The sequence below is a fragment of the Polypterus senegalus genome, chromosome 1 (assembly GCF_016835505.1).
Source record: "Polypterus senegalus isolate Bchr_013 chromosome 1, ASM1683550v1, whole genome shotgun sequence".
Taxonomy (NCBI): Eukaryota; Metazoa; Chordata; class Cladistia; order Polypteriformes; family Polypteridae; genus Polypterus; species Polypterus senegalus.
In genome coordinates this window covers 308374090-308518268 of record NC_053154.1, presented here as the reverse complement: position 1 = coordinate 308518268, position 144179 = coordinate 308374090, and the positions used below count along the sequence as shown (strand labels likewise).

The following is a 144179-nucleotide window of genomic DNA, read 5'->3' as shown; positions in this document are numbered from 1 at the left end:
TTTCTTGTTCTCCCTTTCTCTGTCGCCTCCACTCCTCCTGGCAAGCTTCATCTTCTCCCACTCGACTGGTGTGGCACAAGTGCTGCAACCAAGGGCTCAGCAACAGCTGCAGCACCCCTGGCAGTCACCCACGGGACCCAACACTGCGGTGCCAGACTCCAGCTCCCATGGAACCCAGCGGGAGTCCAGGGCACCGCTACAACCTTGGGGGACTTCCACCTAGCACTCCGGGGGAAGTAATGCTCTGGATATGCTACTTCCCATGGTCCTTCCAGAGTAGAGACCCTGGACACACACCACACTATATGTATATTGTAATATAAGGCGCTATATTGCGCCCAACCCAGCATAGGCTCACACGGAGGCACATGTAAAGCACAAAAACACAACACGCCCTTCTGCCACCACCGCTCCTCCCGTCAAGCTTTGTCCTCCACCTCCCAACTCTGGCCACTGAGTGTTGGTTGCTGGCCCCTTTTATAGCCCACCCGGAAGTACTCCAGGTGCTTGATCAGTGTTTCCGGTTGCACTCCGTGGGGCTGAAGACTCGTCCAGCCGGGTTCAGGGACCCATGAAACGCCTCCTGGCGGCCACCCCAAATCCCAATAGGGCTGTGAAAAACTCCATCCCCCATGGAGCCCTGCGGGAAGCTGAGGCACTACCGTCAGCCAGGGAGACTGCCACCAAGCGTCCCGGAGGAGGTATTGAGCAGCCCATGGTTGCTCCCCCGGAACATATGTCGAAGGGGCGTATATACACATATATACAGTGTACTTTATATTTACACGTAAAGTGACTATCTGGAATTTCAGATTAGTTGGGATTGTCTTACATTGTAAGCACAAGGGTGTGCCACTGAGCAAACCACAGACAGAGCAACAATACCCAACATGAGTCCAGGTTCAATAGAGAAATGTTTTATTTACCTCCAACATCTTCCTTACAGAATCACTAGCCACAGTACACAAATATAAATCCTCTCTTTCCTCCTCCAGTCGAGTGTTGCCCGCTGCCTCCCGACTCTCACTCAATGGACTATATGCACACTCCCTTCCAGATTCCATGTCTGCCAGCTGCTGCACTTCGGCACTGAAATCAAAGCAGACTAGCTATATCGTTTTTCACCCGATCGCTCCAAGATGTGCCCAAACTTATGGTAAACGACATTATTCAAATATCATGTCAAACATTAGGAACTAAAATGGAGAAGGGCTTCAAACTCAATGTTTCAAGCTACATCCCCCCATTACGAAGGTAAGATCCAGACGTATTAACATGTTTGTGCACAAGCCAAGGTTAACATAGTGATATCAGTGCCGTTACGTGTCTGTGTCAATCTCTGTTACAATTTTCCTAACATCTTTGTGAAATTCAGTTTCAAACAAGGACTTAGAGAAAGGAGAGGTTACCATTAGGCCTCAGAGCTACAGATACATCCGGAAAAGCCACACAGTTTGTGCATAAGTTATCCTGCAGGTTCAGGTTCTCCTTACTGTGAGACATCAGCTCTACCACTCCACCCTACAATTGTTAAACTTTATTCAGGGTCAGGTGAGTATGTATGTAAGCTAAATATATAACAACATGTTGTCACACACGTGTGCATGGGAGGCAGCTAAAGGGCTTGAATGAGGGAAATTCCGAGCCAGACCATAGCGAGTGCACGGACTTTTTCTCTTTTATCTATGGATCGTGCACGGGAAATCCCACCTGGTCCTGATGACGTCAAGCCTGCTTCCAACCCCTTTGACGTCACTTCTGAGTCCCAGCCTATGGAAGATGACCCTTCCAGTTTGGACCCCCGATGTCATTTCCTGTATCAGCCTTTAAAAGCCGCCACTTTTCCCCTATCCTTTCAGTTCTATTTTGGACTCTGAATCGTGCACTTCAGTGCTATCATTTTTGCAATTTTGCAGCCAGGAAACAATATATGGATGGCTGCCCCAAACCTTGCTAAGGCTCTTGGTCAAGTTTGTGACAATGTATCTGCTGGACGTCTTACCTTGTAAAAAAGTGAATGTCTCTGTCTGAACCAGCAAAATGGTGAATGCCAAGCCACTGTTTTATTGTAAACATCTGAATTTGTCTCCTCAGCTGGAGGATCTCCTCTGAGCGATGTGTTTCCATCAAGTACCAAGGTTGACAACTGCTGGACCTGAAGCCGAAGTGTAGTCGTGAAGAATTTTATTATCCTTCTCCTCCTCCTTGTCCTGTGTGTCATCCTCCGTCAGTTGCTTTCTCCTCTTCCAAACCCCCAGTCTGGAAAGAGGAATGGAGAAATTATTCCACTCAAACAACTCAGGAACTGCTCCCTTCTTCAACAGTTGCCATCCTGCCTCTGACCATGGCTCACGAAAATCCTCATTGTTAAAAATGCCAGCTACAAACTTGGGTATGAAGACCAACTGTAAAGCTCTCTCTTGGGATCGGGTTTCCACATCAGAGGAAAATGTATGAAAACTAAGTATCTTGTTGTACATAATCAATGCTGAACATAAAGGTACAAAACAATGTACATCTGTAGAGCTCTCTGTACACTGAAACTCAAACGTCTTTATAATGGGCATTCTTTCCAAATAACAAAAATCATAGCAGCAGTATGGAAAAAGGAAGTGGCTAAGTGGCAAGATTTCACTGGAAGTATGTCAGCACTACAATACAATACAATTTATTTTTGTAGCCCAAAATCACTACAGGAGTGCCACAGTGGGCTTTAACAAGCCTTGTATTTTGACAGCTCCCTGGCCTTGACTCTCTAAAAAGACAAGAAAATGGAAAATATAAGAAATCTCGGGAAAGGCAATTAGAAAAGAGTCCCTTTTTCAGGTAGGTTGGGTGTGCAGTGGATGCCAAAAAAAGGGTAAATACAACATAATACACAGAATGGAACACAAGTAATCCTCAATACAATAATACAATAGTAATATTACAAGTACAGAGCAAAATGGAAGAGTAGATGATATCATAAATGGACATGCTCTACCCTGTGCATATACCTCATTAAGTGAGGGGCCGATTTCTCTTTTAAATCCAGCCTGAAAACCGTTTCCAGTGTCACGTCTAAGTCATACGGAGCACTTCCAGGTCGTGTGAAAACCAGGGCAGTCCTTCCTCAGGAGCACCCTCTGACGGTACCCAAAGACTCTGACGGGGCTGCGTTTCTGGACTCCAACTCCCATGCCACCTTGCAATATACCAGTTTGCCAAGTCCATTCATTATGGCCTCCTGTCTGGGCAAGAATCCATCCTTTATCCTAGCCTGTCCTTCCTCCATTGCACCTACAGCATGTACTGAGTGAAAGAAATCTGATATTGCATTGTGTAACAGCTGCTCATTAACGGTTATGCCCTGCCATGGCTTGCATCAAATGATGCAATTCTGCATATAAAATGTCTGCCCGGTGACAAAGCTATTGAATCACACGCAGACACAGTGATTTGTACCTAATTCCTGTGATTTTTCTTTCTTATGAAATGAGTACCACACGAAACAAGACAAATACAAGTAAAGAAGTAAGTAAATATAAGGCTTTTTGTACAAGTTTGTCATCAAGTTTGATATGGCCTGTAACCTGTCAGTAACCACAAAAGGAGCAGAGCCTTACTGGGCTGCCACCAAAATGGCAGCAGAAATACAATTTAAGAGGCGGTATTCATTTGTAATCTTTTCTGTCAGCACTACCATGTTCAGATTGCTTTAAAAAAGTTTACCATCCATACTGAAACTCTATAAATGGCAGGAGTGCCTTTCAGTAAAGTAAACTGAAATGCTGAAAGAATGAGGAATAAAAAGAAGAGCCGGTAAAGTAGCATAGTTTCTTTTCAAACAGTTGTCAAAAATAGATGTGGAGTCCTGCCAAATAATTGTGCATTTAATGAAACTGTGTCCTCAACTGATAGTGAGAAGTTATGAAAGATAAAAGGTGAAATCACAAAGGGGAATTCTCAGAACAAACTAAAGCCATCGCCTGATCAAATGATAATCCAACGTCTACTTTCTCTGTCCATAACACTATGCGAGAAACAATGTTTTCAAATTTACACTCGTTAGGGTAACATTTTCAAATTGGTGGTCAACAACACAGTTTCATTGTGAATGGAAGGCTAAAACAAATTATAAAAGTTGAATTTTCAGATATATCTGGCGGTGGATGGTGTGCAGGGGGCAAGCATCCCAGCCAGGATGGGACGAGGATCCTTACCTGAATAGAAAGTGAGACCTACAATGGCACAAGAAACAGGGTGAAGATCATAGATAGATAGATAGAACTTTATTTGTCCCCAGGGGAAATTTGGCTGTTTACAGTAGCTCTTTACATAAATAAATACATAAATAGGTAGATAAGTCAGTAAATAAATAAATGTGCACACATATTTTGTTCTGAACACACAATGGAATTACTATAAAGCAAGAAAAATTCAAAAGAAAGAAAAGTTCTGACATGGCAGTCACAGTCACATTGAGGCATTAAGTGCCCCCAGTAGCATTTCTTGACGCAATTGTTCTAAATAATTTGAGAGAGAATAATTCCAGAGAGGGTGTGCAGAATTGTTCACAATGGCACACATTTATATTTCAGTTCTCTCCTTCACTATGACCTGCAGTGTGTGTCCTATAACTGAGTCTGCCCTTTTAATTAGCTTGTCGATTTAGTGGGCCTATCCTAAAGTGACGTTACCAGCCCAGCACACCACACTGGCAATCACAGAGTTAAAGAACATGTGAAGGATGTCACTTCCCACATTAAAAGAACTCAGTCTCCTAAGGAAAAATAGACTGCTCAGACCATTCTTATATAGATCCTCTGTGTTTAGAGGCTGGCCCAACCTGTGGCAGTGGACCACCTCTACATCAACTCATTGAATTGTGACCAGACAGGCCCTTTGGTGTGACAAAAGTCAATGACCAGTTTCTTGGTTTTGCAGATGTTAAGATGTAGACAATTCTTCTTGGACCAAGAATCATACGCTTCCACCTGGCTCCTCTCCTCTGTCTTATCCCCCCTTTATCAATACACGACATAAATGCAGAATCATCTGAGAATTTCTGCAGGTGACATTATATTTATATTATATTTATAGTCGGAGGTGTACTGAGTGAAGACAAAAGGAGACAGGACTGTTCCTGGTGCTGCAGTGTCAGTTACAGTCTTTGAATCTCAAAAACGGTGGTCTGCCTGACAGATTGTCCATCACTCAAGACATAAAAGGCTCATCCACCTGCATATCTCTGAGTTTTCCGCTTAACAGGGATGGCCTGATGGTATTGAAGGTTCTGACGAAATCAAAAAACAGAATCCTTATAGTCGTGCAGCTTTTCCTGTATGTAGCTTCCTCGGTTGTCTCCTTTCTTGGTCTTCAGTCACGGATAGCCTACACTGATGGTCAGAGGTGGACTTGTCACTAGCCATTCCAGGTGATGTGGTAGAAGTTCTTGATGCAGTAAGGATTGTGTGGGAAGACTGGTCATTAGAAGAAGCTGGAAATGGGAGGGAAAATCACCTCAAATATTGGTTCAGGGCGTTAGCTTTGAGCCCTGGATTGCTTGAGTCCATTCCAGACATCCTTCATAATATTCTGAATGAGTTTGTTTTCTGTTTTAGCTTTGTAAACTTCCTTTTCTTTAGTCAGCTTTTTCTTTAGCCCTTTTTGTCACCGGATTTGAATTGTCTTCTCTTTTTCTCATTCAGGAGACTATTTAGTTCCTTAGTAATCCAGGGCTTGATGACAACGAGCAGACAGTCTTTGTGGGTACCACTGTGTCGACAAAGAAACTAATATAGTCTGTGATGTGGTGACAGAGTCCCTCAATGTCATCTCCATGTGACTTGCACATCATTTCTCAGTCTGTTGTTTGGAAGCAGTTGTTCAGAGCCATTTCAGCCTCCAGGCTCAATTTCCTGTCTATCCTGGTGGCAACAGGATGCCATCCAATAAAAGGCATATTGCTGGAAATAAAATGAATCAGGTTGGGGTCAGATCTGCCCAAAGAAGCCAGTTGTTTGCACTTAAAGGCATCTTTAACATTTGAATAGGGCAGATCCAGCTTGTTATTTCCTTGTGCAAGTCACAAGCTGATATAAATTTGTCATAATTTGTTCCAAAGTCACATGGTTGTCAGAGGTGGGTAGAGCAGCCAAAAATTGTACTCAAATAAGAGTAGTGTTACTTCAAAATAATATTACTCAAGTTGAAGTAAAAAGTAGTCATCCAAAAAATTACTGAAGTAAGAGTAAAAAAGTATTTGGTGAAAAGACTACTCAGGTACTAAGTAACTGTTTGATCATAATAAATGATTTATTTTCTAGAAATGTTGTAATAAGACAGACAAAAATATAACATAATGTGCAAATTCTGTAATTTCCAAATAATAAAATAAAAAATGTGTAAAAATAAATAACATCTTTATAAAATAAAGATGCACAAATAACACAAAGTTCCAAATCTCAGTTTTTCACAACAAAGCTTTTGAAGCATGTATGTTTGAACAGTGCAAACTACTTACACTGACAAGATAATATTGCATATTCACTTGCCCTCCAAACAGGGCCATTTGAAGGAATTTGGGGGCCCCAAGCAAAATGGACATGGAGGCCCCCCGCACACACGCAAAGGAACCACAGCATAGCCATACAGTAATCCCTCCTCGATCGCGGGGGTTGCGTTCCAGAACCCCCTGCGATAGACGAAAATCCGCGAAGTAGAAACCATATGTTTGTGTAGTTATTTTTATATATTTTAAGCCCTTATAAACTCTCCCACACTGTTAACATTATTAGAGCCCTCTAGACATGAAATAACACCCTTTAGTCAAAAGTTTAAACTGTCCTCCATGACAAGACAGAGATGACAGTTCTTTCTCACAATTAAAAGAATGCAAATAGATCTTCTTCTCTTCAGAAGCAGAGAATTTCAGAGGGAGAGAGAGAGAGAGCGCTCGCAAAGAAAAGCAAACAATCAAAAAATCAATACTTGTGCTTTTAAGTTTGCCGCGGCATTTTTTAGAGGAGCGTTAGTATCTTCTAAGCAAACAGCCGCTGTGCAAACAGCCCCTCTGCTCACATCTCCTCCGTCAGGCGCAAAGAACGTCAGAGAGAGAGAGCGAGATTAAAGCAACAATCAAAAAATCAATACGTGTGCTTTTGTGCTTTTAAATATGCCGAGCACCGCAATAAAGCGGCATTTTTTTAGAGGAGCGTCAGTATCTTTTAAGCAAACAGCCTCTGTGCAAACAGCCCCTCCATCAGGCGCAGAGAATGTCAGAGAGGGTGAGATAGAGGCAGAGACAAGCAAACAATCAAGCTCCGCGTGGGAGGCATATCTTATAGCATTGAGGAGTTTTAGTTAATATGTAATACATGCTCTGATTGGGTAGCTTCTAAGCCATCCGCCAATAGCATCCCTTGTATGAAATCAACAGGGCAAACAAACTGAGGAAGCATTACCATAAATTAAAAGACCCATTGTCCACAGAAATCCGCGAACCAGCGAAAAATCTGTGATAGAGTGAAACCGCGAAAGTTGAAGCGCGATATAGCGAGGGATTACTGTACATATTTCTGCTAGCCTACCTGCTGCAAAATTGCACCATTTGTACAAGACAAGTAGAGCTATTTTATGTGTGTAATTTATCACTTACCACTGTCTTGTTTTTTCTTATCCTCCTCTTCCTTTCTCTTCTTTCTTTTTTGGCTTCCTGAAGCATAATTCCACTTCATGACTGCCGAGGAAGTTTTGTATTTTGCCGGCAGCAGAGATCGCGTGGTTGGCTGGCTGCTGTCAGCGAGGGGGGCCCCCTTGAGGGGGATCCCGATAACAGTGTCATTGCACTTTACTGCATTCACTATCACACAGTTTGTCGCTGCATTTTATTCTTAACCAGTCGTTGTCTTGGGGCCCCGAGCTGGATTGCCTGCCTTGTCGCGACGGGCCTGCCTCCAAATAACATAGCTGATAGAAAATAACATTAGAACAATGCAGCTTGTGCACATACAAGAAGTCTCACTTTACCTTGACTGTCTGTGTCTGTGCATGTTTGGTTAAAACGTGCTTGTTCTTCACTCAGTGAAGTGTTGGTTAAGCTTTAGCAGGAGTTGGCTCTCACTTTTCATGTATTCTTTCTTTCCCTGTCCGCTGTCTGTGAGGAGTTTGTGCCACTATGCCGCTGCACAAAGCGTGTGGTCATGTGACTGCATGGCTACATCTGATTTGTGAAACGGAGCCATGTGATTATCGTTGCTTCGTCTGATTGGTGAAATTGAGTCTTGTGATTATTGTTGCTATGTCTGATTGGTGAAACAGTCATGCAGTAGATCCACTGGTGGCTTCTCTCTGGCAAAAATATAGCGTATCTAATGGAAAAAAAGTAACGATTCGAGTGTTGCCCAATGTAGCGGAGTAAGAGTAGCGTTTCTTCTTCACAAATGTACTCAAGTAAAAGCTAAAAGTATGGTACAGTAAAACTACTCTTAGAAGCAAAATTTTTTTAAAAAGTTACTCAAGTAAATGTATCTCGTTACTACCTACCTCTGATGGTTGCAGTCACCACATATTAGTGTGGGGTCGGAGTGAGTCATCATTAAAGAGTCAGTGACAGAAATGAATCATTTCCATTGCAAGGTCCCCATTTGTGCAGGGACGAATATAAACATTAACAAAGATGATGTCATTTTTCTCCCTGGGAAAATAACGTGGATGAATTCTGACAGCCAGAATTTTAATATCTGAATTACAAACTGTTGTTTTAACTGTAATATGCTCCCTTTCACACCATTCCTCATTCATATAGATGACCAGTCTCCCTCCTGTCTTTTCTTCACACCGCACTTGGGTCTCCGTCTGCTCAAATAAAAAGAAGTCTGTCCAGAACAGTGTCAGGTATGTCTTGTTTAAGCCAGCTCTCCGTAAAGCATAAAATGCCTCTATGCTCGTATGCTCTATGGCCTGCAATAAGCGAAAACAGTTCATCCACCTTATTTGACAGTGATCAAACATTTCCCATTACAATAGATGGTAGACCATAAATCCTTTTCTCCCTGCTTTAACTCTTGCACCGACACGTTACCCTCTTTGTCTGTCAACAAACAGCTCCTGCGGTAAAGTGAAACTGCGCTGCAATCGTAGTGCAAGTAGCTTATTACGGGAATATTTAATACAGGCTGCTTTAATTTTCTCAGTATTTCTTACTGGTTCAGGTTTTGCAGATATAAGGCAGCCTTTGGGTCCTATTTGCGACTCCCTCCAAGTCTGCAGCCTGTGTGAAGTACAGCCTTGACAAGCTGGTACCTGGGTTTTTGTTCATTACAGTTCATTGGCAAACTTAAAATCCATTTATCCAATTTCTAGTGTCTACTATCAGTGTCAAGCCCGAAGCCAGATCAATTCTAATTTTAAATAAAACTAGTAACTAGTAAATAAGTTCAGAAAAAAAACTGAGAAATACAGAGGTTCTGTTTTTGGGTTTTTTATGAATTATTTTAGTATAGGTATTAATGAAATTGTTTTCTGTTCATTTCTTTTCTTTTGAATGCAGTTGTCCCTCATGAAGAGTATTTTAATTTTCTCAACATTTTACTTTTTTTTTAATTAATTTGTTTTGCTAATTTTCACTTAATCACCTTTGTCGGAGTCTGTATGTTGAACCGAAATGTGTGGTCGCCTGATGCTATGGCTGTTAAGACTATCGATACACAGGTAAGAGATGCCTCAGATGGGGACTATGGAATTAGCAATGGTAGATCTTGTTTTTCTGTACCTTATTTGTCATTTTGGAATTTTTTATAGGTTTTATTGGTCTTTTAATCTTTTTGTTTGGACCATCTGGTATTTAGATTTGCTTTCATTCAATTTTTTGAAAATGTTGGTGTTCTTGAATTTTTCTTCCTTTGAAATTATTCTTTAGATTTGCATTTGGGTTTTATATATTTCTATATTAAATTAGGTATTTTTGTTTTTTTCTCTCCTCTACATTAAATTTAGGTCTTAGGTGTGAAGAAATGAAGATAGAACTGTAATGAAAAGAGAGTGTGAGGCCTCCAACCAGAAAAGGCCTCACCCCAATAGGCTTAACCTAACTTCATTGGCCTGCCTCTGTAGGCCGCAAAAACTTTAAACGTCCAAATATATAAAAATGCCTTTCTGTTGAAAGGAAACTGTAAGAAATGCCTTTGGCTTGCAGAGATTAAACCACAAAATTATCCTTATAATTTAAAATTGTTTATTTATAAAATAAAAAGTATAGCAAAATGCCCACAAGAGCAAAAAAGTAAGACAGAAGGAGTTGCCTAACAGACAATCCAACATCTATCACGTCCCAATACAGAATTCTAATAAAGAATAATAAAGAAATAGAACAGAATGAATCAGAAAACAAATTCAAGCAAGAAACACATTGCTCACTACAACTCTAACAGACTTCAGTGCTCCATGTTTGCTTCACCCTTCAGGCTCTAACAAGACATAAATATCCATCCATCCATTTTCCAGCCTGCTTAATCCAAACACAGGGTCACAGGGGTCTGCTGGAGCCAATCCAAGCCAACACAGGGCACAAGGCAGGAACCAATCCCAGGCAGGGTGCCAACCCACCGCAGGTACATAATTATAAAAACACAAATGAAACACATAACAACTCTGAAACAACAAAAACAACGATAAAATACATTGTAGCCGCCTTTGTATAAGGCAAAGTCAGGCACGGGTAAAACGCGTGTCAAAGAAATCTCTCAGTCCAAAAGTTCGTTTTTAAAAATATTTAGTGAAAGTTAAAGGCAAATAATCCATACAAGAATAAAAAGAAAAATAGTTACACACAAAGAATAAAGGCAAAAAAGGGAAAAATGTATCTTCTATAAATTTAGTTTTTCTTATGAAGCTTTGGTTACTTCTGTACTTAAAGGTTATTTATTTCTTCTTCTGTATGCTTTAAACATACGGTTCAAAACTTAGATCTTTTAATTTACGAGTTACTTCACACTCAAAAGACCCTTAGGCCGTTGGCACTTAGATATGCGCCAGGCTCAGTGACGTGCATAAGCACGAACGCGAGCACAAAAAGGAATTCGTTCAAGGACACGGTTAAAAAACCGTATGCCTCTGTACCTTACACAAGACAAGGCTAAACACTTACTAAAGAACATTGTTTACTCAAAAACTGTTAAGAAATGACAGGAAAATACCAACTCAATTCTATTCACGGGGGTTTTAGGAACCTCCCATATTTTATGCATTATCATCTAGTAAATATTCATACATTTTATAGAACTAGGAAAATGGCTCTTACACACCTATTTAAGTTTTTAGGCCTAAGACTCTTTGAAGGATCCTGGCATTTTTGAAGTTTGGGCTTTAAATCTCAACAGGTTCAGGTTCCTGATGAAAAGCAGGAAGCAGATGTATTTGGGAGCTGGTTTTAGGAAATATCTGAACACATTTGTTGAGGACAGAATGATATATCTTGGAAAGATTGTAAGGAAGAAATACCCAGGAGAAGAAAAATTATTAGCAAGATGTAATCGGAGTCAGACAATAGTCAAAAACAATAAAATCAATACTAAACTAGAAAACCGAAGTACAAAGCAAAGGACAAAAGTATGTTAGTCAAAAACAGAGCAAAGTCAAACTTCAAAGGTCAGTCCTACCAAAAAATCCTACTAAGAATTCAACCAGTATGTGTTAAAGTAAATTGGTCATTGTTTACTAACTGAAGGTTGAAAGTAAGCCGTAATCATATCCACAAAAATTTGTCATGTAACACTGAGAACGATTGCAGTCACGTGAATGAAGAAGTCAAAATCCAATCTAAAAATAATGCTCGCAGTATTTATTTTGTAAATAAATATATAGCAGAAACTAATCCTTGGTAATTCCAAACCCAAAATAAAATCAGAACACAAATAGGACAATATATATTAAGACAAAAAGTAATGGAAACACAAATTAGGCTCATATTTGTTCTGCATTATCATTAGAACAATCCAGTCGAAAACAGGCCATTTAGCCCAAGAAAGCTTGCCAGTCCTATCCACCTAAATCTCCTAAAACAAGTTGAATTTGAAAGTCCCTAGAGTTTTACTGTCTATCACACCTCTTGGTAGCTTAGTCCATGTGTCTATGGTTCTATGTACAAAGAAAACCTTTCTAATGTTTTAGCCTTAGCCTCAAATTTAACCTTAACAATTTTCCAAATGTGTCCCTCTGTTCTTGATAAACTCATTTTAAAATAACAGTCTCGATGCACTGTAGTAATTCCTTTCATCATTTGAAACACTTGAATCATGTCATCAATTAAACTTCTTTTGCTTAAACTGAAAAAGCTTAGCTCCTTTAATCTCTCTTGATAATTCATCCCTTGTAGCTGTGGAATCAGCCTAGTCGCTCCTCTCTGGACCTTTTGTAGTTGATTTTTGTCCCTTTTGTATCCTGGAGACCAAAACTGCACCTAGAACTCCAGATGAGGCCGCACCAGTGCATTATAAAGCTTGAGCAAAACCTCCTTGGACTTGTACTCCACACATCAAGGCGCTATATAACCTGACATTTTATTTGCCTCCTTAATGGTTTCTGAACACTGTCTGAAAGTTGATAGCATAGAGTCCACTACGACTCCTAACTCTTTCTCATAAGTTGTATTCTCAAATTTCCGACCTCCCATTGTGTATTCAAACCTAACATTTTTTACTTCCTGCATGTAATTCTTTACATTTACTGAGATTAAATTTAATCTGTCACAAACCCTCAAGCCTGTATGCTGTCCAAGTCCTTCTGTAATGATTTAATGGATTCCAAATTATCTCCCAATCCACCTGTCTTGGTATCATCTGCACATTTTACCAGCTTGTTACTTATATTCCTAGGCAAATCATTTATTTATTTATATTATATATATATATATATATATATATATATATATAATATATTTATATATAAAGCAGCAGGCCCAGCACTGCCCCTTCTGGTAAACATTCTTAACATCGGCCAGTTCTGATGAGTTTCCTTGCACCATCACTCTCTGCTTCCTGTGTCTGAGCCAATTCTGTACCCATCTAAAAACATCACCCTGAACTCCCACTTCTTTTAATTTGATGCCCACCCTCTCATGTGGCACCTTATCAAATGCTTTCTGAAAGTCCAGATGAATAATATCATAAGCTCCACTTTGATCGTATCCTTTTGTTGCTTCTTCATAGAATTCCAGCCTGTTAGTAAAACACGACCTCCCTCTTCTAACCCCATGCTAACTGTTCAGAAAAACTCCTGTACTTGGGTTGCTCAATCTTATCCTTAATAATTCTTTCCATTAATTTTCCTGCGATGCACATTAAGCTTACTGGCCTATAGTTGCTTGGATCTGCCCAGTCACCCTTTTTATATAATGGGATAATATTTGCGAATTTCCAGTCCTTCAGAATCCCCGCAGTGTGCAGTGACTTCCCAAAAATATGTTTCAAGGGTTTATATCTGTACTCACTAGCCTCCTTTAAAAACTTGAGGGTAAATATTATCTGGTCCTGGAGATTTCAGCCTATTTAATCTGAGTAGTACTTCTGCCTCTGCAATTTCTAAATCATTCAGAACCTCTTTAGTAATACCATCTACTGCTGGGAGGTTATCCACTTCCTCACTTGTGAAGACCTCAGAAAAATGCAGGTTAAGATCTTTTTCACTGTCTGTATCTTTTAAGTCCCCTTGACTATTCCTGATGCACTTCACCTCCTCCTTGACTGTTTTTAAATACTAAAATAGTGCAAGAATCTCTTAGAGTCATCTTTCACCTTATCTGCTATATTCATCTCCAACTGTCTTTTAGCCTCCCTGATATCCTTCTTAATTGTTGCCTTCATGTTCTCATATACCCTACAATTCACTTTGGAGTTATTAGTCTTATACGCCTTATTCATCTATTTTTAACTTTGTAGCTTCTTTTTAAACTCTTTATTAACACACTGTGGGGTTTTTTAAAATTTCCTGTTAATTCCAAATTAGGTACAGTGGTGTGAAAAACTATTTGCCCCCTTCCTGATTTCTTATTCTTTTGCATGTTTGTCACACAAAATGTTTCTGATCATCAAACACATGTAACCATTAGTCAAATATAACACAAGTAAACACAAAATGCAGTTTATAAAATGATGGTTTTTATTATTTAGGGAGAAAAAAAAATCCAAACCTACATGGCCCTGTGTGAAAAAGTAATTGCCCCCTGAACCTAATAACTGGCTGGGCCACCCTTAGCAGCAATAACTGCAATCAAGCGTTTGTGATAACTTGCAATGAGTCTTTTACTGAGCTCTGGAGGAATTTTGGCCCACTCATCTTTGCAGAATTGTTGTAATTCAGCTTTATTTGAGGGTTTTCTAGCATGAACCGCCTTTTTAAGGTCATGCCATAGCATCTCAATTGGATTCAGGTCAGGACTTTGACTAGGCCACTCCAAAAACTTCATTTTGTTTTTCTTCAGCCATTCAGAGGTGGATTTGTTGGTGTGTTTTGGGTCATTGTCCGGTTGCAGCACCCAAGATCGCTTCAGCTTGAGTTGACGAACAGATGGCCGGACATTCTCCTTCAGGATTTTTTGGTAGACAGTAGAATTCATGGTTCCATCTATCACAGCAAGCCTTCCAGGTCCTGAAGCAGCAAAACAACCCCAGACCATCACACTATCACCACCATATTTTACTGTTGGTATGATGTTCTTTTTCTGAAATGCTGCGTTTCTTTTACGCCAGATGTAATGGGACATTTGCCTTCCAAAAAAATCAACGTTTGTCTCATCAGTCCACAAGGTATTTTCCCAAAAGTCTTGGCAATCATTGAGATGTTTCTTAGCAAAATTGAGATGAGTCCTAATGTTCTTTTTGCTTAACAGTGATTTGCGTCTTGGAAATCTGCCATGCAGGCCGTTTTTGCCCAGTCTCTTTCTTATGGTGGAGTCGTGAACACTGACCTTAATTGAGGCAAGTGAGACCTGCAGTTCTTTAGACATTGTCCTGGGGTCTTTTGTGACCTTTCGGATGAGTCGTCTCTGCGCTCTCGGGGTAATTTTGGTCGGTTTGGAAGGTTCACCACTGTTCCATGTTTTTGCCATTTGTGGATAATGGCTCTCACTGTGGTTCGCTGGAGTCCCAAAGATTTAGAAATGGCTTTATAACCTTTACCAGACTGATAGATCTCTATTACTTCTGTTCTCATTTGTTCCTGAATTTCTTTGGATCTTGGCATGATGTCTAGCTTTTGAGGTGCTTTTGGTCTACTTCTCTGTGTCAGGCAGCTCCTATTTAAGTGATTTCAGTGTGGCAGTAATCAGGCCTGGGAGTGGCTACAGAAATTGAACTCAGGTGTGATACACCACAGTTAGGTTATTTTTTAACAAGGGGGCAATTACTTTTTCACACAGGGCCATGTAGGTTTGGATTTTTTTTCTCCCTAAATAATAAAAACCATCATTTGAAAACTGCATTTTGTATTTTCTTGTGTTATATTTGACTAATGGTTAAATGTGTCTGATGATCAGAAACATTTTGTGTGACAAACATGCAAAAGAATAAGAAATCAGGAAGGGGGCAAATAGTTTTTCACACCACTGTATGTACCTGTCCTTCATTACATGTAAACATTTTTAAGCCTGTTCCACTGCTCCTCCACCATCTCCACACTTAAAAAGCTTATCAAAGTCTATCCTCCCTAGACTTTGCTGCATCTGTTCAAAATTTGCCTTACCACAGTTAAACTTAACAGTTTTAGTCCTTTGCATCCACACTCTTACAAAACATTGAGAACTGTATTATATTATGGTCACTTGACCCTAGTGCTTCAATCATCTCTACACCCTCAATTCTATCCTGATTATAACAAAATACTAAATCCAGACAGGCTTCCCCCCATTTTGGTGCTTTAACATACTGCGTTAAAAAACAGTCACTGATTAATTCTAAAAACACCACCATTTGCAATGTTACCCCACTTAATATTCACATAATTAAAGTCCCCTATGACTATAAATATCCCCAAGTAAACTTGCCTTTTTAATTTGACTAAAAAGATGTGTGTTGAAATTATTGTCTGCATTGAGTAGTATATAACACATCCGTAAAATAATGCTTTCCAGGTGAAGCCACATGTCCTCACTAAGATGGGGCTCATCGACCAACTGAACAGGACTTGCATTTAAATTCTGTTTGACATAAACAGCAATCCCACTTCCTTTTCTGTTCTGTCTATCCTTCCTATAAAGTGAATATCCCTCTATGTTATACTCATCCCCATCTTTGTTTTTTAGCCAGGTTTTCATTATTGCTATAATATATTAATTATGCTCTGCTACATACAGCTTCAATTCACTTGCCTTATTTTTGATACTTCTAGCATTAGGGCAAGCGGATTTTAATGTGATACTCCTACTATGTTTAAATGTTGTATTAGAATATACATTACTACGCATTTTTATTTCTAGATTGATGTTTGTTCATCCATGTATAGTTATAAACCTGGCCTGTCCTAAACTCCCCCTATTCCCTAGTTTAAACAATCCTCGACTAGCCTAATTATACACCTCCCCAATACATTGGTGCCTGTCTGATTCAGATGTAACTCATTGCTGTGGAACAGGTCCCATCTCTTCCAAAAGGAGTTCCAATGCCCCACAAACCTATACCCTTCTACCCTGCACTAAGACTTGAGTGACACATAAAGCCTTCTAATCGCCTCAGTCTTATCTGTTCTCGTGTGTGGCACAGACAGAACTTCAAAGAAGACCACTTTGTCAGTTCTGCTCCTCAGCCTAGAACCTAACTCTTTGAATTTGGATCGCAGAACTGACAGACTATGGACAATTACAACTGGATCCACCCCTACTCAGGCCAAGAGCCTATCCACCCTTCTAAGGAAGGCAACACACCGTGCAAGACTCTCTGACTCTGGAGCAAACCTGCGCTTCAATTCCCTTAAGGGGAAAGTTTTTCTTTTTGGGAATAGGTTTTGAGGAGCTCCTCATCCATGCCTACCACCTCAGAATCATCAGAGACACTGTTCATCTCCACAAGAACCTGAAAATGGTTTGACACTTCCAATTCTGGGGTTGATGCCCCTGGATAGTGTGCACCCTGTCTGGTTTGGAATCTCATCCCTTACCCCCTTAGGGGTGCACACTGTCTTTCTAAAGGAAACCTGGGCAAGGTCTGCCGATTCTCTACTACAATACAGGCCAGTTCAGTGACCCTGAGCTCTAGATACTGGATCAGCTGGCTTCTCCTGCAGATGTAGCCTTCATAAAAGAATTGTTCCTCCAAATCATTATCTAAAAAATCCAGCATCCAACAGTGTTTGGGACAAAGACACATTGATCTTTGACACAATCAATCGATCCAGACTTGCAATTAAAGTGCACATTGCAGACTTTCATTTAAGTCATTTCATTTGGATACATTTCAGTCACACAACACATTTTCTACAGGGTCTCCCTATTTCAGGACACCATAATGTTTGGGACACAGCAAATGGCAGGTTGCCATATTTAGGACTTTGTTACATACTCCTTGCATGCAATGACTGCTTAGTGTGCAATTCATAGACATCAGCAGGTGCTGACAATCTTCTCTGGTGATGCTCTGCCAAGCCTTTAATGCAGTCATCTTCAGATCCTGCTTCTTTCAGAGGGCTTGTCCTCTTATGTTTCCTCTTCAACATATGACAGGCTTGCTTGATTGGATTTAAATCAGGTGACTGTCTTGGCCATTCTAGATTTCTCCATTTTTTTAGTTTTAAAAAGCTCCTGTGTAGGCTCCGAAGTATGTCTGGATCATTACCTTGCAGGATGAAGGGCCTTCTGATGAGTCTGGAGGCATTTAATGGAACTTGAGCTGATCAGATGTTTCTACACCTCAGAATTCATCACCTCAGAAATGACAACACTTTTTCTACAGGGTCGCACCATTATGTTTGAGACAATTAGTTTCACAGGTGTTTCTGAGTCCTCAGGTGTGTTTCATTTATTCTTAAGATACCTTGGCTTGCATCTGCCCTTTGAAGTTTGTAGTCGCCAATGAAAGTCAAAGAAGCCCTCATGAGGCTGACAAAAAAGAATAAAACTATTTTAGACATTGATAAAATGTTCAGATGACCTAAATCAACTGTCTGGAATATCACAAAGAATAAAGAACATGCTGGTGAGCTCAGTGATTGCAAAATGGAACTGGTAGGCCAAGGAAGACCACCACTGCTGATGACAGAAGAATCTTCACTCTGGTAAAGAAAAAGCCAAACACACCTGCCTGACAGGAGGCAAATGTGGATGTGTTAAAGATGACTGTCTTCAGAAGACTTCATGAACAGAACACTACATGTCCTCACAGGTGGCGCAGTGGTAGTGCTGCTGCTTAGCAGTAAGGAGACTGTGGAAGATTGTGGGTTTGCTTCCCGGTTCCTCCCTGTGTGGATGGCGCTTTGAGTACTGAGAAAAGCGCTATATAAAGGTAATGAATTATTATTATTATTATTATTATTATTATTATTAAGAACAGGATGGCCAGATTACAGTTTGTGAAAAAGATCTTCAAAGACCCCGCAGAATTCTTGAAAAAGGTCTTGTGAACAGATGAGACAAAGACAAACCTTTATCAGAGTGATGAGAAGAGCAAAGTGTGGAGACCAAAAGGAACTGCTGAATTTCCAGAGCAAAACAGCCTTTTCTGTTAAATATGGTGCTGGGGGTGTTATGGCTTGGACATGTATGGCTGCCACAGGTCATGACACACTTCTCTTCATTGACGATGGAGTTGCTGACCACAGTCACACTATGACTTCTGAGGTTAGGATTAGGGTTAGGAAACATCTAATCTGTTTAAGTTCCAGTCAATGCTTCCAAACTCATTGAACTGCACTTCACCCTACAACAAGATAATGATCTAACCGTCCTGCTGAGGCAACACAGGAGTTTTTCAAAACTAATTAATGGAAAAATCTAGAATGGCCAAGACAGTCAACCAATTTAAATCCAATTGAGCAGATCTGCCATATGTTGAAGAGATAACGTAAGAGGGAAAGCCCCTTGAAACAAGCAGAAGCTGAAGATGGCTGCATAAGAACCTTGGCAGAGCATCACCAGAGAAGACCCTCAGCACCTGGTGATGTCTGTGAATCATAGACTTCAAGCAGTCATTACATGTGAGGGATATTAAGCTACCAAGTAGTGTGGTAGACAGTAAGACTTTAGGGACTTTTAAAACTCTACTTGATGTTTTTTTGGAAGAAATAAGTGAACAGGACTGGTGAGCTTTGTTGGGCTGAATTGCCTGTTCTCGTCTAGATTGTTCTAATGTTCTAATATGCAACAAAGTCCTAAATATGACATTATGGTGCCCTGAAATGGGGGGACAAGTAGAAAGAGTGTTGTGTGACCAGAATGTCTGCAAATCCCCTTAACTAATAATCCGCAATGGGCACTTAAATCACATATGAATTGTTAGATTTGCAATTTTAAACTGTGGATCTGGGGAGGAAGTGAAGGAAAAATGTGCCTTTGTCTCAAACATTATGGAGGGCACTTTACATACACGTACTGCACATAATTTTCTTGGTTAAGCTATCAAACAACAAAAAACATCTAACAGTGTTTGATCCGCGTACGCGGTAAGCCGCTGTTATCTCAGATTCTGCTTTAAAGTCGTCCCCGATTATTTTAGAAAAAAGTTCAGCTGCGAATTTCACCGGGTTTGGACTTTCTCGATTCTCAGGCAGACCTTCAATTCTGACATTATACCTTCTGCTTCCATCTTCAAAAGCAGCCAGTCTGTCTCCGAGTTTTTTGCATTCGGAGCTGACATTTACTGCTTTTTCCTCGGCACTGGCAGCTAAATTTTCAGCTATTTCAATCCGAGACGTGAATGTCTCCTTGAGATTTTCCAATTGATCATTAAGCGTGCTCAGTTTAACCGAGTTTTCCTGAATGTGCTCCTCAATTTTACTCAGCACTTGTCGCAGCCATTCATTTGCCTTTTTCAACTCCTGTCTCACCTCCTGTCTCAGTTTTTCATTTGCCTTTGCCCTTGCTTTCTCATTAGCCTTCTCGCTTTTCTTTATATCTTGCATGAGCTCAGCGAACATCACCTGCAGTCTAGACATTTCAATTGTTCAATCTTTCTTGTACCATATATGAAGCCGCAGGCTCTACTGTAGCCGGTGTCCCTGCTGCTCCCGGCTCGCGTGGAGTAATTGAAGCTGCGGACTGCAAGGCCTTTTCCAGTTTCGGGTGATCTTCTCTGATCAGCGAGCTATTGAGGTCTGCACTCACGATCATACCTCTGCTCCCCTTTTCGCTCTCAGCCAGCGACGATGTAGCGGACCGTGGTCCCGAGGAGTCTGTACTTTCGCCCATCTGATCCAGGTCTGTCTCTGAAAGGCTGTATCTTCAACTAGGGCTTGCTGATCTTAGCTTGGATGTAGCTTTAGTTTTTGATTCTTTCGAACCCCCTTTTTTGTTGGCCATGTTTGTATATGCTTACATATACTGTAGCAGTCCCTCTTGGGTTGAATAAATACAGAATATCTCAGGATAATAAGCAAATAATATAAAAAATAACACCGCTGCTAGCAGAGCTTCACTTCAGACGTCCATCTCTCACATCGGACAAGACCAACCTTTTTTTTTAACATTTTTAAGATGGAAGAAACATGATTTGGACAACTTTGTAATGTGTGCTTTAAATGACATACTAGAGTCAAATATAACTCCTAGTATGTATGTATACCATTGCACAATTGGCTGCTTAGTTGCATCTTCTTCTTATTATTATTATTAATATTATTGTGTCCAACTGACACACCATCCATGTTTAGATTCCGTCCTCATTAATGCTGAGGCTATATGCCACAGCAACATGAGCTGAATTGGACAAAATGGACAGAGGTAATGGATGAATGAACTGGTGGTTATAAACTCTGTCCCCCTGGTTAGTGTGTTGTTTTAAAAAAGTCAACACGCTCATTTTCTTTTAGAGTCTCTGAATGTATTTGATCTAAATGAAGCAAGTAGAGCAATAACCAAAACCAAAAGAATTCTACCACACCCCTGTCTTATTTGTCAAGATTTAAGCCTTCATTTTCTTTTTCTAACAGAAGAGCACAATGACAAGGTTTGTGCAAATAAAGAATGTCTGACACATACTTGGTATGTCATTTGACTTCTGCGCCAAATAAATAGGAGTGGATTGATGACAAAACGTCTATTGTCTCAGTGCATTTTAACTGCAACTTGAATGTGAGACTTACATAAAAATGTGTCAGTTACATATTTTTTTTTTTTTAACAATAACATTTATTTTCAACAGCACATTTTCATACAGAGAGTGTAGCTCAAAATGCTCTGCAAGATCTCGAAAAAAAAAAATTGCAGGAGAAAAAGAAAAACGAATAACAACAAACTAGAAATAAATATTTATAGGAATGAATTAAGATGAATTAAGATTACATCTTTCCTAAAGAAGGGGCCTGAGTTGCCTCGGAAGCTTGCACATTGTGTGGACCAACCAGGCTGGCAATGCCACCTGAACCCGCAACACATAAGCGTGGGACACAAGTTCAAGGCACACACTGATTTTTTATTTTCTTTTCTACCTTGTGGGCAATGCCTTCCCCATTCCCACAAGCTCAACAGAGTCCAGCACAAGCACAAACCCAAAAAAATTCTCTTCCGTCTCTTTTTGCTTCACTTTTCTGGTCAAGCTTCATCTTCCTCCTCCCGACTCTGGCTCCCCGAGTAGTGGCTGCTGGTCTTCTTTTATAAGGGATCCAGAAGTGGTCCAGGTGCTTGATGACTCATTTCCGGCAGTACTTCCGGGTGTGGTGGAAGAACTGCCCACAAGGTCTGAGCAGCTCCTGCTATAGCACCCCCTGGCAGCACCTACCCAACAAGGCTGCATCATCCTCCAACTCCCATGAAGCCCTGTAAGAGTGCAAGGCACCGCTGCAACCCGGGGGGCGGGGTTGCCATCTAATGCTCTGGCCAAGCTTGCCCTCCCCCAGTCCTCCCAGCAAAGGCCCCAACTGCACGCTAAAATTATAATCTATTCAGTTAGCCAATAAACATGCTTGGATTCTCATTACATCCATAATGGCTAACACAGTACAACACCCTAGTACTATAGGAAGGAATGAATGAAAAACCTAACATAGAAAGATTTCATCAATATGCAATTAAATAATACAGATATACAAGACAAACGGACCGAGCTAGGAAAGATGTGCAGCAGGTTAGGGTGATAAAGAATAAAGATGGAAACGTACTCACAAGCAAGGAGAGTGTGCTGAGCAGATGGATAGAGTACTTTGAGAGAGTGATGAATGATGAGAATGAGAGAGAGAAGAGAAGGAATTGGATGACGTGGAGATAGTGAATCAGGAAGTGCAACAGATTTGCGCAGAGGAAGCAAGGACAGCTATGAAAAGGACGAAGAATGGAAAAGCTGTTGGTCCATACCTCTGAAAGCATGGAGGTGTTTAGGACAGATGGCAGTGGAGTTTTTACCCAGATTGTTTAATGGAATCTTGGAAAGTGAGAGGATGCCCGAGGAGTGGAGAAGAAGTGTACTGGTGCCAATATGTAAGAATAACGGGGATGTGCAGAACTGTAGTAATTACAGGGGGATAAAACTGATGAGCCACAGCATGAAATTATGGGAAAGAGTAGTGGAAGCTCGGTTAAGAATGGAGGTGATGATTAGTGAGCAGCAGTTTGGTTTCATGCCAAGAAAGAGCACTACAGATGTGATGTTTGCTCTGAGGGTGTTGATGGAGAAATACAGAGAAGTTCAGAAGGACTTGCAGTGCGTCTTTGTGGACCTGGAGAAAGCATATGACAGTGTGCCTAGAGAGGAGTTGTGGTATTGTATGAGGAAGTCGGGAGTGGCAGAGAAGTACGTAAGAGCTGTACAGGATATGTACGAGGGAAATGTGACAGTGGTGAGGTCTGCAGTAGGAGCAACGCAGGCATTCAACAAGGAGGTGGGATTACATCAGGGATCAGCTCTGAGCCCTTTTTTACTTGCAATGGTGATGGACAGGTTGACAGACGAGATTAGACAGGAGTCCCTGTGGACTATGATGTTTGCTGATGACATTGTGATCTGTAGCGAGAGTATTGAGCAGATCAAGGAGACCCTGGAGAGGTGGAGATATGCTCTAGAAAGGAGAGAAATGTAGGTCAGTAAGAATAAAACAGACTAAATGTGTGTGAATGAGAGGGAGGTCAGTGGAATGGTGAGGATGCAAGGAGTAGAGTTGGCAAAGGTGGATGAGTTTAAATACTTGGGATCAACAGTACAGAGTAACGTGGATTGTGGAAGAAAAGTAAAAAAGAGTGCATGCAGGGTAGATTGGGTGGAGAAGTGTGTCAGAAGTGATTTTTGACAGATGGCTATCAGCAAGAATGAAAGGGAAGGTCTACAGGATGGTAGTGAGACCAGCTATGTTATATGGGCTGGAGACGGTGGCACTGACCAGAAAGCTGGAGACAGAGCTGGAGGTGGCAGAGTTAAAGATGCTAAGATTTGCATTGGGTGTGAATAGGATGGATAGGATTAGAAATGAGGACACTAGAGGGTCAGCTCAGGTTGGACGGTTGGGAGACAAAGTCAGAAAGGTGAGATTGTGTTGATTTGGACATGTGCAGTGGAGAGATGCTGAGTATATTGGGAAAAGAACGTTAAAGATAGAGCTGCCAGGCATAAGGTAAGGAGGAAAGCCTAAGAGAAGGTTTATGGATGTGGTAAGAAGGGACATGCAGGTGATGGATGTAACAGAGCAAGATGAAGAGGACAAGAAGATATGGAAAAAGATGATCCGCTGTGGCAACCTCTAACAGCAGTGGCTGAAAGAAGAAGCAGGTAAGTGGTTGTGTAATTTATTTCACGTTAAATATTAATTATTAAAATATTATTCATGTTTTTATAATCAGAAAGATTTACTGGCAGGAACAGACAGTAAATTGACACACTTATCGGAATTAACAGGAAGCCAAAACAATTTATTGGGTGGGGTTCAGAAAATGACAGACTGCTCATTTTTCCTCAGTCTTGTGAGTTTCTCCCCAGCTCAGTGATCTTGTGACAATCCATTAAAGGTGCTGGCTAAGAAACTGGTGAGGAACATTTTCTAAAACCATGCGTTTTCTGACAGAAGGCTCACCCAACACCCTGTAAAACACAGATAAATAATCACACAATTTAATAAATGGGCTACACTAAAACAGTGTATGTGAAGTTTTCACAAGAGTTATTGTCAGTGAAGTTTGTTGGTTACATCTTTTTCTGTATTAGTTAATCAAACCTGAAACTACAGGTAGTGCAATTTTAAAGAGATATCATTTTAGTGCATGAATTTAAGGGTATAAAACATACATCTTTCATCAGGGAATCCTTTGTCCACCCAAATTTCACAATCAGACTGCAGGAAAATGGATACCATTGCAGCTGAGGTGTAGATATCAAAACCGAGAACATGCACACTTGTCTTGTTTTATGTATTTACTACAGGTTGCATGTTTTAGAGCACAGAGGCAAATTCTGACCTTTCTCAGTGTTGCAGTGGTTAACTCTGCCACCCTCTAATAACCCTAATTCCAAATCCCATTTGGTTGTAGAAAAAATTAATTGCAGACCACTGAGTTAGCTGGTAACCTGTTGGCTGCCTTTATTTCTTTCCTACTCCTCTGGTAAAACCTAATGTATCAGACTTAAGCCCTCTTATTGCTGATATCATTAATCACTCTCTCCAGAGTGGCTTAGTCCCACGGCCTTGAAAACAACAATTATTAGACCTCATTTAAATAAATCCTCTTTGGATCCTGAAGTGTTAGCAAACTATCGTCCGATCTCCAACCTTCCATTTTTGTCTAAGGTTTTGGAGAAGGTTGTTTTAGTTCAGCTTCAGGATCACCTCAAACATTTCAATCTGTTTGAAAAATTTCAATCTGGTTTCCGAAGATCTCACAGTACAGAGACAGCCCTGGTCAGAGTCACCAATGACCTCCTGATGGCTGCTGACCAGGGCTCTCCATCACTCCTTTCCTCTAGGACCTCTCAGCTGCATTTGATACGGTAGGCCATAATATTCTCCTTAATCGTCTTCACTATATGATTGGACTTTCTGGCTTTGCTTTGGAGTGGTTCGAGTCCTGTATTACTGATAGGGCTGAGTATGTGGCCCTGGGGGACGCTAAATCTCATACCCACACTGTCACCGGTGGGGTTCCACAGGGATCAGTCCTTGGGCCGACCCTTTTTAATATCTATATGCTATCCCGGGCCACATCTTCCGCAAGCATGGAGTTTCATTTCAATATTAATGATACGCAGCTCTATGTGAGACTGGATTCGACTTCTCTTACACCTTCATCAACTCTTTCCACCTGCTTGGATGAGACTGAGGCCTGGATGTCCAAGAACTTCGTCAAGATGAACAACACTAAAACTGAAGCTCTTTTAATTGGCACCCCCCCATCAACTTCGTTCCTCTGTTAATTGTATTTCCTTTTCTGACCATACTATTACCCTCTCTCCTTCTGTTACAAATCTGGGTGTCAAGTTAGACTCCCATCTGACGTTTGAGGCACATGTCCATCACCTTTGTAAAATTGCATTCTTTCATCTCCGAAACATAGCCAAACTCTGTCCCTACCTCTCCCTCTGTGATGCTGAAAAACTAGTTCATGCCTTTGTTTCATCCAGGCTGTGTTATTGTAATGAACTCCTCATCGGGAACCCCAGCAAAAGCCTTCAAAAGCTCCAAAAGATTCAAAATAGTGCTGCAATAATCCATATGAGGGTTCAGAAATATGAACACATTTCACCAATCCTTCGGTCACTTCATTGGGTCCCTATCCACCTCCGTATCGAATACAAACTCTGTCTGCTCACTCACCAGTGTATCCATGGAAATGCTCCATAATATATGAAGGAACTCCTAATATTACAATCCACTACAAGAAACCTCCGTTTTACAAATACAACAACAACAACATTTATTTTTATAGCACATTTTCATACAAACAGTAGCTCAAAGTGCTTTATATAATAAAGAATAGAAAAATGAAAGACACAATTATAAAACAAAATAAATCAACATTAATTAACATCGAATAAGAGTAAGGTTCAATGGCCAGGGGGGACAGAAAAAACAAAAAAATTCCAGATGGCTGGAGAAAAAATAAAATCTGTAGGGATTCCAGACCATGAGACCACCTGACCAGTCCCCTCTGGGCAATCTACCTAACATAAATGAAACAGTCCTCTTTGGATTTAGGGTTCTCACGGAAGGGCTTGATGATGGTCACGTAGACTTCTGCCTTTTAATCCGTCCATCATTGTTGGAGCATCATGAAGCTTTGAGTAGGTGGTGGTGGCGCAGGAAAAAGAAACAGAAAAGAGAGTAGGGGTCAGTACGGACCCACCCACCGCCTTCGCCCCCCTGTGACCAAACTTCATACAAACAAGTGACCGAGCCTTTACAGCCGCTGCTCCACGGCTCTGGAATGTCCTACCAGACAGCTTGAGAACACAGCAGATGGTGGGCTGTTTTAAAAATCAGCTAAAGACTTTTCTATTTAGGAAAGCATATTAACAAAAATGCTAAAATTATTGTTGTTTTATCTCTGTTTTTATCTTGCTTTGTCTTTGTTTAAAGTTTTTATGCAGCACTTTGAGATTTACTGCTAGTGTAAAGTGCCTTATAATTAAAATTTATTATTAATATTTATTTCCCGCTTAAGGAAAAAACAAACAATGAAGGGTTCAACACTGCATAACAAAGTTTTTACTTCTTGAACACTGTGTTTCTTACAGATTTTTGGGTGCTGATCACGAATATCACATCAAAACTTACCCATCACGTACTGTTTCAGTTTTGTCATGATTTTTTCTTATATTTGTATCCAAACATTTTCGCTCCCGTAAGTGACTTATTAACAAAGATTTGTGTTGCCTGGCTATGTCCAGGCATGGAATCAGGCCAAATTAGAAGCTGTTCTGTGGAAGTTGACATCATGGGCAGGTCTGAATGAGCTTGATGCGATTTCAGCATGCTATAAAAGTGGCTTGCATTCACCAATTCTGCTCATTTGGTTTATATAGATAGTCAGTGTGTATACAATTTACAATACAATTTATTTTTGTATAGCCCAAAATCACACAAGGAGTGCTGCAATGGGCTTTAACAGGTCCTGCCTCTTGACAGCCCCCCAGCCTTGACTCTCTAAGAAGACAAGGAAAACCCCAGTAGGGAAAAAAATGGAAGAAACCTCGGGAAAGGCAGTTCAAAGAGAGACCCCTTTCCAAGTCGGTTGTGCATGCAGTGGGTGTCAAAAAGGAGAGGGTCAATACAATACAATACACAGAACAGAACAAATCTTTAATACAGCGTAATAATAAAAACTTTAGAAGTACGGAGCAGAATTTAACAGTAGAGATATTTTTAGAGTCATAACTTCATTTTTGTTTAATCCCGATGCTCTGTATATTCATTTAATTATCATTACTATTCATGGTGGCTCCAAAATCCGTACTAACCCCTACTCTCTCTTCTGTTCTCTTTCCATTTTTTTGTGGTGGCAATCTGAGCCACCACCACCTAATCAAAGCACCATGATATCCCTACATTGATGGATTAAAGGCCAGAAGTCCACGTGACCGTCATCTTCAGGTCCTTCCATGAAAACCCTGAATACAATGAGAACTGATCATTTATGTTAGGTAGAATGCCTAGAGGGAGCTGGGCGGTCTTGTGGCCTGGAACCCCTGCAGATTTTATTTTTTCTCCAGCCGTCTGGAGTTTTTTGTTTTTTCTGTCCTCCCTGGCCATTGGACCTTACTTTTATTCTATGTTAATTAGTGTTCTCTTATTTTAATTCTTACTTTGTCTTTTTTCTCTTTCTTCATCATGTAAAGTACTTTGAGCTACATTATTTGAATGAAAATATGCAATATAAATAAATGTTGTTGATTAGGATATTCAATTGACTTCTTGGTTTTGGCAGAGAAACAAGACACATTAGTCAAACAGAAGTAACAGTCCGTCACATAGTCTTTCTGTTCTCGCCATACAATCGGAACTGCAAACAGCATTCTCTTTCTAGTGCCTCTGAGCCAGGCTCTCAGACTGACAGCACATGTTGCACAGCAAATGTCAGGCGCCCATTCCTTGTCTTGATCAACAATTTTGCAGCCAAAATACAGATGATAAGTAAGAACTAAATGTACTGTATGTATAGTATCTGTAGCAATATAACAGTAAGTAAGCTTGATGCTATAGACATTTTGGTGTCGGGCGATATGTCTTGTCAATGTCGTAACAGTCGGTATACGATCTGCCATATCTGTGGTGAATATACACTTGCGCATCAGAGACATCAGATGACTGCTCATGTGAAGAAAGCTTATCATCTGTATTTTGGCTGCAAAATTGTTGATCAAGACAAGGAATAGGCGCCTGACATTTGCTGTGCAACATGTGCTGTCAGTCTGAGAGCCTGGCTCAGAGGCACTAGAAAGAGAATGCTGTTTGCGGTTCCGATTGTATGGAGAGAACAGAAAGACTATGTGACGGACTGTTACTTCTGTTTGACTAATGTGTCTTGTTTCTCTGCCAAAACCAAGAAGTCAATTGAATATCCTAATCGGAGGACAGAAAAAACAAAAAAAACTGCAGACGGCTGGAGAAAAAATAAAATCTGCAGGGGTTCCAGGCCACAAGACCGCCCAGCTCCCTCTAGGCATTCTACCTAACATAAATGATCAGTTCTCATTGTATTCAGGGTTTTCATGGAATGACCTGATGATGACGGTCACGTGGACTTCTGGCCTTTAATCCATCAATGTAGGGATATCATGGTGCTTTGATTAGGTGGTGGTGGCTCAGATTGCCACCACAAAAAAATGTAAAGAGAACAGAAGAGAGAGTAGGGGTTAGTACGGATTTTGGAGCCACCATGAATAGTAATGATAATTAATTGAATATACAGAGCATCAGGATTAAACTAAAATGAAGTTATGACTCTAAAAATATCCAAATCTTATTATGTGATCTCTACTGTTAAATTCTGCTCCGTACTTCTAAAGTTTTTATTATTACGCTGTATTAAAGATTTGTTCTGTTCTGTGTATTGTATTGTATTGACCCTCTCCTTTTTGACACCCACTGCATGCACAACCTACTTGGAAAGGGGTCTCTCTTTGAACTGCCTTTCCTGAGGTTTCTTCCATTTTTCCCTACAAGTTTTTTTTGGGAGTTTTTCCTTGTCTTCTCAGAGAGTCAAGACTGGGGGCTGTCAAAAGGCAGGGCCTGTTGAAGCCCATTACGGCACTTCCTGTGTGATTTTGGGCTATACAAAAATAAACTGTATTGTATTGTATTGTATTATGTTAATGTAATGGGTTTGTTGCCTTCATCAATGAGGTCCGTGGCACATGATGACAGTATTCCAATTCCCGAAACCACCAGTGGATTGGACCTTAGATGAACCAGATGAAGAAACTGCAATGTAGGGTACTGACAGTGACATTGACCCGGATTTTGAACCATGCTCATCAGGCGATCCACATCTGATAACACAGTCCGAATTGAACAATTTGGTCAGAGATTTGGGTCTGTCAAAAGCCGAGCTGCTGGGTTCGAGACTGCAAGAATGGTGTTTGCTGTCACCAGGTATGAAATTGTCTGTGTTTTGAGGCTGACATCATGACATGACCAAATTTTTTGCACAAGTCGACAGTCTCTGTTCCTGTTGTAACACTGAAGGATTATTCTCGGCCTTCGGTTGTGATCACCACCCAGAAGAGTGGTGTCTCTTCATTGATTCATCAATGTTAAGCCTGAAAGCTGTTCTGCTACACAATGGCAACGTTTATCCTTCAGTACCTGTTGGCTATGCAGCACACATAAAAGAAACGTATGAGAATATGGAACTGCTGCTGAAGCACGTCCAGTATAGCAGGTATAACTGGAATATCTGTGGAGATCTTAAAGTAGTTCATCTGTTACTAGGACTGTAGCTCGGCTATACAAAGTACTGTTGTTTCATCTGTGAATGGGACAGCCATGCCAAAGAGTCACATTCTTGACAGAATTGGCCACTCCATAAAAAGTTAGTTCTAGGACAGAAAAATGTGGCACATGAACCGCTTGTTGACCCGGCAAAGATATTTGTGCCTCCTCTTCACATAAAACTGGGACTCATGAAGAATTTTGTGAAAGCACTTAAATAATGAAAACCTTTGCCTTCCTTGTTAAGAAAGATGTTCCAAAGAACAACTGATGCCAAGATCAAAGAGGGTATTTTTGTTGTCCCCCTAGAACAGACATTTTATGGGTGATAAGCGGTTTGAAAATCTGTTAGTTGAGCCGGAAAAAATTGTCTGGAAAGCCTTCAAAGACATTGTTGACAATTTTCTGGGCAATTACAGAGCCCCAAACTACATTCAGTTGGCAGACAAACGTCTCAAAGCATACAAGACAATGAAGTGCAACATGTCACTCAAGATTCATTTCCTCCACTCATACTTGGCCTTCTTCCCCACAAATCTCGGTGCTGTAAGTGACGAACATAGTGAAAGATTTCACCAGGACATTGCTATGATGGAGAAATGATACCAGGGCAACTGGAACCTGTCAGTGCCTGCTGACTACTGTTAGACACTGCAATGTGATGCACCAGCCATTAAATACAAAATAAAATCAGGAGCAAAACACTTTTAATTCTGTTGATCTTAATAGCTTATGTGAAATATAAATGTGGCTAAAAACATTATTTTCAGTAAACATATAAATGTCTCTGTCTCAGAGTTCCTATGTGATGCAGTAAAACCAAAACTATATTTGTGCATACCCAGTAGGTACCTGTCACAACCAGCAAAAACTTTTCAGGGAGCAAGACTTTTCAAAAAAATTGTTGTGCAGTGAATTTTCAGTAGTAACTGGGTTAAGTTTTAAGCTTAGCTTAGGGTTAGGGTTAAGAAAGCAGCTGGAATGAAAACCTGTGGCCCCCTAGGATGTGAATTTGACACCCATGGCCTTGAATGCACTTGACACCTTAATTAATAATGATGTTTTTCAAGTAAATCAGCATATCTAAACAGGAATGTGCTCTGCAGCAATGAGAAATGACATTTCCGCGTGTCTTTGCTGGGTAGTTCAGAATCAGCACAAGTAGAACTCTAAAAGTGGGAACAAGAGAAACTGAATCACAGAAGACCGTGATGGCTTTACTTGGACTTCTTGTATCCTTGAGCATCTTGTCTGCGGTGTCTGCTTTCTTGATTAGTGAGTCTTTGACATATATCACTAAAGGAAGAAATAAGAACGGCACATTCCAGGTATGCAGTTAAATTCAATTAATAATCAAAATAACTAAATATGTAGATATTAGGCTTGAAATAATGTACACAAAGTGCTTTTGAACAAACCAACAATCTCACCTCTAAAGTCATATTCTAATTTGAAAATGTATTAAATAAGGACAGAAGAGCTTCACAAAGAAATACACCCTTTGTGAGTAACAATTACAACATTTATCATATTAAGAATTTCTTTTGTTAACCTAAATCAGTGTTATTAACGCAAACACATACCTAAGTAGACATTTTTGTTCGCCAAACTATTTATCACCCTGGCTAACATGAATGTACTTAATGTTCCTGCAGGTGGAATTTCAATACGAAGCGGCTTCTTTTGACTCGGATAATCTACCGACTTTCAAGTACTGCTACAATGACGTTTGCGACCAGACGATGGGCGTTCAAATACAAAATGTAATATCCATCAATTCATACATCGGCACAGTGACTTTGTTAGGAGGATCCACAGTGATAAACGCGGTCAGTGACAAACCGTTTGATGTGAGGTAGGTGGGCAGGAAGTCATTGTGAAAATGGCAGAATGGGGTCATTTGGAAAGGGTGGTGTGTTAATCCTAATTGAATTATAAGGAATAGGCAGACAGGGGAAGATTTGTTACATGGGTGGCATACATTACACAAGCATTAATATATGTTATAAATTAAATTATAGATGACAACTTTGATAACCAAAATAAAGAAAGAAGTGACTGCATTTTGTTTCATTCAATTCAGTTTATTTATAAAATTGCACTCTTAAAGTTTAGAGCACTGCACTCAAAATAAAATAACACTCAAAACACCATTCAGCAAATCACATACAAAATATGCACATTCAGCATAAATGCACAATGTCTGTTCATTTATAGTATATTCTTTGGTTGATTTTACTTTAGGTTAGGTTCTCAGGGCTCCTAAGAGTGCTAGTGGTAGTATAAATACAGTGCATAAGCCAGTGTTAAGCTATAGCCAACATATGCAGGGTGAAAGCAATCCGTTTTTAAAACACTTTATGCTTTTATTTACTGCAGTGGTCCTCAAACTCCTCCCCTCTGCTGGCAGGTTTTCATCTCACGCAGCATCTGATTTTAATTGAACTCTCCTTTGAATTAAATCCACCTTAATTTCACTGTCTCTGTGTTTTGGTGTACAGAAATTACAAAGCTGGGCTTTATATGTTCTTAGGGTGGCACGGAGGTGCAGTGGTTATGCTGATGCCTCGCAGTAAGGAGACCAGGGTTCACATCCCGTGTCCTTCCTCCCTGTGTGGAGCTTGTATGTTTTCTCTGTGTCTGTGTGGGTTTCTTCCTGGTGCTCAGGTTTCCTCCCAATGTCAAAAGACATGCAAGTTAGCAGATGCTAAAATGGTGTTGTGGTGTGTGTGTGTGTATGTTCATCCTGTGACAGACTGACTTCCTGTCCAGAGTTCGTTCTCCTGTGCTAGCTGGGATAGACTACAGCCCCCTTTGTGACCCTGGTCTGGACTAATTGGGTTACAAAATGAAATGACATTTACGTAACCCTTTGCATGTTGCAAGGTTGAAAATCAAGTGATTATTTTGAACTTCTTTTTCTTTATCCTAGCTTTCAAGATCATCAGCACCATGAATCCATCCATCCATCCTCTTCCGCTTATCCGAGGTCGGGTCGCGGGGGCAGCAGCTTAAGCAGAGAGGCCCAGACTTCCCTCCCCGCCACTTCTTCCAGCTCTTCTGGGAGAATCCCAAGGCGTTCCCAGGCCAGCCAGGAGACATAGTCCCTCCAGCGTGTCCTGGGTCTTCCCTGGGGCTTCCTCCCAGTTGGACGTGCCTGGAACACCTCACCAGGGAGGCGTCCAGGAGGCATCCTGATCAGATGCCCGAGCCACCTCATCTGACTCCTCTCGATGCGGAGGAGCAGCGGCTCTACTCTGAGCTCCTCCCGGATGACTGAGCTTCTCACCCTATCTTTAAGGGAAAGCCCAGACACCCTGCGGAGGAAACTCATTTCAGCCGCTTGTATTTGCGATCTCGTTCTTTCAGTCACTACCCATAGCTCATGACCATAGGTGAGGGTAGGAGCGTAGATCGACTGGTAAATTGAGAGCTTTGCCTTACGGCTCAGCTCCTTTTTCACCACGACAGACCGATGCAGAACCCGCATCACTGCGGATGCCGCACCGATCCGCCTGTCGATCTCACGCTCCATTCTTCCCTCACTCGTGAACAAGACCCCGAGATATTTGAACTCCTCCGCTTGGGGCAGGATCTCTCCCCCAACCCTGAGAGGGCCCTCTCAGCACCATGAATTTCATTCCAATTTCAACATATTGTGCCTTTTTTTCAAATGACCACCAGTGAGGTTTTTTTACAATAAAATTCTAGTGGAGCCTCACTCACAAAAGAGAGATGCTGGCAGAAGGGGTAGACCCATCCTGAGAAGTCCTCTATGTGCGCGTGTGTTTGTGAGAGAGAACACAACCTCAAACACCTGCTCCTCTGCTTGAACCCATTTATGATTTCCATCCTATGACAGGGAAGCTCCGTAGACTTTATTGGTAATAATTTTAACTAATTCACAGTGTAATAGGGTGGGCTCACTGCATAACAAACAATCTTGTTTGCAATATGCCCTCGATTCTTTGATTTCCTTTGCTTTCTGGCCAATTATGGCATTATGTTTTTCTAGCCATAATAAAGTAAAATAACCTGTACAAAGTCACGCAGAATAGCCAAAAATGTATGTGTTCCTGGTGTGATGCTCCCACTTGTAATGAAATATTACCAGTTACGTGTTCTAGCATTTGTTACCTAGCAGCTTCCCATCAACTCCATCTTCTCTATATATAAAATCCAACATCTGTCTGTCTGTCTGTTCACCTTTCATGACAGAACAACTTAATAGATTTAGATTGGGTTTTTTTCTATAATTTGCTTGAACATTCCGGTTGATTTTGTGACTTCTCTAATTGAGTTATGTATCATAGTTCACTTGCAGTACCGATTTATTTGCGCTAATCCGAGATACACACGTGGGGCAGGAACCTCCTCACTCGCGCACCAGCCTCGGGGTGTGTACCTTACCTCCGCTTAGCTAGTGAACAAGAGAACTATTTAATGGATTTACATTGTTTTTTTTCTATAATTTGCTTGCGCTAAGAATCATAGTTCGCTTGCAGGAACAATATATTTGCGCTAATCCGAGACAGAAGCTGTGGGCCGAGGAGAGGAGGAAGTGTGACGTCAGGAGTAGGGAGCTGGGTGGGAATCTCCTCACTGTCCTGTTTTACCACTACGTGGGCAGAGGCATGGGGGATGGCCATTACTGTATATGTTTAGCTTATGCTTTTAAAGTACGTCGCAGTTCTGTGGATAGTTCAGTTGTATTGACGATCCCTGCTGCTCATGAACCTACTAAAGCAAGAGCTTTGAATGTATCAGATTTCACTGAAATAATTAATAAGTTGATATAAGACACATGACAGTGAACACCAGCCACTCCACTGCCGACCTGAACTTTGTTATCCTGTTTAGCTCCTCACAGTCTTGAACATGTAGAAAGTGTCCTACTTACCCACAAAAATAGCAGCAGAATTCTTTGTGGTCTGTCTGGCTTAGCTGAGCTTTATTCAGTTAGTATGTACTCTGATATACCAGCTACACTCTCTATAGTGAATACCAGGGTCTCATTACAATCATCACATTTTTTCTTTAAAACCACTTTCTCTATATAGTTTTCATTCTATGGCTTCTTTTAAAATATTGATGTTGGGATGAATAAAAATTGGTCTGAGCTTTTATTCATTGAATTTATAAAAGCAAACAACGTTCCATAGAAACAAGTCAAACTTAACAAAACTAAATTCAATTCAGCCGCCACCCAAGAGAGATTTTATCCAAAAGGAAAAGGAAAAAAACAGATAAAATAGAAAATTAAAAAATGTCGAAAGTAGAAAAGAAAGCCCATTAAAAATCTAAAAAAAAACATAAACCAAAATTGAAATCAAAAACAGTGGTATGATTTTGGCCAATTGAAGTACATTAAATAACACAAATTTTAATAGTCAAACTCCGACAGTAAATGTACTGAGAAGGCAAACACAAAAACTTGATTCTGTCATGGTACAAAAAAAAAATAATAATAATTTATATCATACCATAATGCAGATCCAAAACAAACTTAACAGAAACATAGAAATTGTTATATTTAGAAATATGAAAAAGATTAAAGATTCTGTGAGAAATTATATACAAGAATGAATGCACAACATTGTGTCTTTGGTTACAACAAATTTTGTAACAATTTTGAATCAAGTTTGAAAGATGTGTAATAAAGTTGTATGTAATATGCTATGAAAAAGGCATGTTGTTAACTTGCCTTTTGTTCTTTTTTGTTTTTTTTTTTTACTTCTGACCAGCTTGATGAATGAATGATGAATTGTTCTTATTTGAATAATTTAAATAATATTTCAGTTTAACAATACATCTTCCTGTGTATTTTGTAAAGTATACAATTTCAAGCTATTACATATCAACAGATGATCATATTGCATAAAAAAATAGTTCACACAGGGAAATGAAACTAAACATTAACAGTTCAACATTAACAAATTTCATCACAGTAAAAAAATAAAGAAAATGTCTTGGTGGATAAAAAGGCGGAGTAGTGGCTCTGAGGCTAAGGATCTGCGCTGGTATACCAAAGGTTGCCGGTTCGAACCCCCTTAACCTACAATTGCTCCAGGGGCGTTGAACAATGGCTGACCCTGCGCTCTGACCCCAGAGGGTATGCGAAAACTAAGAAATTCCTAATACAAGAAATTGTATAAGGCGAAATAAAGAACAAAAAAAAAATAAAAGTTGCTAAAAAGGAAGTTATAAGGGAAAAAACATCTTTTTAAGGCAGGGGGGAGGCTTGATGGCTGAGATCTCCAGGGGCCTCATGTATAAACAGTGTGTACATACAAAATTTCGATGTATAAAAACTAAACTTGACGTAAAGCCATGCACATTTTCACGCTAGCTCAATCCCTTGAGTACGCAAGTTCTCCGCTCGGTTTGCAAACTGCCGTCACCCAGCTTCAAGGCAGTGCTACTGTTCCTGTGAGGTTTCCCTTTAGTTTTTAGATTCACATCCCTGACGCAGCTTTATCATATACACTGAAATTAACCACCTATCATTTATTAGTTTAAGCCATCTCATTATATTCAACCCGTAACCATATAATGGTGCACAGAACGGCCAAACTATTCTAAATACCATCAATGCTTTACTGTTTTTATACCACTGAGTATTTAACCCACTGTATCTGAGTGTGGAATCACAGCTGTACAGCAGATGATCGGATTATCGGTATACAGCATCTTGCACAAGCTGCCTCAGCCATGCGTGCAATCTATTTGAACTGTTCCCATATGCCTCGCGGACCTCGACATTCAGAAACAGTTTTATTTTGATCTAAGCACACTCAGTCATTTCATTAATTGCTCCTGGTAGAACTGTTTGTACTTATAAGTACAATCACCTCACTGTAAACTTGCACTACTGCTATAATATTGCACAACCTGAGTCACTTTATAAAACAATTATTTACAGATGATGGCGACTGGCTTCTAAGTCGATTAAGATTCTCACGCGCTATCTTCTTGGAGCTCTTGATATCATTTTTAAGATGAAATAAAGTAAAGCATATTTGTTACATTATACAGATAAGTTTTAAATTTCATTAAAGTAATGTACTGTATATTGTTAATAATTAAACATGTGAGGATACGGTGGCGCAGCGCTAGTGATGAGCTGACGCCCCATTCAGGGATTGTTCTTGCCTCTCACTGTATGCTTTCTGGGATTGGCATGCCCCTGGATGGATAAAATAATTAAACGTACTATGAACATATTTCAATGTTTCATAAAAGTTTTGAAGAATCAGTGTTCTAAGTTTACTGATGGCTTGTCATCTATTACAGAGCTGATTGTGTGGCAATTGGTTACTTGGAGAAAGAAATATAAGGACAGGAATTGGAGGTTAGAATGTTTGAGAGAGGCAGTACTGCTGCAATAAATAATTTCATCAAAGGTTGCGCACGACGCAGCAAGCATCTTCCGTGAGGCATGAACAATCTCTGGACAATGCGCTCGTCACTATCACTGTGCCACCGTGTACCCATGTTTAATACATGCTTTAATTCCTATAATTATGAAAATTATATCAAGTATACATCTTAATATTGAAATTATTCAGAGACCTGTAATATCATTAATGTAATGTATTTTGTGTCCTGTCAGCGGAAGAGAAAGCCCGTTTTAAGAAGCACGTAGGGATTCACACATACAGAGCACATAAAAGAATACATAGAAAGAAGCATTTAACATGCTTTTTTAGTTACAATGGGATCTCAGAAACTAGTAAATTAAATGATTTTAAGATAAAGTTTACGATGTTCTACTTTGATTACAAAATAAAGTACATGATTAAAGTGGAAATTTTGAAGGTTAAAGTTGACATTTAGACATTTTTTTAGCTGTGTCCCTATTTTGTTTTTCTTTTCTCTGTACCCTAATACTCTTCCACATGACACTCAAACGGTGGGCTAAGACTACCCTTTTCACGGCGACTTTGATATCTGACAACTTCTTATTTATTTCGGACACTTTGCAATTTTCTGAACTTGAACTTTCGAATTTCTCCGCCACTCTGTTACTCAATCAACTTCCTGCAAGTGCCTGCAAGCCTAATGTCATTTTCCGGCCTGTGCAGTAAAGTAGAGTGGTCAATGGTGTCAAATGCTGCACTTAAGTCTAACAACATAATTACAGTGGAGTTTCGTTCATCAAAGGATATCAGAATGTCATTTACAGTACACATTAATGCCATTTTTGTACTATAACCAGGGTGGAGGCCACAATGGAATTTCTCAAATAAATTGTGACGCGTAAGGTGTGATTGAAGCTGATTGCTGACTACTTTTTCAAGTATTTTAGAAAGAAAGGGTAAATTTTATATGGGTCTGTAACTATTAAGTATATGTGGGTGTAGGTGTGACTTTTTAAGTAATGGTTTGATAACTGACACTTTTAGTGCATCAGGTACTGTGGCATGCAATAATGAACTATCTTGTTAACTATAAAGTTAAGTACAGGTGCTGCAAGAATATCCGTTGTGCTTTTTACTAGTTTTGTTGGCATGGGATCCAGGGAACAAGTAGTAGGTTTCATTTTAGAGATTAAAGTTGAGACTTCCTGTTCTTTTACAGGATTAAAATTTCTAAAGTGTTGAATGCAAGGTGTAGCAGTGTCTGCCAAGCTAGTATGCTGTTTGCACTGTGATGCTCAGATATGGGATCTTATTTATAATAATAATATAATTAAAGAACTTCATAAAGTCTGTACTGCTAATATCTGTGGGTATTTTGTACTGTACATCTTAATTCCCATTTGGTAAATTAGCCACTGTTCTAAAAAATACCCGAGGATTAAGTTATTGTTATCTTTTATTTTAGAATAGTATTCTGAGTGAGCTTTAAAGAGAGCTTTTTTATATTGTTTAACACTCTCTGTCCATGTAATTTGAAAAACATGGAGCTTTGTTGTTCTCCATCTGCGCTCCAGTTTTTGACACTGTAATTTAAGAGCTTAAGAGTTTTCATTAAACCAGGGAGAATTTCTATGTGCTTTGATCATTTTTGTTTTAAGGGGAACCACTGCGTCCAGAGCATCTCTCAAGGTCACATTATAATTTAATGTTAACTGATCTAAATTGTTTTCCATGTTTACATTTGATGTTAACTGATCTAAATGGTTTCCACAATTACACTATAAATCTATACATTTTGAAGCAGAATTGCAATCTAGATGTCGCACTTTGTTGTAATCTGTTAGTGTCTTGGTAAGGTCAGAACCAAATCAAACATGATTAAGTAGTGATCAGAAATAATTAAATTTAATAGAGTAATATCTAAATTTTAAATTTCAGCTTTGTAAGTTATAACTAAATCTAATGTGTGGTTATGATTATGAGTTGGACCTTTGACAATCTGACAAAATCCTACAGAATTTAACAAATAAGTAAAACATTTGCTAAAAATGTCAGTTTCCACATTAATGTGTAAATTAAAATCCACCATCAGCACTTTATGGATCATTATTTATAGCCAAATCAGATAAAAAGGTTTCCAAATACAGTCATGAACAATGAATTTGGCCCTGGTGTTCTGTAGACTAGCACTATAATTGTGTTGGAATCTGTTTTAATATTTAAAATGAATGCCACAAAGGATGTGTTTTTAGAAGCGATTTGCATTTTGTCACAATAAATTATTCCAAGGCCTCCGCCTCAACCAGAATCTCTAGATTTAAGAAGGAATGTGTATCCATCTGGTGAATCCTCAGCTAGATGACCAGTGTCAGATTTACTAAAACAGGTTTCAGTGAGAAGACACAGATCAGATTTTGTACTTAATATAACATCATTTAATAAAACAGCTTTATTTCCAAGTGAGTGAATGTTTAATAAGCAGCATTTAAAACTGCATAGTTCTTTTTGAACTGGTGACATATTTTTTGTTTTTATTTGAACTAAGTTACTATTAGAGATGCCCCTTGTGAAGGGTTTTTATCTCTTGGTCTAATTATGCACCTTATTTTTTAATTATCAAGTAATTTAAGGTTTGCATCATGACTAAATTTACTGGATGCCCCACAACAGGTATTATGGGTAACAGCTTCAGGATAGAAACAGGTGGGATTAACTGCAGCCTGGATGGTGCTCAGATCAGTCGATCAGGCAGTTTTGCTGCATATTTTGGGATAATACAAAAGATCCCTTCTAGTAAGAATGAAGACCATCTCTCTGTAAAAATCCAGGCCTTTCCCAAATAACACCCCAAATTCTCACAAATGCTATAAATCACATCCCCTCTATATAATCATGGTCAGGGGCAATGATACAATTACAGTAAATTCAAACATTATTTTTTAGCTTTGGTACATAGAGAGAGATGATTGCTGTAAATAAATATCTTCAGTGCCAACATGGAGCAATAAGACACATACTTTTTTGGCGACACAATCTAATTGTGCCTCTAAGTCAGAAATATTTGCCCCAGTGAGGCATTTAACATTAACTGCTGGTTTAACATAGTTTGGAATTCTAACATTTTGCAATATGGAATCGCCAATTATGAGCACTTTATATAATATTTTTTCAACTTCTCTAACCAATCAAAGTTTGCTGTGAATTGAGCAAGACTGAGCATGTAGGATTTTGATAAGAACTAAAATGAGATTTTATATCAACTTAGGACTTGATTGCTTGAATTGGTAAGCCAGGTATTTTAGGAATGCTTTTAAATTTGTGCTTATTACCAATGCAAACTTTTAAAAGTTTACAAACTACAGTTGTTTCTGAGATCTTCTCATCTTCAAAAAACAAAAAATGTGGAGGGTTTAACTGTGCTGGAGTGTGCTGTTTAGTAATTGTATTAAGTTTTTCTGCATCACTAGGACAGTACAGTGATGCATTCCTTTCTGCTCCTGCTTGAGGGTTCCCTTTATCTGGATTCATTTTCCAACAGTGTAATTTTCCATTCATGTCTGTATAGCTTATATCCCACTATTGGTGATTTCTCCCCTTACTCATAGTTAGGAAGATGATTTTAATTTGTGTTCATAAGTCAAAGCCGATGTCACATTATGTGACTTCCAGTTGTGGATATTTCAGATTTGCTAGCTGCAGGTGCTGATCTTGTCTCTGGACCATTTCAGTTTAAGGTCATGTCACATTATATGACTTTTCCAGCAATTTTCAGTCGTTGCCTTCATTTTCTTAATCTTATTTAGTCAGAGGCAGTTAGCATCATTCTCCTGTGAAGTCAGTTGCGTAATGTGACATACCCAGAAATTACTCCAAATAGTACATAATGTGCTCCAGCAGTCTTTAGTCATAGGGCCGGGCTCAGTGTGCATGTGATCTGACAACCAATAAGACCTCACCTGAAAGTATAATGCATAGAATGCATCAACAAGAAATATGGACTGTGAGTGTTTTGGACCTCACAAACGGAAAAGTAGCTTGTCTATTTGATGTGTCATGTTTTACATACTATAAAACAGGAGTGCCCACACTTTTTCAGCTTGAGAGCTACTTTTAAAATGATCAGGTTGAAATGATCTACCTACATTAAAAAATTATGTATATATATACTGAGTATACGTTATACATAAAATATATGTTGTCGTACCTTGCATAACTAAATAACCTTTATGGCACAATAACAATTCAATACATTTATGGTCACTACAGTATTTGGATTTAATAATCTTCATATGGGAAAAGGCTGGCTGGCATAAATAAGTAGAGCCGAGTGAAAAATGATGACTGTCCAATTAATTGCGATTTTAGTTCCCTCTCCTTTCTCTTTCTCAGATCGCTTTTCTGAAGGATGTTAGTTTCGTAGTTTTTATGAACAGTTTGAAAGTGCCTTTCCACATTTTCCTTATTTGGAATAGCAATGATAGATTGACAGATCAGACAAATGCACTTCGATTGTAACATTGTGAGAAAAAAAATCCTCTTCCAATTCCACATCCAGCCCATACCCTCCCCAAACATTTTTTTTTAAATCTCTTCTTTAGTCAATATAAATTGGAAGGCTAACTAGATCACAGCCGAAGTTTTGCAGTAGCTTGCGGGATGACCAGAGTGTTAGAAGAAAAGAGATCTCAGACTGGCTGCCCTTTATGTCAATCAAGTGGCCATAGGGAGGATATATGATAGACTAATGTTTAAAAAAATTTTTTTTGAATGCAACGCAATCTACCTGCAATACCTTTCTGATCTACCAGTCGATCGCAATTGACGCATGGGGCACCCCTGCTATAAAAGAATGTAAAAAAGACAAAAAGGGCAGAGATTTCGATTGAACTCACTATACCTGTTAACCTTTTGTACAGCACTGATTTTGGCAGACAGTGCACTATTGGGTGTCACAAAGAGGAGTGAAAATAACTTTGCTGGAAGGTGGGCACTCACCTGCTATGTATGACATGCCAAGCAATTTGTCATTGTTTAAAATTACAACAGTAGTCAGCAAATCCAACATGTCCCACAACTACTCAAATTCTGAATGTTAATGAAGTATTTAAACCTTAGGAATTTCTAACAATTTTGTGTTATAGTACAGAATCACAATATACTTGGATTTTTACTTGTTCAAAAATTTCAAATGTGAAAGCAAAACTATGTTGTATTAGTGCAAACTGAATATAACAACAACAACAACATTTATTTATGTAGCCAATTTTCATACAAACAGTTGCTCAAAGTGCTTTACATATTGAAGAATAGAAAAATAAGACACAGTAAGAAAATAAAATACATCAACATTAATTAATATAATAAGAGTAAGGTCCAATGGCCGGGGTGGACAGAAAAAACAAAAAAAACTCCAGACGGCTGGAGAAAAAAATAAAATCTGTAGGGATTCCAGACCATTAGACTGCCCAGTACCCTCTGGGCATTCTGCCTAACATAAATGAAACAGTCCTCTTTGGATTTAGGGTTCTCACAGAAGGACTTGAACGGGGCCGGCTCTACGCTGGGGCAAGGGGGTGCAATGCCCCCTTAAACAAACTTTTAGAAGCTGAGAGAGAAAATAATAGATTACCCACAAACTGAATATGGACAAGGTGTACTACAGTAGCTGAAAAATCCACTGGAAAAGGCACATGCATTCCCTCTGTGCTTGGAGGAATGCTAGACTCGTTGACTCGGCAACTAATCCTAGCACGTGCGTGAGTTGCGAAATGTAAACAATGGCAAGATGGCATCGACATGTGATGAGGGAGCAAAGCGAGTGCAGAAAAGAAAACACTCGGCAGACAATGTTTTGCGCATTATCGCGGAGTCAGACTCTTATTTTTCAGAATCGGATTTTATTGACAGTGATCAGGAAATCGAGCAAGAGAGTGAGAAGCCGACATCAGCTGATCAAACACCAGCCGATGCCATGCCAGCATTTCTGCTGCCAGCTGAGCACCTTCGCGCAGCTGATGCATCTACGGCAAGGTTCGCGTGGGATAAATACACAGACATTGATCCGTTGAGAGCCGATCTGGCTACTGGACTTTACAAGACGGCATGGCTCGCTGTTGGACACGACAGATCACCAGCTGCTGTACTTCAGGCTGCTCTCTCCTGATGCTGCTTTTCAGCTACCGTCAGACAAGTCAAACAGGCAGGCAGAGACATTTTTTGAATCGCGGGCTGCGTTTGCATCACAGTCTCGTTTTTCAAAGTGTAAACCCACAACAAAAGACGAGATGAAGCGTGCTGTGGTATTACAAATAGAGCTGGGACAGAACTGGTGATATAACTTCAGGGAGCATTGGTCCAAACTTGCTTTGTCCCCTGGTGGCTTTGGACAGGTTATGCCGCATGGTGATAGGTACGTGCTGCTGCAAAGTTTTATTCACTTCTGTAATAAACAGAAGCAAATCCCATGGGGTGAGCCAGGCTATAATGCCATGCATAAAGTTCATAAAGTTTCAGAAGATGAAAAGAGGTGACAATACGGTTTTCATGCGGGCAGAAAACTTGGTGGCAGTGGAATGGCACAATGCCAAAAGGGTGACTTGTCTCTCTACAGTACACACTAACAATATATGTGAGAAAGTGCAGCAACAGACAATTGAAAAGTAGGCACCAAAGCAACAAGTATTGTAAGCAGTGCAATGTGGCAATGACTGAAATCGGCTGCTTTGAGCGAGATCAGACTTTGCAGGACTTTGCTGTGTAAAATGTATGTAAAATCATAGAGTATGCAGGCTCATACAACATGCAAGACAGTAACATTTGTCAAAAGTAAATATTTTTTGTTGATTTGATATGTTAAACAATTGCTTTGTGTTCTTTTTTAAAAAAAATGTTAGTTTTTGGAAAAATATTCAGCCCTGGGAGATAAGAAAAAAAAAAAAATTAGCCCTAAAAGAGTTAATAATTCTTGGAATTATAAGCAGACCGGCATCTTGAGATCTTAATGTGCGCTCTGGTTTGTACGTCCTGATAAGTTCAGACAAGTAAGCCGGACTTTGGCCATTTAATATTTTATATGTTAAAAGGAGGATTTTGAAATGAAGCCCAAAACTTAACCGGGAGCCAGTGTAAGGATTTAAGAACTGGAGTTATATGTTTGTATTTTCCTGTTCTTGTAATAATTCTTGCAGCAGCATTTTAGATTAACTGGAGGCTGTTTAAAGAACAATTTGAACATCGAGTGAACACCACATTGCAGTAGTCAATGGTTAACAAAACTGGTTTGAAACAAACCAACCCCCAACCATGAGAAAGAGACTTTAATAATAGTAAAAATATGTAAATAAATAAACAAATAAAGACAGAATTTAAAAAGAGAGGAGAGAATCCACTTCCTCAATTTAAATGCTTATTCTAAAATGTTATTAATCAGATCTTGCCAGGTTTTGAAAAAGTTTTGTGAAAATTAGATTTTTCCAATTTTAGATAATATATAACATCAGTTAGCCACTGACTTAAAAGAAGTGAGTTAGAAATATCTTGCGCAACTGGAAAAATCCTATGTGCCAATAGTGAAGTAAAGGCAATTACAGTTTGTTTGTCCTTCTCCACTTTAAGGCCTCTGTGAGCTCACCAAACACAGCTGTTAGTGGATTAGGAGGGATTGTGACACCCAGGCTGTCTGAGAGGTATTTTTAAGATTTTGGCCCAGAATGATGTTAATTTGATGAAGGCCCAAAATATGTGGCCCTGTGAGGCTGGAGCACAATTGCAACGTTAACAGGTTGAATCTTGTCTGAGAAGCATTTTGGAGAATTTTAAATGAGAGAGATTCACTCGATATATAATTTTAAGTTGAATAATTGTATGCTTTGTGCATATGGAGCTCGAGTGAATTCTATGCCTTCCACTCCTTTTTTGAGATGTTGAGTAAGAGATCCTTTTCCCGCTGTACTCTGGGATCTTTGAAATCGAGGGACTTTAAAATGTCATTATACAGGGTGGGCCATTTATATGGATACACCTTAATAAAATGGGAATGGTTGGTGATATTAACTTCCTGTTTGTGGCACATTAGTATATGTGAGGGGGAAACTTTTCAAGATGGGTGGTGACCATGGTGGCCATTTGGAAGTCGGCCATTTTGGATCCAACTTTTGTTTTTTCAATAGGAAGAGGGTCATGTGACACATCAAACTTATTGGGAATTTCACAAGAAAAACAATGGTGTGCTTGGTTTTAACGTAACTTTATTCTTTCATGAGTTATTTACAGCCATTGAGATGTCGCAGAGGTTAACACGTGAGGAGCGGATAGAAATTGTGTTGATGTCTGGTGAACGCAGTAACCGGGTCATTGCAGCAGATTTCAATGCAAGACACCCTACGAGACCACCCATCTCCCATGCTACAGTTAGCAAACTGCTTGCTAAGTTTCGTGAAACTGGTTCAGTGTTGGATTTGCCAAAATGTGGACGCATGAAAACTGTCACTAATGAAGAAACATCAGTGGCTGTCCTAGCTTCATTCAGCAAGAGCCCACAGCGTAGCACTCGCCGCATGTCACTGGAGAGTGGCATTAGTCGAACATCCCTTCGCGGATATTAGCTACTCACAAATGGCACCCTTACAAACTCCAGCTACTGCAGCATCTCAACGAGGATGACCCAGATCGGCGCACTGAATTTGCAGAATGGGCAAAACAAAAATTGGAACAGGACCCTCAGTTTACGCAGAAGATTTTGTTCAGTGATGAGGCAAACTTTTATGTGAATGGTGAAGTTAACAAACAAAACCACCGCTATTGGTCTGACACTAACCCACATTGGATAGATCCCTCCAAGACTGTTGGAACAAAAAAATTGATGGTATGGTGTGGTATATGGGGTACAAAGATAGTGGGGCCATTCTTCATCAATGGAAACCTCAAGGCCACTGGATATGCGAAATTGCTACATGATGATGTGTTTCCCTCTTTATGCACTGAAGCTGGCACGTTCCCTGAGTTTTTCCAGCAAGATGGTGCACCACCACATTATGGGTGTCAGGTCCGAGCATTCCTAGATGAACAGTTTCCTGGAAAGTGGATTGGTCGTCGTGGGCCAGTTGAATGGCCCCCAAGGTCTCCGATCTGACCCCCTTAGAATTTTATCTTTGGGGTCATCTGAAGGCAATTATCTATTCTGTGAAGATACGAGATGTGCAGCACCTGAAACTACGGATACTGGAAGTCTGTGCCAGCATTTCTACTGCGGTGTTGCTATCAGTGTGTGAAGAGTGGGAGAAAAGGGTTGCATTGACAATCCAACACAATGGGCAGCACATTGAACACATTTTATAAGTGGTCAGAAACTTGTAAATAACTCATGAAAGAATAACGTTACGTTAAAACCAAGCACACCATTGTTTTTCTTGTAAAATTCCCAATAAGTTTGATGTGTCACATGACCCTCTTCCTATTGAAAAAACAAAAGTTGGATCCAAAATGGCCGACTTCCAAATGGCCACCATGGTCACCACCCATCTTGAAAAGTTTCCCCCCTCACATATACTAATGTGCCACAAACAGGAAGTTAATATCACCAACCATTCCCATTTTATTAAGGTGTATCCATATAAATGGCCCACCCTGTATATTACAGAAATGCTGTTTGTGTCCTCAAGACTGACCAAAATTTCTTCCGGTTTAGAAGTAAGTGAGAGGTGAGGGAAATTGGGTAGGTTTTGTTTAACAAAGTTTCTAATTTGAAGGTGGTGAAAGAAATGTGTTGCTGGAAAATTAAATTTGGAGTGTAATTGTTTTTAGGATTCTTTTCAGCGTTCAGCTCCATGGTGCAATTCAGAGTTACACTCTATGAAAGCAGCTGGCCGACGCCTTGAGAGAGTGTCACATAAAACTGGCCTCACTGTGCACGTCCAGACTTTCTTTGACTATCAAAAAGCTTACAGGCATGTACTAACTGCAGTCAAGAACACATATCATCCTTCTATATTAAAGCGGTTGGGATTGTCCTTCTGTCCCGTGAGTGCTACGCAGGCGCGAAGTTTCACACACGCCCCATCCATTTTGCAATGCACGATGGGATTTGTAGTTTCGTTTTTCCAGGTAAAAGATGATTTTCTACTCCAGACTGTGCGGTATCTTCTTCTTCTTTCTTACTATATAAAAGCGGTCGGGATTGTCCTTCCGTCCCGTGAGTGGAAAGCGTAGCGATATTCCGCTTATCACAGACTTACTACTTGCAGCTTGCGGTACGAAGCGACGTGATGTAACCAGAGTTCTGGTGCTCCCATCGTTCCCTTACTTTTGTGTGCGATGCACTGGAAAAATAGACAAAATTATGTCTCTGGAAATAATGTTGATGGAGTACAAATGCCGCCTCACCACGTAGTAAATATCAGGGGGATTCAAAATGGCGACCGCAATATAGAAAAAAAGTTTAAATTTCATCACAAAAATAACAGAAACTACGAGTATTAAAGTAATACCGCTCAAATGCAATATAACCAAATTAATGAGTTTGTATAAAAATCAAATTGATCTACATATTGAATTGCCTTAAGAAGTGGTCAAGTGGCCTTAAAAGGCGGGTCAGCCTAGTGATCAAATAGTGGCCATGATAATCCAAGGGTTTTGTACTCTGTAGTTAATTAACTACTTCAACCTAGATCTGGCCCAATTACCTTTTCTTCCAAAGACTGTCAAATACTCCTCCACTTTGTTCGCAAAAAAATTAAAGATCTAAGTAATTCAACTAACATAAATCCATCATCCATTTATATCCGTACCTGTCTTCCAGTTCCATCCGGCTCCTTTTCTAACTTTTCACCAGTCACATCTCCATTTGTTAATAATCTGCTTTGTAAATTGAAACCCACTACCTGTATACTGGACCCCATCCCCACCACACTTCTTAAATCTGCCTTCATGCCATACTCTGGCTGTTATGACAATGATAAGTATATCCCTAGACACTGGCCTTGTGCCGGCCAATTTTAAGATTGCATCTGTAACACCGTTGTTAAAGAAGTCTGGTCTTGAAGTTGACAGTCTTAACAATTTTTGTCCCATCTCTCACTTACCTTTTCTATCAAAAGTTCTTGAGTGTTTTGTAGCCTTATAACTCACCAATTACTTTATTTCAAATAGTTTGATGGAGCCCTTTTAGTCTGGTGTCAGGGCACAGTACAGCCCTTAAACTGCTCTGCTTCGGCTAACTAATGATTTGCTTATGGCAGCAGACTTTTTAAGTAAACGTAACAATTCACAAAGAAAATGTGAAATTTTAATGGAACACAGTTTTTTTCATGCAAAGAACATCACAATTACTGCATCACTGATCATTTTACACACTGCTAATGAACTGTAAAAACTACTGCAACAATCTATTATAATATGTACAAGGTGCAACTGACGCCATTAGTGAAATTCAGTAAATCACCAAGCCAATTGCGCTTGAACTCGCTGCACGCAAGCACACAGAGGACAACGCTGATACTGGCAGGGTGGTCTAGTGCAGCGGCTCAATCCCAGGGACAGTGATGCTGCGGTGCTGCAGGGGGCACCAGTGGTCATGAGCTGGTTGCTCAACAAACTAAAACACAATCTTTTTACATGTTTTAGTATTAACAACAAAATTTTGACATGAAGTGTACCAGGTGTGAAGACTGAAGTCCAAATATCAAATAAACACTTTCACAAAAGGTACACATATAACAAAACAAGTGCTCTTTTATTCAAGAATATAACCAAAGAAAAAGAAATCGGGTTAGGGTACGGCACTGACACAACCACTTGGGTGGTGCAGTGGTTAGAACTGCTGTCTCATAATCAAAAGGTCACAGGTTTGATCCTGGATGCTTCTCAGAATTAACTTTTTGAGTAGTGATCTGCTTGAGCTGGGAGAGCTTTTTACCCTTTCTGCGGTGGTGGCTCTCTGTGTCTTACATGGTTGAATATAAAATTCTATTATTAACCCACAAAGCTTCAAATGGCCTCACAGCACTTCATTAGTGACTTTCTCCATTAATCTGCTCCTGCCTACTCACCAAGATTCTCTGATTCTGCCCATTATGTTGTGCCGCATACTATAATATGCACTTTATGGGTGACAAGACCTTAAGCTGTATAGCGCCCTGACTTTGGAATGACCTCCCTAAATGAATCAGATCAGCAGACTCCATTCATTCTTTTTAAAGACAACTTCAGATTCATCTGTTCAGGAAGGCGATGAACTTAACCTGACACTCTGCCTCCTCTTTCAGTTTCACTTCTCTGTCCAGATGCTCAGGAGAATTGGTGTGTGTGTTATATTACAAATGATGTGATTTGCTAGGCTTTCCTTTTAGTATTGAATTTAGTATTTTACTCTGGTTTATTGTCTTTTATTCTATTTAATGCCTTTGTATTTCCTGCATCAATCTGTATTGGTGTTCTGTTCAGGAAACATTTGTATCCAATGTTACATATACCTGCTGCTTCTTTATGAGACTCTGTGAAGTGCCTTGAGCATGACAAGGGCGCTATACAAGTAAAATGTATTATTATTATGATGATGATGATGATGGATGGATGGATGCTCGATCTATTGCCTCTTTGTATGTAAATTAATTATTCATAAACAGTAAAACATGAATAACACTGAATGTAGCATAACATTTCATGTTGCCACATTCAAGCCATAATTACAGTCATATGAAAAAGTTTGGGAACCCCTCTTAATTCTTTGGATTTTTTTATCATTGGCTGAGCTTTCAAAGTAGCAACTTTATTTTAATATCTGACATGCCTTATGGAAACAGTAGGATTTCAGCAGTGACATTAAGTTTATTGGATTAAAAGAAAATATGCAATATGCATCATAACAAAATTAGACAGGTGCATATATTTGGCTACCCCAACAGAGATATTACATCAATACTTAGTGTTATGGTGTATAAATCTGTACATTTTGGTTTCCATTATATTTTATTCGAGACAAGACAACAAATGAACTAAGACAAATTAAAGCTGGTTTTCTTCCCTTACACCTTACTTTTATAACACTTGGTCATAGCTTAGTGGTAATTTGGTTTACATCCTGGGAAAGGATGCTGAGCTGATACCTCAGGCTATTGATTACTTTATGGATGGACAACTGGAACAACAGTTTGGTTTACAGCCTGGGAAAGGAAGAACTACTGACACCTCAGAGTACATCAAAGGTTTTGTTGTTTGGGAAAACGGACAGTGAATTAATTCATCAATCATTTTGACAGCCAGCCAATCGGGTGAATGTGTTGTGAAACCAAGGCATGACATTTCATAATAAATATGCCTTGGTTTGAGAAGCAAAGAAGAGAAGCAAAGAAGAGAAGGAGAAGAAGAAAGTACAGAAGAAGAAGAGGAACAGACGAAGACGGCGCTGGTCGTCAGATAGGCATCATGAACATCGATTGCTAAATCAAATGCCTCCCTGGGACATTTATCCTTCTCATCTCTACCTTTTTTGTAAGCTTTTCCTAAAGACTATATATACAGACTTTCCTATCAGTACCTATTTTTCTATTATTCTTTGTTCCAGTGGCGTTATTATTATTCTTGTAATAAATACCATGCTGCTTTTAACTTTCTATGCTTTATCTTAATCTCTAGAGTGATTGAAGTAATAAGTTAGATTTCTTTGAGCACCTGGTGACAGCCGGATTTTTGCCATTATTTCTGTGCTGCGAGGTTTATAAGGCTGAGAGCGAGGGCGCTACTCAATAGTTAGGGACAATACGATAAAGAAGGTTTTCTTGGCTGATAAATGGCATCTAGTCAAGAGTGCTGAGTCTTTGTATATTTAAATGTATTCTTGTAGACCAAAATTAATATTTAGGTCTGAGATATCACTAAAACATCATATGTTGTTTGTGCCGAAAATAAGTAAGTCTCTTGAAGTGCTAAATGACAGGCTATTCCTATAGCACTTGTATGGTTTAAAGTGCTAAGGGTTAATCAGCGTGTGTGTGTGTCATTCATAGGGCACTGTTGTGGTTAGGGTCTGTGTGTGTGTGTTCATCTTAAAGTGCAACAGTAGACCAACCCGATAACGAACTTGACGAGAACATTTACCCTTGAGAAAACAGGTTAAGGGTAAGTAGAGTGAAATACTACGATAATACACTTAGTTGAACCTCTTTTTGCAAATATAACAGCCTCTAGACGCCACCTATAGCCTTTGATGAGTGTCTGGATTCTGGATGGAGGTATTTTTGACCATTCTTCCTAACAAAATCTCTCCAGTTCAGTTCAATTTGATGGCTGCCGAGCATGGACAGCTTGCTTCAAATCATCCCAGAGGTTTTTGATGATATTCAAGTCAGAGGACTGTGACAGCCATTCCAGAACATTGTACTTCTCCCTCTGCATGAATGTCTTTGTAGATTTCGAACTGTGTTTTGGGTCGTTGTCTTGCTGAAATATCCAACCCCTGCGTAACTTCAACTTTGTGACTAATGCTTGAACATTATCCTGAAGAATTTGTTGATATTGGTTTGAATTCATCCATTCCTGAACTAGCCCCACAGCATGATGGAACCTCACTAAATTTGACAGTAGGTAGCAGGTGTTTTTCTTGGAATGCGGTGTTCTTCTTCCTCAATGCAAAGCGTTTTTTGTTATGATCAAATAACTCAATTTTTGTCTCATCAGTCCAAAGCACTTTGTTCTAAAATGAATCTGGCTTGTCTAAATAAGCATTTGCATACAACAAGCAACTCTGTTTGTGGTGTGAGTGCAGGAAGGGCTTCTTTTTCATCACCGTGCCATACAGATGTTCTTTCTGCAAATTGTGCTGAATTGTAGAACGATGTACAGATACACCATCTGCGGCGAGATGTTCTCGCAGGTCTTTGGAGGTGATCTGTGGGTTGTCTGTAACCATTTTCACAATCCTGCACATATGCCGCTCCTGTATTTTTCTTGCCCTGCCAGACCTGCTGTTTTGGTTTAACAGCAACTGTGCCTGTGGCCTTCCGTTTCCTGATTCCCTTCCTTACAGTTGAAATTGACAGTTTAAACCTCTAAGATAGCTTTTTGTAGTTTTCCCCTAAACCATGAGACTGAACAATCTTTGTTTTCAGATCTTTTGAGAGTTGCTTTGAGGATCCCATGCTGTCTGTCACTCTTCAGAGGAGAGTCAAAGGGAAACACAACTTGCAACTGACCATCTTAAATACCTTTTACCACTCATGATTGGAACCACCGGTCTATGAAGTTTAAGGCTTAACGAGCTGATCCAACCAATTTGGTGTTGCAAGTAATCAGCATTGAACAGTGACATGCATGCAAATCAGAAAAATTACAAGGGGACCCACATTTTTGCACAGCCAGTTTTTCACATTTGATTTAATTTCATACAACTAAATACTGCGTCACTAAAAATCTTTGTTTGGAAAACACCCCAGTACTCAGATGTTCATAGGAAATGAAATACATACCACTGTTATCTTTTTTGTTGAAAGGAGAGTCAATTATTATGCAGGCTGAGGGGGTTCCCAAACTTTTTCATATGACTGTAAATGAAGTGCAGGTACAAATGGTGATGAACTATAATATCTGTATGAAGATCACATCTGAATCAGGAGATGTACTGTGTAAGAATGTAAAATGGTAGAACCACATTTTAAAACTTTATGGAAGCCTCTTTGATATATTGTAATGAAAATTGAACTGTGTTGAAAGTATATTTATCATAATATGCTGAATTCATGTCCAAAGTAAATGTACAATGGTTTGTCTTCCACAACATTGTAATGTTATGTACATGTGTGTACAGTGGATTCAGAAAATATTTTGGCCCCCTTCACTTTCTACACACTTTACTGTGCTGTAGATTTAATTTTATATGAATAAATTTGCCATTGTGGCCCATCAATTAACACTTAGTAACCCAAAATGACAAAGTGAACACATATTTTCAGAAAGGTTTGTAAATTTCTTCAAAGCCTAAATCTGAAATCTCTTATTCACAGCAGTATTCCTTCCCTTTTTATGCTCAGGTGGTTTTTAGAGGACACATTAATGTCGGCCGTCTCTCTTTTTCATTAAGTACTTATATTCAACATCACCTCACCCGCTGCCCACACTATCAGAAAGTTACCCTCTGAGTAATTTATCCATATATTTTTATAATCCCTTTGCTGTGTAGCCTTTTTGTTTTACCGCATATACTCACGATGAAGTTCTCCTGCAGATAAGTTGGGGCTTGATTTTACTGTATCATTTCTGGGATTTTATAATGTTGGTTGTATAAGTCGAATGCGGAAAACTCACACGATTGGTCCAAGAGATTAAGATATGCTAACGCCGACCTGAGAGAGTAACCATGGAGCACACAGACTTTTTTTTCTATGTATTGTGTCTATGTGACCACACAGTAATACCAAAACTATTCCAGAGCAACGTTTGCACTGATTTCTGTTTTTTGTATCTCACTCCCTCATACACCCTTTATCATAAGAGCATCCCTTTTTTACGATAGACCATTCGATCAGAAGAAAATATGAAGCAGGTTTTAAATTCAAGTAGCGATTGAAATTGGTAACTGCGCTGCTGCAACAAAATGTGATGCATCTGAGAAACTGATGTGAGATTGCAGGAGGCAAGAAGATGTAAAAAAAAAATAATTAAGTGTCGCATTTTTGAACGGGCATATAAGTCAGGGTCTGATTTTACGATTGTTTTTTTGGATTTCAGATCCGACTTATATGTGAGTATATATGGTAAGCTAAAATAAAAAATAAACATAAAAAAACTAAAATAAAAAAGGTCAAAAGTCCATAAAACTAAACTGAAATTAAACAGAAACTGGAATGACAGCTACAAATGCCACATAAGTTAGTACACATTTTGAAGATTAAAATAACCTTATTCCTTGTTTCCATCTAATAGCATGAGGAACTTCTAAACCACCATTTAATGTCCCCCATTGTCCTTCCATTATCATGTTGTCCCTGAAACAGTTGCTTCTGGAGATACTTTCATTATGCTGGGACCAAATGTGTCCTGATACTGACACCGCTGTCGCACTGTAGACAGGGCTCATTGTTTCCCAAATGGCTTCCTGTGCAAGTCAGTCCTGGACTTGTAACAGTTCTTTACATCAGCCTTTCCTGGAAATAAGGAAGTCATATGAGTCTTATATAAAGAATATTTTGGAATTCTTGTGTTATAATGTCATAAATCTGTAGTCTGTTTTTCCAGAACAAGGTCAGTCAAGGTAGTCAGGGTACCTATGTTATGGCAGATATACTGGGCAGTATAGAGGCAGTCTTCTTAAATTAAATGTCACTGTTTCCTCTTCATTTTGTCACAGAAAACTTTTTGAAAGCTTTTATGCATTCCGTGTCTCTCTAAACAACAACAACATTTATTTGTATAGGACATTTTCATACAAATGATGGAGGTCAAAGTGCTTTACAAGATGAAAAAAGAAAAAAAATATAAAAACTGGGAAAAACCAATTAACAAAGAATACAGTTAGGCCTAATAGCCAGGATGTAGAGAAATAACAAACAAAACTCCAGTGGGCTGGAGAAAAAAACAAAATCTTCTGGGGTTCTGAGGCCACAAGACCACCCAGTCACGACTGGGCATTCTACCTAACATCAATGATCTCAATCAGTCCTCATGGTTTTCTGGCTCCATATGGAAGAATGAGATGATGATGATGATGATGGTCATGTGGACCTCTGGACTTCAATCCATCAATGTAGGGACTGCATTTTGCCCTGATCAGGTGGTGGTGGGGGGTGCAAACCAGAAAGAGAATAGCAGAGGAAGTAGGGGTTAGTATGGATTTTGGAGCCATGAAAAAAATGATAATTAAATGCATATACAGAATATCAAGTGTCACAATAAGACACAGGAAACATGAAAGGTTTGGGGCAGCCACCGGTATAATATCCAAGGCAGCAAAATTGGTAATTTTGATGAGTTGTAAATGGTACAACATCCGAAACAGAACTGATTTGATAGTGAGAACATGGCAGTTGTAAAGGCCAATACAGGTAGTGAAGTCATCGGAACCGGATGTGATGTCATTGGGACCGGAAGTGGCATCGTTAGTGGTGCCGGACCCAGAAGTGACGTCTTTGGGACCGGAATTGATGTTGCCAATGGCACCGTTACTGGAAGTGACGTCATCGATGGTGCTGGAAAACTAGTGGGATTTCCCATGGATGGTCTCCAGAGGATTGAGAGAGAGATTTAGTGCAGTTCGCCACCTCCTGGTCTGGTGTGGTACTACTATTATTCAGGCCCTGTAGCTGCCTTCTAATCACACATGTGTGATACAGGATTACACTAAAATGAAGGTATGAGAAAGCCCTGTTACAATAATGTGTGTTTAGCAGTTCTTTTTAAAGTGCTCTATCGTATTAGCCTGGCGAATTTCTATCGGTAAACGATTCCAGATTTTAGGTGCATAACAGCAGAAGGCTCTGTTACCACTTCTTTTAAGTTTAGCTCTTGGAATTCTGAGCCGACACTCATTTGAAGATCTAAGATGACAATTTGGAGTGTAAGGTGAAAGTCATTTCAAGATATAGGAATATATATAATATAAGTCACCCTTTGTGTCTTGTATCTTGGCATTTTGGTTATTTCTGTTCTGCTGGTGCATCGCCAACCTTATACCCTTAGTCTTGGTTGTGAGACCCCCCTGCTTGAGAGGGTGTGACAAGAATTCATGGGAAGATAGCAAAGGTTAGTCATTCTTTGTCAAAATGCAAAATGTAAAGCCAGTCTAGTAATTCAAGCTGCATTTTTTTTTAGTAATAAAATAAGAAAGTTGTTTGTGAGAAAAGTCAAATGAGTTATATATCGAGAAACAGAAGGATAAGTCTTTTATTCTTTATTTTCAGCTTTACTGGCTGCTGTTTGTTAGACAACGAACCTAATACCAAATTGCAGTTTTTGAATCACGTGGACCTGGGCGTGCGATCTGACACTGGACTTCCCAACAGACCTCCGATTGCAGCATCATTTCTATATATCAGGTTTGGAGCTCTTACACATTTTGTTTAATTTGTTCTGAAAATTGTTCCTGATGTTTTCTACAGTTTTATTCTGTTCAGAATTCACAAAGACTGCACCCTGAGAAAATCTTTTTTAAAAAAGTCTTATTTTTGCTATTTCATGTTTAAAGTTAGTTGTTTTAAATCTAACTTTTGTAAAATACTAGGCATTTAGAGAAAGGCTATAGGCATTTTAACTTTGTTTATTTTTTAATAAAAATATGGCTGTATTATCCACTGCTCTGTAATTTTCTCTTTCATACCCTTTTCCCCTTTACTCTTTCTGTCTGTATTTGTGTGTTTTTCACTTTTCTTCTCTCTGTCTTTGCTGAGAGGATAATAATAATAATAATAATTCATTTTATTTAATAGAGCTTTTCTAGATACTCAAGGAAACATTGCAAGGTAACAGCATAAACAGTACAATTAACTGCTTAATAAATAAATGCATGCATGCATACATACATACATACATACTGTACATACATACATAGATATATAAATAAATAAAAACACACAAGTATTAAAGAACACAACTAAACATGCAATCACAACAATTTAGAAAAATAAAATCTGCAGATTTTCAGATGCTTTTTATACAAAGAGACATGATTTCATGCTGAAGTCAGTTTAAGAGCAGAGGAGCAGCATAACCTAAACCCGAACCTCCGATGGAGGATATGCGTACTGAGGGGACAACAAGAAGGCCACAAATAGAAGAGCACAGTGAGTGGGCCAGTGTTTAATCTGTTTGAAGATCTAATAATTACATAGGAGCAGATCATTCTGTTCCTATGATAATCTAATATCACTCTTCTTATTGGCAATCTAGTAAGTGAAAGATGTTTTGTAAGTGAGGAAAGAATCTTAAAGTTAATACGGTACTTACCCTATATACCCATGTTTAAGTTCTGCAGCGGATAAGTCGGGGCTTGATTTTACAGTATAGGCCTAATTTCTGGTATTTTATAATGTCGGTCATATAAGTTGAATGCGGAAAACTCACACTATTGGTTGAAGAGATTACGATATGCTAACGCCAACCTGAGAGAGTAACCACGGAGCACGCTGCCTTTTTTTCTATGTATTATGCCTACATAACCACACGGTAATACCCAAATTATTCCGAAGCGACGTTTGCACTCTTTTGTGTTTTTTGTATCTCACACCCTCATATATCTTTATCGTAAGCGCATCCCTTATCTACGATGGAACTGTCGATCAGAAGAAAATATGAAGCTGGTTTTAAATTAAAAGTCGTTGGTGTTGTGAAAGAAATTTGTAACTGCGCTGCTGCAACAGAATTTGATGCGTCTGAGAAACTAGTGCAAAATTGGAGGAAGCAAGAAGATGCAAAAAAACAATTATTAAGTGTCGTATTTTTGAACGAGCGTATAAGTCGGGGTCTGATTTTTCAGGTTTCATTACACGAATTATAAGCAAGTATATACGGTAACTAAAAACCAATAAAGTTTTTACAGAATAAGTGTAAGGTAACTGTGAGCCTTAGTTTAACTCAATAAAGCTCAACATCTGCCGTCTATTTATTGACTTTCACTTAAGGATTTGGTTCCAGTTGGTTCTGACTAGTAACTGGCCAACTACTCTTCAGTTGGTTGGTAACGTATGCTTTTATATTTGTTTTAACATTTTATTTCTATATTATTTTGGCACTGTTATTGCATTTCTGTTTTGCACTTGTATTATTATGTGAGGTGCTTCCATTTTGTGGTGTTTTCTCATGGACACAGTCATCTTAATTATTGTAATTACAGGTTGCTCATCTCAGCTTGTTTTGAGCATCAGTTGCTCTCACCTCATTGTCCTTTATTATTTTATTTGCCTATTTTCATCCAAGCAAGAATATAAACCTCAACAGGTATAATAAATTGAGTGCTTTTAGAACTTAATTAATTTCAGAGACACTCTGAAGTTTTTTCCACAAATACAAAAAGTCTCTGCTAAACCTCAAAATGATGGATGTTGTGATGCAGCAACACAAAATGGTAAAAAAGGGTGTATGGGCTCAAAAAGGAGCAAAAGTAGACCAAGACCTCCATCAGTCTATCTGGAGAAAGACCTCACTCCTTGCAGCCTGACCCCAAAATCAACAGGAAGCCAAGAATTTAGAATTTATTTAAAAACAATCAAAATGAAGATAAATAAAAGGTAAAAAAACAAATAAACAGAAAGAGGTGTCTGAAAAGGCAATCCAATGCACAAAAAAAAAAATTAAGGTCTTGATCCAGAAATTGAAAGCCAAAGCCAGAAACAAATATCCAAAAATAGAAAAAAAAATCAACAGTAACACTCACTATTATGAAGCTTTCTTCACCAAGGGCTGTGAACCGCTGAAAGTCTCAGTCTTCTACCTGAAATTCATAGGCCGAACATGGTTACTGGGCTGTAACATAATGGTGGTTCACATCTTAGGGTACCACCTGTAGAAAATAAGGAGTATATCCTTTAAGCTCATATAGACAATGCATAAATCTGAAATCTTTATGTATATATACAGTATATACAATATTCTACCGTGGCTGTTCGTTTGTCTGCCCGGGATTTTAAATCACCTGTCGCTCACAAACCAGTTGACCTATTGACCTGTAAATTTGGTACACATATACTACGTGACATCTACTATCCGCTTTCATGGTGATGATTGACCTCCAAGGTTATTCTTTTTATTTTTATTTTACTTTATTGTGGAATCAACTCTTGGCAGCGTTGTAATAAATGTATATGTTTAATATGTGCTCTGTGAAAATATATTTTATAAATTTACTTTTCTTTCTACTCACATGCACAGTTAACACATTTAGCACAGGGGCTTATCATTTAGAACTGCTAGACAAGCATTATAAGACAAGACAGATAGACACAACTGTGAAATGGGCAGTCAGAATGAGGACCATTGTATACTATTTTTATGTGTAAATGTCAGCATGAAACTGTATTGCCTTGTTTGGAATGGCATGATTCACTGAAATGGGGGCCTGCACATGGAGAAAGAGTATAAAACCTTGGAACATTGCCCGGCACACCTTTGAAGCCGATGGACGGATGGACGATAACTTTATCCGATCCTGAAAATGTTTCCACTGCATGGCGAAAATGGCAGACTCTACACATCAGGCCCCCACTCCCGAATTGGGTTCTTGCCATTGGCTTCCTTCATATGTTATGCAGCATAAGCCGTCATTAAAGAAAGCTAAGTTATTTCTCCTGTGTGATTTCTTACTGACGTATCACTAATGGAAGGGTATCGTCTTTTAATATCATATCTATATAGATTCAGGTTATGTAACACACCACAATTACAAAAGAACTCATTCCAACAAGGGAGCTAATGCCCCCTGCTGAATACAAGCGGCCAGCAGGGCAGCCGTGTGGTGCATGAGTATGGGCGCCATTCTCATCCCTACCACCTTCGCCGTCACTTCACCTACCTCTTCATATCTTAAATCATTCTTGAGGCAGATTGCAGACTTAAGTGCCAGCTTAAGTGAAAAATTAAGGAAAACGTAATTGCAACACAATCACTGACTTAATTAGTTTTAACGCAAAAAGATGCCGACAAAAGAAGAGAAGAAGGTGGGCCGCTAGGGTGGAGAAAAGAAGAGCTGCTCAGGAAACAGCAAGCGCATCAACCTCTGAGCAAACAAATGATAAACGTACAGAGAAAGAGGATGAAAACTAGGAATACTCAAGTCAAGTGTATTCCCTGCACATTATCATTACTGGTAAATCAATACAGGCAGTCCCCGGGTTACGTACGAGATAGGGACTGTAGGTTTGTACTTAAGTTGAATTTGTATGCAAGTCAGAACAGGTACATTATTTTAATAAATGCTATTGTTGACTGTAACCAAGTGCTCTGCCAAGGAATGATGGAGTTTCACCTCTTTCTGACCTTTTTATTATTTCTATTTTATTTTCAATGGTGACGGTTTTTCTCTTCTTTACTGTATCACTAGCACTTGCATCAGATTTGTGTTTCAAAGACATTATTGAAGGGTGAAGACAAAAGGATAACATGAGCTCATCTGCACAGCACTGTACAGCTATCACAGCAGGAAGGCAACTGTCATCAGCATGTCTGATGTATAGGGTGGGCCAGATATAATTATGCAATTTTAATTACGCTATAACTTATTCAGTTTATTACATAGAAAATCACCAGAAAAATCCCAGACTATCAAGAAGTGTACGAACTGAAGAAACGAAGAATCGTCTTTGCGCCAAACTGGAATTGTCCCTTCATAAATCAAAGTCATCCAGGCAATCTGGATCTGCATAATTAGATCTGGGCCACCCTGTAATGACAAGAGACAACTTCCTGCTATGTGCGTAACAGAATGCTATTCAGAATGAATGGGGGCAGCGACAGGCGGCTCATCATCGGCCCACCTCACAGTCATCTCCACTACAGCATGCTGCCTGCGTCTGCAACACCACCGCCCCCATTCAACACGCAGGCACACTACAATGCTACCCCCCACCGCCCCGTTCACCCTCAATGGCCTCCGTTCAGCCACAACCGGGTCACCGCTTGCAGCATTACCAGCCGCCCACCTAGAATGAATGGAGCAGCCATGTGTGGTGGGCAGGCAGTGAAACCGCTTGCCGGCGGGATCCGGCCGAGGGACACTACACTGTGCGAGCAGCGGAATTGCCCCCCTCTCAGCCTCCGTCCAGCGTCCCCAGACTGAACATGACGGAGCGGCAGTTACTGAGGCGCATGCGCCGCTGTTCGTATGTCGTAGGTTGGATGTACTTAACCTGGGGACTACCTGTATAATATTATTAACAAAATTACAAAACAAAAAAACATGAAAAGTAATCATTCAAAAATGACAATAAAATGGAAAATAAACCCTTGCTGTAATGTAACCATGAAAAAAGACTGTAAAGGGACACATTTAAGTGAAAAATAAAAATACCAGACATTCACAAAAATTAATTGCACACATTTCAAAACCCTCACCTCACATCTCCAGCCTGGTCCCCGTCTCTGTGGAGTCGTGTCTCTGTTATTTTTTTTTTTGGGTAGTTCAGATTTCCTCCTACATCCCAAGTTAAATTTGACCTACAGTCGTAGTGTCAGCATTTGTAAGTGTGCAATGGACAGGCACCCTATTCAGAGGTTTAGCTTGTCTTGAGCCTGACTATCCCACACTCCATTACACTGTTTTGGAATATAAATAAATTAAAATATATTTGGTACATGTATTCATTTAATTTTTCTCCTGATTATTTTAGTATCCCAGATAGCTGTCCCTCAACTTTCAAGCTGGTGGCAATTGACCCCGATGGAGATCGTTTAAAATGTCAGTATGGACAGCCCATCAATAAAGAGAGCAATGGCTACAATCACATTTCTGGCATCACTGTAAATGAGGTAAGAACTTGATGAAAATGATGTGTCTGTTAAAATGATGAGGCACAAGTAGAATTCTAAGATTTGTATACACTGCAGAAACCAAATATACTGTACTAAAAAACTGATTGACCTATTATTTTTTGGCTGACACATTTGAGAACTTATCAAATAAACACACAAGCACCATTGAACCCATGGACATACACTCCTTGCCTTACCAAAATGCCATAGCAGCAGGCCCTCAAATAAGAACACTCTCCTTTACCTTCACCTGTACAGTATAGTATATAGAATATATACTCTGTGTGTGCATGTATTTAGCATTCTCAAACCTTTGTGTGTCCTTATAATTTATATACATATAGTACATGAATATAAATAGATACTGTAGATATGTAAATGTAAATACAATGCAGCCAGTCATTCTATGATCTGAACTTCAATAATTACCTCAGTATTTATAACACACAATTACAGTCCTGGGTTCAAATAAAGGTTGGTTTATTCACCAAAATTTTTCCATAGTTACAAAAGCACAGGTTTTCTCTCTTCATGGTTCAATTCACCACTACACCACTGCCCTCCTCCAGTTGAGTGTTGCCTCTCTTCCTCCCAGCTCCAACTCACCTGGCCAAGGGATTGTGGTCCCTTTTATTAAGGACCCAGGAGTACTGCCCAAAGGAAGCAATTCTAGGTCATACGGAAGTCCATCACAGCAGGGAGCGTGTTTCCCTGTAGTGCCCTCTTGTGGCACCCAGTGACCCCAGCAGTGCTGCTCTGCCGGACTACACCCCCCTGCATGCCCTGCTGGATTTCCAATGGGCACCGATATCCAGAGCTGCTGCCATCTAGCATGCTGGGGGAGTAAAAAGTGATATTTTTTCCTTTCAATGGGCTCTCCGTCCATCCCTTCCGGTCCTTCCTTCCGGGCATGCTCTCTTTCTTTTCCCTAGCTGGGATGCTTATCCGTCTGTTGGGGGTCTCTCACCCGAGCAAGGAACCATCCCCTCTTCTGGCTGGGACGCCCGTCCAGCCCATGTGGCATCTACACCTTACAACTGCAAGGACCAGCTTTGAATTCTCATTTGTCAGCCTGTTCACTGTGTGGAATTCATATACTCTTCGGGTATCCATGAATGCTGCCTCCTGTGCCCCTATGACAGTTAGGCTGACTGATGACTCTGTTATCGGTGGTGGTAGACTGTTGTCTCATCCTGCGTTAGTTGCTGCCTTGCACCTTGTAAAAGACAGCACCTTAGATAAAAGGAGTCTCTGCTACCATACAGCTTTCCTGAGCTTTTATTGTATTGAAACTGTAAGAAAAGTTTGGTTCTAATACTTATATTCAAGCCCAAGATGTCAATTCCAATCCGATTTTAGTGGTATATTAAATACAGCAAATACAACGTACATATACTACATTGTAATAGACGGCCCACAGCTCAACCAAGCCGTGACGCACACAGAGAGGAAGGATGGGGGAAGGCAACCTCTTTGGGATAATACTCCCCCCAAGACGTTAGATGGCAGCTTCTCTGCAGTGTAGTGGTGCCCCAGATTCCCACAGAACACCACGGGGCATGTAGTGTTATACAACCACCCTTCTGGGTACCGTGGATGCCGCCAGGGGACACTACAAGAGAACCAGGGTAGTCTCGTCTTCAACATAGCCAGGAAGTACGAAGTCATGAGGATGGAAGCCTCAAAGTACTTCTGGGCTGATCAAAGAAATTGAGGTCTCCTTCTCACCCAGAAATGCTGGCAAATCACATGAAGGAAGAACAGAAGCACTTCAGGGTTGAGGACTATTTAATGGACTGCTGAAGACCGAGCAGGCGATTCAGAGTTGGGTGGAGGTGAATAAAGCTTACTGGGAGATGTGGAGGAGATAGAGAAGAGAGAGAACTGTGTTTAGTATTATTGTGCTACTTGATTGTTTATTGGGGGCGGCACGGTGGCGCAGTGGTAGCGCTGCTGCCTCGCAGTTGGGAGACCCGGGTTCGCTTCCCGGGTCCTCCCTGCCTGGAATTTGCATGTTCTCCCCGTGTCTGCGTGGGTTTCCTCCGGGCGCTCCAGTTTCCTCCCACAATCCAAAGACATGCAAGTTAGGTGGATTGGCGATTCTAAATTGGCCCTAGTGTGTGCTTGGTGTGTGGGTGTGTTTGTGTGTATCCTGCGGTGGGTTGGCACCCTGCCCAGGATTGGTTCCTGCCTTGTGTTGGCTGGGATTGGCTCCAGCAGACCCCCGTGACCCTGTATTCGGATTCAGCGGGTTAGACAATGGATGGATGGATGGATTGTTTATTGGTGGCTGTGGTGCTTAGGGGCACTATATAAGAAGAAAAAGAATTAAAATACTTCTTGGTGCTTTTACCAGGTGTCCTGCGTGTCTGTCTGTTGGGTTTAAAGGGGCAACAGTGCCACCTAGCGTTCATAACATATACATATAAAATATTGAATACACACCCTTTTCCTTTCAAATTAACAATACAATTCTGTTCTCACTTCTTACAACTATTTCCATTAACAGGCTACTGTGCCGGTATGAGATCTTCTTAAACAGTCCACATGGTATCCAAGACAGGAAGCTTTTATGGCTTACCAGTTCTCTCTCTCTCATGTGAACAAATCGTCTTCCCAACAATCTCCACGACATCTCCAACATAGTAATCCTGAACTGTCTGATGTTGATAAATCAAGTCGGTTTATTTGTGTCCAACGTGTTTTCCTTCTCTTGCTTTTTATATCCACAATAATCTCATGGTTTTTTTTTTTGTATCTCTTTCCTCTATGTCATCAACATTTTTTGCTTTTTAAAGCTGGCATGAAGCCCCCTCATTTCTTGCAATAATATAGTGCCCTCAAAAAGACAAATTCTCTAAAATCCTGTTTTCCCAAGAAAAAAAAAATGGCCTGAACACCTTGAATCATAGGCTTACGTTTTTATCAAGAACCAGTGAAGAACTCAGACAAATTACAACATGTAGTTTGTTACAACCTCATGCAGCTAACATGTGCTTGACCTAGTGATGGAAAAATTAGATGTAGAAAATGATTGGATGATATATGTTTAGATAGAAGATCCTTTTGGCCAGCAGTTGGAGGAATACAATACATTAAGAATTTGGATCATAAGATGCAGTGATAGAGAATGCACTGGTAATGGCAACTCTTGACCTTTTGTTAAATAAAAGACAATTACTAGTTTCAGGCATTATACCCCTCATTTGCACAAGATGCTTCCAATGTGGTAACAGCTGTGTATGGATAAGGTCAGGCAGGCTAGTGTCTGTACTCCCCCAGTTGAGCAGATGGCAGCAGGTATCTTATGTATCTAATACATGTCTCCAGCTCCCTATAATGATGTTCAGATGACCTTTAATTAGGGGCAGCAGGAACACCTAGGGCAGGGATGTTGAACTCTGGGCCTGGAGGGCTGCAGTGGCTGCAGGTTTTCATTCTAAGCCTTTACCTAATCAGTGACCAGTTTTCACTGCTAATTAACTTCGTTTCCCTTCATTTTAATAGCCCTGTTTTTAAGGATTCCAGTCTTCATTAAATGACAGTTAATTAAATTCGTTGTTTAATTCCATGGCCTGATGAATGAAGAGAATGAGAGAGAGAAGGTTGGATAATGTGGAGATACTGAATCAGGAAGTGCAACGAATTAGCAAGGAGGAAGTAAGGACAACTATGAAGAGGATGAAGAATGGTCCAGATTACATATCTGTGGAAGCATGGAGATGTTTAGGAGATATGGCAGTGGAGTTTTTACCCAGATTGTTTAATGGAATCTTGGAAAGTGAGAGGATGCCTGAGGAGAAGAAGTGTATTGGTGCCGATTTTTAAGAATAAGTGGGATGCGCAGAGCTGTAGTAGCTACAGGGTGATAAAATTGATGACCCACAGCATGAAGTTATGGGAAATAGTAGTGGAAGCTCAATTAAGAAGGGAAGTGATGATTAGTGAGAAGCAGTATAGTTTCATGCCAAGAAAGAGCACTACAGATGTGATGTTTGCTCTGAGGGTGTTGAATGGAGTATAGAGAAGGCCAGAAGGAGCTACACTGTGTAGCATATGACAGGGTGCCTTAAGAGGAGCTGTGGTATTGTATGAGGAAGTCGTGAGTGGCAGAGAAGTATGTAAGAGTTATACAGGATATGTACGAGGGAAGTGTGACAGTGGTGAGGTCTGCATTCAACATGGAGGTGAGATTACATCAGGGATCGGCTCTGAGCCCTTTCTTATTTACAATGGTGATGGACAGGTTGACAGACGAGATTAGACAGGAGTCCCCTTGGACTACAATGCTTGCTTCTGACATTGTGATCTTTAGCGAGCTTAGGGAGCAGGTTGAGGAGACCCTGGAGAAGTGGAGATATGCTCTAGAGAGGAGAGGAATAAATGAGATGTGTATAAATGAGAGGGAGGTCAGAGGAATTGTGAGGATGCAGGGAGTAGAGTTGGCAAAGGTGGATAAGTTTAAATACTTGGAATCAACAGTACAGAGTAATGGGGAGTGTGGAAGAGAAGTGAAGAAGAGAGTGCAGGCAGAAGAAAAAGATTTAATTCCATGGCTTGTTGCTGCTTTCATTTTGCCACGGCAGACCTTTCAAAAACTGTTGATTTTTCTGTCTTTTCTAAGAACACCGTCAAAATGTTTTGGTGACCTGAGAGATCAACCTTACGAGACCTTCACCTTTCTTTAGTTTCAGATATTGTGCGATGGGCACAGGTAAGCTGGTCATGTGGCGGCTCATTTTGTGTCTCATTATTGTTTGGCTGCTAATTAAGGAAAAAGAAACAACTAAGGGGCCTGAGTCAAGTTAATTAAAACTAAGGCGAAAGAAGTTAATTAGCAGCCAAAACTGGTCAGTAATGAGGAAGATAGTTAGAATGAAAACCTGCAGCCACTGCAGCCCTCCAGGACCGGAGTTTGACACCCGTGACCTGGGGTCACTAGGCAGGAGTTTGAGAAGCTAGGGGGCTGTGACAAGAACTTAGAAGTGTCTTTTAGACAAACATGCAGTGTGTGTTGAGTCTGGAGATGGCAAATGCTCAACTGGAGATAAAATGAAAGGCCAGAGTAAGGAGTGGAAAAAAGGATTTAAGACAGAAGGTGCTGTGAGGTAGACCATCAGTAGCCACCCAACCCAGAAAAATTTGTGCAATTCGGCCCAGAAAAATCATGGGACTTTTGTAACTCTTTGTAATGTTGTTTTATTTTGCACGTTTCCATTCTCTTTGTACTCTATTATTATTTTTTTTATTATATTAACTTTTTTTTAATCTCGCTATATATGAGTTAAGAAAGGGCTAATCATATTGTCCACAATATAAAATAATGATAATAAGAGCAAAAAAATGATTATTTTATCCATGCAAAATATGTTGAACATGCTGAGTAAAAACCAGTGGACTCTGAGGATGCCATGATGTCCTGTTAGCAGTCAACATTTGCACATTCCTCAAATTGCAGCAGGCATTTAAGACTCTCTGTGTGCTATCTGGAAGAGAACAACTGTTACAAAATAACTCAATTACTGAATCACACTTTAAAAAAATGTCTCTCTATTATAAAAGGAAATCCTGGGACGAGACTTTCTCGGAGATAATTTCAAGCGCTGTGAGAGATAATTTCAGGTCCCGCAAGACAAGACTTTTTGCCAAGAGATTTTGACCCGCCCTCCTCTTAAACATTTACAACCATGCCCATGGTCCAATCACTTCTCATTCTTGTGAATGCTATTGTCAGACACAGTTCCTGCGCTCTCAGCTCCAAGTGGGGTTGGAAATTAAAGACAAAGTAGAAATAAACGTTGGCGCGATACACATGCAGAACAGGTTAGAGATTATGAAAGTACTTAAATTTGAAAGTCTCAAAAAACTGATAGTAAAGATCACATTAGTGCTAACAAACGGAAATTATTACTCAGTAAAATAATGGAACAGCGAGAAGAGATCGAATATATGGACACAGGTTATATGACAGAAGTACTGTATGTAGATATTGTGCGGCTTTAAACTTTAAGTCAGAGACTTGTAGATCGTCTAATTTGTGTTGCCTTCAGGGAAAAGTAGGGTTTCTTCCCAATGAAGAGGCCTATCCACGGGAATTAAAAGATTTGTTGTCTGGTGAAAGTGAAATCCACATATGTGAGCAGCAGAGATGCACAGTGGCTGACACATAGCGCCTGCCCAGGGCTTGGTGAGCTAAGCGAGCAGGGGACAGAGCCCCATAATATTTAAAAAATATTTTAAATAAATTTTGTAGACTATAGAAGGTGCTCTTGATCTGTTCCTAAATCTAGATAATGTCAAATTATACCAAAATGAAAAGACCCGTTTAACAAAAACAGGAATAACAAAAAGCGTACAGGTAAATTGGAGACATGAGGGGCTAAAACAGAGATGGGCAAACTTTTCTTTCTGAGGGCCACATAGACATCTGTAAGGTTTCTAGCGGGCCACATGTGAGAAAAATCTAAATTTGCTCAATAATTAATGTTATTTTTACACAAAAATACATTTATTAGTCATATAACTTTGGTACATAAAGTATTCAGCAAATAAAATTAGCTTTATGCTGTGGGTCCTTGAGCAGGGGCCTTAACCTGCAATTGCTCCGTCCAGGGTATGACGTTAATCTGCAAACTTTGGGGTTGGTAGCAGGATTGGCACACCAGCTGCTCTAAAAAAACCTCACAGTGTTCCAGTGTGGTGCTGAGGTAGGGCTGCAACTAATGATTATTTTGGTAGCCAACTAATCGTTCAATGTATTTTTCGAATACTCAATTAGTCACGATTATTTCATGCCTGACTATTTTGATGCCTGCGACCTGTGGTTGCACATCCTGTTCTGGACTCCAGTGCATGTCTTACTTCATCTGCTCACATCTGTCAACCTGTGAATGTCACCCTGATGTCTCTGCATTACTATGATTAAAATTAATAATAATCAAATTAAAATAACAACCAGTGAAACATATGAATTTGAAAATAATCAGATGTTTTTATATTAGTGTGACCATCACAATAAAAAAGAAATGCATTAAACAATAGAAACTAAAGTGCACGTAATCTTAACCAAAAAATACATTGTTAAAACTGAAACGTTTTTCATATTTTAGTAATAAATGAGAAAATGTAGACATAAACAATATAATGTGTGAAGCCTATAATACAATACACATTACAATATAATGTGTAAAGTGCAAAGATAAAATAAACGTTTCAAGGATGATATAACAACTACCATGGCACAGCGGTAGGAATTGCTGACAGTTCGATCCTGACTGCCTCGTGTATTTACCATTTTGAGTAGTGAGTTACTCTAATTATTAATATTATACAATAAACTCATACATTTGATTTGTGTCTGTAACCGCCACTCTAAATGTATAGCACTTGTAAAAGTTAACTTTTTTTTTCACTTTTATTCTCTCAGTCACGATCACGATACATACTTCCGCCACCCCAGGGATCTGATGCTGTTACTTTTTATCTGAAACTGGGAATAACTGTAGATGTGAGTGGTGTTTTGTGACAATCGAACTGGAAATTCTCTGATCTCAATGGATAAAAGCTGATGTACAAACGCTGGCAAAACTGCCTTCTTTGTATCTCATTGTCACTTGATTTTTTTTATTCCATTTTATTGAGTGTTCCTGCTTACGCTGAATTAGTATGCGCCTTATAGCCCGTGATGTCAAAGCCGCACTGACAAAAAACAGAGACATAGGTATATATAATATTTGGAATTATTCATTTTATGACCTTATAGTACATTTCAGAAAACATTGTGGCATGGATGCAACATTATTCATATTCATTCGCGTACCTTCTTGCGCTTGTAATCAGTGACCGCATTTCACCCCCTTAGAAAGGAAAGAATGTTCCTCTGCAAGGTGAGCCATGAATGCTGTTTTTTTCTCAGTGGACCCCATCCATGCCTTGCACAGTACTTGTGCTTTGATCGCCGGCAGGTTAAGCTTGTTATAGCACAAGCAACCGGCCACCTGTGTGCTGCTGCTCGCACTGAATAAGCTCGCGCCTTGTGGTGTCAGCGCGCAGCACTGGGGGAAAAAAAAGAAAGAGACAAATATATGTGACATTTTGAAGAAATCATTGTATCACGTGAATAGTACCAATCAGAAAACATCATCGCACTAATACAATATTATTACTGCTCTATCCTACTCGCCACTGCAACCATGTTTATTTTCCTCTACGTTCTTCTTATCCTTAGACGTTCTTCTTCGTTATTAGGACTGTGTGCAGTCTTGACAAACAATAACAAACGATACTGCCCCCAGACGTTCATGTAGTGCACTACAGTTACAAAACCAATGTGGTTCTTTGTGACTGGAGCCTCTATTGAAGGTTCTGTTTATGACATGTCGACAATAAAAAATCCGCGTCAACGATTTTTTGTAGTCGACGTTGCGGTATATTGTGAATTAAGGTTTTAAATAAAGTTTTTATAAACCAGATAACCAAGGTAAATATATGAATAAATAAGTGGAGTGATTAGTAACAGAGAGTATTGGAGATGGATGTCTTTTGTAAAGTTTTGTTTCGTGTGCTCTAATAAATGAACCACCTTTCTGAGTTAACCATCTGCCTTGCAGTGAATAATTTATGGAAGCTTCCAGAGTGAATAAAGAATACTACAGACGTTGTCGATTATGTCGACTTATCGTTGCAGCCCTATTCTGAGGTCTCACCCGCTGCACTTGGCTCCCAATCCCGGTGGTTCGTCATATGGCGGGTGCGACAACGCGCCATCAACGCCGGCTCCTAACCGCTCTCTTTGCTGTAATTTACTTTCTGATAAAAACTTACTGTGCTTAGTTTGAAAATGTCTCTACAAATTGAATTCCTTAAAAACTGCAAGACAGTCATGTCATATTAGGCACATTCTTTTACTTTCAACATTTGTAAAAAAAAATCCTTGTGTGTCCATTCCTTGTTAAAAACACAGCATTCATCTTCAATTTTATATTTTTTCACAGTATAACTCATCGTTAGGGTAACAAAATATGAAATATAATACAGCACTTGCACAATGACGGGCGAACAAATCTGAGCGATCCAAACACACGTGCAAGAATGCCTGTGCTTACATAGCTAACGGTCCATATTTACTTTGTCATTTTTGTTAACAAAATCACAAAAGTTTTAAATTTGCATGTGGGCCGCACAAATTGACATCTCTTGTGCTTATTAAACCAAACCTTATAGTTACCCTGAGCCTGCCTACACTAAAAGTCCACATGTCGTCTATGCGGTTGTGGTCAGCTTGCCTACCATAACAACAACATTTATTTATATAACACAACTGCACAGTACCTCAGATACAGTGGTGTGAAAAACTATTTGCCCCCTTCCTGATTTCTTATTCTTTTGCATGTTTGTCACACAAAATGTTTCTGATCATCAAACACATTTAACCATTAGTCAAATATAACACAAGTAAACACAAAATGCAGTTTTTAAATGAGGGTTTTTATTATTTAAGGAGAAAAAAAATCCAAACCTACATGGCCCTGTGTGAAAAAGTAATTGCCCCCTGAACCTAATAACTGGTTGGGCCACCCTTAGCAGCAATAACTGCAATCAAGCGTTTGCGATAACTTGCAATGAGTCTTTTACAGCACTCTGGAGGAATTTTGGCCCACTCATCTTTGCAGAATTGTTGTAATTCAGCTTTATTGGAGGGTTTTCTAGCATGAACCGCCTTTTTAAGGTCATACCATAGCATCTCAATTGGATTCAGGTCAGGACTTTGACTAGGCCACTCCAAAGTCTTCATTTTGTTTTTCTTCAGCCATTTAGAGGTGGATTTGCTGGTGTGTTTTGGGTCATTGTCCTGTTGCAGCACCCAAGATCGCTTCAGCTTGAGTTGACGAACAGATGGCGGACATTCTCCTTCAGGATTTTTGGTAGACAGTAGAATTCATGGTTCCATCTATCACAGCAAGCCTTCCAGGTCCTGAAGCAGCAAAACAACTCCAGATCATCACACTACCACCACCATATTTTACTGTTGGTATGATGTTTTTTTTTTCTGAAATGATGTGTTCCTTTTACGCCAGATGTAACAGGACATTTGGCTTCCAAAAAAATCTACTTTTGTCTCATCAGTCCACAAGGTATTTTCCCAAAAGTCTTGGCAATCATTGAGATGTTTCTTAGCAAAATTGAGACGAGCCCTAATGTTCTTTTTGCTTAACAGTGGTTTGCGTCTTGGAAATCTGCCATGCAGGCCGTTTTTGCCCGGTCTCTTTCTTATGGTGGAGTCGTGAACACTGACCTTAATTGAGGCAAGTGAGGCCTGCAATTCTTTAGACGTTGTCCTGGGTCTTTTGTGACCTCTCGGATGAGTCGTCTCTGCGCTCTTGGGGTAATTTTGGGCGGCCGGCCACTCCTGGGAAGGTTCACCACTGTTCCATGTTTTGCCATTTGTGGATAATGGCTCTCACTGTGGTTCGCTGGAGTCCCAAAGCCTTAGAAATGGCTTTATAACCTTTACCAGACTGATAGATCTCAATTACTTCTGTTCTCATTTGTTCCTGAATTTCTTTGGATCTTGGCATGATGTCTAGCTTTTGAGGTGCTTTTGATCTACTTCTCTGTGTCAGGCAGCTCCTATTGAAGTGATTTCTTGATTGAAACAGGTGTGGCAGTAATCAGGCCTGGGGGTGGCTACGGAAATTGAACTCAGGTGTGATACACCACAGTTAGGTGATTTTTTAACAAGGGGGCAATTACTTTTTCACACAGGGCCATGTAGGTTTGGATTTTTTTTTCTCCCTAAATAATAAAAGCCATCAATTAAAAACTGCATTTTTGTTTACTTGTGTTATATTTGACTAATGGTTAAATGTGTTTGATGATCAGAAACATTTTGTGTGACAAACATGCAAAAGAATAAGAAATCAGGAAGGGGGCAAATGTAGGCCTTTTGCTCTTCCTTACTTTTCCCTCTCTGAATCCTGTCCATCAAAAGATTGTAGATTTCTACACTGAATTTGGGACTGTCTGAAAGAGATTTTCAAGCTCTGGCCAAAAAACAGTTGTGGGAACATGCTGGTGATGACTTCTCATAGAAGAAAAGGTTCTTTGGATCACTTGGGGCCTCACATATAAAACAAGTGTACACTCAGAAACGTTCATAAGTCATTTCCTATGCCAAAATTGAAATTTATAGAGCCTGAACCTGGTGTGAAAACTGGCTTAACTTAATGGCATATTTTGTCTATAATACGCACACTTTTTGGTGTTGGCATTTTAGCAACTTCAGGCGGCAGGACAATGAAGTCAACAGAAAGTCTTGTGTCCTTGTGCTTTTCAATGACGCGTCATTCACATTCCAATGTTCTTGAGCTAATTCTATCCCAGTTAACTGACATTTTCTCTCAATGTCTGCAACATTGGTAATAATGCCTAATGAATACGCTTAATGATAATTACCTTAGTGTGTAGCCTATTTTATATATAAAAATCGTGAGTGGTCTCCCTTTGACATTCTTATATACTCAGATATGGGGATGGATGTTTGAGGAGTAAACCACAAGACAATGATTATAGTTTTATATTATGTACATTAAAGGACCTTCAACAACAAATCAAATCAAATTAATAATATATTGAACAATTATAAAAGTAAAGTAGAATAAATCAGACTCTGCGGCTGCATGAATAAAAGGTAAAGTAGAACTTTCGGTTAGTGGAAATAGCCCAAAAGTTGATAGAAATCTACGTTTTGTGCTGAATACTTGAATGCAAAATTTGGTTGACCTAAGTGAAAGCGTACTCAAGTTATCATGCTTACACACACACACACACACACACATACACCAAGATATAATTCTAAAAATGGTATTTTTGGACTCGGAGGTCTAAAACGTTGAATTCATCAATATTTCAAAATGAAATTTTTGGAGGATTCCAACACTTTCCCTAAACTTCATATATGAGAAAGTCAGGGAGGTCTAAAATGTCGAGATTTATCAAAATCTTACAATACTTTTCGATCTATTATCCAACCCGCTATATCCTAACTACAGGGTCACGTGGGTCTGCTAGAGCCAATTCCAGCCAACACAGGGCCCAAGGCAGGAAACAAACCCTGGGCAGGGCACACACACACACACACACACCAATCACACTGTAAGGACAATTTAGAATCACCAATGCACCTAACCTGCATGTCTTTGGACTGTGGGAGGAAACTGGAATACCCGGAGGAAACCCACGCAAACACGGGGAGAACATGCAAACTCCACACAGGGAGGAACCGGGAAACAAACCCAGGTCTCCTTATACTGCGCCACCCACAATACTTTTCCTATACTTCATATACGAGAAAGTAAAAAGGGTGTGCTGGGCTTCTTACAGCATAACTGTCAATGGCAGCATTACCAAGAAGCCAACCATCACACACATCATGAGACTGATGTCTGCTTCCCACAATATTATTTGATAAAACAATGAAATCATGGATTGAGGTGAGTCACCTCACAATGTTAGTCAGACATATTTTAGTATCATAAATTAATTGATGATATATATATATATACTGTATATTAACTTAATGAAAGGACTTTCTGCTTACAAAAGCAAATTCTCGCTTTATTACAAGACAGTCAGGAAAGGTGGTCAGTGGAGAAAGTCAGTGGAAGAAAAAAAACTCCAATGGAGAAAAAGACCACTGGAGTTCTGCAACTAAAAGCTCACCCAGGCCCTACTAGCCATTCTATCATATATCTAAGAGAGAGAAAAGAATAAAATACAGAGTCAGCCTGTTCAGACATTCTCTTGGACAGGATCTCCATGTTCTTCTTTCTACCACCTGCCTCAAGGAATTTTGATCAGCTACAAATTTAACAAAAAGTCTGATTAAAAAAATAATCTTTAAGTCATCCAGCCATCCTTTATCCAACCCGCTATATCCTAACTACAGGGTCACGAGGGTCTGCTGGAGCCAATCCCAGCCAACGCAGGGCGCAAGGCAGGAAACAAACCCGGGGCAGGGCACCAGCTCACCGCAGACTTTAAGTCATGATTTAAACAACTCTGAGACTCCAGCCTGGTGTATCTTTATAGGTAGATTATTCCATGTTCTGGGAGCTTTTAAACCAAAAAACAATACAGATTATGCAGGGCTTTTATTTTGAAATACTTTAAGCCTACCAAGAATAAATCGAAATAATCTGAATGAAACATTTCTGTGGTGTGACCCTTCAAAGGCAACTGTCATTGCACATCCGGCCAATGAGCTCCCTTGGATTTTGTGTCTCAGCCTTGTGTGAAGTTGTTGAAGTGTTTCTCATTGTTTATTCTTGTTTTGTTTTTTTTTTTCAGACAACATGTGAACTTTCATTTAGTGGCTCAGTGCAATTTTCAGGCTTTCTTGAACTCGTCATTGAGGATTTCCCTCAACAGAACATTACATTAACATACAGTGATGGGTCCTCTGTGAGTCTTACAAATGACCCTCTAAGTAAAATACCACTCCAGGTTTACTACAGTAAGTCTTTCTTTAATGCTTACAGTTTTGATTTATTTTAATATTTCCATAATTTCCATAATATTAAAAATACACAAGAATTCATGGACATTGAAACAAAAATGGATAAGTTTTAAAAAATTCCATCAGTTAATAATTTCTTTAATAATTGGGTTTACATTGTGATTAGTTGTGCTGCTTTACAGTACCAGAGACCTTTGATTCACAAAGTCTTTGGAGTTGGCATATCGTCCCACTGGCTGGATTATTGTGCCAACCTCTCCCTTCCTAAACCAATTGACTATCAACTCAAAAGTGACTTGTTAAGTCTGTGCATACCGCGACATACAGGATTGATTCCTGCCCTTCTCTTGATGCTGGGATTGTGACCTTCTACTATGAATTTGGATCAGGGTCCCCAACTCCGGTCCTGGAGGGTCCCATTGGCTTCAGGTTTTCATTCTAAACCTTTTCTTAATTAGTGCACTGTTTTGCTGTTAATTAACTCCTTTACCGTTCAGTTTACTTGACTTGTTTTGTTCACCTGAATTTCTTCATCGTTCCTCTGAATTGCTTAATTTCTTTCCTTAAATGGCACCCAAACTGAAATGAAATGTGAAGTGAGTGAGCCAACAGAAGACCAACAAAGTCAGGGTCTCAAAGTCCTGCCAGTTTCACTTCAACCATTTTCTTAATTAGGCGCCAAGTCTTGACATTAATTAAACTCATTCTGTAACTCCATGTCTTGTTGCTGCGCTCAATGTGCAATAGCAGACATTTCCAAAACTGTTGATTTATTAAGAGGAGTGTTTTGGGGACCTAAGCAGATCAGCATTCCTGAGACCTTCACCTTTCTTTATTTTCAGATATTGTATGATGAATACAGTTTGCTGGTCATATTTTGGTTCATTTTGTATCTCATTATTGTTTGGCTGGTAATTAAGGAGTCTGAGTCTTTAAGAGCAAGTCAATAAAAAAAAGTCACTAATTAAGAAAGGGGTTGGGGACCCCTTGTGGTGTTAAGGGTCCACAGCTCACTGAGCAAAGGCCATTTTTAAATAATCACCGCACCCGAGGCGGCTTCGTGAGGGGGGGCGATGTTGTAGTGAGCCGTGGGGCAGTCGTCGATGTGGGCGTTTCTCACCGTGTGCACAAGTGAGGAACTGCCCACATTCGTGATTGCTCCCGTGGTTAATGCTACAGCTGTGATGGCCCCTCAGGTTATAAAAAAGAAGCGCAAGTGGTTGAAGGGGAAAAAAAAATGGAGGAATGAGAAAAAGAAACGATCGGAGAGAAAAAGGAAAGGAAAGAGGACGGAGGTTACCGGGAGCAGATGAGGAGGCAGGTCGGTGAAAGAGAGAGAGAGATCGAGCGAGCGAGCGAGCGAACGAACGAACGAGCGCTCACGGGCAGCTGCGAGGGCCTGGGGTGTTGGGCCTACACCCAGGCGTTTGAGTTGGATGTCGCTCCCGCTGAGCGATTATGTAGCGGAGTGACCAAGGGAAGGCGACTGGCCGCAGAGAGGCCGCGGAAAGGCAGCGGAAGTCGGGAGACTTGGTGGTTGGAATCCCCAACGTGGGCGACCTGGCCATTGGTGGAAACCAAGTTCTCCGAGGCTGGGATGAGTGCCATACCGGAGTCAGGGATCGGGAGGTCTCCAGTCTCGAATGTGTGTTGTAGGAGGGCAGCTGCATAGAGAGTGTGACTCCTCTGTTGCGAAGCCTGGACAGGGAGATGCAGGGGAGTCACATGATAAAAGAAGCACCGAGCTTGTTTGTTGTTTTAAGACTGCTTCCTAAAGAAGATTTTTAACCTCTCGTTTTAAAGGATTGTGTTTTTTCCAATGATTTTAACCTCCACCTTTTATTGGATTATTTATTGAAGAAAGAACTGCACTTTATGAACACTTTTTTTTGTTGACTGTTTTTAATAAAAGCACTGTTTTCACTTTTTAACCATCCCCTTGTTCAGATGCTCAATTATTTGCCTTCACTGACTAGCTCACTCGGTAACACTATCGACGGTGTGGGGTTCAAGGGTTCCCAAACAGCCATGGGAGCGTGGAGCCAGAACCCACATCGTCACACCCTTGTTTTAGATTCTGAATGGATGTTCAAAATAGGCTAAGAGACATAAAAAACTAATTCAAATGGATATTGCGCACTTATTGTATTAAGTAAAGTGTCATGGTGAAAGAATGAATGCAGGCCGAGGTTAAAGTGACATCTGAGAGAGCGGACCCTTAAAGGGGTAAGCAGGAGGACCACATAATCATCCCTTTTATCTGAACAAGTGTTCCGACCTAATAGAAGGAGTACAATAGAGGAGCATTATGGATAAAGTGAAGATTAAAGAAGCAAATCAGGCAGCATCATTCTGAAGGAGTAGAGGAGATCAGACAGCGTGTCATGGGAGCCCCATACAGTAAGTAAAAAGCTTTAGTACGCTGACCTAAAGAAAATGAAAGCTTGAACAAGATAAATTTCATAGGTAGTGTAAGAGGCCGCCAGCATTCTTACCCAGCCAGGACGTCTCCAGAATGGAAGGACAGGGTGAGGTAGTTTATGAAGGGCACTGCCTCCCCAGAACCATTAGTTGGCAATCCCCCTGGGTTGCCACGGCTCCACAGATTCCCGCAGGGCACGCTGGGAGTTGGAGTTCGCTACAGCCCTGTTGAGTGCAGGGATTGTTGAGCCCTTATGGACAGGGCTCCTGCCTTACCCAGAAGTATTCCTGGGTCATGAGGATGTGACACCAGAACTACTTCTTAGATGCAGAATATAACGGGCAGCCTCACCATCATTCGGAGGCCAGAGTCGGGAGGAGGTGCATGAAACTCGCCTAATAGGTGTGGAGAAGGAAGGAGGCTGCAAGGCTCTTCAGGAAAGGGACAATGTTTACTGTGTGTTGTACTGAAGGTATCAGTCCTTGGAGATAGCTTCGGGTCGAGGTGCCTTTCCCTGAATAAAGGGCTTTGTGTTGGACTGAACAGGTGTCTTTGCCTGTCTGTGTCAGGTTGGGGCGGCTGGTTCACCCGGGTCTCCACTATAGTTGTAAAGGGTGATATCCTGTGAGTAGTGGGGAGAAAGAAACTATAAGAGAGGTATAGTGTAGAATTTTATTCATTAAAGAATACTCCATAGTTACATAAAGAGTGACCAATGTGAAAGGTGGTGTAGTAATCAAGGATAGTATTAAAGGACAAACAGAAGACACAAGATCTAAAGAATATGCATTTAATATATAGTACCAGTAACGGCGTACTGCATGATAACGTACAATGAATGCACTTGACTTGAGCATTCCTAGTTTTCAGACTGTTTCTCTGCACATTTAGCAGAGGTTGATGTGCTTGCTGCTTCCTGAGCAGCTCTTCGTTTCTCCACCCTAGAGACCCGCTGCTTCTCTTCATTCATCGGCATTGTTTCGCGTTAAAGCTGATTAAATTAGTTTTTGTGTTGCAATTACTTAGTACGTTTTCTTTAATTTTTCACTTAAGCTGACACTTAAGTCTTCAATCTGCCTCAAGAATGATTAGCGAAGGTGGTAGGGAATGAGAATGGCACCCGTACGCATGTGCTGCATGGCCATCCTGCAGTGTGCTGCCGAGAGTTGATTCTACAATGAAATAAAATAAAAATAAACTGAGTAATAAAAATGATCACCCCGAAAGCGGATAGTAGATGTCACGTAGTATATTTGTACCAAATTTCAAGTCAATCGGTGAAACGGTTTGCGACCTACTGGTGATTTATAATCCTGGACAGACAAACGAACAGCCACGTGAGCTTATTATAGAAGAAGATACTAGGTGTACCCCGTGGCTTCACCCACATAGTAATGAAACAGGACAAACTATAAAAATCAATAAAATGTTGGCACTGTATCTGATTGTATTCAGCTCTGACGGGAAAGCGTTCCCTGCATGGGGACAAAAGCACGTGGCCATGATATCTCTGGCAATCAGCAGCTACCCTCTAAAACACATGGAGTGCTGATTTCTCTCTCAAAAACATCAAACGTTACTCCTTAACAATCTGTAGATGATAATGTCTGGTGAACAAACAGGTATCGCTAGCTAAACGGAGGCAAAGTGCACTCCAATCTGTGGCGAGACATAGACTAACTCGAACAGAGGCTGGCAAGTTAGTGAGGCTCTCGGCACACAACCACTCTGTTGGATTCGCATAAATACATTAGGCGCTTTTCCACTGCAAAGTACGGCACAGCACGGTTCAGTACAGCTCACCTTGGTTCGGCTCAGTTTGGCTCGGTTTGCGTTTCGACTGCAGTTTAGTACCGCTTTAGAGTGGGCAGGATTATTCCCGTGTCGTTATAGTTGTGCCGCCTCTACTGCCGTGACACCGTGGAACTTTTACAACAACACGCAGACAACGACAACACTTTAGCTCAACGACGCGCAAGGGTAAGCATCTAAAAAAAGCACATCACTAGCTAACTTTTATCACTGTTGCAAAGCATAAAATGAACTTAACTGCCAGTGTAACATTAAAATGCTGATTCTGTATATTACAGATCTTCCACATTTTGCAAAAAAAGTCGCCGCAACAGACCATCTGTTTGGACATTTAACCGTGCTTCAGAGTAGTGGGATGTGATTGTTCCCGGTTTTACAAACACTCAGTGGCTGGAGAACTTTCGAATGTCTGAAGAAACATTCATCCACTTATGCAAAAAACTGCGTCCAGCGATGGAGAGACGTGACTCAAACTTCCACGTGTGTGTACCTAAAAGAAAAGAATATCCAGTGACGCAGTAATGACGATTTTCTCCGGCCAATCAGTGACCAGCAGAGTTTACACGTCATGTTTTGGTAACGGTTCGGCGCGCTTGGAACCTCGGCTGAGGTGGTACTAAAAAAAGGACTAGGTACCAGGTACTGTTCCCAGTGGAAAACCCCCCAAAAGTGAGCTGAACTGAACCGTGTTGTGCCGTACTATGCAGTGGAAAAGCGCCCATTGATACCGCAAGTGAACTATGGTACTTAGCGCGTTGAGAGAAGTCATAAAATCAACTGGAAAGTTCAAGCAAACTAACCAGATTTAAATCCGTTAAGTAATTCTCTCGTGAAAAGCGGACAGACATACAGATAGAACACGCTTGGACCACAAAATTTTTAAAACCGTTTCTTAGTAAGCACGTATGGGCCAAGAGTAACCTACATTACAAATTTCAAGTCCCAAGCTTCATGGTTCGGGAGATTTTGTGATGAGTGAGTCAGTGGTATTTGTATTTTATATATGTACTAGTAAAATACCCGCACTTCGCTTCGCAGCGGAGAAATAGCGTGTTAAAGAAGTTATGAAAAAGAAAAGGAAACATTTTTAAAATAACATAACATGATTGCCAATGTAATTGTCGTTGGCTTATTTAAGTACTGTGAGTGAATTTGATGATTGTAAAGAGTTTAATTTATGATTGTAAATGTTGTGTATGAGAAATGCACATTTTTAGGATGTAAGGATCTCTTTATAAATGACGTTTGCAGTTCTGCCTTTGGGCTGTAAAATGACCAAACTGTCTCCTGAGCTTACTCTTGACCATGCAATGTACAATTGGCCACGTGAGAAGCAACCACATGGTAGGTGCACAGACAGCGGCCGTGAGGAAAAAGGAAGTGGGATCATGGGTGGCCCTTGTGCATCTTTGCAGTGAAATAAATCGTCTGTTAAGGTAAATAAGGAATGGAACCGCCAACAGGAGAGGTCAGTTCCGAAAGTTCCTTATGGCATAATGGTGAGAACCGCCAAAAAGAACACGTTATTTACGAAAGTTCGTTACGGGGCACGGCACAAAATGAAACATACTTAACTTTTGTAAGTACTGTGTAAAGGATGAGCATGTAAAATTTGGGCTTCCTACGTATATTGGAAGTCGCAGAAATAGTGAGGAGGGGTTTCCCCTATCTATATAAACATTTTATGGGGTACACCCGTTTCCCCTCCTTGGGTGTTACAGTAGGACATGAAACATACCTAACTTTTGTAAGTACACTGCAAGGAATAAGCATGCAAAATTTCAGCTTCCCACTTATATGGAAAGTGGGAGAATTAGTGATGAGTCAGTGATGGCTTTGCCTTTTATCTATATGTATAGATTAATCCTCAGTGAGAAGATGGACAGCCATCTGAGAATCAATGAAGAAATTGCAAAAATCTAATGTAAAAAAAACATTTGGGCTGTAAAGATATGAAAGAGGGGCGGCACGGTGGCGCAGTGGTAGCGCTGCTGCCTCGCAGTTAGGAGACCCGGGTTCACTTCCCGGGTCCTCCTGCGTGGAGTTTGCATGTTCTCCCGTGTCTCCGTGGGTTTCCTCCGGGCGCTCGGTTTCCTCCCACAATCCAAAGACATGCAGGTTAGGTGGATTGGCGATTCTAAATTGGCCCTAGTGTGTGCTTGGTGTGTGGGTGTGTTTGTGTGTGTCCTGCGGTGGGTTGGCACCCTGCCCAGGATTGGTTCCTGCCTTGTGCCCTGTGTTGGCTGGGATTGGCTCCAGCAGACCCCCGTGACCCTATTCGGATTCAGCGGGTTAGAAAATGGATGGATGGATGGAAGACGCTAATGGAGAGATGCGAAGGAATTTAAGGTGGCCTGGGATTACAACTTTTTTGTAGGTTTCAGGGATTCTAGTGTTAAGTCATCTTAAATCCAGTAGGAAAGAGCTAAGCAGCAAATTGAACCCCCACAGAGAATGTAAGCCAGCATAGACACCAGCTATGAGTAAATGATGCCACTTGCAGGCAATAGAAGTTTACTAACCTTCAAAAGAACATATCCATCTTAATCACATGAACGAAAAGATCAGAATTCATAAGTTCAACTAGCATTCACAATTTTATGTTATGTATTATTTGTTATTCTCTTTCATCTATATATATATACGAGCAGAATACCCGCGCTTCGCAGCGGAGAAGTAGTGTGTTAAAGAAGGTACGAAAAAGAAAAGGAAAAATTTTAAAAATAACGTAACATGATTGTTAATGTAATGTTTTGTCATTGATATGAGTGTTGTTCTCATATCTATCTATCTATATATATATATATATATATATATATATATATATATATATATATATATATATATATATATATATATATATATATATATATATATACCAGCAGCAGGAGAAGTAGTGTGTTAAAGAAGTTATGAAAAGGAAAGGAAACATTTTAAAAATAATGTAACATGATTGTCAAAGTAATTGTTTTGTGTATTTGGCGGCAGCGTCACAAAGTTTTTTTCGTCTAGCTGCATCAGAAAATGTACCACGACGTCTGACACGCCCCTTTTTACTGTTTTCTCACAGCTTGGATTGCTACTGTCATATATACACACAAACACACACACACACACATACATACATACATACATATATATATATATACACATATATATACACATACATATCTTCATATCTACATATCTACATACATATCTACATATACACATATATATATATATATACATACCTATCTACATCATATATACACACACATACATACATACACACACAAATTATATATATGTGTGTATGTATGTATATGCATATATGTGTGTGTGTGTGTATATATATATATATATATATATATATATAATGTAGATAGGTGTTTGTGTATATATATATATATATATATACATACATACATATATATACACATTACATACATATATATACACATACATATACTTGTGTGTATAGCTTTTATATATGTGTGTGTATAGCTTTGGTCACTGAGTGCAAGGGAAAAATAATAAAATATAGTCTATAAGTTATTAAACAGTAAAACATTAACGTTTTAAGAAGTACAGGTACATTGAGCCCTACTGGAGTGGTTGCGGGTAAACTACATTTTAAAGACTGTGTAACACAACAGGTAAGTAACTAACAGCAGCTAAAATATATATGGATCATCTCTCGGTAGTAGATCCCTTTTGAAAGGCGCTACACGATGGCTGTGGTATAGAAATTACATTTTCTATGTGAACGTTCAAATTTGTGCCTCTGGTAATGTGCCTTACCGGCATTTAAAGAAAATTAGTTTTGTGTCCTCTGCCGTGTTAAGCGAGAAAGGCTTTGGTTTGGGATAAAAGGAAAAAAGGTGTAAAGAAAGGAAAGTTGCCTTTTTCTTTTATATAGTATAGAGAGATGTGTTCGCTGACGTTATGATCGCCTTTTGGAGACAGTCGCGGTGGGTCTTGTGTAGACTGGTGAGACGTCCCGCCATTAATCGGCTGTGATGGCAGTGTCAGTCCTCCACTCTTGTGCGTGTCTTCATAATCCGGGGTGAGAACCTCATAATCGTATACGTGCAAAAGAAAGTGTGAATCGCCTTAATATTATTTTGCCGTGGTGTAGAAAAGGGGTCCGTGTTTGCACTTGTCTGGGCTATAGCGCAGGGGGAGGATGAAAAAAATTAAAAGTGCTCACTTTGACTTAAGGCAGAAGCGCAGTCAGCGTCTCAAAGGCTGGCACAGCTATGCACGCGCGCTGGCTGCTCGACTTTTGCAGGGCAGGAGACCACAGTTTTGCAGACACGTTCATGATATCAAAAGTCTCAGCTGTTTGGAGGTCATTCATATATTATATGATATATATATATATATATATATATATATATATATATATCAAAATACCCCCTCGCAGCAGAGAAGTAGTGTGTTAAAGAAGTAATGAAAAGAAAAGGAAACATTTTAATAATAACGTAACATGATTGACATTGTCATGAGTGTTGCTGTCATATATATGCCTGCCTAAATAAGTCACCCTCGCTTTGCTCTTACTTTATTTACCGTTCATTTAATCACGGCTAGTGGCGGAAAAATTATAAAATGGAAGGAGGATGGCTTTACCAAAACAATTATTGATGGCGAATCGATTATTCATAAAGCTTGAATTGGTGATGTTTTTCTGTGTTAACCTCATATTTTTTCATACTTCTTCTCAAACTAAGGTGGTGCGAGGGTAAAATGAATCGGGATGCGCTGATCAATGTAATCCGTGTACCAGGAAATCATGCATTGACAAAAGCTCCCTTTGCTTGTAATGCAAAGTGTGATTAAATGCATTATTTTTTAACGCGTTATGGAGCACATGCATCAAAGCTTCTCAGCTGTGCTTGTGCTAAGAAAAGGAAAGATTTTAAAAATAACGTAACACGATTGTCAATGTAACCTTTTGTAAGTAGTGCCTGGAGGATTCAGTGTGGAGAAACTCTATAGAGACAGCGTGTGTATTAACTTGTGGATTTTTCTGTGAGTATTTGGTGGCAGTCTGACAAGTTGCTTCGAAGACGGCGTTAGCTGAGCTCAGCTCAGAGCCAAATGAGATGAATGGGAGGGGAGATGATGACGTGACTCCCCCACCCGCCTTAACTGTCAATCCCCCACAAACAGAGTCTCTCGAATTTGCATAAGCACACCCCTTCACCTACAATTTTAACTTAGTTATAAAGTGATCAAAACTCTCGTTTATATCCTGCGTCCTCTCATTAAACTTGTATCCCTCATTACCTGTGGGCATGTGAAACGCCAGCGTAGCCTGTCTATGAACTTAATTTAAAGTTTAGGTTTACACCTTGCTTTCTTTCCGAGGTAGCAGCAGTCATGAATATGGTAGTATATGTCACTCGCTCGCTTCTTATTGTTTCGCTGCCTTCTCAATTATATAATGTATGTTTTCTTAAGCGCTTTTTGGAGGTCTTCCTGGTTTTCTACGCACTGCGTTGACAGTCAGTTCACGTGATTACGTGAGAGGCGTGATGATGTCACACGAAACTCCACCCCCCCCACGTCATTCCAGCTCAACTCCATTACAGTTAATGGAGAAAAATACCTTCCAGTTATGACCATTAGGCGTAGAATTTCGAAATGAAACCTGCCCAACTTTTGTAAGTAAGCTGTAAGGAATGAGCCTGCCAAATTTCAGCCTTCTACCTACACGGGAAGTTGGATAATTAGTGATGAGTGAGTGAGTGAGTGAGTGAGTGAGGGCTTTGCCTTTTATTAGTATAGATATATTTATTCATATATATTGTTTTATATATACAGGTAAAATTCCATTACAACGAACTGCCAGGGACCAAAAAAAAAATTGTTGTAATGGAAATTTCGTAGTAATGAGATTCTGTATTGTCACTATAGTGCTTTCTTTAACTTGCATCCAGGAATTTGCAATCATTTCAATAGCTTCTTTTGTGTTAATTTTAATCTCCTTCTGCCTACAAATTATGCTGATGAGAATGTTTCTCAGCATTTCCTTGCGATAATACACTTTCAGAGTGAGAATGATGCCCAATTCCAAATGCTGAAGCACTGCTGTACAATTAGGTGGGAGGAATTCAACACAAATATTATCTAAATGTGGAAGCATGTTGTGGGCAGCACAGTTATCAATCAGAAGCCGAATCATCCTTTTCTTCTTCTTCATATTGTGAGGTTTCTAAACTCTTTTGGGATCCTCCCCTACTCCCCACCCAATGTGCTAAGAAAATTAGGGAATGGGAATGACACGCTGAAGTGCATCCGAAGCGCGATTTCCACGTCTGTGGAAGATTGTTTGTCTGTTGCTGGGGCAGAGCAACAGCAGGCTCACAGAGCTTCAGTGAAGCGCCACAGAAGCAAATCATAAAAGATCGGGGTTGCATTATAAGTCCCTGTCCTGCACCCCAAAGCAAGGAGGCTTAGTCTCAATACTTTAGCAAAACCAGCTTTATCCAGTTTGAAACAGGAACAGCAGGGTTATTTATTGTAGTGTGATCTGCCACTCTCCTATTCAGCAGTCAGGCAGGGTCGTGGCCAGGTTAGTGTCCAAATAATACTGTTCCCTGCATTTACACATTTACAATGTTCCTTGTATCACCCATCAAGATCTTTCCTGTTTGCTTCGGTGAAGAGCCGCAGCAGAGCTGTGAGCCACAGACGTGGTGATTGCACTTCGGGACGCTCTTCGGCGTGTTGTCCAGTTGGGGTAGGTCTCAAGAGAGTTTAGAAACCTCACATTTTCTTGAATGAGTGCCGCATTAATAGGAATGTTTCTTGAACGAGCATCACTGAACCACATAAAAACTGCTTTTTCAACGTCTTCAAATGCAGCAGTTCACATATGTTTGCAACCTGGTGTTACAGTGTCAATGGCGAAATTCCGAATTCACTGGCAATGTCTTTTTTTCTTTTTGCCGCAATCAAAAGCTGCAAAAATGTAACTTTTTTTTTCTAATATGAACTGTTACCATTTTTTCGTGTCTGCCATTTCTATAGGAGGGTGACAATGAGTTAAATTCCAATGGATGTTTTTCAGATGTTGACGAGCAATAGGCAAAAGGTATCACTGAAAACCGCAGGAAACAAAAAAGGCATAAAAAAAAAAAAAATGACAAGGAAAGTTTGAAGAAAGAAAAAAAAATTACAGTGTCTCTGTTTGGAGATCGTTGTGCACAACTGAGCTGCGACCACAGAATTAACTGCTCTGTGGATGATTCATTCAGGCATTTCAAGGTCACTTTGTTGTAATGAAAACATATGCTGAATATACTTCATAGTAACGAGATTTCTATAGACTCGTGTCGTATGGGGAAACTGTCGGGACCATAAAAATACTTCGTTGTAATGAAATTTCATTGTAAAGATATTCATTGTAAAGGAATTTTACCTGTACTCTCATATGTCCATCTTATATTATTCTTATGTTATAAATTGTATTATTTTGTTTGTTTCAACGAGTGTGTCTGGGTTATTTGTGAAAGTAAGTCTTTGGCCACGCCAAACCACAAAGGAAAAAGTGAAAGTAGTTAACATAGACTTTGGCCAATTTGTGAACCTTGTCCATAAAATGTTCAGATCTCTTCATAGTTCTGGTGGACCAGCTGGGAAGTGAAACAGAGATCCCTCACTCAGCCTCCATTTACCTTTCCATCCCATCTAGGTTGTCTTGTTGATTGTTTTAATTAATTACCAGCATTGGTGAAGGTAAAACTGATAATTTACCAATTGTGTAATCATACACCCCTTCTTACTCTACTATGTGATCACTGGGATTGTGACAAAGGATGTCACTGTGTAATTTGTGTTGGTGGCACAATATGCCTAGTGTCTATCTTTATGATTGACATCTTTAAAACAATTAATATTTTGTAAGTGTTAAGTTAAGTCTTTCGGTTGATCTTGATCTTTTTATCTTAATTTGGTTCTGATGTGTGGCATTTTCAGTTCATGGTTTTCACCACATGCCTGTCTCTAGAATTTTATTAGTTTGAATCTTTATGAAGCAATGTTTTAATTCTTGGTCTTTAGTCCATTTTGTCTCATCAACATAGACTGCAAACTGCTCATTACACAAGGGTGTGTTATGCTGGGTGAGTTAGAGCTGCAGGATTTAAGTAAATGCTTTCTATACTTTAGGTCCATAGCATTTACTATGAACAATTTGAAAATGGACTGGAGTTCAGGGGAGTTTGATACAGTATTAATTAGACCAAGAGATGGAAGGCACTGAAACAATCAAGCAGAAGTATAATCTAACCACAAGCAAGAATAAGAAATGAAGAATCTGTCTAAATCAAATCACCAAAGCCAAATCACAGAAGGTGAAATCAAAATCAGAGTAAAAAAAAAAATCAAAGTACTTGCATTAGTCTATTTCCCTTCAGCCTACCGATTGTTTTTGAATATTTTTAGAAAACAAATCTGCTACTTGAATACTGAATACTCTGTACCACCTTCTTAAATAATATCTGGATTATGATGTCACAATATTTGACATTACTGACCATATCACTGGCAATAGATGGCATTGCTATATTCAATGTGACCATGAACACCTTCAAAATGGTGGTGCCCATGGAAGATGACTGCTGAAAATGGTACCGAAAATGTTAACACAGTTAAAATAATGGAAAAATAAAAACAAAATAAAGAAGTTCAAAAATTCCAGAGATGGAACAAGCCAGAAGAGACAATGTTAACAACAACACAGGTTGTTAATGTCACAGTACGTGGAAATCTTCCTTTCATAGCTACAGCCAATCTAACTCTTCAGCACATTTCTTGAACCAGTTACAGATGGGCTTATGTATTTTTTCGTGGGAAGATAAATGATGTTTTTTCTGTTTAATACAGCTTGATGTCTATCCGTGGTATGTTGTGTCAAAAAGCCACTGATCTGATTTATAATTATTTAAATATATTATAAACCAGTGGTTCTCAAACTGTGGGGTGGACCCCCCTAGGGGCATGTGAAGTAACAAATAGGGGGGCACAAAGATGTGAAAAAAAAACAAGAATCAAAAATATGAAAAATACATCTATTGAAACCAAAACAAATTAACTTAAACTACATTCTGATACTAGCAAAATAAATATACAGTTAGATAAATGCCGATAAAAGTTAAGTAGGTATAATAAAATATGCATCTAGGATACATCATTGATTAAAAAAAGAACAAATTGGTATTAGTGGGCTCCTTTCAAAAAAACGTTAGGAGGACGCGATTAAAACTGTTATGAAAACTCTGATCACAAATACTTAAAGGTTGAGAAACGCTGTTATAAACCATGGCAAAAAACAAGATGTGCTTACCGTGCATCAAGGTAAGTTCTCATTCTCTTAACCCTTAGGAAAATTCTTCCATGGTGTACATTCTCAAGTTATTTAAATCAAAGCTTTTCAAAGCTTGGAATAGCAGAAGTGCATTTTAACAAAAAAAATCTCTACACATCAATAGACTGCACTTCACTGTACCTGCCAAGCTTATGTTAAACGGCTAGGTGACTTGTTCCCAACACATCATTTTAAATTACTCTTCATACTTTAGGCCGCCATATTCATGCAGACTGAATGTATTATACAAGATAATTTGCAAGTGACTTCTCCTCAGCTTTAATACTGAGACACCAACCGCCAGATGATGACTACCTTTACTGTCACCATTGGACACTTACTTGCTTTTTTCTGTGTTTTCCAGCTTTTAATTTTGGGTCCAGCTGTGACTTGAGCGGTTATATACCTCTATTTTTGAATTCTACTCCTCTAAATGATGAAAGAAAAACTGCAGTTGTTGGTAGTCAATTTGAGTTCAACATCCGTGCACATGCATCACTGACAGAGTAAGTTTTTCTGAATGATTTTACATTTTCTAAAATTCTGTCATGTAAAACTAGTTGTAAAGAGTCTTCCACCATTTCATATCTTATTTTATTAAGTGATTATATTAATATAAATTTTTAATCTTTCTGAGTTCATTAGAAGACAGTACAGTGCATGGAGCTACACCCTGTTAGTCCTGGGATCAAATCTCCACTTGGACCATGTCTCTTCACTCCATATTTGTGTTAGTTTCCTCCAGGTCTCAGATAACTGCTGATTGTGTTCTCTAAAATCAATCTTGCATATAAATGACTAGAATTGTGCAGAGTTGCCTTCTGCCTGACTTTCTCAGGATTGGCACCAGTTGTTAAAATCTTGAGATGTATGAAGGACTTTCCTTTCTTTCCATGTGAGGATTTTCTCTTCTACTGCAGTTGTGTGATGGGAGGAATAAAGGAAATAAAGGGGATGATTGAAGCCTTCTTTCAGTGCTTGTAGCACCAGGCTTTACTGCCTTTAAATTGCCATCTTGTGAATTCCCAATGTTTTTTGTTTAGTAATTATTGATAATATCTAATTTAGAGCTGAAGACCTCTCTTTTCCCATTTTTGCATTTGATTTTTCCTAATGTTAAAGGGAGCTGCAAGGGTGCAAGGGAGGAGTCCTGAAAAAAATAATGCCCCACTTGTGACTCTTAATTATATTACTTTTGAATTGAAGCTTCATATGGAATTATAAATGCTACATGCAGACTTCTTCTTCATTCAGAAGCTCCTGTTAGTTGTTGCCACAGTGGATCATCTTCTTCCATATCTTTCTGCCCTCTGCATCTTGTTTTGTTACACCCATCACCATTATGGCCTCTCTCACCACATCTATAAAGCTCATCTTAGGCCTCCTCTTTCGCGCTTCCCAGGCAATTTTATCCTTAGCATCCTTCACCCAGTATATTCAGCATCTCTCCTCTGCACATGTCCTTGCTTCTTTGACTTTGTGTCCCAACCATCCAACTTCAGCTGACCCTCTAATGTACTCATTACTAATCCTATCCATCCTCGTCAAACCCAATGCAAATCTTAGCATCTTTAACTCTGCCACCGTCTCCAACCCATATAACACAGCTGCTCTAACTACCGTCCTGTAGACCTTCCCTTTCATTCTTGCTGATATCCCTCTGTCACAGATTACTCTTGACACTCTTCTCCACCCACTCCACTCTGCCTGCACTCTCTTTTTCTCCTCTCTTCCACAATCTCCATTACTCTGTACTGTTGATCCCAAATATTTAATCTCATCCACTTTCACCAACTCTACTCCTTGCATCTTCACCATTCCACTGACCTCCCTCTCATTCACACACATGTATATTGTCTTGGTGGTCCTACTGACCTTCATTCCTCACCTCTCCAGTGTCTCCTCAACCTGTTCCCTACTATCGCTACATATCACAATGTCATCAGCAAACATCATAGTCCATGGGGACTTCTGTCTAATCTCGTCTGTCAACCTGTCCATCACCATTGCAAATAAGAAAGGGCTCAGAGTCAAACCCTGATGTAATCCCACCTCCACCTTGAATGCATCTGTCACTCTTACCACAGACCTTAACACTGTCATGCTTCCCTCGTACATATCCTACATGGGGACTTCTATAGGGGCAAAAAGTTAGTTTTCCTTCCTTCCCTGTTTTCAGTGATTCACTTGTAGTGGATCAGTTTTTATACGTATATTTATTTTCTGCCTTTTTCTGTATTTCTTTTGCACATCTGTCTTCCTCTCTGGTTACGTTTTGTTCTTTGTAAGGTCATTAGAAAGTAAGTTATGTAGGTTTGGTGCTGCCATTGAAGCTCCTGCTCCCTCCATTTGTATCATGGAGACAATTAAACTTTTTTGATCTGTGACTGTAATATAATATCATGGTCAACTTTTTTAATGCAGTGTATAACCTTGTGACCGACTGATTCAGTTCCACACTCCCTTGTCACTTCTGGGATCCTCTTCAACCAGTAATCATCAATAGTCATGTACTGAGATGAGCCAGGGAAATGAGGACACACACATTCAGCAAGGGGTAGGTGCAGAAATGTCAGTGCTTTTATTAAAACTAAACAAAATGTAAATAGTACAGTGCATAACATTGACCCAATAGATAAATATTCCATAAAATCAGAAATAAGCATGTGGAGGTTAAACGACTAAATAAAAATATCAATAAAAACAAGGTTAAAAATCACAAGCCAGAAGCAGTTCTTTAAAAACTCACAAGCCCTGGCTCATTCTTCTTAAAATCCAACCTCTCTGCTGCTCACCCATCAGGTTCTACTCAGTCCTCAGAGCCATCTGCCAACAAGCGCAGTCATCCTTCACATGGGCCAACACCTTAACCACCTCATTCAGCCACCACCGGGGAGCCCCCAAACCTCAAATCATGTCCCTCAAAGTCATCCATCGGTATTTGCAGGAACCCATGAGCCCTGCGCCTTCTCCCACCTGCAGTCACCAAACAACCTTCAAGTGGGAACCCACTTAGAGCATTTGGTCTCTTCTGCTCCTAAGCTGCTCAGCAGGAGCAAACCTTAGCCCTCTCTTGAGCGTCTACCAATACTCTGCTCTGCTCCCAACTGCCTGCCTCCACTCTACATCACACCTGCTCTTCTCCTGCCAGCTATGGCCTTCTATCTACCTGCCAGGTGACCCTAAGTCTGCTGCTCCTTCAGTGCCCCAAACTCCTTAATCTTGAGGCCAATCACACTTCTGGGTAGCCATTATAGAAAGACGTTTAGGGTACAGGATGGCAAATCAAAGTCCTGTGGTGAGGCTTCAGGTGATTCTGTTTGATCCACATGTCACTAGAATGTTCCACCAGTAGGAGTTTGACTTATGCACAGACTGCCCACATGCCTATTGTAGAGCAGCCGCTGGGTCTTCTGGGAGTTACTGTATCTCTGACATGTTTTCATTTGTTTATTCATCTAATATGGTGGACATTTTTGCACTTTGGTTAGTGTTGTATAAACACTGATTTCTATACATGACTGAGTCTGCTTGATAAGGTTTAAAATTGCTGTCTGCACATTCAGATTTGTGTTTTACAATTTTGCCAGTTTCGTTTTTCCATTTTGTGAAAGTGTGTGGAAGAGTTTAATCGAAGTTATTATTGACCTTTAACCCCACCACATAATGATGTGAACACTTATTGTTTGTAGCATTATAGAATTTGTGATATGCATGACCAGGTTAAGATCTGAGACCACTACGATGTGATTCTGTCTTCCATTCCATCCTCAAAGCCAGGGGTGGACTTAAGGGGAAGGAGGATTCTGGGCTTGAATCATTGTTCGGGCTCCACCTTGCTGCTCTGAGGAGACCAAAGAAACTAGCATAAAATATCAAAGGTTAGAGGTAGCCTAGATGTGAATAGCCAATGCACAAGAACAGCACATACGTCATGAGAAGAGAATCAGAATGTGCAAAAAAAATGATGGATAACCACAAAGAAACATCATGTGATATGAAGAGCAATATAAAGGCAGAGAGTGACAGAGGCCATGCAAAGTCAGCATTTAAAATTATACTCAATAACAATCATAGTACAACATAAGGAAAGGATGTGATTCATCAGAAGAGAGGGAATCAGTTAGTCAATCATTATCCAACCTGCTACATCCTAACACAGGGTCACGGGGGTCTGCTGGAGCCAATCCCAGACAACACAGGGCACAAGGCAGGAACAAATCCCGGGCAGGGTGCCTGCCCACTGCAGGGCACACACCCACACACCAAGCACACACTGGGGACAATAAAAGATTCGCCAATGCACCTAACCTGCATGTTTTTGGACTGTGGGAGGAAACCTATGCAGACACGGGGAGAACATGCAAACTCCACACAGGGTGGACCTGGGAAGCGAACCCGGGTCTCCTTAATGCGAGGCAGCAGTTCTACCACTGCGCCACCGTGCTGCCAAGAGAGGCAATACCATATCAAATTGTCAAATGTTAAAAACAAGGACAATATAAGAGAATGAGTGAAAGAGTGAGAAGGAAAGAGGGAGGGAAACATTTAAAAATATTATTCTGGTACCAAGCTATTTTTACAGTATCAGGATTTTTTCATGTGTGTATTAAACAAATGAGAATAAAAGCAAGTCGGCAGACTTAGCTGTTCCCCAGTTTTCAGGCCCTTGACACTTTTGTCAAGTTACCAGTGAACTTCATGTACTTTGTTGTTCTGCACAGGTATATCAAACTCAGTCATTGTACGAGGTTTGCATCACTTCACTGTCAAATGACATTTGCAAAACTCCAGTGATGCATCAACAATAACTTTCTGTTCAGGCATTTGTAAAATGTTGAGAAATCTCTCTTTCAGTGCCTCAGAGAATGCTTGTTTTTTCAAAAAGGATTTGTCACTAGTGCACAAAATGACAGGTGAGTTGTTATTAGCCAAATGCCAACCTCTGAAAAGTAAACTGAAACATTTTTAACTAATACTCTGCTGTACATAGGGTGTTTCTGGTTTTATTGATCAGCACATTTTAACTTTGGGCCTTTGAATGATGAACAAGTGCAAATAAAACCAGCAACTCATCAAAACTGACATCAGACAACATGTACACGTGGAACTGAATTTCAGCCCTTTGTGTTAGATCAGTCACTGTGCACTCTTGTAGGTGTCAGTCACGATTATATCTAACATTATTTATGAACAGATTAAATGCTGCATCTAATAACTCTGACTTGCACCCTGGAGATCAAGTGAACAGCAGCTTTTGTTTCCTAGCACTCTTGTCAGAACATAAGTCACTTTTTTGTTTATTACTTAAGCTAAATTATCACATTTGTATGCTTCACCACAGCTGTAACTAGAATCTACCATGCTGTCACTGTCCATTTCCAAAGAACTATTGCTAATATCACATGATGAAATGCTTTTTTCTTCCCACCACACTCTTTGTGTTCTGACAGCCCATAGTTAGCATGGCTCATGGCCACAAATGTTGTTCCAGTAATCATCCTCCATCACTAGCTGCTGTTCACGAGAGATGAGTAAAGAGTGCGACTAACAGAGGATAACAGTAAAATATTAAACAGGGCTCAATCATCCTTTCCAGCATCAGAATTACTTCTTTGAAAACCAAAGAACAAATATCTATTCAGGTGTTCTGATTAATTTTGATGCCTCTAAGGTTCACGTGTCTTAATTCTTAATTTACATGACATTTGTGTACAACTGCTGTGAAGCTTGTTTGTCATTTCATTTGTAATTACACTTTCTCTCTTTCAGTGTTTCCAGTATAGTGGTTACTGCCGCAGTGAATCTGAACAAATCATTCCAGTTTGATGCCATCACAAAAACTGGCAGTGCAGTTGTAACGTGGACGCCATCTGAAAATGACGTGGGCAACAATGTAGTGTTTTGGTTTGTGGCTTGGACTGTAGATGGGTAAGGCTCTTATTAACAATAAGAGAAATGTGAGTTCAAATGAAGAAAAAATTTTCAGCATGTCATTCTTCCAGGTATCAGTCTGAGACGAGATGCATATTTGTAACTGTAGTGCCCAAAACTCCCATTGACAGCAACACGACGACTGTGAGACCCAGTCTGAGTAAGTGCCACTTTCTATTCTATAATAACTTTATTCATAGAATTTCATGGGATTTTACTATTATGTGGACAGATTTAAAGTTTTGATAGATAATAAAAAGTGTATGAATAAACTATACTGCTATAGTAATCTGGGCAATTATAATTTATACATATAGATTTCCTCTTGGCCTATGTATTTATATCTATAATTTACTGAAAACTCAGAGGTTCAAATGGGAGTTGGCATGTTCTGCCTGTGTATCTCCATTTGACTGTTTCTATTAGTTATCCCTTCTTCCATCCTCATCCCAAAGACATTCAGGTGCCGACTCTAAACTGTCTCTTTATAAGTAGGTTTGAGTGTTTTCAGTGATGGACTGGTGACTTGTATTCAGTGTTGGTTCCTGCTTTGTGCCCAGAGGTACCAGGATGAGCTGGATGAAAATTGAATCCATGAAGTAGACTAAAATGACTTGAGAATGAAGTGTGGAGGATAAATGGATGAAAATAATTGACACCCCAATTTCAGTGTTGTATTCCAACAAGCCAGTAGAACAGGTCTTGCGTGTGTTTTTCTAGCACCTGGAGGTCCATGTTTGGCCATTGTAGTTGTGGATTTTGCATGTTCCCTGTATGTCTGTTTGAGTTGTCAGCTTGGTACACCTGGTTTCTTACCACATTCCCAAAGATCTGTGTTTTAGGTTGTTTGGTATACATGAATGGACCCTGTAAGAGAGACCGTTGGGTCGGCCTGTTGGCTTGCCTTGCACCTGATGCTGTTGGGGTAGACCCTGACACCCAGAACCATGTTATCTTATCTAGAAACCAAGAAGATTACAACTCTGTTCACACTCTTTTATTTCAAAGACACCCATTCAGGAGAGAATAGTTCTGTAAAGAACAGACCATTCTGCCCAATAAACTCCCCAATCCTGTTCACCTAATACTCAAGTAACATCAAACTGAGTTTTGAAGAATCCTAAAGTCCTACTTTTTACAATCCAGTGTCCTGATATTTATACTTTATGTACTTTTTTTGACTTGTAATCTGCTTGGTTTTAACTGCCTTTCTTGAAAGGTTCCAGAATTCTGCAGCTAACAGTAAGGTTTGAGCACTGAGAATGATACTCAGACAAAAAATTCCATAGCTGGAGTGTCATCATTTTAAAAGTTTTGACTTTTAATTTTGTGAGTTTAACGTTAAGTTTTTAGGATTGGCTTTAACATTAGTGTTTAGTTTTTTGAACCAGTGAATACGCTTGACTTGAGCATTCCAAGTTTTCATCCTCTTTCTCTGTGCAGTTAGCATTTGTTTGCTCAGAGGTTGATGCGCTTGCTGCTTCCTGAGCAGCTCTTCTTTTCTCCACCCAGGTGGCCCACTTCATCTCTTCCTTTGTCAGCATCTTTTCACATTAAGACTGATTAAGTCAGTGTTTGTGTTTCAATTACCGTGTATACTCATGTATATGTCTCGTCTTGAAACCCAAAAATCGATTATAAAATCAGACTCAACTTATACGCCTGTTCAAAAATGCGACACTTAATTTTTTTTTTTTACATCCTCTCGCCTCCTCCAATCTCACACCAGTTTCTTAGATGCATCGAGTTTTGTTGCAGCAGCACAGTTACCAATTTCTTTCGCTACTTCAATTTAAAACCAGCTTCAGATTTTCTTCTTATTCGAACGCTCCATCATAGATAAGGGATGCTCTTACAATAAAGGTGTAGGTGGTGGGATACAAAAAACACAAAACAATGCAAACGTCACTTCAGAATAGTTTTGTTATCACCGTGTGGTCACATAGGCAAAATAGAGAGAGAGAGAGAGGTTAGGAGCACAAGCTGATACAGCGCATTGCCGCACCCACGTAGAAAAAAAAGGCTGTATGCTCCCTGGTGACTCTCATGTGGGCATTAGCGTACATAATATCTTGGACCAATAGCACGAGTTTTCCGCATTCAACTTAAACAACCGAAATTATAAAATACCAGAAATTATTCGATAAAATCAAGTCACGACTTATTCACAGGAGAAGTTTTCCGCGAGTATATATGGTATTTAGTATGTTTTCCTTAATTTTTCACATAAACTGGCACTTAAGTCTTCAATCTTCCACAAAAATGATTTAGGATATGAAGAGGTAGAGGAAGTGATGGTGAAGGTGGTAGAGAATGAGAACGGCGCCCGTACACATGCACCACATGACTGCCCTGCTGGCTGCTGCCAAGAGTTGATTCTACAATAAAATAAAAATAAAAAGAGGAATAACCTTGGAGGTTCATCATCATCCCTAAAACGGATATTAGACATCACATAGTATATGTGTACCAAATTTCAGATCAACAGGTGAAATGGTTTGCGAGCTACAGGTGATTTAAAATCCTGGACAGACAAATGGACAACCACGGTAGCGTATTATATAAGAAGATTATAGATAGATAGATAGATAGATTTTTTTTATTTTTTAAAACAAACTTTATTGACAAAAACATCAGTCAACTATACAACAACTTTTACATTATATTGTTATACTAGCAAAATACCAGCGCTTCGCAGCGGCGAAGTACTGCCTTAAAATTTTTATTAAGAAGAAAATTAAACCTTTTTAAACTGAGGGAAAATATACTAATATTTATTTGTTTTATCTCTTTGTATACCACATTTGATCGATGGTGATCACCTTGATAGACATGTTAATAGAGGTACGGTTGGAACGATAAGGGAGATTGGTACCTGAACAATGTAAAGTAAGTCTAAAATACCTACACAATAACTATAATCGTAATAAACGAACAATAAAACAGCGGAGAAGCCGTGGATTAAATAAAAAGGCTGCAGTTATCAGCAGGGAGATGTGAATCCCATGGCTAAGCAAGGAAGGGAATGTAGAGACCGGAGCGACGGACAGCCTTATATAGGCAGGCAGCCAACAACGTGGGAGGAGTTTGGATGGGGGACCCAATGCCGCCTCACACGGTGACCGAGCTGCAGGCTATGGACGTATATATGTACATAAGTAGGATTCAGTTAGCGTTGGGAACCCGCATACCACATTTCTTGAAGATGGGCCCATAAGTAACAAAGACCATTGGAAAGTTCAATATGGCGGCCGACAGTGGTGTCATACCACTGAAATAAGTACGTACATCGGTTTTGGTTAGCGTGGGGAAGCCGCCTACCAAATTTGAAGATGGGGCCATAAATAAGAAAGTTCAACATGGCGGACATTATGACCGTTATGGACCGTTATGACCGTTACGTGTAGAATTTCGAAATGAGAAATTTGCAGAGAATTCACTCGAGCTCCATATGCGCAAAACATACAATTATACAACTCAAAATTATATATCGAGCACATCTGTCTCGACTAAAACTCTCCAAAATGTTTCCAGGGCATGATCCAACCTGCGAACGTTGCAACCAAGCCCCAGCCTCACTGGGTCACATGTTCTGGGCCTGCACCAAATTAGCATTATTCTGGACAAAAATTTTTAATTACCTCTCAGACAGCCTTGGACTCACAATCCCTCCTAACCTATTAACAGCTGTGTTTGGGGTTCTTCCAGAGGGGCTTAAAGTGGAGAAGGACAAACAAATTATGATTGCATTCACTACACTGTTGGCACGCAGACTTATTCTGATAAACTGGAAGAACCCAAACTCTCCTATTTTAAGTCAGTGGGAAACTGATGTGTTATACTATTTAAAATTGGAAAAAATCAAATACTCAGAGGATCTGTACAGACTTTTTTCAAAACATGGCAGGATCTCATCAGTAATATTTTAAAATAAGTTTATAAAGCACAGAAAATTTATTAATTTAGGTATTTTTACAAGCCTTAAATTTTACACCGTTTGGCTTGCTCTCTCTCTCAGGGGTGGGGATCGATCTGTTCTTAACATAATTCTTTTTTTTTTTCATAAAAACTAGATTGCTATGTATGGATTGTAATAAAATTAATAAAATAAATTAAAAAAAAAAAAAAGAATTTCGAAATGAAACCTGCTTAACCTTTGTAAGTAACCTGTAAGGAATAAGCCTGCCAAATTTCAGCCTTTTACCTACACGGGAAGTTGGAGAATTAGTGATGAGTGAGTGAGTGAGTGAGTCAGTCAGTCAGTGAGGGCTTTGCCTTTTATTAGTATAGATTATTACACATTATATTATTATAAATACATTTTCATGTTGAATATTTTTGGAAACACAATTGAACCCACAAACTCAACCTAAAAACAAACTGTAGTTCTTCATTAATACAGTCAGTTAATATAATATTTACAAACCATATGGTTTTAAACTTGTCAAGATTCATTGTGGATTTGTAGAAATTAAAATCTATCAAAATGCAACTAATGCACCGTATTTTAAAAACTATAGTTGGGTCTTGCAAACCCCCCTACAATTTTTTATTTTCTGGTTTTCTATATGGCTAATTTACTTTGACCCATAATAGAGGTTGCCAAATTTACATTGTCTGCTTTTCTTTTTGTCATTTTAAAACCGAACAGAAAGCGGACCCTAGTGTACACCCTTCCCAGTCCCCCAACACACCTCTCTATTAAATTTAACAAAGGCTCCAGCCTTGTACAAAACATAAAGCAGTGAAACACGGTCTCTGTTTCCCCAAGAAAACAACTGTCAGACACCCCTGAGATAACATTTGATAGGAAGGAGTTCACAGCTAAGATCCCATGTAAAACCCTCCACCCTACTGGTCAATGGAAGTTTGTACAGGATTCTGTGCATCCAAACCTTCTCCTTCATAGAGTTTCTAGTTTCGTCCTCAGGGAATCTCTGTTTTACATTTACGCACATCCAGTACATTTGTTTCCCTGTAGTCGTTGGTAAAGGCAGGTCCATCAGCCTCTCCACTGAAAGAAATTTGCTCTGCTCCGCCGTTGTCCAGTCACCCACAGGAGACACCAGCAGTGTTGGAAACTCAGGAACTCCAGGTGGGTGAGTCTGTTCATTAAACATGTCTCTCAGGAGTGTCAAGCTCCCAGATGACAGTGAAGCCTTTACTTGTGTTAAAAAAGTCTGTCCCACTCGCATTTCTTTTGCGTTCTTCCAACAGAAATTCTCACAGTCAATGACTTGTTTTAGTTTCATACACCCTCCACTTTTTTTTTTTTTTTTTATTTTATTAATTTTATTACAATCAATACATAGCAATCAAGTTTTACAAAAAAAAAAAAAAAAAGAATTATGCTAAGAACAGATCGATCCCCACCCTTGAGAGAGAGAGCAAGCCAAACGGTGTAAAATTTAAGGCTTTTAAAAATACCTAAATCAACAAATTCTCTGTGCTTTATAAAATCATTTCAAAATATTACTGATTAGATCCTGCCATGTTTTGAAAAAAGTCTGCACAGATCCTCTAACTGAGTATTTCATTTTTCCAATTTTAAATAATATAACACATCAGTTTCCCACTGACTTAAAAGAGGAGAGTTTGGGTTCTTCCAGTTTATCAGAATAAGTCTGCGTGCCAACAGTGTAGTGAATGCAATCACAATTTGTTTGTCTTTCTCCACTTTAAGACCCTCTGGAAGAACCCCAAACACAGCTGTTAATGGGTTAGGAGGGATTGTGAGTCCAAGACTGTCTGAGAGGTAATTAAAAATTTTTGTCCAGAATAATGTTAATTTGGAGCAGGCCCAGAACATGTGACCTAGTGAGGCTGGGGCTTTTGCAGCGTTCACAGGTTGGATCATGCCCTGGAAACATTTTGAGAGTTTTAGTCGAGACAGATGTGCTCGATATATAATTTTGAGTTGTATAATTGTATGCTTTGCATATGGAGCTTGAGTGAATTCTCTGCATTGCTACTTTCCACTCCTTTTCTGATATATTAATTGAGAGGTCATTTTCCCAGTGTCCTCTTGGATCTTTGAAAGGAAGGGATTGTAAAAGGATTTTATATATTGTAGAGATGGAGTCTAACTCCTTGAAATTGAGCAATAATTTTTCCAGCGTGGATGAGGGTGCAAGATGAGGAAAATCTGGAAGGTTCTGTTTAACAAAGTTCCTGATTTGAAGATAGTGAAAGAAATTTGTAGCTGGAATGTTAAATTTGGAATGTAATTGTTCATAGGATGCAAAGACGTTGTCTATATAAAGATCTCTAAGCAAGTTAATTCCAAATTTTTCCAGATATTAAAACTGCATATGTTTGTGAGGGTTGAAAGAGGTGGTTCTTTTGCAGGGTGCCACAGAAAGAAGCTTCTCCGTCTTAAAATGCTTTCTACATTGGTTCCAGATTCTAAGTGAGTGGAGCACAATTGGGTTATTAGTGTATTGCCGATAACGTGTGTTTATTGGAGCACAAAGCAAGGAATACAAAGAAGTACTGCAGGATTTTACTTCTATTGCGGTCCATGCCTGTGTATGTTCTTCTATTTGTGTCCAGGTTCTTATCGACTGTATATTTGCGCCCAGTAATAAAACTGGAAGTTAGGTAGAGCCATGCCGCCTTCTGCCTTTTGTCTTTGTAGGGTCGCTCTTTTGATGCGTGGATGTTTAGAATTCCAAATAAATGAGGTTATTGTTGAATCTAATTGCTTAAAAACGATTTATTAATGTATATTGGTATGTTTTGAAATAAAAAGGAGCTTAGGAAGAATATTCATCTTAACAGTGTTAATTCTTCCAGCTAGTGTGAGATGAAGGGTTGACCATCTATGCAAGTCTTGTTTAATTTTTTCCATACAGACGACGAAATTTTGTTGATAAAGAGCTTTATGTTTACTTGTGATGTTTACCCGAGGTATTTAAACTGTTCTGCAATGATAAAAGGAAGGGTGTCTAATCTAATATTATATGCTTGCGAATTCACGGAAAGAGTACACTTTTATTCAGATTAATTCTGAGACCAGAGAGCTTTTGAAATTCTGTGAGTGCTGCTAAGACTGCAGGCACAGAATTTTCTGGGTCCGATATATACAGTACCATGTCATCTGCATATAATGAGATTTTCTGTTCCAGTCCTTCTCTGCTAATCCCCTTTATCTGATCAGTATTTCGACAATGTATTGCCAGTGGTTCAATGGCAATTGCAAACAGCAGTGGTGACAAAGGGCATCCTTGTCTTGTGCCACGTTCTAGTTTAAAGTAGTCTGAGCAAATGTTATTGATGCAAACTGAAGCTTCTGGGTTAGTATACAGTAATTTAATCCATGCACAAATGTTGGGCCAAACCCAAACTTCTCCAAAATAGTAAAAGGTATTTCCATTCAATCATGTCGAATGCTTTTCTGCATCCAATGATAATAATATTTCTGGGGTGTTTGATTTAGTTGGTGAGTATATTACATTAAACAGGCGTCGAAGATTTGAAGATAAGTGTCGGCCCCTAATAAATCCAGTTTGGTCTTGTGATATTACTGAGGGAGCACTTTCTCCATCCTTCTAGCTATGATTTTAGAGAGTATTTTAACGTCGTTATTCAGAAGTGAAATTGGTCTGTATGATGCACATTGTAATAAGTCCTTATTTTGTTTTGGAAAGACAGTGATTAGTGCTTGGCGAAAGGTTTGTGGAAGAGATTGGTTATCTCTGGCTTCTGTAAATGTTGCTAATAGGAGGGAGCTAGCTGAGCGGAGAATTTCTTGTAAAACTCTGCAGGGTAGCCATCAGGGCCTGCTGCTTTTCCACCTTGGAGTGACTTTATAGCATCCAGTAATTCTGATAATGACAGAGGTTTATCGAGCTCCTCCACACTAATAGCGTCAATTTGTGGTATCTGTAATTTATCCAGAAATGCATTAGATTGTATATTGTCTTCTTTAAACTCAGTAGTATATAGGGATTTATAGTAGTCTCTAAAAGTGTACATTATATTTTTGTGTTCGATGATTTTATCTCCATTCGTGTTAGTAATTACGAGATTGCGTTATACATCTTGCTTGTGAATTTGTTGCGCTAAAAGCTTATTAGCTTTCTCTCCATGTTCATAATAATGATGTCTAGATTTGTAAATTAGTTGTTCGGTTTCTTTAGTTGTCAAGAGGTTTAATTCTGAATGTAGAGCCTGCCTCCTCTTATGTAGAGTCTGCTTGGTAGTCTGGCATGTTCTTCATCTATTTTAGTAATTTCGCTTTTTATCTCTGCTACTTTCTTCGCGGATTTATTTCTGTGGGAAAGATATGAGATAATCTGTCCTCTTAAGAAGGCCTTAAGAGTTTCCCAGAGTATTCCTGCAGAGATCTCAGGGGATGTATTTGTCTCTAGAAAGAATTCAATTTGTTTGGATATAAATTCAGTACAATTCTCGTCAGCTAATAGAAGCGGATTGAGGCGCCATCTCGGGGTGAGTGTATGGGGCTTAGTAATTTCAGCTCCAAGATCATCGGAGCATGGTCTGAAATAACAATAGCATCGTATTTACAAGATTTAATCTTAGGCAAGAAGTTATTATCTATAAAGAAGTAATCAATCCTTGAGTAGCAATGATGTACTGGTGAGTAGAAAGAATATGTTCTTGAATTTGGGTTTAAAACCTCCAGGGATCTGATAAGTTGTGATCAGTTATAAACTTTGTAATTATCTTTGCGGTGTTAGTTGCGTTCCCCTGTGGAGGAAGTCTTATCTAAAAGTGGATTTAGAACACAATTAAAGTCCCCAGCCATTATAAGTTTATGAGTGTTCAGATTGGGAATGGATGCAAATAAATTTTGTATAAATTCCTTATCATCAACATTAGGTGCATAAACATTTATCAAAATCATTTTACAGTTAGATAAGTCTCCCATGACCATCACATATCTCCCTTCAGGATCCAATACTACATCTGATGCTACAAATGGTACTGTTCTATGTATGAGAATTCCCACCCCTCTAGTTTTCTTTGTAAAACTAGAATGGAACATTTGGCCAGTCCAGTCTTTTGCAGCGGAACTGATCCTTACTTAGTAAGTGGGTTTCCTGTAAAAATACTATTTTAGCATTTAGACCTGTTAGGTGAGAAAGTACTTTCTTTCTCTTTAATTCGTGATTCAGGCCTTTAACATTCCAGCTTACGAAGTTAACTGTCCCATCATGGAGACACTGATTCTGAGTTTTTGGTGTCATATTATAGTCTTAACTGGAAGTGAAATAGTTTAGGTCTTAATTTCCTATTCCCCCAAGAGTTGTTGCCATGCAGCTTATTATTACGTTGATAGTTATAATTATAAAGATTGAGATGATAGATTAGATATAGATCAAGCCTGCTCTCTTTCTCTTCCCCTTAACCCCCACCCTCCCTTTTTGCCTCCCCAGGTGAGGCTAAAACCCACTTCATGCAGTCCCAGTCCTCTGACATACCCAGAGACAGAGCACGTCCAAAGCACATCAAGCCCCCATGCAGTGGCGCTTTAAGGTTAAAAGATAGAGATATCTGTTACCAATATAGTCTTTAAAAGAGGAAAAAAAAAAAAAAAAAAAAATTTTGCACTTAATATATATATATATATATATATATACACACATATACATACATATATACATATAATCTTCATCAATTTTAGTGCATTAAGATGATATCCCCAGATAATAAACCCAGGTGATGGTGTTAAAGATGTGTCCAAAACAAGCATAACAAGTCTTAATGCAGTAATAGCAATAACAGCAAACCAAGGGTATGATATTGAACAGTCTCATTTAGGGTACACATGAAATAATTAGAAAAGAAAAAAAAAAAGAGGAGGAAAACGTAATTAAGCACAATAAAACATAAACATTTAGCCCTAGTAATACTAAGTAATGATAAGTAATAAGTAAGTAATAATAATATAAGAATATGAGAATATATGCTGATAAAAACCCGTATTTTAAAACAAATAGATCAGACAGTAGATTATTAATCCTAGCTTTATCATTTACCGCCATGACTCACAATTATGTATCAGAATAGTCCGGGATCAGCTTTCTTAACTCATTTTCTGCCTCCTCCTTGCTAGCGAAAACATAGAAATGACCCTGCCATTCCACTTTCAGTTTTGCGGATACAGGAGGCCGTATTTGACATTGGCTTGCCGTAGCGCTGTTTAATATTATAGAAGGCGGCGTTGATAGCTGTTGCTGGAGAGAAGTCAGGGAAGACGAATGTGGCAATCTTCATATATAATATCTTCCTTTTTTTCCTGAGGAGTTCCATCACCTCTAACTTAAATGATAATCGTTCAAAACGACTATAAAAGATCTTGGTCGGGTCTGACGGTGTTTGATCAGCGACGCGTAAGCCGCTGCTATCTCAGATTCTGCTTTAAAGTCGCCCCGATTATTTTAGAAAAAGTTCAGTTGCGAATTTCACGGGTTTAAACTTTCTCGATTCTCCGGCAGCCTTCAATTCTGACATTATACCTTCTATTCCCATCTTCTAAAGCAGCCAGTCTGTCTCCAAGTTTTTCTCCGAGTTTTTACATTCAACTGACATTTACTGCTCTTTCCTCGGCACTGGCAGCTAGATGTTCGGCTATTTCGATCCGATTCGTGAATGTCTCACTAAGATGCTCCAATCGATCAGCAAGCGTGCTCAGTTTAACGAGTTTTTCTCAATGCGCTCTTCAATTTTACCCAGCACCTGTCGAAGTTCAAGTTGTACCTCTTGGCGAGCCTTTCATTTGCCTGTTGGATTTCCTGTTTTAATTCCTGTTTCAGTCTCTCAAGTGCCTTTGCCGTTGCTTTCTCATTAGCCTTCTCGCTTTTCTTTATATCTTGCCTTAGCTCAGCGAGCAACACTTTCAGTTCAGATAGCTGAAATGTGCCTTCTTGTGCCGTAGATGAAGCAGAAGACTCTGCTGAAGCGGTGTCCCGCTGCTCCAGTCCCGCGTAATTGCGTAACTGAAGCCGCGGACCTCCCGGCCTTTTCCAGTTTCAGGTAATCCTCTCCAATCGGCGAGCTATCCACATCTGCACTCACGATCGCACCCTCGCTCCCCTTTTCGCTCTCAGCCGGCGACGATGTAGCGGACCGTGGTCCCGAGGAGTCTGTACTTTCGCCCATCTGATCCAGGTCTGTCTCTGAGAGGCCGTATCTCGAACTAGGGCTTGCTGATCGCAGCTTGGATGTAGCTTTCGTCTTCGATTCTTTCGGACCCCCCTTCTTGTTGGCCATGTTTATATGTGTTTACATATACTGTAGCGGTCCCTCTCGGGTTGAATAAATACAGGATATCTCAGAATAATAAGCAAATAATATGAAAAATAGCACCACTGCTAGCGGAGCTCCACTTCAGACGTCCATCTCTCGCATCGGACGAGACCCTCCACTTTTAAAACAATTAATAAAAGTTTTCTGACAGTCCCACTGAACTTCACATTATTGAGATAGATAGATAGATAGATAGATAGATAGATAGATAGATAGATAGATAGATAGATAGATAGATAGATAGATAGATAGATAGATACTTTATTAATCCCAAGGGGAAATTCACATACTCTATAGTGAGTATAGTGTGGGGTCTCCTCAGTCTATCAGTGGAGCAGGACGGTGACAGCAGTCTGTCTCTGAAGCTGCTCCTCTGTCTGGAGATGATTCCGTTCAGTGGATGCAGTGGATTCTCCATGATTGACAGGAGTCTGCTCAGCGCCCATCGCTCTGCCATGGATGTTGAACTGTCCAGCTCCGTGCCAACAATAGAGCCTGCCATCCTCACCACTTTGTCCAGGCATGAGGCGTCCCTCTTCTTTATGCTGCCTCCCCAGCACACCACCGCGTAGAAGAGGGTACTTGCTACAACCGTCTAATAGAACATCTGCAGCATCTTATTTCATATTTTGAGGGGGCGCCAGTCGTCTCTGTCCTCTCTTGCACAGAGCATCAGTATTGGCAGTCCAGTCCAATTTATCATCCAGCTGCACTCCCAGGTATTTATAGGTCTGTACCCTCTGCACAGTCACCTCTGATGATCATGGGGTTCATGAGGGGCCTGGTCCTCCTAAAATCCATCACCAGCTCCTTGGTTTTGCTGGTGTTCAGTTGTAGGTGGTTAGAGTCGCACCATTTAACAAAGTCCTTGACAATGGACTCTTCCAAAACCCAGAACAATGACCAGGCTGTCATCATCCTCTTTAATTGCCACCATCTGCCAGGCTCTAAACAAGCTCTTATAAAAGTCTGGTATGTCCGACATATCAAATTTATTCACCTGGCACAGCATCAGAGTTTTTCCAAATTGGTTTTCAATGTGATCAAAAAAAAGTTCTGCAAAATTCCTCCATGGTTGTTGCTCAGAAGGGTACAACAATTTCTGTACAGTTTGTAGTTGGAATGCAGCAACTCTCCCGACCACATCTATAATTCCTTGCCCACCTTCATACAGTGGCTGAAACAGAACACTTCTCCTAAGTCAATGCAGGCCATCCCAACAAATGTTGCTTAACACTTCCTGAATACTTTGAAGCAGCTGTGCAGGAGGCTCTAAACAAATGCATTTATGCCACAATCCTGAGGCTATGAGGTTGTTATTGATGAGCATCCTGCCCCTGTAAGATAACTAAAGTGGAATTCACCTCGACCGTGAAAGCTGATCCTTCACCTTCTGCAGTACTCCATCCCAGTTCTTTTGTATTCATCGCCAGGAAACACTCCTAAATATAATAATCCTCAAGTGGTCCACTGTAGGTTGCTAACCAGTTGTGGTAGTTTTAAACCAGTCCAGTTCCCCACTAAGGGAGCATTGCTCTTTCCCCAGTTTATTTTAGCTGATGATACATTTTCAAAAGATCTCTGCCTTTGAATCAAGTTGTCAATGTCCTCCTGACTTTCAGTTACTATAATGATGTCATCGGCGTATGTTGAAACCGTAACAGGTTCCGCAATGCAACATGGAAATGATAGACGAGTCAACAGTCCTCTCAGTTTAACTAAAAAAGATTCCAAGACCAACTCATAGAGCATTCCTGACAAGGGCACCCTTGTCTGACTCCTCTTCTGACATTACAAGGTTTGCACAAACCAACATTGATCTTAACTACACCAGAACTGACACTATATAAAAGATGAAAATATTTAACAAACTGGTCCCCAAACCCAAAAGCCTTCATCAGTTCCCATAAATATGCATGCCTGGCCCTATCAAATGCCTTCTCTTGGTCTATAGAAATAAGACCAGTCTGAAAGTTAAAAAGTTTAGATACAACAAAATGTCTTGAATTATAAAAAATATTATTGAAAATCGTCCTATTAGGGACACAATAGCTCTGATCAGGATGCACCACCCAAGCTGAAACAGTCTGCAATCTGTTAGCTAGCGCCTTTGACAAGATTTTATAATCAGCACAAAAGAGGAACACAGGCTGCCAGTTTTTGATATTTTTGGCAGAAGTGTTATTACCGCCCTGTAGCATCTCTGAAGTAACACACCCATTTTAATACTGTGGGTGAACACCTCTAATACATCTTGTGGAACGAGCACTGGGTGGGTGCATCCATGTCATTTATCTTTTGGAACTGAGCCCTCACTAGAGGCCCTCAAGCTGTCTTTCCAATAACTGGGCAAGGCCCTTCTTTTTAACCCCAAGAGTTTCTAACAATTGGACATCTGGACCCTACTCTAGAAGCTGCTGAATATGATTTATTTCAGTTTCTAACATTGCCAGGTCAGACAGTAGTGACTTTGTGACATTTCTGGTGTACTCCTGACATAATAAACGAATGTGGGTCTTCCCAACCTTCCACCACTGCTGTAAACTGGTGAACTCCTTCTTCATAAGTCTGCAACTTGCCCAAAATAATTAAACAAGTCTTTAAAACTTTGGTCTTGAAGGAGGAGCGTATTAAAATGCCAGTAAGCACTATGAGGCTTATATCATCATTTTAAGATCACAGGACAAGACACCAAACTGTGATCTGAAAACCCTGCAGGGGTAATGTGGCAGTCTTTAAATAAACCAATGTGGTGCTTGAAACAATAAACATGATCAAGCTTTGCCATTGAAATAATTCCCCGATTCATCCTCCTCCATGTATATTGCCTAGTGCCCCCATCTTTATTTTGCCACACATCTTCCGGTCCTGTCCCGCTCACAACTCTCTCTAATTCCTGGGCCAAGCGTGTGTGCGGCTTCAGACCATTATTTCTGTCTTTTTGAGAAACAAGTGTGCAGTTAAAATCTCCAACTAGAACTAGAACTTTATTTCTGCAACACTGTCAGTACACCCTCCAACTTTTCAAAAAAAACATCTTTCTCATTTCCATCATTGGGGGCATATACATTAATAAAAGTAAAAGAATTGTCTTGAATTTTGACATGTACTTTGAGCAGCCTTCACTATTTCTTCAACATCACAAAAAAAACTAATTGAAAATTTCTGGAAAATAAAATAGCTACTCCAGCACTAACATATAAACCATTACTGAAAAAATGCCCCCTTTCCAATCCCTACTCCACTCCCATTGATTTGCACTGTCTATATGGGTTTCCTGTATAAAGATAACTTTTAAATCTTTTTGCTTTATAAATTCAAAAAAAGCCAACCTCTTATTATTAGTTCTTCCACCATTAATATTCAAGCTTCCTACATTAAAGCAAGCCATATTAACAGAAAGTATAAAAATATTCAACATACAGAACCTTGGAAATTTTCCAGTTGTCCTCTCCATTACTGCTTATTTTGTTTTAACTGTTTCGACAGATCCTTTAATCTGAGAAGCTCTTTATCAGTTAACAGTACAGAAATGGACTTTTCTTTTCTTATGCTTTGTATTGATAAGATTGATCAGGAAATACTCTGTCACATCTACTCTCCTTCTTCCCTCAGTTTCTGTCACAAATGTTGTAATACTTTGTACCCTCCTCTACCTTTAGATTCTTGCAGGTCAGACACAGTGGAACTATCAGCCATGTCCCCTCTTCCTCCTCATCTCCCTCACTTAGCCCAGCCATGTTTTCACTGTCTGCCTCAGCGAGGGCCGTATACCTGCCCTGTGTAACTGGTTGGGCTGCAGAGGGTCCCTCGCCTTCCTCAGCAACACAAGCCATAACATTACTGCATTTTTGGATGGTTCCCTCCTCCACCCCAGCTTGGCTTTTTTAGCAGGCCGTTTAAACCCATCGTATTGCTCAGGGGCATTATCGTCCACTTCCTCCATTTCACTCTCACCCCACACACTTCCCTGTACTGTACCAGAATCTTGTACTGCACATTCATTCCAGAGGTCTCTCATCAATAGTGTTCTGTGCATTTCCCCATGCAGTAACTCATCTTCCTTATTTAAAGTTTCAGAAACTTTTTTACTCTCCACAACCCTCAGGTGTCTTTGCTTTTTCTTTAACATTGAGTACTAAAGGACAATCCTGTAATTTGTCATTAGTTTCATGTAGGTTATCATGTTCAACTGCTCTGTTCACTTTCACTAGACAGTTTTTAACCAAATGCGCCTCACGTTCACACCCAAAACATTTCATTTTATCAGAACTCACAAAAATCACATAGTTGAATCCATCAATTTTACACCTCATAGCAACATTTAAAATTTCATCTATTCTGTTGAGTACCATGTATACTTGTCTCCTAAAAGACATAAGGAATATAGCGGATTTTTGATACCAAACGACCGTGACATACTAATTCCTTTTCTGTTGTCTCATTTCTCAAAAGTGGGTGGACATTTGATAACGTTATTTTCCATGCTGGCACCGCCAACGGAGACACATGCACAAATGAGCCATCGATCACTACACCCTTCTCTACAATTGTCAGTACCAGATCGACAGAACTCAAAAATAATACAATCAAGCTGTTCATTTGTTAAGTGGACTTAATATTCTCACAACCAATCACAGTGCCTACCACCAACACCGCACTTTCTAAGAGGATAGAAACATCACAGAGAAGTTTTATCCCATGGCGGCGGCTCAACTGTTCTAGATTCACAGTCATTAAGGCTGCTGTGGCCAGATGCCACCTCACACAAAAGAAACGGAAAACTTTGCAAATATTTACCTAGGAAATGAAATGGAAAGTTAGAAAAGGGAAGGAAAAAAGTAGTTGAACAAAACACTTCACTCACCAGACCCAGAGCCCAACACCAGCACTCGCGCCAGAGCAACCACTCGGACATGCACTGCAACAGTGAAACAGGAAGTAGATAGATAGATAGATAGAGAGATAGATAGATAGATAGATAGATAGATAGATAGATAGATAGATAGATAGATAGATAGATAGATAGATAGATAGATAGATAGATAGATGAAAGGCACTATATAATAGATAGATAGATAGATAGATAGATAGATAGATAGATAGATAGATAATCTTTGATTGTCCCCAGAGGGGATACACTCCAGAGTGATTAAAAAGAAAGAAAACTTCTGACTTGGCTGTCACAGTCACAACGAGTCATTATGCAGGCATATTGCTGTTGTTATAAGGAGCTCATATCACTTTTGTTGAAACACGTCTTCTGAATGATTCGTTGGCTTAAAGTCCTCAGTGTTAGTGTATCAGAGAGAGAATGTGCAGCATTGTTCCTAATGGCACTCAGTTTTATTTTAATTCTCTCCTTTGCTACTACTTCCAGGAGGTCCAGAGTACATCACATAACTGAGCCTGCCTTTTTAGTTAGCTTGTTGATTCCACAGGCGTCTCTTGACATGATGTTACCAGCCCTGACCATCGCAGAGTTGTAGAAGATGTGAAGGATGTCGCTACTGATTAAAGAAACACAACCTTCTAAAGAAAAAGAGCCTGCTCTGAGAACAGTCCAACCTGTCATTGATGTGGACCCCCAAGTAATTGTAGGAATGGACCACTTCTACATCAACTCCCTGAATAGTGACTGAACACAGAGTTTTGTTTGGTGTGGATAAAGTTAGTAACAAGTTCTTTGGTTTTGCTGATGTTAAGATTCTGACAATTCCTTTTTCACCAAGAAACAAACTGCTCCACCTGACTCCTCTCCTCTGTCTCATTCTCCTTATCAATACACCCCATAAGTGCAGAATCCTCTGCAGAGTTCTGCAGGCGACATGACCTGCTGTTATATTTCTAGTCGGAGGTGTACAGAGTGATGAGAAAAGCAGACAGAACTGCTCTGTGTGGCGCTCCAGTGTTGCTCACAGAGTCCTTGAGTCTCACAAACAGTGGTGTGCCTGACAGATAGTCCATCATCCAGGACACCACAGGCTCATCCACCTGCATATCTCTGAGTTTACCCCTTAACACGGATGACTGGATGATATTGAAGGCACTGGAGAAATTAGAAAACAGAATCCTCACAGTGCTGCCATCTTTGTCCAGGTAAGAATAAGGCTTTTGGAGCAGAGAGGTGATTCAGTTTTCCACTCGAGTATTTGTCCAATAGGCAAACTGCAGTGGTCTAGGTGGTCTACCACAAGATGACTCATATAGTCCAGGACCAGTCTCTCAAAGGTCTTCCTGATGTGAGATGGTGCCTGTCTTCTTTAGAACAGGAACAATGATGGATGTTTTCCACAGCAGCTGCCCTTTCTGAAGCCTTACAGACGGACTGAATAGGTGACAGAGGACAAAGTTGATCAGCATGGACCTTAAGAACTTGAAGAGTGACTCCATCGGCTCCAGCAGCTTTTCTTGTGTGTAACTTCCTCAGTTGCCTCTTCACTTGGTCTTTAGCTATGGACAGACCACAGTGATACTCAGAGGTGGACTCGTCTCTGGCCATTCCATAGGATGTGTGGGGAGACTGGTCATTGCAAGAAGGTTGGCAATGGGAGGGAAAGTCTTTCAATAAATTGGTTCAGGGTGTTCGGTTTGTCCACATCCTCTTTAAACACCTGAGTCCAGTAATAATTCCCAGTCCATTTCAGAGATCCTTCATGTTATTCTGAGTGAGTTTGTGAGACAGTTTTTGTGTTAATATTATACATATTGGTCTTGGTTAGGGTTCATAGATAACTTAAGAGTGTCCACTTTTGTCCAAATATTTAGAAAAAAAGGGCAACAATGATGATTATTACTATTCTCTAATTCCTTTAAACCACACTTGTGTTATAGACAAATGAATTACATTCAAACGCCAGAGCAAAGTTGCTGAGTGTGAGTATTTCTTGCAGACATCGAAGCTAACGTTGTGTGCACTGAGACGACGATGAGCCTCTTTGTGCTGAAGTCTTCAGTCCCAGGCCTTAATGAACATAACTTGCGCCTTAATGACCCCAGCTGCACCTTGACGTCTAATTCAAGTCATCTGATTGCCAGTTTGTCTTTGAACTCCTGTGGCACACAAATTCAGGTAATGACCCGAGCATTGGCGTGTTAGTAAAATCATTAGGGCAAAATGTGCTTAAACTGTGACTCAAATTGAGAATAATGTTTTATGTAATTAAAAACTCACCTTAAAAATCTGCTGTTCTTGGCTCTCTTATTCATCCACATCAGTCTTTTCCCCATTCTGGATTAATCTGATGGATGACAGAATTCTTCCCCTTCTGATGTTTCTGGATTAACTTCTTGTCCACCTTGACGACCATTCTCACCCTTACTTGTCTCTTTTGTTTCTTTCTCACTTGCCAATGTTCTTCTGCACAGAAAATCTCACTTCTGACTCCAAGGCCAAGCTAATTTTCTTGGTGACTTTTGACTCCTCCCTGGCCTTAGTTTGAGTGCAGCTCTGGGTCACTCTTTTTATCTAAATAAACACCAGAGTAGAGGTGATCCTGGTTGTTTCTAGACCCTCTACTGATTTGAAGCCTCTATAGTTCTTGAAGAATCAATTCTCCAGGCCTTCTGTGATCTGACATTTTTTAGGTGGCAGCTGTCGTCTCTAGTGTTTTTGGATCATCTCCAAATAACTGACACTCTTTCTAAGATGTTTTATGCACCCTTGACATTGCTGAGTTATCCAGTGTCCATCATTATTAAGAAATTATTATCGCCTGGCTGAACCCAGTTTTTCCATACTACTGATTTGCATTTGGTTTAATTGTGTGTCTTTTCAGAAATTTTTTCTGAAATAAAAAGCACATATTTAGATTTATTTATTTATTTATTTAACATGGGGATTCTCAACTTGAATGTAATTTGCTTTCTGAAAGTGTTATTGACAAGTTGAATTATATCACTGTCTTTTCCATGACACCATTTTGTTTATGCGGGTACTGCCTGCCATTTTGTGGAATGGGTATTGCTTTATTGCTAGAGTAGTGACCTACTAGTGAGTAGCTATGACATTGCAGGGTAGGAGGGTATAAAGGTCATTACAAAACTGTCTATTTATGTGAGTTTGTGGATAAACAGCAGTGAAAAGTAACACATGACATTTACTTTCGTTATTGAACATGAGTAGAATTTGTAGGGAATTGTATCTTTTATTGTATTTCTAAAAGTAAATGGTTTCAATCTTTAAAAAGTGTATTTATTTAGTAACCTTCCAATTTCATTGTACTTTTCATGGCATGTCATCATTACGTAGTACAATTGATGGACTTTGTTCCAAATTTAGACTTCACAGTGGTCAATTAAAATAAAACTACATGTAGAAATGTTAGTGTGATAGGTCGTGATCAGGATACGCAAAGTAGTTTAATAAATGTCATCAGGGTTGTGCAGTTGTCTTCTTTTCTCTGCTGTAGTCAGTGGATGCAACCCAGTATATCACAATATAACATAGGTGTCATTTTTCAAAAGATGCTCAGTATCAGTGTGTCATACTTATGTGTGGGGAATTTAGCACATACATCATTTGTTAAATGTGTGTAGTGTGTATGGCTAAGTTTGTAATATTTACCAGTAATTTTCAGTATGAGGGCCCTTGCAAAACGTTTTGGTTTTAAAAGGCTCCACAATGAGAACCGTAAGGGAGAGTCCATAGCACCTACCTCTTATGGTCATAGAAAATAAATGACAGGTGATCAAATTGTCTCACAGAAATAAGGATTTATTTGTTAACACTCAGAAAGAACTTGAGGTATGCCTAATGTGTTTGAATTTTAATCCAAACTACAAGAGTTTTTGTTGTTTTTTTTCTGACCAGCTCCCCCACAATCACCAGTTCACATCATACAGTGTCACGTTTCTGTTAAAGTTCAGTTACACCGGGCTCTTTTTAGTGAAAGGCCAGCAAAACCCTACTAAGTTGTTAAACACTGAACTTCCTATCGCTGTCTGTCCCAGATCTCTATTATCAACTGCTATTTCAAACGTCAATGCTTACCCTGGCACGGTGGCGCAGTGGTAGCGCTGCTGCCTCGCAGTTAGGAGACCCGGGTTCGCTTCCCGGGTCCTCCCTGCGTGGAGTTTGCATGTTCTCCCCGTGTCTGCATGGGTTTCCTCCGGGCAATCCGGTTTCCTCCCACAATCCAAAGACATGCAGGTTAGGTGGATTGGCGATTCTAAATTGGCCCTAGTGTATGCTTGGTGTGTGGGTGTGTTTGTGTGTGTCCTGCGGTGGGTTGGCACCCTGCCCAGGATTGGTTCCTGCCTTGTGCCCTGTGTTGGCTGGGATTGGCTCCAGCAGACCCCCGTGACCCTGTATTCGGATTCAGCGGGTTAGAAAATGGATGGATGGATGGATGGATGCTTACCCTGCTGTCTGCTTATGCAGCTTAACAGAGAAACAGAGCAAGGAAAATGAATCATTTAAGACTTATGCCGACATTAAGATCATACTTTTCAACAATGTGCTTAGCAAAAGAAAAAACGATTCAATATTATATTTGCGACACCCATGCTTAGGGCTGCCAACTCCCTTTCTCTGTAAATGTGGACATTTGGGTCACAAAATGAGGACTTTTGAAGAGGCCTTTCCCTTTGATACCATAACATGCCTTTATAATGTCTTATGTTTTTTTCTTAAATGATATAAACCTTTAGTAACAGTTTATCATTGTAATTATGATATGATGGCCACAATCACAGTCACTGGCCAACTAATAACCTATTAAATATTTTGATCATGTCAAACCATTTAAATGAACAGACTTCATTCCTTCCGTTCTTATTTAGATACCTTAACTGTCGTAAACCTGTAAAAAATGATACATACGGTAAATTCACTTCTAGTAAAATAAAAATAATTGCACTCTTTTCAATTTAGTTTATTTGCATTTATCAAAATTCTTTTACATTTTTCCACTAAATGTATTTTTCTCAGTAAATCTGATATAATCTGATAAAACAAGGATATTTGGTGTTCAAGTAGTGTGTAGTGTGTTCTTTTTGGCATTAAGGGTATTCCTGAATTTAGTTAAAAGAGTTATGAAAATATTATTAAATTATTTGAAGAAGTGACTTTTTACTTGATCAACCGAAAACTAAAAAGATATTGAAATAATATGACAGAAAAAATGTGTGATTTTTTAAAATTAACAGAATCTTTAATTGTTAACTCGTTCATTTACAATTATAAATCCATTTTGGAACAACAGGTAGTAATTACAATATTTTCCATTAAAATATTACAGAGCAGTACTTACTCGCACCTAAATATTACATACTATACCTGGATGTATGTTTAACCAAGCTGCTGAAAGAAGAATTGAAACAGATCTCACATACAAAGCTTGAAATTGTAATTTTGATTTTGAATAAATTCACTTAGTTATGGTGAATTAAGATTACAAATAATTAAGGAAAGGAACATTTATAATGAACTGTCTACTCACCAAGAAGATAAAACTGAATTTAAAAGATGAAGTGAAAAGGCCAAGTTGGACAGACAAAAGTCATGAAACCCAAAAGGTTGTTTCTATTCTCATTAATATCTGCGTTGTTTACTACCGGAATGGAAGTAAAGATTCTGGGGAAAAAAGTGCGAGCACTACTTCTGCAAATGCTGACTGGTGTACAGCTTTCAAATTTTACCAACAATAAGAATAAGGAGATTTTAGGAGTCAAAATTTTGGACATTTTCAAAATTTTATAAATTCCTTTTGACAGTCAATGCTGTGTAAAAATGAGGACATATCTCGGGAAAATGAGGGCGGTTGGCAGCCCTACACATGCTGAATTATTTTAAGCACATATTTCAACTGAACAACAACTGACAAAATATAAGTAGTCCTTCTTATCGCCTGAATACATTTTTTTCCCTTTTCAGCTCATGAGTGTTTTCAGCACAATCATGAGAATTTTACTACTACTTCCTATTTCGAGATAACATATTAACTGTGGCTTGAGTTTGTAAAATGTGCTTCTATATGCTAGTTCTGTGCAAATTGTACTTGCCTGATGTCAACAGGATTCAAAATTCTTTTGTCTGCTAATGCTCTTTATTTGTAAAACTGAAAGTTTTTTCTCTACTAAAGAACTATGCTTTATTACAATGATTACAGATTATATTTTCAGATGATATTTAGGGATGATTTAAGTTACTTGCTTACCAAACATTCATAATCAGAATGTCATTTTTCTGTGACATACATATAAATGTGCGCTATTAGTGTAGTAGGCTGGGATAAGCCAGGCCAACAACTTTTAGTAACAATCTAAATGATTTAGCAGCTTTATTATTGATTTCAAATTGTAATTTGTATAGTGTGCATATAGTGATTAAAATATGTTGGCTTGTTTTCATAAATTTAAATCTCATTCTGGGGAGGGAAAGTATCAGGCACTTTGAAATTGATGAAGGGAACAGTTTAATAAATACAATAATAATTACAATTTGAAACCTCGTTGACTTCTGTTCTGTTTATTTGGATTTTGGTGTGAAAAGAAAACATTTTTATATGTTGGAATCCAGCAGAGGTCCACAAACAAAGAGGTGACACTGGATGCTTCTGTCATATTTGTTCTATGTTTGTAAATGTATAATCTGATCAGCCAATTTTTGACATTTATTAGAAACATTGACAGTTGCAGTTTGTATCAAAGGTTTTATGTACACAAAACATTTTAAATACAAAATCTAAATAAAACATATTGCAACTTTGTTGAGTTCATACTTTAATTACCCTTGTGTACTTCTAACATTAAAATTTGTGGTCGGCTTCCATAACTTTAAATGTAATTCCAGCAGAGGGAGTACAACGTGCGTTGCAATTGATGATCAGCCCCTTTGGACAGAAATGTCAGTCAGGCAATCATTTTCAAACCCGCTCAGTCCTGAGCAGGGTCACAGGTGGGTGCCAGAGCCTATTCCAGCTAGCAAGGCAAAAACGAACCCTGTCCTTCGCAGGGCAAACACACACACACCAAAAGCACAGTTGGGCCAATTTGGATCACCAGTCCACCTTACTTGCAGGTCTTTGGGAGGAAACCGCAGCACCTGAGGAAACCCACGCAGACACGGGAGAACATGCAAACTCCACCCAGGGAGGACCGGGATGTGAACCCTGGTCCTCTTATTGCAAGGCAGCAGCTACCACCACACCACCTTGCCATCCTAGAAACATACACAAAGAATTTGATTACAGGTTTAAATCAATAAGCCTGCTGTGTGCTTAGTTTAGATTTTTTATTTTTTTATTTTATTGATATGTACAGGATAAATGTGTTGAATTCTAAGTGCTATATGAAGTACTCTACACCATTTGTTAAATACAAAATTGCAGTAGTCCCCGTTGGACATCCAACTTATGACTTACAAACGGGACGAGCTGTGACGCATGTGCCCTAGTAATTGCCCGCCATCATCTTTGGCCTGGGGACGCTGCAAGCGTGGCTGGACAGAGACTTGCCATTTCGCTGCTTGCACAGTGTAGTGTCCCTCAGGCGTCTCCCAGCGGCAAACGGTTTCACTGCCCGCCCACCACACATGGCTGTCCCATTTGTTCTCGGTGGGTGGTTGGTAATGCTGCAAGAGGTGACCGGTTGAGGATGAACGGAGGCCATTGAGGGTGAACGGGGCGGCAGAGGGTAGCATTGTAGTGTGCCTTGGATGGCTGCCTGTTGAATGGGGACGGTAGTGGGCGATTCACTACCCGTCTTTGGCCACAACGTGTTTGTTTTTGGTGGGTGGACGCTGCAGGCAGCATACTGTAGTGGAGGTGACTGTGTGGTGGGCAGGTGGTGAACTCGCCCCTCACCGCCCCCATTCATTTTCAATAGCAAGCCTGCTTGTACTGTAACGCACTTAGCAGGAAGTTGTCTATTGACGATGTATTGACGATGGGTGCCTTCCTGCTGTGGTAGATAGATAGATTGATAGATAGATAGATAGATAGATACTTTATTAATCCCAAGGGGAATTCACATTGTGCCATTGTTGTGATGTGAGATTTTGCATATAACTTGATAAATGTTTTGTATGTCTTTATTTGTAATTTAGGCAAAGCAATATAATTTAGTGTTACTTTAGTGAGAAGCACTCATGTCCCCCGACCCACATTTACGACTTTGTCTCTTTCAATGTTACGACAAAGTGGGGGAAGTGCTAGACACACAAATGTTTATCTGCTAGAGTCTTTCAACCCCCGCAAGAAAGCCAGACTGCCTAACAGCTAAGCTGTACCTCAATAAATGGTTTTGGGGGATAGTAGGTGTTAAGATGTTCTATTTCCCCATTGGTCTGAGGTATGGCTGTTTGGAATTGGCTTGTCTCCGAGGCCTTTAAGTACCTCAACGTCCTATGGACTCTAGGGTTGGACAGAACATCTATAAATTTACTTGCTTAACCTTACACTACCTCTCTTACTAACATATGATAAAGAAGCATCTCGCACCATAAACTGAGAAGAACAACACAATGAAGAGCACAGCTCTGCAGCCATATTGGAACAGGCATACGGCCTGTTCTGAAGAAAGCTGACCACAAATGATGCCTTAACTAGAGACATTTTAAATAACTAACAAGTCTGTGGGCCGCCTGAACTACACATCACCATTTAATCAGGTTGTATGGTTGGCAATATTCAAATGTACTTTGCATATTGTTATGAATGATAGATAGATAGATAGATAGATAGATAGATAGATAGATAGATAGATAGATAGATAGATAGATAGATAGATAGATAGATAGATAGATAGATAGATAGATAGATAGATACTTTATTAATCCCAAGGGGAATTCACATTGTGCTTTGCAGAAGAGCTCATCTTAACCTTTTGTCTTCACCCTTCAAGAATGTCTCTGAAACACAAATCTGATGCAAGTGCTGGTGATACAGTAAAGAAGAGAAAAACCATCACCATTGAAAATAAAGGAGAAATAATAAAAAGGTCAGAGAGAGGTGAAACTCCATCATTAATTGGCAGAGCACTTGGTTACAGTCGGTTAACAACAGCATTTATTAAAATAATGTACCTGTTCCGACTTACGTACACATTCAACTTAGGTACAAACCTACAGTCCCTATCTCATACGTAACCGGGACTGCCTCTACATTGATATATAGTGTGAAAATAGCAGACATAAAGCTACAGAAAAGCATTGGATCCCCTTTTAATTGTAGGTTAAAAATTGAAAAAATTGTAAAAAAAACAAAACATGTGGAGTGTGTGATCTGGTGCAATATTATCTTTCATTTGGCTGTTAAAAGCTACATTGAGTAAATACAGCTAGAGAAATATAGTTTGTGTGTGTCTACATTTAAGGCTGCAAAGTAACATAATGAATATTTTGAAAGGGGCAAATCTTTTCTATACCCATTGTATTTCCACAAGACCCTTAGAGTTCCTGCAACCCCAATCTTAGTGTTTATTGCAATACTTGAAAACAAGCAAGTTTTAATAAATGTAGATGTAATATGAATGGGCAGACAGCTCTAAGACAAAAACAAAACCAGTTCAATCTTACCACTCCACAGCAGTAGTCCTATTGTCCAGTTAGGCTGACTAAAAGAAAGTAAGGCATCAAGATGGCCATCTCACTGTTTATAATCCAAGAAATCAAAGAGTGGATTTTACTCAATTCTAAAATTTTACTGTGTTCTCTCACTCATATTTCAAAAGAAATTAACCCCTAACAAAATCAGATATACAAACACAAGGGGTTCAATCTGCAAAGGGGTTGAAGACAAGGCTGGAAGGTTGTAGCACTGCTAATAACAGTGATGACAGATGTCCAGTCAGGATCAAACTGTAATTATTAATTACTACAATGTGATAGAGAGATAACATCATCTACAGTAAAACAAACCAACTGAAGATGTTTACTATATAGAGCCAACTATCTTAAAATTGTAAAATCAACATCATTATTGCAGGTAGTGAAGAAAAGAATTAAGTTACGCATATACACAATTAAAATGTCAATGTGAGATATGGAGATTGCTCCTGAAAGAGTATTTCCCAAGAGGTAAATGTGCATTGAAACTCTACACTCTACACAAATTAAAAGAAACTTTGATTTAAAAAAATCTAAATCTTACTAAAAACATTGATTTGCTGTCATTTTCTATGCTTGACCTTGTACTCTAGATGGCAGGTTGACTGTCCTTTATCTACTACATGTGACAATTTTCTTTTTAAATCAACCAGAAATAATCTCTGTCTCTTGGTACCTGATATGCATATCAGTCATGTACATTTGTATTCAAAGTGGTAAATGTTTTCAACAGATAAAAGAAGGCTGCATTGGGGATCTAATCCACGTCTTTAATATCCTCAAAGGCCATCGAATTTGAACTTATAGTCAAATGTGCATTTTCAGACTCTTCTGGGGCCTCATGTATAAACAGTGCGTACGCACAGAAATGTTGCGTAAGAACTTTTCCACGTTCAAATCGCAATGTATAAAACCTACACTTGGCGTAAAGCCACGCACTTTTCCACGGTACCTCATAGCTTGTCGACGCAAGTTCTCCGCCGGTTTTGCAAACTGGCGGCACCCAGCCAAAGCAATGGTACTGTTCTTGTGTGATTACTCATTATTTTCATGATGCGGCTTTATAAATACACAGAAACTAACCGCATATTGTTTATTAGTGTAATGCATCTGATTGTAATTAACTTCGTAACAATATAATGGTTCAGGGAACAACCATAGTATTCCAAATACCATAACTGCTTTAGTATTGTTACTCTCACTGCACCTTCTTCTTCTTCTTCTTTCAGCTCCTCCCGTTAGGAGTTGCCACAGCGGATCATCTTTTTCCATATTACTCTCACTGCACGACTCGGAGTATTTATATCACTGTATCTGAGTGTGAATCACAGCAGCAGATGATCGGAAAGAGAATTATCGGTATACAGCTTCAAGCACACGCTGTCTCAGCCACTGCAAAACGTTTTAAAGCCTTTCCTGTACGGACCTCATGGCTCAGACACAGTTGCATCCCAAGAACTTTAAATGCAGCCAATCAATTGCTCCTTGTAGAACTGTTTGTACTTATAAGTACAATCACCCCACTGTAAATTTGCACTACAGTTATAATATCTCACAACCTGAGCCACTTTATAAAGCGTATTTACATATGATTACGATATCATTTTAAGGTGAAATGCAGCAAAATATGTTTGTTAAATTATACACATAAAACTTTAACTTCATTTAAATAATCTATATTCTTCACTGGGAGTGTCGTGAAGGATAGAATAATTAAACATGTACTACGAAGATATTTCAATATTCTTTAAACGTTTTGAAGAATCGGCGCTAAGCTTACAGATGGCTTAACGTCTATTACGGAGCTGATTGTATGGCGATCGGTTACTTGGGGAAAGAAAAGCACTGACTGCAGTGACGGCTATGCCAATATATATTCAATATAACACAGAAAGAGAAAATAACAACACAGCTAAAAACGCAGCGACAAATTTTGACAATAAATTATTTCATCGAAGTGAAACACATGTTTAATAACGTGCTTTAACTTCTATCATCATGAAAATGACATCACGTATACATCTCAGTATTTTAGTTATTCAGAGAGCTGTAATATCACGAATGTAATGGATTCTGTGTCCAGTTGGAGGAAGAGAGCCAGTTTAAGAAGCAAGTAGTGATTCACACACATAGAGCACATACGAGTAGAAGATCAAATACAAAACAAAGCATTTAACGTGCTACTTTAATTACGATGTGATTTGAGAAACTGGTTAATTAAACGATTTTAAGATGAACTTTATAATGTTCTACTAAATGACAAAATAAACTACGTGATTAAAGTGGAAATGTCGAGATTGAAGTTGACATTTCGTGCTTTTTCCCCACCGTGTGCCTTTTTCTCTGTACCCTAATAAACTTTCATATGACACTCAGACAGTGGGCTTACAACTCTTCTTTTCACGGCAACTTTGATATGTGACTTCTTTTTTATTTCCGGCACTGTGCGATTTTGTGAATGTGAGCTTTCAAGTTTCTCCAACACGCTATGTCACTCGATCAACTTCATTTTGTTGATTATACCACGGTTTATTTGAACAAATAGTATGTTTTTCCTTTGCCTCCACTTGGTATTCGCTGAAATTCTTATATTTTCCCCGTGCTTTTCCCATTGTCTTTTCACAGAAGGCTACGCTTAAGGGCGATTTATATTGATTTGCATATTCAAATAGCCGTAATTCTGGGAGGATTTGGGGCGTTATATAATGCGCGTGCACGAGCGTTAGTTTTCACGCTGATCGGGATATATGTAACGGAAGAACGTGGAAGTTGGAGTACGCACAGATTCCTGCATCTGGATTTTTCTGTGCGTAAGCACATTTCGGCTTTTGTGCTTACGCCATGTTATAGTGCGAGTTCTACTCATGGCGTTATACATGAGGCCCCTGGACTGGTTGTATTTATTTTATATGTTTATGTTATTTTTCCCAACACCATTCCAGCTGGGTCATGTAATTGTGGTTACAGCAACTAAGATGCCACTTACCGTCCGGTATAAATATGGCAACAATTGATATCTTTGGCATCTCTAGGTGAATAAAATTCCTATTACAAAGCTTTGTGTTGATCTTCAATTTTCATCTTTGTTTGATGGCCTTATTATTATAGATTGAAGCACAGGTAGTCATTGAATTCTATGCATTGCTTTCCAAAGCACCTCTGGCAGGCTGAGTTCAGGATTATCTGCCAAGAGCCACCCTTCCCTGATGTTTCACCCCTTTAAACATCTCAGGATGGTAGACGAATGATATTGATGTCTTCCTACTGCTCCCTACAGTCACCCTTAGTTTCCTTGCTCTTCCCATGTTGTGTTGCTTCTTTTAAGCCAAAACCAGAAACTCCTTTTCTTTGCCTCTTCTTCTAATTGTTTGACCACTTTCTTTTGCATGGAATCGGTAATTCTGACAGCCTTCAAAAATCATTGGGGGAATATTGCAATGAAACCTCTGCTGTTAACTTTCTACAGGATCTTTTATCCTCCTCCATGCACACTTCTGCCAGGTCCTTGTACTTCTCCCTCTCAAAGCCTGTCTTCATTCCTTCTTCCCACAGGACAGAGAGCTTGGCCATGATCACTGTCCTGACAGAAATAAAACACAAGACAATGTCTCAGCAAAGGGGAGATGTAGCAATTTTGGTTCCACTTAGACAATTTGACTTTCATGCTTCCTTTGGCTTGGACATCAGCGCTTTTACGACTGTTGTTTAACTTTGCCGTATTGGTTTTCATTTCCCAGTCAAAGTATTTACTCATAGTAAACTTTTAAACCTTCTTCTTCTCCCATAAAAGACCAAAGCTTGAGCAATGTTGCATGGCAACAAACATTAAAATGAGGGGCTCTGTGACAAAATGTTGGAAAAAGGAGAGAGCGGGGTAATAGTCGTGCTGTCTCTGGACATAAATAAATTCAAGTGACATGATTTCTTTTTCAACTTGACCCTGCTCTTAGTCTTTCCTTTGCCTGATTTAAGGTCCCTTCAATTTCTGCCGGGTGTTTTTCTATTTTTTTATATGGCAGTCACATGATGGAGAGGCAACCAATTACTGTGAAGAGTTGCCAAAACACCAAAAAAGTAAATGATTATTTGAAACAAAACTGAAAACAGGTGATGACATAGTTATGTCTGTGCTTTGTATGTTTTATTTGGTTTGACTTTTTTTAACATCCCAAGTGTAATGGTTAATACTTTTACTTGGAATTTCTTTTTCAGGATAATGGCACTGCCATAATTTTCCAAAATGAAATTTCAGCTTTTGATTATCCCAATCAAATTATAAGCACAGTAAACCAGATGGAGATTCCCTTCAGTTGTGCTTATCCAAAAACGGGTCAAGCGTCTGCTTCATTTAGCCCTCACAAGGCCGACTATGTGTTCTCTGAAGCCGGCTTTGGGACCTTCACCTTCATGTTTGAGTTTTATAACAGCAACGACTTCACAAGCATCATCGACCCCAGCAAGTACCCAGTCAAGGTGGAACTCGGGCAGATGTTGTACGTGGGCATCAGTGTCAAGTCATCGCTGGAGAACATCAAGCTGTTTGTTGACACATGCCGGAGTACGCCTCATGATGACCCCAATGACTCCATCTATTATGATATCATTTCAAATGGGTAAATCACATTTACACGTTTAAAAGTGTTTAATGGTACAGATTAGGCCCTTATCTTTAGGCAAGTTTCTTGATTGTCCTTTAAATTGTCAGATAAATTTCAAGTATTATTAGGATTTGGAATGAACCTCAAAAATATCTGAGAATTGAATTAACTTCATAAAAGTACTGACAAAAATGGATATTCATCTTTCAGTGTCTAATAATTCAAATATGATTCCACATTCACTGTCAATGTATACTAAGGTGTGATACTGTTCAGATGTACTTGTGGGTCAGATCTCCTTGAGCTCTGAAACCCGCACTGCATTGTTGGTCAGTCATCCTCGTCACCCTCAGAACTTGGTTAACTTGTTCACATTTAAGTAATACATTTTATAGACTGTTCGTCCGATTTCTTATTGCAACATTACACTGGAATTTGGAATTTTTTTGGATGAGTGTAAAATGCAGATTTTTTTCCTTAGCCATTACTTGTAGATCAACAAACAACTTGTTTGTTGTTTAGGATTGTTAACTTGCAAGTTATGCAGATTTTGTCCCAATTCATGATCCAAACAGATAACCTTCCATTTCCTATATAATCACCTGATGCAAACATAATTCTGTTTGTAATTGAATCGCATTAAGCTCACACCAACACAAACACACCATTGTCTTTATTCTGTTAGAAAGCAGCCTTTAGCTTTGACTCAAAACAACATTTCCCACTTTGGTTTGATTACCCAGAAACATTGTTTGTAGAAATCTGGTTGTTCATGTTTGTGTACGTGTTTCCTGGGTGCAATGTTCTGGTACCAGAAATACTCATAAGTATCACATAATGGCAGCCTGCCCACCTCATTCAGGTGAGCTGGAATTGGGAGAAGGTGGGCAAGGATTGTCTGGGAGGAGTGGTAGAAAGAAAGAAAGAAAGAAAGAAAGAAAGAAAGAGAAAATCCTTTGTATGGCTGTTTTATCTTGGTAGAGTAATATATTGCTCTGCTTTCCCCTTTTGTATTATTAATAAGTAGCCTTTGTCAGAATGCCTCAAATCTCCCAGATTTACCACTGTTTATAAGGTATTATAGTAGATAACTTATCCCCACCTTTCCTTCTATATCTATAACCTCCGGCAATTAGGTATAGTAAAAAGACAATCCGGAGTTAAGTTACACATAAAATAATGTATTATTGATTGTCCTCCTCCACTGACAGACTGAGGAGATCATTCCTCCCCCACACTATGCGACTCTTCAATTCCCCTGAAGTAAACGTTATACAAAATTATTGTCTGTTATACCTTCATTGTTAATTTAATATTGTTCTTTATCAGTATGCTGCTGCTGGAGTATGTGAATTTCCCCTTGGGATTAATAAATTATCTATCTATCTATCTATCTATCTATCTATCTATCTATCTATCTATCTATCTATCTATCATTCATATGCAAAGTACATTTGAATATTGCCAACCATACAACCTGATTAAATGGTGATGTGTAGTTCAGGCGGCCCACAGACTTGTTAGTTATTTAAAATGTCTCTAGTTAAGGCATCATTTGTGGTCAGCTTTCTTCAGAACAGGCCGTATGCCTGTTCCAATATGGCTGCCGAGCTGTGCTCTTCATTGTGTTGTTCTTGTCAGTTCATGGTGAGAGATGCTTCTTCATCATATGTTAGTAAGAGAGAGGTAGTGTAAGGTTAAGCAAGTAAATTTATAGATGTTCTGTCCAACCCCTAGAGTCCATAGGACGTTGAGGTACTTAAAGGCCTCTGAGACAAGCCAATTCCAAACAGCCATACCTCAGACCAATGGGGAAATAGAACATCTTAACACCTACTATCCCCCAAAACCATTTATTGAGGTACAGCTTAGCTGTTAGGCAGTCTGGCTTTCTTGCGGGGGTTGAAAGACTCTAGCAGATAAACATTTGTGTGTCTAGCACTTCCCCCAACTTTGTCGTAACATTGAAAGAGACAAAGTCGTAAATGTGGATCAAGGGGACATGAGTGCTTCTCACTAAAGTAACACTAAATTATATTGCTTTGCCTAAATTACAAATAAAGACATACAAAACATTTATCAAGTTATATGCAAAATCTCACATCACAACAATGGCATATTTTTTCAGATAATGGTAATTTGAACCAGTGCAATTGTGTATGGTATTCCCTCCTACAGGCCCCAATACATACATACAGCATCTACAATTGATATATCCCAGTGATAAAAATCCACTTTCAGGGAAGACCACCACTTAAAGAAAACTGAAAAGACAAAATAATGGCAAATCAAAGAATAATTGCTACAAATAAAATAAGTATATTACACAATACAATAAGAAAGCGATATGAAACAACATAAACAGTCATATGACACCCTAAAATAATGACTCCTCTGTCTTGATTTAAAGGCCAAAACTGCGAGACGTTCTGTATTGTTGGTCGCTAGATTATTCTAGAATCTGTGTGCCCAACACTTAAAGGCTGCACTAGTTTTATTTTTTACATTTTAGTACAGATAGTAACTAACAACCGTGTAGTCCTCACCGAGCCTTCAAATTAGATCATTCTAACCTCTGGTGAAAACACTCCATCAGTGATTTAAGTTTGTCATATTTTACAGAATATAAACCAACAGGCAGAATCTATTTGTGAAAAATCATCGCCCCTGAATCAGTTGCATTTAAATCCATCTTTAGTAGCAATCATTGGAGGTAGTTGTTTTCTTGTCCTCCTTCCAATCCTTTTTGTTGATGTTTGAGGTCACTCGTTGATGCACAGCTATTTGAAATTCCAGCCATTAGGGCTGCAATGAGGTTGAGGTCTGAATGTTTGACTTGACTGTTTAAAAACCTTGAAAGTTTTCTTTTATAGAGATGCCAATGTGCTTAGGACCACTGGTGTCCTGTGTCACCATCCAGTTTTCTTCTAGTATTAACTGTTGGACTGATATCCTAACATTTTTTGCCTAGAATATTCTGGAATAAAAAGGAGTTCACCTAGAGCTTGCGGTCTCTGCAGCTACCATACCCCAGTGCAAAATACAAGAACTGTATGACGATCATTAAAGGGGCCTGTAGCACATCACGTAGGTGACCTGAAATATCATAATCTGGTTGTTAAACCAAAGCAAGACTTCTGTCATAAAGTGTATATGCAGTCTTTACCTCAAAACACTAAAAGTGACTTTATTTATGTTGGATACGGACATATTATCACTAGTTTGGTTTGAGAGGAAGTCAGACAATCAAAATAAAAAATGACTATTAATACCGAACTCATCCACGTCATGCTCATGCTCTGCTAGATCTTCTTTATGGTCCAGGTAAAACAATGATATTGATAAAAAAGCGCTATATAAATGTAATGAATTTATTATTATTATTATTATTATTATTATTATTATTATCGAAAGTAAATGCCATAGTTTTGTTGTCTAGAAGGACACTGGGTTCCCTTTAAGGTCTACCTGTGTACTGTTGTGACCAAAGGTTTGGAGAATGACACAAGTATTGGTTTTCAAAAAAATTTGCTGCTTCAGTATTTTTTGATCTTTCTGTCAGATGTTTCATTGGTATACTGAAGTAAAATTACCAGCATTTCAGAAGTTTCAAAGGCTTTTATTGACAATGACATGAAGTTTAGGCACAGAGTCAATATTTGCAGTATTGGTCCTTCTTTCTTTTTCAAGACCTCTGCAATTCACCCTGGCAGGCTGTTAATACACTTCTGGGCAAATCTTGACTGATGGCGGTCCATTCTTGCATCATCAATGGTTGGAGTTTGTCAGAATTGGTGGGTTTTTGTTTGTCCACCCACCTCTTGACCACAAGTTCTCAACTGGATTAAAGGTCTGGGGAGTTTCCTGGCCATGGACGCCAAATTTTGATGTTTCGTTTCCCCGAGCCACTTAGTTCTCACTTTTATCTTATGGCCTGGTGCTCCATCATGCAGGCAAAGGCATTGCTGGTCACCAAACTGTTCTTGGATGGTTAGGAGCTCTCTGAGGATGTTGATAGTGCAAGGCCAACATTGTAAATATTGACTCTGAGCATAAATTTAATGTGATTGTCAATAAAAGCCTTTGAAACTTATGAAATGCTTGTAATTCTACTTCAGTATACCATAGAAACATCTGACAAAAAGATCTAAAACACTAAAGCAGCAAACTTTTTTGAAAACCGATAGTTGCGTCATTCTCAAAACTTTTGGCCACAACTGTATTTACATGGTCACCTTTTTGTTTTTTTGTTTCCCTCTCAGAACCTAGAGATAAGTATATCATGTTAATATTACCCACTATCAGGGCCAAGTGTGTTAGTAAGTGTGCCCTGTGATGGACTGGTGTCTCATCCATTTTTCACTCCTGTCTTATGTCCAACACTCACCCTAAACCTGGATTAAGCAGCTGTTGAAAGTGAACTGATAAGATACTGTATGTGTTCTGTTTAACTTCATTTTAATGAAACCTAAAAATCAATGAAAATAAAATTGAACAAAGAGAAGTTTCCCCATTTATATCGTCACAGTCCATGAGATTCAAGATGTTATCTAATATGAATGTTAAACCACAAACACTTTTCTCATTTGGTGCTAGAATGTTCTGTCTAAATGAACATTTGATTTATACATTGAATTGTGTCTCTTCCAGGTGTGTTAAAGATGATAGTGTAATAATCTTTCCCACCAATGAGACTCAATTTAACTTTGGACTGGAATCCTACAATTTTATTGGCAGTTACCCCCAGGTAAGCAATGAGCACACATTCACTCATCCTTCCAAATATATTTGGTTTATCAGCTTGTTGATTCTATCAGATGTTTATATTGTTGTTCTGCTTTTAGGTGTTCATCACCTGCAGTGTCATTCTGTGTGAAGCCGACAGTCCAGACACCCGATGCTCTCAGGGCTGCATTGAGAGCTCAAATATCCCAAATATCCCAAGCAGGAAGAGGAGGTCATTGTCTTTGGAGAGCCAGAAACACTTCATTTCCCAAGGACCCCTCTACCTTGCTGGGAAGACTCAATACAATAACAGTAAGGCTGAATCTGTTATGTTGGTCTAAGTTAGTGAAGGATGCGTTCAGTGAATCCCTTTTACTTCCTTGTATATGAAGTACAGGGAAAGTATTGTAATCGTCCAAAGATTCGATGTTGAGATTTTGCGGAATCTCGTCATTTCCCTGAGTCCGAAAATACCATTTTTGGAATTTTGTCTATGTGTCAGTCTGTCTCTGTGTGTATATGTATGTAAACGTGATAACTTGAGTACACTTTCACTTAGGTCAACGAAATAATGCATACAAGTATTAGGTACAGAAAAAGTCCAATTTATTCAACTTTACTTTCATTTATCAATATATTATCAGTTTTATTTGATTTGTTGTTGATGGTTCTTTAATGTACATAATATTAAAACTAGGGGTGGGCAAGATACCATGTTATTATCGTATCAACGCATTAATTAATTAATGCCAACAATTATTTTATTTTTTATTTAGTTTTTGTTATAATTATTACAGCAATCCCCTGCTCTATCATGGTTCAGCTATCGCGCTGCTACATCGTGGATTTATTAATACTATTATTATCAGTAAGGGGCTCCGCCCCCTGCTCGTTTTGCTGGCCCACCCCCTCGTTTGGTTTACTGGATAAACAATTTAAAGAGATTGTTATTTTCATGGGAATTGTTACATATACATTATATTCATTTTTACTTTAAAACTTTTGTAAAAACAATATTTGTTCTTTATTTCCTGCCCCGGGCGTGGTTAAATCTGTTTCTTGTAGCACTGATAACGCTCCCCACGTTGTGAAGGGGGGGTCTGAAAGCACGCTAAGCAGAAGTGGACAGATCAGCTACTGGCTTTATGCTGCTTCTGCCAAGATTGCTGTTCTGTGCGTTCTGAAGCAGGAGGGGGTGTGACGGCTGAACCCATGCTAGGATCTGGTCATGATAGCTTCTCTCAAACCCCGCACACCAGGCTTTGCTACGCTCCTGCCACTTCGTTTTGGGAAGGGGGGAGCTGAATGCAACGAAAGGAGAAGTGGACTTTGTGCTGGCTCTGTGCTGCGTCTGCCAAGATGCTTTTTCAGCTTGTCGCTCTGCGCGTCAATCATTTAAAAGCCTGTACAGCAACTCTTATCCTGTCTCACTGCCTTGTCTTGCGTGAAGTTAAAATGTTTTATAATGGGCAGATGTTACATTGAGTGTGACGAGTATGTACAAATTTAGAAATGAGGACAGAGAGTTAGCTCAAGCTGGATGGTTGGGAGACAAAGTCAAAGAGGCGAGATTGCATTGGTTTGGACATGTGCAGAGGAGAGATGCTGGGTATATTGGGAGAAGGATGATAAGGATAGAGCTGCCAGGAAACAGGAAAAGAGGAAGGCCCAAGAGGAGGTTTATGGAAGTGGTGAGAGAGGACATGAAGGTGGTGGGGGTGACAGAGCAAGATAACGAGGACAATAAGTGATAGAAAAAGATGATCCTCTGTAGCGACCCGTAATGGGAGCAACAGAAAGATTATTGTATATGTGTCTGTGAAGCCTTTTATACAGTTTCTTCGCTTTAAAACTAATTTGACTGTCATAAATAGTATTTATTGTTGTCTTGTTTAGATAATACTAGCTCAAGAGTGCCCACACTTTTTCAGCTTGCGAGCGAGCTACTTTTAAAATGACCAGGTCGAAATGATCTACCTACATTAAAAATGCTATATATATATATATATATATATATAACACTTACACATACTGAGTATACTTTATACATAAAATATATTGTACCTTGCATAACCGAATAACCTTTATGGCACAATAACAATTCAATACATTTATGGTCACTACAGTATTTGGACTTAATAATCGTCATGTGGGAAAAGGCTGACTCGCATAGGTAAGTAGAGCCAAATAATGCAGTCAAGGAGCTTTTGAATTCAGCCGAGTAAAAAAATGACGGCTGTCCGATTAACTGTGATTTAGTTCCCTCTCCTTTCTCTTTCTCGGATCGCATTTTGGAAAGACATCAGTTTCATGGTGGCCTTTCCACATTTTCCTTCTTTGGAATAGCAATGATAGATTGACAGATCAGACAAACGCACTTCGATTGTGACAATATGAGAGAAACATCCTCTTCCAATTCCACATTCAGCCCATACCCTCCCCAAACAATTTTTTTTAATCCCTTCTTTAGTCGATATAAATTGGAAAGCTAACTAGATCACAGTTTTGCAGTAGCTCGTACGTGTGTTAGAAGAGAAGAGATCTCAGACTGGCCGCCCTGTATGTCAATCAAGTGGCAAATGCCATAGAGAGGATATATGACAGACTAACGTTTAAAAAAAAATTTTTGAATGCAACGCGATCTACCTGCACTAACTTTGCGATCTACTGGTCGATCGCGATCAACGCATTGGGCACCCCTGTACTAGCTGAAATAGTCTGCATTGTCCGGGATGAAAATAAAATGTTTCTTTTATTTAATTGTTTGAGAAAAACATAATTAAAAAACACAACAATAAAAATAAATTAACAAACCATTAAGACTCACTAATGTGCTTGTCTTACGGTCTTGTATGTATGTTATCATCCAGTTGACGCTCGGAACCAGCCAACTCTATTTACTTTGAAAAGCAACAGGCGCCCGCAGTGCTGCTTAAACATAAAGAATGCTGGCAGTCGTTGGCTATATACTAACTGTGTAAGTAACAGCACGGGATCCTAGAAAGTATTGTGCTATGACGCTTCGTGTTGCATCGTTTGTGCATTAGCAGCTATGCGACCGCCTTTCTTAGGAGGTTTCCTTTTGCCTGTTTTCTGGCATCGCTTGCGTATCCTCGGAGCTGGAGCCTCCACCCTGACTCTACATCTCACTTCCGTGCCGGACAGACACACACACTTTCACACATAAAACTCTATTTAATTTCAAAAGCAACAGGGGCGCGGTGGTGGCGCTCAAACATAAAGAATGTTGACAGTCACCTCCAGTACTCCCTCTGGTGGTCGCTCAGAGTGTCAACAGAATGATAACATCCATACAAAACTGTAAGATCACCCCCCACCCTACCCAGAAGGGGGTGGGTTAGGGCTGATTTCACCCTACAGTATTTTTAGTCGACCATTGAGAAACATGTGTACTAAGTTTCATGAAAATCACTCCAGTCGTTCGGATGTGATGCTGGAACATACATACAGACACACATTGACTTTTATATATATAAATTAGACAATCAAGGGTAGCAAAGGGAAGGCAGACAAGAAACCTGACATACTGTAGGGTGCAGTGGCAGTCACCTAAATGATTCATTCTTTGTTTTTCTTTTTTGAAGTCCATTCCTTTTGATGAACGTCCAGGTGACAAACAATACTGGACACAGAATCTTCCCTTAAAATTTTATTACAACTACTGTACCTCCTGTAGATTCCCAGGTGTTTCCAGGCATTCCAAGAGACGCAAGGCCTGTCATTTTCTGCATCTGCCTTGAGGTCACCTCACACTTGGGAAGAGTGGTTAAACCCTCATTTTTTTATATAGCGCCTTTTTTAGTGAGCACTACTACAAACCTGTTTACCCAAATCATTTCTTATGTGCCGTGCCATGCGGAGGAGTACAAGGAGTACCGTCTCTGAAAATTAGGATTACACAGTATGCACGAGCACACATTTTAAAATAAAATTAGTATGTTATAAAATGCTGTGGTGGGCTGGCACCCTGCCCGGGGTTGGATGCCTGCCTTGCGCCCTGTGTTGGCTAAGATTGGCTCCAGCATACACCTGTGACCCTGTAGTTAGGATATAATGGGTTGGATAATGGATGAATAGATGGATGTTATAAAATGATATCAGGCATTTAGAACTTCTGTTAGCATAATGGATTTCATAATATTTTAATATATCATTACTGCTAAACCATTGGATTATAACCAAAGTGTGCAATTAATTAGTGTCAATCAATGGCAACTGATTATCATTACCTTGTACAAATATCAAAACCATTGTATATTTATGGACCCTAATGACCCCAAAATAGATTTATTAAAAAAATAAAAATGAAACAATTATAGGTCTGAACACATGGAGTGAGGACAATTTAAGGTAAACAAAGAAAAAGAAAAAATATATGCTGCTTTTCTAGACTTAAATGAACAGCCAATGTCCTGTTTACACACTGGATTGGCTGCCCACTTTCATAGCTGTATATTTCCAAAATCCTTCTATTATTACCTAAATCACTCAGTCTCTGTCCTCCGTATGCCAAATGACCACAAGTTATGATTAATGTTGTTTCTCCGAGCTCAACTGTCCACTGAGGTGGCTGCCTTGTGCCCAAAGTTTGGTTTCTTCTGGAGAAATCCCTGCAACTAACTTTTTGAGCTGGCAATGTGCCCTGGAAGCCCTAAGCTCATCCTTGAGGAGCTCCATCTTGTGAACTCTGTTTATTATGTAATGTTCACCATCCGATTCCCTTTAAATGGGCAGAAAGTCCGTCCTCTCCTGCGTATGGCAGGTGTACATATAGCATAGACCTTTTTTGAGTCACAGACCCCTTTAAGAATCTGATGAAAGTTATGGACCTCTTCCCCAGAAATATTCACATAAGCACAACTTTGCATGCCGTGAATAAAATGTAGTTTATTTATCGAGATTTGATTCTCTCATAGGGCGGCATGGTGGTGCAGTGGTAGCGCTGCTGCCTCGCAGTAAGGAGATCTGGGTTCGCTTCCCGGGTCCTCCCTGCGTGGAGTTTGCATTTTCTCCCCGTGTCTGCGTGGGTTTCCTCCCACAATCCAAAGACATGCAGGTTAGGTGGATTGGCGATTCTAAATTGGCCCTAGTGTGTGCTTGGTGTTTGTGTGTGTCCTGCGGTGGGTTGGCACCCTGCCCAGGATTGGTTCCTACCTTGTGCCCTGTGTTGGCTGGGATTGGCTCCAGCAGACCCCCGTGACCCTGTATACGGATTCAGCGGGTTAGAAAATGGATGGATTGTCTCATACATATATGACATACACACATCTAAAAAAAAACCTCTCCTTTTTATGTTTAAAGTAATGGTTTTCTACCACCATTACTACTACTACTACTACTACTATATCTACTCTAAATCAACAGTACACCCCTGTACAGTGAACATAAATGTTAATTTTTATTTGACCCTCATGGCCCCTATGAAACCCATCCATAGACCCCCTAGGGGTCCACGCACATCAGGTTAAGAACCCCTGGCCTAGACACTTCTCTAATTAACATTTCATAGCTTGGCGGGACTGTTTAATGATTTAACTTTTGTTCTTCATTTTTATTCTCTTAAATTTATCTCCCTCAAGTTATTACTCTTTAGCTACCTTTTGTGAAAAAGGCAAACACTGCCCTCTAGTGGTGTTTGCCCTGACATGAGAATGAACACAAAAACTTAGATAAATTATGCAGTCCTCTTTTGTGGCAACCCCTCTGTTCAGCAGTCCCACTACTGATTGGCTCCCCCCCTCTCCCTCCATATTTTATATGACGTGTCTTGGGACGTTGGTGACTAAGACATATAATTTTCTACAATTAATGTCCAATCTTTTCATTCAGTACATTATATTAATTAACATCTTTTTTCTTTCTTATTTTTTCTTTACAGATTTAGGACAGAATCTGAATCTGAATACGGTGGTTATAGCAGTGGCATTCATTGTAGCAGTGGCTATTTTTTCTGGTGCCCTGGTTTACAAGGCGAAAATGTCAAAGGTGGTCAGATATGAAAGCCTTCCTTCATCAGGTTTTTGAATATCTTGACAATGGCGTTTCACTGGAGCAGATTTCTGATGTGAAATAAGAGTGAAAAGGCGCCCTCAGCTTCAATATAAATGTACGTGGCGATAATTACACTGAAATCAGGGTCAGTTTTAAAGATGGAAAATTTAAAATTATCGTGAAATTTGATTCTTTTCTTTAATCAAAAATCAAACACAGACAGTAAATATCCTTCCCACTTATTTCTTCATGTTTAATTTCTGCTCAGTCTTTTTAGGGGTTTTTCTTAATGCTAAAGCTCAACTTTAACTACCATGTCTACAGATTGGGTGAGGTGCTGCACTGGTGCATTGGGGGTCAATGTAGCCAACAATGTGGGCACCTCATTTGAAACTGAATGGACTTGCACCCTGGTCCAGGGTTGATTCTTGCCTTGTGCCGGATACTGTTGGCATAGGTTTTGCTATACTGTGCCCTCAGATTGGATTACATGGGTCTTATAATGTTATGTTTGCTATGTTAGATTAGACACACTGAAGGTAGTAAAGCACTCTGGTCCCAATGTGTCAAGTTAGTATCAGCAACAGAAGTAAAGCAGGCTGTTAAACTCCTTTTCTTTGATTTTGACTCCATATGTTTGAATGATGTTGTCTTCTAAGTGTCCTTCTCCTGTCTTCTAACTCAGATGTTGGCATTTACTGTCACGTCCTCTGCGTAATCTCAAGCGATTTTTTAAATTATCACTGTACTGTCTGAACATCTGATTAAAAATTCTGAAATATCAAAATGTCTACTGGGTTCTATTTACACAATAAACAGTCAAGCTAACTGAGAAATTGACCAGACGAAGGGCAATAAATGAAGATTTATTTCTAAATTTATATAAATAAATGTTGTTGTTGTTGTTATTTGGGACTTAAGACTTTAGCCGCTCTGAGAAGGAATAAGGCAAAGCATTGGGCACTGAAGGTAAGAACCACTAAAATGGACATTGGACAAGCCTGGCATGAATGTACTGCCTCCCTTTGAAATATACCACAAAGCTCAACTTTATGATCATTTTTTCTCTCTCTAACCTAAGTGCCTGGAAACTTTAGACATTTCTTGGAGTTGTGATGGGTGAGAGGTTGAAGGAGACCACCAATGCTCTTTATCTCTAACCCAGCCAAAAGGGGTTCCAAGAAAAGAAGCCAAAAACATCTGAGCATTTCCACAGCCAGCTCCTGTTAGTGTGGACAGTGTGGACAACCCCCAGCCAAACCCGTTGCCCCCTTTACCTGGCCAGAATGCCTTGATAATAGAAGGTCAGGGAGGGAAAGACAATATCTCCTTGCTGTGCCAGGCTCCAAATGTGGAAGGACATTACAATAGCTATAGCAGGACTGGCATCCTAACAGCACGGGGTGACTGCCTTCTATAGGCAGAGCGTCCCCCTGTACACTGGGTGGCAGCATCCCATCTGGTGAGCCACATTATATATGCATGCAGATCAAAATCACAATATTGTACTACATTGTAATAGATTTATAGAAAATGTTACACCGTTTATAATGCGTAGTGCAGTGCAGCAATGGTTGATCAGGAGTTTGGGGCACAAGTCTAATGGCCAGTGTGAGGGACACCCAGCAGTTCAGTCTGGCCGGGACATACCTGATGGAAAACAAGGAGGAAGAGCAGGCTTTTCAGGGCACTGCATCCCCTGGGACACTAGGTGACAGCTCCCCTGGACGGCAACGGTTCCCCGGATTCTCGTTAAAGCATCCTGGGACGTGGAGTCTGTTTCTTCAGCCCTGTTGGGTGCCATGGGTTCCGCCAGTGGGAGTTCAAAGAACCTGGGAACTCCTACTATTACGACAACCCGGAAGTACTTTGGAGTCATGAGGTCGGAAGCGCACAGTACTTCCGGAATACTTAAGAAAGGATGATGTGGTATTGACCGGGAAGAAGAGATGGAGTACTTCCAGGTCATGGACTATTTAAAGGACTGGTCAAGACCCAGCAAAGAGAGCCAGAGTTGGGTGGTAGAGTGATGGAGCTGCTGGGTGGAGAGGAGGATTATTGTTATTGAATATTGTTTGTTATTATTGTGATTATTTAGAGGTCGGTTGCAAGCGTGTACACAACAACACCATTGTTTTTTTTCTACTTTCAACGGGCCGCTTCATCCAGAAAGTAGCACTGACTTCCAGCAAATTTATCTGTTCTCATCCTCTTAGATCTAAGTGCTGCATTTGACACCATTGATCACAATATTCTTAGAAATCGCCTTAGTCAATGGGTGGGCCTCTCTGGCAGTGTCTTAAATTGGTTTGAATCCTACCTGGCAGGTAGAAAATTCTTTGTGAGTTGTGGTAATCAAATCTCAATGACACATGATATCCAATATGGTGTTCCACAAGGCTCTATCCTGGGTCCGCTGCTCTTCTCAATCTACATGCTTCCGTTAGGTCAGATTATCTCAGGTTACAACGTGAGCTACCACAGCTATGCTGATGACACACAGCTGTACTTATCAATAGCACATGATGACTCCAACTCTTTCGATACACTAACACAATGTCTTACTGGTATTTCTGAATGGATGAATAGTAATTTTCTCAAACTAAATAAAGAGAAAACTGAAATCTTAGTAATTGACAATAATGGATTCAATGAGGTTATCAGAAATAAACTTCATGTACTAGGATTGAAAGTTAAGACGGAAGTAAAAAACGTAGGGGTAACCGTTGACTGTAATCTGAATTTTAAATCGCATATTCATCAGACCACTAGGACAGCATTTTTTCACTTAAGAAACATAGCAAAAGTTAGACCTCTTATATCATTGAAAGATGCTAAGAAATTAATTCACGCTTTTGTTTTCAGTAGACTAGATTATTGTAACGCACTCCTCTCAGGACTACCCAAAAAAGACATAAATCACTTGCAACGAGTGCAGAATGCAGCTGCTAGAATCCTAACTGGGAAAAGAAGATCCGAGCACATCTCTCCGGTTTTGATGTCACTACACTGGTTACCTGTGTCATTCAGGATTGACTTTAAAATACTGCTTATGGTTTATAAAGCCTTAAATAATCTGCTCCATTTTATATATCGGAATGCCTGACACCTTATATTCCAAATCGTAACCTCAGATCTTCAAATGAGGGTCTCCTTAGAATTCCAAAAGCTAAACTTAAAAGAAGTGGTGAGGCGGCCTTCTGCTGCTATGCACCTAAAATCTGGAATAGCCTGCCAATAGGAATTCACCAGGCTGATACAGTAGAGCAGTTTAAAACACTGCTGAAAACACATTACTTTAACATGGCTTTCTCCTATCTTCACTTTAACTTAATCCTGATACTCTGTATGTTCAATTCATCATAATAACTATTCATAGTGGATCCAAAATCCGTACTGACCCCAACTCTCTCTTCTGTTTCATTTTCCGGTTTCTTTGTGGTGGCGGCCTGCGCCACCACCACCTGCTCAAAGCATCATGATGCACCAACATTGATGGACTGAAAGCCAGAAGTCTACGTGACCATCATCATCAAGTTCTTACGTGAGAACCTTAAATAGAAAGAGGACTGTTTGACTTATGTTAGGTAGATTGCCCAGAGGGGACTGGGCGGTCTCGCGGTCTGGAACCCCTACAGATTTTATTTTTTTCTCCAGCTTTTGGAGTTTTTTTTTTGTTTTTTCTGTCCACCCTGGCCATCGGACCTTACTCTTATTCTATGTTAATTAATGTTGACTTATGTTTATTTTTTATTGTGTCTTCTATTTTTCTATTCATTTTGTAAAGCACTTTGAGCTACATTTTTTTGTATGAATATGTGCTATATAAATAAATGTTGATTGATTGATTGATTGATTATTATTGTAGAATTGTGGAGTGTGCGGTGCTTTGTGAACTTTATTGAAGAAAAATATTAAAGAAATCTTCTTGGTGCTTTTACATGTGTGCCCTGGAAGTCTGTCTGGTGGGTTCAACGGAGCAATAGTGCCTGCAGTGTCCACACCAGCTTTTATCTACATGGAGTTTACAAGTTCTCTAATTGTCTGTATGTCACCCTCACTTTTACTAAGGACCTATTTACAACTAAATGTTTCCACGCTAGACCATTTGGAAAGTTACTTACCGTTGTTTCCAATGACATCATTCACACCTAAGCATTTTAGCAGTGAACAGTTTAGAAAACTCCTGCATGCAGCAGCCAGGTGCTTGTTCCATCTAAATCAATGGTAACGCTCGTAAAGCGCTTTTATAAAGAACAGGAAGTTATAGCCTATTCCTGCATGAAGCAGTTTTCAAATGTTTTCAGCCAAATGCTTGGTTCATTGAAGTCATCCATCCATCCATTATCCAACCCATTATATCCTAACTACAGGGTCATGGGGGTCTGCTGGAGCCAATCCCAGCCAACACAGGGTGCAAGGCAGGAAACAAACCCTGGGCAGGGTGCCTGCCTACCGCAGGACCACACACACACACACACACGCTAGGAACAATTTAGGATCGCCAATGCACCTAACCTGCATGTCTTTGGACTGTGGGAAGGAAACTGGAGCACCGGAGGAAACACATGCAGACACAGGGAGAGAACATGCAAACTCTACGCAGGGAGGACCCGGGAAGCAAACCCTAGTCTTCTAACTGCAAGGCAGACCGTGCAGCCGCCATTGAAGTGAACACCCATAAAATGCTGATTAAAGAAAACAAAAAAGCGTTTTGGAAGCTTTATTTGCTGGAAGTCAGTGCTACTTGAAAGTAGAAAAAAAACAATGGCGTTGTTGTGTACACGCTTGCAACAGACCTCTAGCGACAGCTATTGGGGGACAGATTAAGGTACACAGCTTAAAATCAAGTGACAAGAATTCACAGCCGTCAGAATCCAGAGTGGAAGAACTTACAATAAAATGTGAATCAAAAAACTTTGTTCTATTTCTATGTTCGTTTTCTTTCATTTGGGAAATTCACCGGTTATACATTCCCGGGCAATGCCAGGTACTCCTGCTAGTATATATACTCAGCAAAAAAAGAAACGGCCCTTTTTCAGGACTGTGTATTTCCCCCGTCGGGGGAAGAATAGGCACATGCGTGCCATCCAGCGCACCGTAAATCTGTGGCACAAGATGGACCAAGGAATTGCGGTATGCAATTTCATTGGCCTCCGCTACAGTCGGAAGTCTGATATAACGCCGCATTAATTTTTCTTTAATAGCGGTGCACACAGCATATACACATCGATGGACAGTAGTTTTACTAACCCCGAAAGTTTCTCCAACTACTCTATATTCGGCGCAGGTTGCCAGCTTGTAAAGGGGGACGGCAATCCGCTTTTGGAATGGAACCGGTGGTCGGTGGCAACCTGTGATGGACGCAACATCAGGACTGATGAATCCACACAACATCTCAAACGTCGGCCGTGTCATTCTAAAATGTTGCAGCCAGAGATTTTCTGTGAAATGTCTCTCCACCACCTCCTCCCAGAAGGTCTTATTCCGTCGTCTCTCCCATATCCGTGGGTTTCGTCGCACTGGGGTACTTTCTTCGAGCTCTAGGGCTATCAGACAAGCAACTGCTTCATTCTGCTGTCGTCTTCGGATATTATGTACAATTCCAATTATTTGTGAAACTGAAATAACAGTAAGCTGGCAAATTTCAAAAAACTGTCTGAATAATCTCTCCATTTCTTTGTTTCTTTGTTTAGTGGAGGGGTTGTAAACGTGGAAAACAAAAGGTACATAATTTTCGACATACACAAAATTATGTATGGAAACGGCTCAAGGGCAGATTTTTTTTTCACGATACAACAAAACTTATGCGACAGTTCATTTTTGGGGGGGTGACGTCATCACGCACACCATTTTATCGATAAAAAGCCAGTTGGATGGAAACAGGCTGGAGACAGCAAATTTCAAAAATTTTTTTTACGTATATTCTGTTTGTCGATAACAAAACGTCGCAAACAACTGGATGGAAACTTGGCTACTATGAGAAAGCCATGTTAAAGTAATGTGTTTTCAGCAGTTTTTTAAACCTCTCCACTGTATTAGAATTTCTATTGGCCAGCTATGCGAGATTTTAGGTGCATAACAGCAGAAGGCCACCTCACCACTTCTTTAAAGTTTAGATCTTGGAATTCTAAGCAGACACTCATTTGAGAATCTAAGGTTACGATTTGGAGTGTAAGGTGTCAGACATTCCGAAATGTAAAAATAAAACTGGTGTAGTCTTTAGTTGTAGGGCACACAGACGCTAGAATGATCTATCGACCCACATTGCAGAACGTATACCAGTTTTGGTCTTTAAATCAAAAAAGAGAAGTCATTGTTTTAGCATGTCATATGCTGTTTATTTTGCTCTGGAAGTTGTTTCATATTGCTTTCTTATTGTGTTGTGTAATTATACGCATTTTAATTGTAGGAACTGTTTTTTGATTTGCGTTACTTAGTCTTTTCAATTTTCTTTCTGTGGTGGCAGGTGTTCTTCCTTGGAAGTGGATCTTTATCACCTGGTTATAAGAAGTGTATGTATGTATGTATTGGGGCCAGTAGGAAGCATAGTAGAGCCCTAAATCCCAGACAGAACTGCATACACTCAGTCCCAAGTTCAAATTATTATTTTCTTTATAAATATGCCATATACAGGCTTCTCTTCCCAAAGACAATAGTTTCTCTTTCTTTCTTTCTTTCTTTCTTTCTTTCTTTCTTTCTTTCTTTCTTTCTTTCCACCACTCCTGCCAGACAATCCTTGCCCACCTCCTCCAAACTCTAACTCACCTGACTGAGTTGGAGAGGCTGCCTTTATGTGATATCTGAGAGTACTTCTGGCACCAGAACATTGAATCCAGGAAGCATTTCCGGGACATACGTGAAGATGCCATATGTTAATGAAGTCTTCTCATCGTCCCTTATAGGCCCCAGAGGAACTCAACAGAGCTGCAGTTCCAAACAAATGTCCCAAGCTGGCCTGCGGTTGTCCAAACCAGAACCAGACCAGAGGAGCACTGCCACCTATTATATTGGAAGAACAACTGTTCCTGGCAGGCAGTCCATTCATTATGTCTTATCCTTAACTTGGAAAGGAAATATGAGCCATCAGGTCTGGGGTGCCCATCCATCAGCGCTATCCTTCCAGTCAGGATTCCAGAACATCCCATATAACCATCAGAATATGTATGTATATTTTTAATTCACATTGTATGCAACAGTTGTGTGAATATTAATAGTAATAAATACTAAAGCTCTGTGGGAGTTGTCATGATAGCTTTTAAGAAATAAAGTCATTCTTTAAGATAGTTAGTATGCCATAACATCAAAAACAAAATTATGTACTAACAATTTAAACTAATAATGACCAATAAAAACACTCAATAAAAAGTTACAGTAATATCTAGTTTAATTTATTCACTTACTTGACTGAGCTATTAATAAACTAGCCAGTTCTATGTAATTGATTTTGCCCAATGATTTGACACTGTTCAATTCTTCTCAGTTTTAAGGAAGAAAGATCTAGAAGGCAGTCGGATTTATTCACCAAGCCACAGTCAAATAACAAAGATTCTGAGATTTCACTCAGGACTGATAATTCAGTGAAAATGTAATCAGCAGCTAATTGGAAATTTACCAGGAAAGTGGAACTTAAAAGTGGCTACAGAGGTAAGTGTTCATAAGCCAACTAACAGTAAAAGAGTGAACACTTATGATGTTCATGGTGTGAGTGTCATAGTGGATGGACTGGGATCTTGATCAGGATGAAAGGTGGTTCCTTACATGACGGGAGGTCTTAACAGAAAGACAGAGATGGAATGGTGTTCCATCCAGGTTGTTGGTTAGTACCTTTCCCAGAAGGGATGCCTCGTTGGATAGACAGAGGGTGTCTGCTTCTCTAAGTCACGTATTCCCTTTTGGGTTTTGTGTCTGGGCCAAGGTTATTATAGTTTTGCCTTTTTATATTAGCTTTTATTTCTATATTTTTTCTGACCTTACTTGGAAATTCAGTTTAGTTTTAGTTTTCCTTCATTGTGTATCTTTAGTTTTAGTTTAGTATTTACTTCACAAAGACATTTCTGAGCGGACGGAGTTAGTTTTGTGTCACAATCAATCAGAACTGTACACTTAACAGATTTGAGTGGATATGAGTTTAATGTTAGTGGAAGCTTACTG

The 144179-nt window shown here is 39.6% G+C and overlaps 1 protein-coding gene across 1 annotated transcript; it reads left to right on the top strand.

Moving 5' to 3' along the window:
* Nucleotides 1–31192: 31192 nt before the first annotated feature.
* Nucleotides 31193–136812, top strand: LOC120514739. Its single transcript, XM_039735262.1, has 13 exons — nucleotides 31193–31352; nucleotides 31680–31879; nucleotides 56270–56404; nucleotides 61685–61823; nucleotides 75174–75339; nucleotides 89299–89440; nucleotides 94707–94865; nucleotides 94940–95028; nucleotides 113036–113214; nucleotides 124903–125303; nucleotides 129939–130035; nucleotides 130133–130325; nucleotides 135913–136812. Exons 1-13 carry the CDS (start codon nucleotides 31236–31238, stop codon nucleotides 136056–136058), a joined length of 2163 nt encoding a protein of 720 aa, XP_039591196.1. The 5' UTR covers nucleotides 31193–31235; the 3' UTR covers nucleotides 136059–136812.
* The last annotated feature ends 7367 nt before the right edge of the window (nucleotides 136813–144179 follow it).

Excerpts from the sequence above, each read along its gene's own strand:
- LOC120514739 (XM_039735262.1), top strand. The coding sequence starts at position 31,236 with ATGGCTTTACTTGGACTTCTTGTATCCTTGAGCATCTTGTCTGCGGTG. Across the intron at positions 89,441-94,706 it reads GCACATGCATCACTGACAGA|TGTTTCCAGTATAGTGGTTA; the intron begins GTAAGTTTTTCT and ends TCTCTCTTTCAG. Across the intron at positions 95,029-113,035 it reads GACTGTGAGACCCAGTCTGA|ACATCGAAGCTAACGTTGTG; the intron begins GTAAGTGCCACT and ends TATTTCTTGCAG.